Source organism: Schistocerca nitens, chromosome 8 (assembly GCF_023898315.1).
Source record: "Schistocerca nitens isolate TAMUIC-IGC-003100 chromosome 8, iqSchNite1.1, whole genome shotgun sequence".
NCBI lineage: Eukaryota > Metazoa > Arthropoda > Insecta > Orthoptera > Acrididae > Schistocerca > Schistocerca nitens.
In genome coordinates this window covers 601,716,534-601,860,712 of record NC_064621.1, presented here as the reverse complement: position 1 = coordinate 601,860,712, position 144,179 = coordinate 601,716,534, and the positions used below count along the sequence as shown (strand labels likewise).

The window sequence follows — 144,179 nt, the reverse complement described above, 5'->3', positions numbered from 1 at the left end:
GAACATGTCCTACCAACCGATCCCATCTTCTAGTCAAGTTGTGCCACAAATTTCTCTTCTCCCCAACCCTATTCAATACCTCCTAATTAGTTATGTGATCTACCCATCTAATCTTCAGCATTCTTCTGTAGCACCACATTTCAAAAGTTTCTATTCTCTTCTTGTCCAAACTAGTTATCGTCCATGTTTCACTTCCATACATGGCTACACTCTATACAAATACTTTCAGAAACGACTTCCTGACACTTAAATCTATACTCTATGTTAACAAATTTCTCTTCTTGAGAAACGCTTTCCTTGCCATTGCCAGTCTACATTTTATATCCTCTCTACTTCGACCATCATCAGTTATTTTGCTCCCCAAATAACAAAACTCCTATACTACTTTAAGCGTCTCGTTTCCTAATCTAATTCCCTCAGCATCACCCGACTTAATTCCACTACATTCCATTATCCTCATTTTGCTTTTGTTGATGTTCATCTTATATCCTCCATTCAAGACACTATCCATTCCGTTCAACTGCTCTTCCAAGTCCTTTGCAGTCTCCGACAGAATTACAATGTCATCGGCAAACCTCAAAGTTTTTATTTCTTCTCCATAGATTTTAATACCGACTCTAAATTTTTCTTTTGTTTCCCTTACTGCTTGCTCAATATACAGATTGAATAACATCGGGGAGAGGCTACAAACCTGTCTCACTCCCTTCCCAACCACTGCTTCCCTTTCGTGTCAATCGACTCTTATAACTGCCATCTGGTTTCTGTACAAATTGTAAATAGCCATTCGCTCCCTGTATTTTACCCCTGCCACCTTCAGAAATTGAAAGAGAGTATTCCAGTCAACATTGTCAAAAGCTTTCTCTAAGTCTGCAAATGCTAGAAACGTAGGTTTGCCTTTCCTCAATCTAGCTTCTAAGATAAGTCGTAGGGTCAGTATTGCCTCACGTGTTCCAATATTTCTACGGAATTCAAATTGATCTTCCCCGAGGTCGGCTTCTACTACTTTTTCAATTCCTCTGTAAAGAATTCGCGTTGGTATTTTGCAGCCGTGAGTTATTAGACTGATAGTTCGGTAATTTTCACATCTGTCAACACCTGCTTTCTTTGGGATTGGAATTATTATATTTTTCTTGAAGTCTGAGGGTATTTCGCCTGTCTCATACGTCTTGCTCACCAAATGGTAGATTTTTCTCAGGACTGGCTCTCCCAAGGCCGTCAGTAGTTCTAATGGAATGTTGTCTACTCCTGGGGCCTTGTTTCGACTCAGGTCTTTCAGTGCTCTGTCAAACTCTTCACACAGTATCGTATCTCCCATTTCATCTTCATCTACATCCTCTTCCATTTCCATAATATTGTCCTCAAGTACATCGCCGTTGTATAGACCCTCTATATACTCCTTCCACCTTTCTGCTTTGCCTTCTTTGCTTAGAACTGGGTTTTCATCTGAGCTCTTGATATTCATACATGTGGTTCTCTTCTCTCCAAAGGTCTCTTTAATTTTCCTGTAGGCAGTATCTATCTTACCCCTAGTGAGACAAGCCTCTACATCCTTACATTTGTCCTCTAGCCATCCCTGCTTAGCCATTTTGCACTTCCTGTCGATTTCATTTTTGAGACGTTTGTATTCCTTTGCCTGCTTCATTTACCGCATTTTTATATTTTCTCCTTTCATCAATTAAATTCAATATTTCTTCTGTTACCCAAAGATTTCTATTAGCCCTCGTCTTTTTACCTACTTGATCCTCTGCTGCCTTCACTACTTCATCCCTCAGAGCTACCCATTCTTCTTCTACTGTATTTCTTTCCCCCATTCCTGTCAATTGTTCCCTTATGCTCTTCCTGAAACTCTCTACAACCTCTGGTTTTTTCAGTTTATCCAGGTCCCATCTCCTTAAATTCCCACCTTTTTGCAGTTTCTTCAGTTTCAATCTGCAGTTCATAACCAATAGATTGTGGTCAGAATCCACATCTGCCCCTGGAAATGTCTTACAATTTAAAACCTGGTTCCTAAATCTCTGTCTTACCATTATATAATCTATCTGATACCTTTTAGTATCTCCTGGATTCTTCCAGGTATACAACCTTCTTTTATGATTCTTGAACCAAGTGTTAGCTATGGTTAAGTTATGCTCTGTGCAAAATTCTACAAGGTGGCTTCCTCTTCCATTTCTTCCCCCCAATCCATATTCACCTACTATGTTTCCTTCTCTCCCTTTTCCTACTGACGAATTCCAGTCACCCATGACTATTAAATTTTCGTCTCCCTTCACTACCTGAATAATTTCTTTTATCTCGTCATACATTTCATCAATTTCTTCATCATCTGCAGAGCTAGTTGGCATATAAACTTGTACTACTGTAGTAGGCATGGGCTTTGTGTCTATCTTGGCCACAATAATGCGTTCACTATGCTGTTTGTAGTAGCTAACCCGCACTCCCATTTTTTTTATTCATTATTAAACCTACTCCTGCATTACCCCTATTTGATTTTGTATTTATAACCCTATATTCGCCTGACCAAAAGTCTTGTTCCTGCTGCCACGGAACTTCACTAATTCCCACTATATCTAACTTTAACCTATCCATTTCCCTTTTTAAATTTTCTAACCTACCTGCCCGATTAAGGGATCTGACATTCCATGCTCCGATCAGTAGAACGCCAGTTTTCTTTCTCCTGATAACGACGTCCTCCTGAGTAGTACCTGCCCGGTGATCCAAATGGGGAACTATTTTACCTCTGGAATATTTTACCCAAGAGGACGCCATCATCATTTAATCATACAGTAAAGCTGCATGCCCTCGGGAAAAATTACGACCGTAGTTTCCCCTTGCTTTCAGCCGTTCGCAGTACCAGCACAGCAAGGCCGTTTTGGGTATGTTACAAGGCCAGATCTGTCAATGATCCAGACTGTTGCTCCTGCAACTACTGAAAAGGCAGCTGCCCCTCTTCAGGAACTACACGTTTGTCTGGCCTCTTAACAGATACCCCTCCCATGTGGTTGCACCTACGGTACGGCTATCTGTATCGCTGAGGCACGCAAGCCTCCCCACCAACAGCAAGGTCCATGGTTCATGGAGGGGCATGTCTGTATATCTGGTAGTAATTTTATGATGGTGTTGGTGTAAGTGTTCTTCAAAAGTTTATAATTTGTCCTATACTTCGACGCTCTTACATGTTTCTTGTATCTGGTGTCAAATGTCCTCCTCGTTTGACTTACGTATCTTCCATCACATGTGTTGCATTTCAGTTGGTATATTTTTTATTTCTGATATAGATACGTTTTTTCTATTGTTTTGGGAAGTATTTTTCCATTTAATTGTTGGTTTGGTGGGCTACTTTTATGCCTTGTTTATGGAAAAAATTGGATATCCTGTATGTGTATTTGCATTTCCGTGTCATTGTGTACCATCTTTGTAGGGTGGCTATAATTTCGCACCTTACAAGCACTCATGTACATACTTTGCTGTGATCTACAACCACAATTTGGCATCATTTGATAGGATGTACATCGTATAAACGAATATATTTAAAGAGACTGACACTATCACATATGCCTTCTAAATAATTGTTAATGCTTTTGCATGAAAGATGACAGAGTATCTTTATTATCAAAATGGCGTAATGAATGATTGCCTATACTTGTAGAGGTTGGAACTCCAGCGGAGACAAAGTGGCAGGTGGAACGCGATCCCTTGGTGGAAAAAGCCTGCAAAGGTGTGCTGGTCCTGCTTCGCACAGTAAGTGCCAAGACGGACAGTCTGTACACCCCCGTGTGGAAACACAATACAGCTGCGGCTGGCCGATATTGTAGCTAGGACAGGAGAATTATACTTTGGAAACTATGAAAATCTTGGTGCAGCTGAGAGGAAATCATGCAGGCTGGGGTATTTCCGTGAATTTTACTCAGAAGCATACCATTGTATGAGTATAGGTATTTCCTCGAGAACTTTAGGCGCTGGACGACAAAAGACTAAAATATGGTTGGTCGGCGTTCGGAAGAATCTGTAGAGAGGGAGATTATTGCATGGTTTCGAAAAGATGATTTGTTTCCTGAGTTACGAGGGTGGGGAGTCGAGCCTTGCTGGGGAGCTAGCAGTCGAGAGTCGGTTTTTGAGCACCCGTGTGTGACTGTCGCTCAGTATCAGCTTTGATGGTATAGGCGGACTTGCTGGCTTTGCTATCAGGAGAGTTTATAGTTAGAATGGTTAGGCACTGTACTGTTGCGAACTTACACGATTCTGTACGTCGCCTCCGGGTTGGAAGTCGTCGATGAGTATGCAGTGTTCAGTGATTGAGAGCTCTTCTTCTGCCTATACTTACGTTGAGACATTACTTGATCTCAGTCCTTGTGGCTGGGAGTTCGCGTTTCTCGTCTGTAGAACACAGAGAGGAGAAGACAGTATTAGAGTAAATTAGTCAGAGGACCGCCTTCTGCCATCCTAGTGTTTGAAATAGTTTTATTTTGTGGCTGGAGTTCATCTATCATAGCAGACGTGTACGAGGACCATCACTCCGACGAAACGGACACAGTACATATGGCGATATTGCTAACTGCTTTGGCTTATTAGGGCTATAAAGCTAAACAGCTGTGATCATGCTAGTTTATTCTTTTCCACTGAGGTTCCACACAACCGTAGCTCATCTTTAAAAGTAGTGTCATCTAGTGTTTGGTCTGTAGGTGATGTCAATCATTTCGCGTTATTTATGTTACATCGTGGGGCCATAAAAAGGGGCAGAGTTGGGCAATTGATCAGCAATTTTTAGTCAGGAAATATAGACAATTGTAATATAAAGGGTTGTTTTTCGATCTACAATAAATGTATAATAAGAAACAACGTTTATCGTTTAGTAGTGTTAGTTGCCTTAATCATTCATTTAAATAGAGGCTGTAATTTATGTGTTAAAGAGAATTAAGAGCTCCTAAGATCTGCTTCAAGGGGTAGTCAGATAGGGCCATATCATTATTTTAGCGTTCAATATTTTTCCGTTGCGCACATGCATTTTACACCTGCCTGAAGTAGCATCTTGGATCTTTTGTTTTCTATTTCTTTCTCACTTCCTGTTGTTCCTGTTCTCGTATTTTGAGCGTTTATCTGTGTGATATTCTGTCCTAGTGTTGGTGACAGTTGGTGTTTGTGGCTCTTTGAATTATGGTATTCATTTCTTTTCGGTAATTGTATCTAATGATATTGTGTTAAGTCTGTGGAGCACGTATCTAAGTGCTGGCTGCTTCGGAGAACTGGGATTGTTTTGATATCTCATGTACAACTGTGTCTGTTGTTGTCGCTTTTCGTTATACATCAAATGTGTGTTGGTTGTTTTGAAGCTTTATGGTGATGTACAAGAAATTTAATTGTTTATTTTCTTCTTTCTCTATTGTAGAGCTTATCTTGTCATGAACAGAATTTATGTCTTTGTATAACTTGTCAATTTTATTGCTTGGTTCACCTTTCAGGCACAAGATGTCACCCACATATCTAAGCCAGTACAGGATGTTGTACCTATTTGGCACTAATTAGTACCTATTTGGCAATAATTTCTTAAATATAATCTGTTCTACACAGTTTACAAATATGTTTGCTGTGGTTCTACACACTGGGGTTCCCATTGATAGCCACACAGGGTAGCCATGTGGTCTAGGGCGCCTTGTCACGGTCTGTGCAGCTCCTTACGTCAGAGGTTCGAGTCCTCCCTCAGGCATGGGTGTGTGCGTTGTCCATAGCATAAGTTAGTTTAAGTTAGGTTAACTAGTTTGTAGGCTTAAGGGCCGATGACCTCAGTAGTTTGGTCCCATAAGACCTTACCACAAATTTCCAAATATTTTCCCTTTGATAGTCCTTCACTTTGTAAGTAGAACTCATTATTGAACTAGAAATAGTTCTGTTCTGATATTAGCTCTAGCAGCCTGACTATTTCTTTGATGTATTCATATGGACATGTAGAGTGTGTCTTAAGATTTTGTTCTGTAATGTTTATTGTTTCTATAATGTTTATTGGTATATTGGAACACATATTTTCTACATCAAATGACAGGATGGTGGGTGTGCCTGGAACCTGTATGTCTTTTATGTAATGAATAAGTTGTGTGGTGTTTCTTATTGTTCAGTTCCCTTGGAAGTTGTAGTTTTCTGATATGATTTTCAGCATGTATGTAGCAAGTGTGTAAGTGGGTGTGTGTCTATAATACACAATAGCTCTGACAGGGAGGTCTCACTTGTGTAGCTTTGTTGGCTTCGGAGGGAAGATGCACTGGGAATTTGTTTGTAGTAGTTTTCTTTTTCATTGTTTTCTATTGTATGTTCAATGACCTTCAGTGTGTTTCTCAACTTCATTTGGAAACTGTTAGTTGGGTCTGAGTTTAGTTTTGTAATTTTTTATGAACTCTTTTTTCTTATTGATATACAGCCCTTTATCCACAGGAACAACTATGTTTCTCTTATCTGCCCTTGTGATAATGGTATTGCATTCCTGTAGTTTCTTTCTAAGTTTTGTCAGAGTTATGGAATTTGTGTTGTTTTGGTTTCTAATGTTTTTTTTCATTGGGTTATTATGTTTTTTGGTGAAAAGCATTTGAATCAGAAAGCATTCACACACCTGAAAATAGGAACAAGAAATGTACAACCTGCAGTTCCCCTCCCCCATATCCTCTCATATCTCTGCCAAACATACAAGACTTTTCACTAATTTACACTATCAAACATACACACACACACAAATTTAAAAAAGGAAAAAGTAGTTTCACAGGTTGGCAACGCTCGCAACCTGCATGAAAACAAATGAACAGACATAAACACTGTAATACTGTGCAGAGTGAGGAACACAAATAATTCAGTTCAGTTTACAAAGGTGAAGTGTAAATAACCCAAATACAGAGCAAGAAATGCTGCAGAATGGCAGAAACGGCCAAGTTCACATGTGAAAGGTAGCTTTCCGACGTCAGCCGCTGCTAACAAGCAGAAAAGAAGTAGTGGTTTGGAGAATATGTGAAAAACACCTTAAGTAACTTGCTCTCCAACTTTATAAACAAAACGACGTTTTTAATCTAACACAACCAAATATATGCAAACAAATGTATCCACTTTGCAGAATAACCATAGAAGATGCATTATGAATCAAATCTAAATGTGTCTAGTGTAATTATAGTTAACTAAATTTCAGTATGCTCAAGATGAAAAAATCAATAGTAACTGATTTTAACAGCTGCTGCATAAGATGGCCATGTAAACAAGAGCAAATAAAGTATTTGTCACTCAGAAAAGAGCAATCCCAATTCTAAGTGAAGTTAATCATTCATGCAGAAATCTCTTTAAAGTATGTAAAATATTAATAATGACCTCACAATTCATGCTACCCCTTATGTGCTATTTAATTAAGAATCCACCACTTACTCAAAACCAACAGTGCCTTTCACGATTACGACCAAAGTCAAACACAACTTGCATGCTGATAGAAAAACTTGAGTCTTGTACAAAAGGGGGTACACTACTCAAGTATAAAGGTACTGAATGGATTCCCATTGCCATAAAAGATCTTACCAGTGTAATACCACAATTTAAAAGTAAATTAGATATTATCTTCTGGAAAACTCTTTTTACTCTGTTAATTATTTCTTCATTGTAAACGTTTCCTTATTGTGTGTTAGATATGACACATTATACTTGTAATACTTGCTATTACAACAATGTAAAGGTGCATGATAACCTATATTGGCACAGAAAATTTCGCTCAAGTTAATGACGTTCTTCAGTTGTATCAAATCTGTAACTTGTAATGTGAAATAATTGTAAATTATTATTTATCTTGTAATTATTAACATATTTTGTTCCCATACACATGTTACAATTTATATCTGTTAGTATCTATAAATAGCATGTTGCTCTTATGTATAATTATAACTCATTCCATATCCATGAAATTGTCTTGTATACTAGAACAATGGAACAGAAATAAATAAATAATGTCCAGTGTTGATGTGGTAATACTCATTTCACAACAACACACACAAACGTGACGTCATTTTGACCTTACACACAACATCGACGACCATATGGTCGGCTAACGACTTTCGGTTGCATTCAATACAGGCCTCTCACAAGATTTCATCCGTGCATGCTGGAGACTGACAAAAACACATCATTCTTGGAATGATTTATTATATTTATTGCGATAATAAAATATCACATAATGATGTATCTATCGTTAATGCTTTCCATAACGAGTGCTCTCTTAGGAGTGTGTTGTTATTATCATTAATCTACAAATTAAGATTGAAACACACTTATTTCATAATTAGCAGCATGCCATTTCAGTGTAATGGATCACTGAAAATTTATCACCAACAGATCACCATTATCATTTAATGTCACTTAATAATGCATCAGAGATACCAGCTTCAAGATGGAACATGATAAACAAGACCAGATTAAAGACCAATTCGCAATGTCCGTAATGGCACTGTCACATCACAGCATCGTCACGTTAAGGTGTATTCACAATGTGTTTCACGTCATGGCACATCAAGTCAATTCAAGTCAAGTGATCGCAACCCATGATGATGTCCTCAATTGTTCTTTTCACGGGAAATGGGATAGTCGCAAGATGATTTTAAACTACTTTAAGCTTGAGGTGCACATACACAACGGAGTAGCTTAACATGCGTGCATGTTGGAGTCCACATTTGTACGAAAATGACATTTATTGGACCAGATGATTTACAGGGCACATGGGTAGCTCGCATTTTAGAAAAGGGGACAGAAGCGCAAAACCACACAAAGAAAGTGAGTTCGAATAAATGTTGTTACATGGTACAGAAGGGAAAAGTCACACATTATATGAGGAGCTTGAGGAAGAGGAATCTTCATTTTATATTTTGAAACAGCAGTTTTTCATTTTTTACGTCAAATTGCATTGAGAATTACGAAAAAGAACAAAGTGTTCCGAGCTGCCATCGTATTAGTCTATCTTCCTCCATACCTTTCCTTTCAAGATATATAAGTTTTCTTTACATGTCGTAATTGGCTTTCAGTAGTTCAAGTGGGGTTAGCTAGTGAAACCTCGTAGTTACTGACCACTGATGCTTGCAAAACAGTTTCACACAATTTAGAGAGCTGCTTAACAAAAAGGAAGTCTGCCACAATTACTTATTTAACCAAACAGCTTGCAATGTCTGAAGCTTTCAGTGCATTTCTTGATATAACACTAAAAATGTCTGATAACATACAAATAAATTACACCTACTGATCAACGTGCTTCTACCCACTGTACATTTTTCACTTCAAGTTGCAGCGCTGTTGCAATCCTTTTCGTCGTAAAATATTAAATACGGACTGATATCTATAAAAATCCATTTAAAATTGTAGTAGAGGACAAGTAATTTAGTACGCTCATGTTGGAAAATTCAGACTGCTGTCTCACTGCTTCAATCAATCTATCAGCATTTATATTAAATTTTAACAACAGAAATAATGGAACGAAACGATTTATAGCAAATAACAGACAACGAACAACCGACGACAAAAACCACAACTAAATAAAATATGAAGATCTGCCCATGGCCTTATATCGGGTGGAAATGAGCTTGTGGGTCACGTTACTAGCATTGGATGGATGACGTCAGCCATCAAAACTTTCCTACAGAGAATGCTCGATGGTGCCGTGACGTGATGGGATGGCCAGTGTGGAAGCCACCATTTGAATAAAACTGCAGAATGTTTTGATGGGATGGGACGTGAAGTGATGTGACAGTCAGTGTGAATTGGCCTTTAAACATCACATAGATAACTGCTAGTGTAGTGAATAATATCGTGGTTTTTCTAGTCGTAAGTTGTTGGTTTGCATCCGGTAACATGAATTTCTTTTCATGTAAGCTTTGTTAACATGTTCTCTTACCTTCTTATGAGTGTAAAACAAGTATGTTCTGCAATATTCGATGTTAGTTACATTCAGTCTGATCTGAAAAAGAACGGTGAAATAAATATTTAGTATTTCCGAGTATGTGGTTAGGCAGGAACCTGAGAAGACAGCTGAAATTGCTGCGAGTGAATCGATGAGCAATAATATTGATATTCTTCCTTGTCGCAAAGTCGATAGGCAATCATGCGGTCGTCGATGTTGCGCCTAACGTCAAAATGATGTTACATTTGTGGGAATTGTTGTGAAACGAGCATTACCCTTCGTCCACACATTGGTGACAAAGCTGGCGCCAACATTGGCCTATATTTATGGGACAGCCCCCACACACTAGAGCCAACATTCAGTTCAATTTGTATAGGGCCAACGTCAACACGTCTGACGCACAGATCGCGGCCAGAGCATTTGTGGTTTAGAGTGTGGGTGATTATATTTTGCCACTACATAACAAAAAAAGGAAACAACATGTAAGGAGACGATCGGCTATATCATTTCACACATAGAAATCAGTAAGTGTCGAATGAGTATAAGCTATCAGTAACCATAATGAAAATTCAACCAGCTTAATTTTATTTATAATAATAGTTGCAGGTATGATGGGCATCAGCTATTAGGCCACATGCTGTATGAACCCTGTTGGTAGTTTAATAACTTTTGTCTTATGTGAACGACTGATTTTGAGCTGCTTCTGCAAATGATCGAATGCGAAATAAAAAAGATAAATACAGTTTGGAGCGAAGCTACAGCAGCTAAAGTTCGTTTGGTAGTGACAGTTCGATTTCTTGCAACGAAACGTACAGTTCCTGTTTAAAATATCCATTTGGGTGATATCAGTGACAATGCCTGATGTTTGCAAATGCAATGCAATATGTGAGGCCTTGAAAGACAAAGTTAGGTAATGACTACTTTTCAAATTACATCCAGTAACAATGTGTGTCAAAGGCACCATGACTGTTGAGAAGCCTATTTATCCTTCTCGTATACCCAATCAAGTGATTTCTCTGATAATGCCTTAAGTTTGGAAAGTCTGTGTTTTAAGGGGAGTTGGAACACCCTATCCCAACATTGTTAAATTTTAGTTACTTGGCTTCCTTGTATTTCAGGAAGCACTGTAGTCGACATTAAACTGTATGTTCTAAGTCTACTGAACTACAATAATTGCATTTCACACACTTCTTTTGGAAATACAATTTTTTAATTACATGGTTAAAATTTTGTGTACTTTTTTGAATGTTATCCTAAATAATTTTAATTATATATAACATTATGTTCTTCTTTTAGTTCAGTAGATTCAGGCTATGTATGTTATTACTCCGTGAAAGTTTGAATAATCTACTCGAAGTGGTTACTGAGATTTAAGGAAAAGTGCAACAGAAAATGTAAATTTTCAGGAACGGCTCCTAAAGCTTCAAAGGACTGTAACTCACTTAATATATGGTTCATTTTTCATTTTTAGTCGCTCAGAAGCACCCTGCATCATACTCTATGTCATCCTCTTGATCTTTTTCCAAGTTTTTTCTTTTCTTCTTTTTGGACTCCTTAGTGGACAACTCTGCTGCATACTCTGCTTTATCAATGCGAACCTCGTCCATCTGTTCGAGTTATCTGATGCAATTTGCTCCAGGATTAATTCCCATGCACCCTACCAATGTTGCCATCATTAAAAGCAATAACAGCATCACTGACCCCCTCACTTTAGTGACTTCATTCCAACAAAAACATTTTTTAGTAAGTGAGTCCATGTAAAATTATTTAACGACTCACTGGGATTTTGAGTCTGACCATGCAGACACTTCTTCAGTAATTCAGGATTTGCCAGGTCCCTGTTAAAGTTTTATGGTATCCATGACTGCTGCTGGGGGAATGGCTGTATAAACTATTTGAGTACTGGGCATTCCACTAACTCCACCATGAATCAGGTCCAGGAGGGCATAGGTGGTGTACTGGTTTTTCGTCAGTTGACAGTCTGTGGAAGAAGGTAGCCCATACTGCCTGCTTCATTTGCAGTGAATCCTCAGTATTACTTCTAATGGCCATCCCATAATACTGCTGTAGTTCATCAATTATTTTGTCTGTCAGCCTGCCTCTGATGGTTTTATCACAGAAAGTTTCTTGTCTCTCAAACTTTGTTTCAGCTTCCTCAACCTAGTGCCCATCCTCTTCGGGACATGACCAACAGATTCCAATTTTGTGATAACCTTCTCACCATAAGGCTGAGCGGCTACTACGCTCTTATATGCTTTTGAGTCCACCCCGCTAACTGAGTGGTCAGCGTGACGGATTGCTGTCCTACGGGCATGGATTCGATTCACAGCTGGGTCTGGGAATTTTCTCTGCTCACGGACTGGGTGTTGTGTTGTCTTCATCATCATTTCATCCCCATCAGGCACGCAGGTCGCCCAATGTGACGCTGAATGTAATAAGACCTGCACCACGGTCATATGCTTTTGAGTCTCCATCACCTAAGAACTTAGTGTAACACACTCCCCTTTCATTCACAGATCGACTAAAAATTTCAGTAGCTGCAGAGGCCTCCATACCACCACTTGTTCCTTTACAATTTCTGTCACAGATACAACCTTCTTCAGTCTCTGATTTACACTTATAACAATGCTTGGTTAAAATCTGGAAATCTATTACCTTTTCAGTAACCACACTGGTCACCGTAGCAACAGAATTCTTAGAACTGTAGCTGCACTTCTGCCAAGTGTCATCAAAAGCTACCAGTATGTCAGTCATACCATCATTTATTTCAACTGCTTCGTTTGCAGCATCCTTCATTGGCTCACATGCAACAGATTCCACAGCAGATCCAACAAATCCTGCATATTTGTCGATTTCACAAGGTGACCATGGCATATTCATCACAGTGTGTCCTTGCCAATAGATCTCAATCCATAAAATCACCTAACATTTACTTCAAAATAATTATGTTTACACGTATCAGAATTCCAAAATGAATTGGGATATTTACAACTGGCACAATGGCACAATTAATGATAAGTTTCCTGACTAGTTCATTTGATACCTCACTGTCTTCATGTAAGCTAAATGGCCCTCCACATATTTTACAACTCACACATTCACATATAGCCCTTGTTAGGATGTGTAAATCTACGACAATATTGTAACTCTTCAGGCTTTCCCGGCGACATGTGGAATAATCGGGTCTACTGCCGGATGTTTGTGTCGCTCTGGTACAATATTTCGGCCACGTAATGCCTTCTTCAGGTGCTACCTGAGACTGCCGTGTTGGAGGATCTTGTCCAGTATTTATGCCCAGAGGGTGCTTGGTGCTCTCTTTGCCGTCCGCGCCCGCCTGGCGCTGCTTGTAATGTGTTGTCTCTTCACCGGTGTTCCCTCGGACGTCCGCGCCCGACTTGGGCGCAATCTGTGGCAGCTCTCTGAGGCCTGTCCTGTGTCGGGCGTTCCGTTCGCGGTCCGCGCCCGCCAGGTGCTGCTCCTGAGGTTTTCACCCCTCCCTGGTGCTCCCACGAACGTCTGCGCCCGGCTCGTCCACCATCTGTGGTCGTGGCAGTTGTTTGGGGCCGGACCTGCATGTGGCGTTCCGTTTATTTAACTTTCGCTTTAAGAAAACTGTGTATCACAATGTTTTATTTTAATCTTCGAAGCACTAGTAGGTGTTTCTCTAGATACTGACGACTTTGCCTGTATTTCGTTGTCTGCAACTTCACACGCCATATGTTGAACACAATGTTACCCTTTATTCGAAAATCTATTACCGCGTTTCTTAAAAACCCTTTGTTTTGGCGTCATACTTTACTTTTTGAGAGATTTACCAGTCTATTCATCACTTTTCCTGGGAAAAACGCTATCACATCAACATAAAACGCGCGTTTATACTATGAAACGAGATGACACTGTTTTTGACAGTGTTACCAATACAAACACGTAATTTAACCTTTATACCACAGCAATCCACAGCGTTAAATATAAAAATTACCGATTTTATTATTTTACTTTCAGCCAGTGTAAATTATTATTATCGTTAATTCCCCATTAAGGAGAGCGTTAAAACACAATCAATATTCACAATGACAATATGGTACGTAAATTGGTACATTTCAAATTCATGGCACTTTTTTCTGTCTCTTTCTTTTCTCATCGCAAAAACCTCTCATAAATTCACTGTATTTCATATTCCTCTCTTCTGTCCACTTCTTTCCTGATTTCTTCTCTTTTGGTTTTTCTTCGAATTTCTATTTGTTGATTTTTTCTCTGTATTTTCCTCTGTTTGATATTTCTTCTGTGGAGATGTTTAGATTTTTGAGGTCTTCCATGGTTTCCTTTACCCAGTTAGTTTTCACCTTATTTGTCACCACTATGTTAAAAATCTTCTTGGTCACCCTATTTTCATTCATCCTATGAATGTGCCCATAGAATTTTGCCCTTCTTTTTCTGATATTGTCTGTAATTGTCTCTGCCTGTTTGTACAATTCCTTTGTTGGTCTCTTTATCCAGATCCCCTGTCTCTGAACTGGCCCATATATCTTTCTCAGAATTTTCCTCTCTTGCTTTTTCATTTCCTTGATTTTAGTTCTTCCTCTGATTACTGTTGTTTCTGAGGCATACAAGGCCTCAGGTAAGACTACTGTTTTGTAATGTCTTAATTTGGCATTGACGGAAATATTTCTTTTATTGTAATGGTTCCATGTAAGTCTGTATGCTTTTTGTAGTTTTGTAACCCTTTCTTCATTGGCTGTTGAATTCAGTCCTGTTTTCTGTATAATCTCTCCCAGGTATTTGAAACTTTCTATTTGTGTTATCTTTCAGTACTTTGTTATCAATGGGCTTCTGTCTGTAGATTTTGTGTCCACGTACTGGGTTTTTTCATATGATATTTGTAGTCCTGTTCTGGCTGCGATTTCATGCAATATCTCTAGGGCTTCTCTGGCTTCTTTTCTGTCATTTGTAATGATGGCTATATCGTCGGCAAAGGCCAGACATTTTATGTTGACGGTTCTATTTTTCTCTCTCCCCATCTTTACCCCATTGACTCCTTTGTCCCACGTCCTGATTATTTTCTCTAAAACAGCGTTAAATAAAATGGGTGACAGGCCATCTCCCTGTCTCACTCCTGTCTTGATTTTGAAAGATTCTGAAATCTCGCCCATGAACTTCACTTTTGACTTTGTATTTGTTAATGTTTCCTCAATTAGTTTTCTGGTCTTATTGTCCACCTTCATTTCTTCTGGTGTATTAAAAAGTGTTTCTCTATCTATGGAATCGTAAGCCTTCTTGAAATCAACAAATGTTACTGTGGTGTTTCTGGACTTTCTCGTTGTTAATAATGTTGTCAGACACCAGATTTGCTCACTGCATGATCTTCCCTTCCTGAACCGTCCTTGGTATTCTCCTATCTGTGGAGCTATCTGAGGTTCTAGGTGATTTAACAGAGCTTTTGATAGAATTTTGTATGCCACCGGAAGTAACGAAATTCCTCTATAGTTATTAGGGTCTGTTTTGTCTCCTTTCTTGTGGAGGGGGTGTATTAGGGCTGACTTCCATTCTTCTGGTATCTTTTCTGTTACCCAGATGGTTTTGATTATACTATGAATTTTGGGTGTAATGTTTTCATGGTCTAATTTCCAGATTTCTGCAATCAGTTCATCTTCACCTTGTGCTCTGTTATTTTTCAATGATTTTATTATTTTCACGATTTCTTCATATGTTGGGGGTTCGGAGTCCCGGTTGGGTTCTGGTTTTGTAAACTGTAATCTCTGTTTTGGTTTATTACAGTTAAGTAACATGTCAAAGTATCTGGCTAATATTTCACAGTTTTTCTTCAGATTTGTCTCCGGTGTTCCATCTTGTCTTTTGAAGCATAAGCTTGGTGGCTGATATCCTGTCATATTTTCTCGGAATACTCTGTAAAAATTTCGTGTGTTGTTTCTGGTGAAGTCTTCTTCTATCTCCTTCAACCTGTTGTTTTCGTAACCTCTTTTTTCTCTTCGGATTATTTTTGAAGTGTTTTTCTGTATTCTGTTGAAGTCCTCCCATTTTTCTTGTGTTTTATGGCTGTTAAATTTCTTCCAGGCTTGTATTCTGTCTTCTATGGCCCTGTTGCATGTCATGTTCCACCATCCGTGTTTCCTTTTTCTCGGCGGCTGTCCCAATTTTATCAGTTCTTTTATTTTTTCTGACAGTTCTGTCCAGTTGTTGCTATTGATTTTCATAATTTCTTCTATTATTTCTTTCTTGTTTAATTGTAGGTATTCTGGATATGTTCTGAAAGGTCTGTTGGTTCTCTTGATTTGCCTATTGGGTATAAATTTTACTTTAATTTGGAGAAGGTGATGATCAGATACGAAAACTCCTTTCCTTGTTCTTACGTTCATTATTTCTCTGGTGTTTCATTTGGATATTGCTACGTGGTCTATCTGAAATTCTCCTAGAGCATGGTTGGGGGATTTCCAAGCTACAAGTTTTCTCTGTGGTCTCTGGAATTGCGTGGACATGATTTTCTGATCAAAATTTCTTCTGAAGTTTATCAAGTTCTCTCTATTTTTGTTTGTTCTCATGTGGGTCGTGTTTCCCAGTCGTGTCTCGGAATTTTCTTTCCTTGCCTAACTGGGCATTGAAGTCTCCTAGTAACACTTTTATGTGATTCTTGGGGATTTTGCTGGTAGTTTCTTCCAGATCTTCCCAGAATTCCTCTATCATCTCTGGGTTCTTCTTGTCGTAATTGTTTGTGGGGGCATGTCCATTGATTAATGTAAAGGCTTTGTTTCCAGATCTTAATTTTCAGAATCAAAGTGGTTCTCATCTGCAAATCGTGTTTCCTGTATTGCCATAACTTTGATGTTGTATTTATCCATGACGTTTATTAATTGTTTCAGTTTACCTGGCCTCAGTAGTGTGTTGGTGTTGAGTGTTCCCATGTAAAATACTTTCTTCATCTTGAGGGTTTTTGAGAGGCTCCGATTCTTCTCCTCGTGACATGCCTAATCCCCTGGAATCCGATGATCAGGTCTATTACCCAGTCTTACTGACTGGGGCCCAGGGTAGTGGATTATTTCCCGTTGTTCTGTCATGATTATTGGTTTGTGTTGAGGTATTGGTGGTGAAATCACGAAGGATCTCACATAATTTCGCCTGGAGTTTTGAGTTCCAGAAGATTAACTTACAGCCGAGCTCACAGAGCCAACAGACGCTGACCAGAGTACCGGTGGCTGCCACGCAGACGTGTCTGGATTTTGGAGCTTCACATGTAACCCTATGCAGGGGCCCTCACAGGGTGCTACCATTCAGAGCCAGATGGACCCAGGTTTTTTTTTACGAGGTGTTACTCCTCCCCCTCCTCCTTCCTCAACACTTGCGAGATGAGCCCCGGGCTTGGGACCAACAGTGGCGGAGTTCCAGTGTAAATTATATTAAAAAAAAGTACTTCCCATGTTTGTTTATAAGTGAGATATATATAATTTTTCCGTTCTAAATCCCTTAAACACCATAAAATTTCACCACACAATTTAAGGAAAATGTAAAGCACAGACTGTAGGTACGTGGGAAAACATTTGTTCATTGGATAAAGGACACTTTACTACAAAACTAAGTCGAAAAGAAAAAGAAAGACCATTAACTGATGTTGCACAAAATTAATGCTATTTCCATTATGTCTTTGTTGGCAGTCACCTCCTGTTTCCTCCCCAACCAGAGCTCTGTAGCTGTTGCACATATGGCACCTATTGGTGGTCACCTGAACTTCAGTGGATTGTTATTTATTAGTTTTTCACTGTTTGTTTTTCGTATAAGAAATTGTCTATTGCATGCATAACGTTCTCCCTTTCTCATTCATGATTTTTTAAATTTTCTTTGCCAGCATTTGGCAGCACAATTCAATCTTAACAGGCTCTCGTTCTTTTCTTTCTGATATGCTTTCGAAATTGAGACACCTTGGTCCATTTGTCTTTTGGCATGCTCTTCTTCTGGTTGTCTGTGGCGTTTGGTACTGGCAGGTGTTTCTGCAGATTCTTTTGCCACTGAATCTGTGTACTCTGTTTCATAGGATGTCTGATTGGAAAAAGTCTGAAAGATACATTCAATGTTAGTTATTGCGAACTGTATCCTAAAGTTAATAATGTTACCCACAATTATTTATACTATTATAGTGAAAGTACTCCCCCCTCCCCCCATGAACCATGAGCCTTGCCAATGGTGGGGAGGCTTGCATGCTCCAGTGATACAGATAGCCGTAGTGTTGGTGAAACCACAACGGAGAGGCCAGACTAATGTGCACTTCCTGAAGAGGGGCAGCAGCCTTTTCAGTAGTTACAGTCTCGATGATTGACTGATCTGGCCTTGTAACATCAACCAAAACAGTCTTGCTGTGCTGGTATTGCAAATGGCTGAATGCAAGGGGAAGCCATACAGCTCTACTGTATGGTTAAATGATGATGACGTCCTCTTGGGTAAAATATTCCAGAGGTAAAATGCCAGTAGGAATTTCGTAAATCTATCGAAGATAGATACTGCACACCATAAAGTTCCTGTATTCGTTGTTCTAGGTTTTATGGCCTTGTTCTGACAGGTATTATAACCTTATTGATTGCTCGTGCATCCAGAAATAAGTGTAAACCACCCCCTGGCTTGGCTTCAGGTAATAGAGGAGATATGGATGTTTCTACTATTCCCGACTAGCATTTTCTTGATTTTTTTTCTTATGGCTTCACCCTTGGTCCAGGGATACGAATAGGTTGTGTGACAATATGTCTCATGAGGCTCTTTTTCTAATAAAGCCAGCTTTTCAACTGGGTAGTAATTAAATCTGTTCCTGGTACATTCTGTGTTAAAGTATCAGCTGACACTTCCCCCTCCCAAGAAATATAGATAACATTTTCGCTACTGGACGTAGTAAACATATTTCCTTTGTCTACTACATCCTGTTCCAGAGCTGGAATACTTTTATCTATATTTGGGTTTGTGCTTCCCACGAGGGTATTGTATCTGTGGATAAAGTCTGAATAATTGTTCTGTCTGTTTCCTGCACATGTAATTCTGCTCAGCATCAGGGATGGCCTTCCGCTTTGGCCTAACCATTGTGCTAAACTGTTATTAAACTTCACACACATTACACAAAAATTACACGAAATACAAAAAAGAACATATAACTAAACACAAATATTTGCAGAAAATTGTTTATCAGCTGCTCTTAAAGTCGCTGCAACAGTTGAAGACTGTCTCGCTGCTCATATTTCGAACGTAACTCGTGCTATATTTCTCTATAGCATGTAGCGTAAGCTTACTGGTAAATGACCTGAAAGTGAACACATGTGATAGCTTCTCGGAATAATACTGTGATACAGTTTATTATAAGTGGCCCACTCCAATTTATTAGGTAATTTGATTTTATTTCCTCTCAATTCATTTAAATGTCGAATCACATCACAATAAATTACATATTCATTAGTATGCTACAGCTTATAACTATATAGATAGAGAATTCAGATAAATTTTGTTTATTTGGCCCCACAGTATGGAGCGCCAGTGTATGTAATTATCTGTATATATACACACACACACACACACACATATATATATATATATATATATATATATATATATATATATATATATATAGAGAGAGAGAGAGAGAGAGAGAGAGAGAGAGGGAGAGAGAGAGAGAGAGAGAGAGATAGTCTTTGTATGTAAATGTGAATGATTGGTCTCTGTGTAGCATAATTGTAACATGTTGCATGAAACTGTCTTTCAGATACTTGTTAATTATTTTTATTACAGTTATTACAATCCTTTAAACTATAAATGTGTTAACACAGATTTATTACACCCCAATACTTCGATGTGCTAAATAACTGATTATAATTATTTCCTTTTATTGAAGCTACAGTAACATATTGATACATTAATACAAACCAAGGCAGATGCAATATATGAACATCATCTCTTTTGGCCTCAGGGTTTGAAAATTTTGGGTTCTATATGTATAATTATTTGTAACGTATTGGTTTTTAATTGCGTGAAGCATATTTATTTATATCTTTCTCTGTAATGGTGCCTACACAAAAAATAATGTTCTTGACATTAGTGTCCAGAACGGCAAAATTTGTATTGGAAAATGAGAATAATGATGATGATACTTTACTACTTTCATAAAATGTATAAGTGTTCTCAATAATATCTGGGCTAAAAGAGTCACAATTACCAAAAATAGTTGTGCAGATTGTAATGGTAGACAACGATAGGGTAAGATCGTAAGTAATAAAACTTTCAGTAACTTCAGGAAAAGGACACAATTCTCCTATAAATAAAAGCTTTTTTCAATAGTAACAAATAACATATTGTACTCTGAAAACGATTTAGATAAATGAACAATTATTACACTTATTAGAGACCTTTTAACATGGAATGTAGGAAGAGTACGTCTTGCTAGGTCAGCGGTACGTCTCGAAAACATACAATATCTTCTATCAGACAAATGAAAATTAACAGAGTATGTATTGTGTTCTTTAATCATTGCCTAGACAGATAATAAATCGTGTTTATTGTCTTTGTCCTTTTCACTCAATGCTCTTAACATGAAAAAATGTCAATGTTTTCCACATATTACAGAAAAATATTACGTCCCTTTCTCAAGTATATTCACAAGTAAAAATATGCCAGGAGACAGCACACCATGTTCATGTCTGTGTTGGCACCAATCTCTGTATGAAGAGTAGAGGTACGAGTAACACTATCACAACCGAGTGCAGCCATTTTCAAACTGTCTCTGGTTTCGACCATCAGAGCCCTTTGATTTTACTCGAATGCGTATTTTGCATATTTCGTTGTCTGACCACCCGTAGCGCACCTCTACTTTCTTAATGTTGTCATAGGTGGTATGGCAGTGCTCCAATGTTTCTGACTGAAATAATGAAACAATATATTGGGTACATTTTTTTTCATGCTTAGCACTATGTGTTTCGAGAATTTATCGTCATTGTCAAGTGAAAATATTTATATAAGTATTTTGTATGCTGTTTGTGTCCAAGTTGTGCCTCTCTTGCATTGTATTGCGTCGTCTTTTTTAGGTTAAGGTACCATACTGTGCCTACTATATTATGCAGAAAAAAACATGTGTGAGCACTCTGTGACATTTCATAGTGTGAATGAAGGTTAGCGTGTGTCTTGTTTTCTGCATAATGAAGAAGGCACAATATCTTAAAAACACAAAAAGATGGCCGCAGTGGAAGACAGGCAGCACAGTATAAAAATACTAATCTAAATATTTGATCATGATGAGAAATTCTTGGAATGTGTCGTATGAAGCATTAAAAATGCGTAAGTGCTGCAGTGTTTCATTACTGTACTTAAAGAATAAATAACAGTGGCAGGCATTCCAAAAACGGTGAATGAAATTGAATGAAACGTTTCTCCTTCCCACTTGTGGTTGGCACTCCTTGGACAATCAGTGATACGAAATGTCAACTGAAGATGTTTTTAATTACTCCTGATATCACTTTCCCTATCAACATCCTGTTTTCTTTTACATCTCTTGATTATATGCATATGACGAAAAAAATTCATCAGCTTGTCTCATTGATTTAGGTAACACAAATTTTGTTGCTGATTGACAACACATTGCAGATAATTAGCAGCAATGTTAATAAACAACAATTTAGTAAATGACCAGTCATTACAAATGACAGAAATTATCTAATTTTAAGAAACATTATCGTTGATTTAGTTGGTAATGAGTGGCCGGAAGGTATTCATGGGTTAAGAATCTGGCATGCAGCTTAATTTCACTAATATACACTATGTGACCAAAAGTATCCAGACAGCTGGTTGAAAATGACTTACAAGTTCGTGGCACCCTCCATCGGTAATACTGGAATTTAGTATGGTGTTGCCCCCCCCCCCTTAGCCTTGATGTCAGCTTCCACTCTCAAAGGCATAAGTTAAATCAGGCGGTGCAAGGTTTCCTGGGGAATGGCAGCCTATTCTTCATGGAGTGCTGCACTGAGGAGAGGTATCGATGTCGATCGGTGAGGCCTAGCACGAAGTCGACATTCCAAAACATCCCAAAGGAGTTCTATAGGATTCAGTTCAGGACTCTGTGCAGGCCAGTCCATTACAGGGATGTTATTGTCGTGTAACCACTCCGCCATAGGCCGTTCATTATGAACAGGAGCATTGAAAGGTGCAATCGCCATCCCCGAATTGCTCTTAAATGGTGTGAAGCAAGAAGGTGCTTAAAACATCAATGTAGGCCTCTGCTGTGATAGTGCCACTTAAAATAACAAGGGGTGCAATACCCCTCCATGAAAAAGACGACCACAACATAACACTACCGTTTCCGAATTTTACTGTTGACACTACACACACTGGCAAATGATGTTCACTGGGCATTCGCCATACCCACACCCAGCCATCCGATCGCCACATTGTGTACCATGATTTGATATTCCACACAACGTTTTTCCATTGTTCAATTGTCCAATGTTTACGCTCCTTACACCAAGTGAAGCGTCGTTTGGCATTTTCCGGCTTGATATGTGGCTTACGAGCAGCCACTCGTCCATGAAATCCAAGTTTTCTCACCTCCTGCCTAACTGTCAAAGCACTTGCAGTGGAACCTGATGCAGTTTTGAATTCCTGTGTGATGGTCTGGATAGATGTCTGCCTATTACACATTACAACCCTCTTCAACTGTCGGTGGTCTCTGTCAGTCAACAGACGAGTTGGGCCTGCATGCTTTTGTGCTGTACTCGTCCCTTCACGTTTCCATTTCAATATCACATGGGAAACAGTGGACATAGGGATGTTTAGGAGTGTGGAAATCTCGTGTACAAACGTATGACACAAGTGACACCCAATCACATGACCACAGTCGAAGTCCGTGAGTTCCACAGAGTGCTCCATTCTGCTCTCTCACGATGTCTGATGACTACTGAGGTCGCTGATATGGAGTACCTGGCAATACGTGGCAGCACAATGCACCTAATATGGAAAACGTATGCTATGGGGGCGTCCAGATACGTTTGATTGCATAGTGTATGCATAACAACAGAGCATTCTTACTTCTGTCTATGTCGGCTCCACTATAAAATTAGCCAACTTAATGTGTGCCAACACTTTATATATGCAACACATTTCTACATAAAAATCACTCAAGGGAATAAAATTACACTACATTGTATTAAATTTTCCAAGTCTGAGATTCACAGTTCCTTTAAAAGGCTAGCAGGAGCCTAGAATTTCTTATCTTCAACGAGAATACTACAATATTGAACACAAAAACCTCTGCCCATACTCGTGCTGATGTTTTTGGAGCAGGCTTATTAAAGGCTTTGGAGCCAGTCAGAAGAATTAGGTTCGTTCCAGATACAGCTGCAATCATGCGAATGCGTTCGACACAGGCATTCTCCCAGTTCCTGTGGTTTGTGACTACGTGAAACCTGTACGAGTTGCGACCAATGGACGGTTGCACCCCGTTTTGATTGATCAGAGGAAAGTCTTCTGACTGGCTCTAAAGCCTTTAATAAGCCTGCCTCAAAGAGATCAGCTCGAGCATGTGCAGAACTTTTTGTGTTGTCTCATAGCATTCTCGTTGACAGAGAAGAAGTTCTATGTTCCTACTAGCCTATTAAAGGAACTGTGTATCTCAAATTTGTGAAAAATTTAAAACATCCTAATGTAATTTTACTCCCTTGAGGGATTTTTCTGTAGAAATGTGTTGCATATATTAAGTGTGAGTTATCAAAATCAAAATAATCTGATTATCCTTTAACGACACTTTAAAATTGAATATATCATTTCTCTTACCTAGAAGGATCTGATCACAAGAACCGATAATTGGCGGTCAGTTGCTATACTCATTGTTATAAATGACATGCGCACATTAAGTTGGCTCGCTTTAGAGTGGAGATGGCGTGGACAGAAATAAGCATTCTGTGCTGTTACATACATATTAGTGAAATTAAGCTGCATACCTGTGGACAAATTGTGGCCACTGCCTACAAACATAATATTTCTTCAAATTAGATAATTTCTGGCATTTGTAATGTTTGGCCATCTACTGTCTTGTTGTTTATCAATAATGGTACTGATTATTTGCAATGTACTATCAATCAGCAACGAAACTTGTGTTACATCAATGAGAAAGTTGATCAATTTTCTTGTATACATGTATACATGGAAGAGGCCTGTAGACACTAGAAGGTTTCAGATAGATTATATAATGGTAAGACAGAGATTTAGGAACCAGGTTTTAAATTGTAAGACATTTCCAGTGGCAGATGTGGACTCTGACCACAATCTATTGGTTATGACCTGTAGATTAAAACTGAAGAAACTGCAAAAAGGTGGGAACTTAAGGAGATGGGACTTGGATAAACTGAAAGAACCAGAGGTTCTACAGAGTTTCAGGGAGAGCACAAGGGAACGATTGACAGGAATGGGGGAAAGAAATACAGTAGAAGAAGAATGGGTAGCTTTGAGAGATAAAATGGTGAAGGCAGCAGAGGATCAAGTAGGTAAAAAGACGAGGGCTAGTAGAAATCCTTGGCTAACAGAAGAGATATTTAATTTAATTGATGAAAGGACAAAATACAAAATGCAGTAAATGAAGCAGGCAAAAAGGAATACAAACGTCTCAAAAATGAGATCGACAGGAAGGCGGTGTCATCAGCATACTGGAGAAGGTGGACTGGTGGGGGTGGCTTGGGCATATCAGCTGTATACAAGAGGTAAAGGAGAGGGGAGAGGACAGAACCTTGGGGGACGCCAGCCGTGGAATAAAAGATACGGGAGTTGGTGTTGTGGAGGGTGACATAGGAAGGACGGTGCGAGAGGAAGGAAGCGACCAGACGGACAAAATTGATAGGCAGGGCGTAGGTTTGGAGTTTAAAGAGGAGACCGGGATGCCATACACGGTCATAGGCATTTTGGAGGTCAAGGGAAACAAAAATGGCGGAGCGACGGGAGTTGAGCTGGAGGGACAGAAGGTGAACAAGGTTGAGGAGTTGGTCGTCAGCAGAGATCATCCACAAACATGGATGGTTTCTATATATTTCAATGAATTCACTTACAAACTCTCGAGAACACTGTCGAGTATCAGTCATTTTAATGCCCTATGTGCACAAATACAAACACTAGACTGAGAAAACAGCTGTTTCGCGCTAGATTTGCGGCGATCTCCTGTCCACACGCTCCAACTTGTCTGCTCAGATGTGGTTTGAACCCACAAATTTGAGAGGTTTCGCTCAAACCTCCAACTTCCAGGTTTGCACACACCTCAGGTTGGTGCAAATCTTCTGTCCACACGCAACGATCTTTCTGCGCAGATGTGATGTGCGCAGACATTTGCGCAGTCACATCGTTGCGTGTGGACGGGGGTTAAGCCAACGATATTTCATATCTGTTGCTGAGATCTTGTTTATGTTGATTGAACTCTATGGTCGAAGATTGAACTGCAGTCTGCACAGTGCACTGGCGTCTGGCTCAATGGCGGCAGAACATGATTCGTGTAGCAGGTAGGGAAAATCTGAAGGAAAAAAAAAAAAAAAAAATTATTGACATACAAATTACAGGAGCGAAACTATTCATTCATTCGTGTTATGTGTACGTTTCTCAGGCTTGGGAGGTGCGAAGTTTGTGATTCTCAGGATGCCAAATATACGTGCCCGGCGTGTGAAGTTAAGACTTGTTGTTTGAAATGTGTCAATATACATAAGAAGGAATTGAATTGTAATGGAGTAAGAAACAGAGTAGATTATAAACCACTTTCAAAGTTCAACAACATGGATCTTCAAAGCGGTAAGAGGGAGCAACCTTTACTGTATATTTTGTACGCATGTTACCAACGCACTGAATAAGGATATTTTCAAGAAAATTTGTCGGAATAGGCAAGGTTTACGGCGTCAATATGCTCGCCAGCATATACATACAATTTGATGCAAAGGAATTAAAAACTATATTTATATCATTTATCACTGTGCCATAAATGACAGAAATGTCACTGGGAAAATGATGCATACTTTTCATGTGATTTAATTTAATACTGATCAATAGGATTAACTATGGTAGTGGACATCCCTTAAATTTTGTCAGTTGTGAGAGTAGAGTTAGGTCTACGTTAGGTTGGAAGATGATTTGGTGTTGAGTTAGTGAAGCCAGTGAATTTGGAAGTCAAGTAACAGACTGGCCTTTAGTGGAATCTGATGTTTCTGTTCACACTATATTTAACATACTTCTCATTTCAAAAACTGAAGACAACTTGAGAATACATGTATTGAATCATAGACAAGTATTTTGATGCACGTTAGAAATATACATTGTGAATAAACAATAGAGAATACAAGGGCCAGTGTGTGCATCCCCTATCTGATTTGTACATGTGCATCCTGTATTCAACAGTGCAATAGAAGCTGTTGGTTGCCACACTATTTTTTAGTTCTTCTGCAAACCTGCATGCTTATGAAATTCACTTTGCGTAGAGACAAAGCACTGAATAAATTTTTAAGTTCATATGGCTCACTTCTTTATATGTGGCCATTATGTGCATTTACCTATGAATATCTTTCATACTTAAGTTACCCCAGAATGGAATGTCAATTAGCACACTTAACATGTGACATTTACTTAACCTTTGTTTAGTATTTTTATATTGCTTTTATGCTTCTGGTCCATACTCCCTTGTTTTTTTGTTTCATCCACTACCAATCAATCATCACTGAATCAATTTCCTCCAAGTGTTACTATTTTTGCCGCAGATTTGTCATTTAATCCTTAAATGAAAAGAAAGTGCTATTGTCTGCAAAAAGCACTGCATCTTTTGCTGATAACTGTGGTGGAAAATCATTAATCAGAAATGGGCAATATTCTAATATCCAGCCAGATAATTTTTCAAATAAATAGATGATTCACCTCCATCGAAGCTCCGCAAGCTACCTGCCAGTGCGTGGCGGGGCGTACGATACTGAGCCCTCCTTCCCTGTTCCACTTGCATATGATGTGGTGGAAGAATGATTGTCAGGGAAACTCTCATTGTTGTTGTTTCGTGAAACGTGTTAGAGGAAATATGTTGTCTGACTCTTCCCTGAAAGTACTCTCTCGATATTCCAACTGTAAACTTCTCTGTGATGCACATTGTCTATCTTGTATTGTCTGGCTCTGGAATTCGTTGAGCATATCTGTAAATCTGTTGCACTGACTAAACAGTTCTTTGATAAAACGTGTCACTCGTTGTGGGCCTTCTCTCTCTCTCTCTCTCTCTCTCTCTCTCTCTCTCTCTCTCCTATCAGTCCTTTCTGGTACCAATCCCAGATTGATGAACAGTATTCAAGAATTGGTGAGACAAGTCTCTTGTAAGCCACTTCTTAAATTGTCAATATTGCATTTCCTTAAGATTCTCTGTATAAATCTGTCTGGCATCTGTGTTTCTTACTATTTGTTTTATGTTGTCGTGTCAGTTAAGATTGCTCCTCTAGATATTTTATAGTTTTTACTCTTTCCACCAATTATTCATCAATAGTGTAGTTATAGAGTACTGTATTTCTTTTCCTATGTTTGTGCAATATGTTATGCCTACATTTATTTACACCCATGGTCAACTTCTATTACATGGTTCATTCGTCAGTCGTCTGTAGGTCCTTCTGCAAATTATCTTCTGGCATTGCTACCTTCTTATAGGAAGCCAAGTCGCACAATATGCGAACAATTTTAAAGAGCTTCTGTTGCATTCTACTGGAACATTTGCATATTTTGTAAACAGTAACGGTCCTGTCACACTTCCTTTCAATGAATACAAATAATTATTTATTTTTTGTAGCTTAAATAAAAAATAACTTTGAATACCACTGTATTTGGCTCAGTGCATGTGTGTTTGTCAAATTATTTTGCAGTAGGTCTATGTGACATAGCTTGACATGTTTTAAAAACACTGAATGTCAGTGAGAGACGTTTTGATTGATTGCCAATTTGGCAAGACGTTGAATGTGGTTTGTGTTGATGTTTCACCATGTACATTGAATCAGAATGCTGTTCTCACTGTATTGTGAGTTTATTTAACTGTGGAAACTATGACCAATAAGAGTACCTCATAAAAACAAGAGAGATCTGGCAATTACAAAAATGGTAGAAGTGTTGCAGGAAATTATTAATAAGAAGATCAATATAATTTGCTCAACATACAAATGGGATTGCAATAAAATAAATAAGTAAATAATCATAGCTCTGTGATTCTAATGAACTTTCATGAGATTTTCGTGAGCATATTTATCTCTCAATTTCAAACATTTCCTGGACCAGCGTCTTGGTTTCTGTTTCTTCTTTGTACACAGTGCTAATGTCAATGAAGGAAATACTTTGTCTGCAGAAACCGAGCTATATGTTGAACACAGACTTTCTAGGCTTTCTTGCTTCACAGTATAACAAATGTAATATAAAAATGCTTTGTATGCTATGTAAGTAACAAAGGATAAAAATGCAAGGAACAGACACTCTTAAATCTGCAGTACTGTCCTTCATTGTACCAAGATAGGTAACACCATCGAATATTTGTGTGTTGTGTATGTAATAACGCAATACATTTGTATTTGGTGTGCTACAAAAAGAGTCAACAAAGTAAAAATGCAAGTGATTGCTAATGACTAACATTAACAGACTTTAAATATAAAATATCCTGAAACATTTGTGGAATGCTGGTGGATATCCAGAGTCATCCAAAAATGCATTAAGACAAACTCTACGTAAGCTTTCCATTAGAAGATGAAATAGTTTTTCGAGCGATTGGGATTGAGCAATTTTAGAAGAGAGACTGGGTTCAAGTACTGAAGAGTTCATAATATTGGAGCAAAAACTGGCAACTTTTTTACTGAGGAAGTGACAAGAATATTGGAAGACTTTTTTCACCTGCAACTGTTGGAGCAGTTTCTTACTTATGATTTAAAGACAAATACTTAACCTGTATAGCTCTCTATGGCCAAGGGAAGCATACAACAAATTATCTACATATAACACCCAAGAAATATCAAAGAAATTGGGTCACAAGTTTCAGATGGTGTTATGGTGTAAAAACAGAATTTCGAATGTGATTTGGGAGGTGAAGTTAATGTGGAGTTCCAACAAAAAGTTATTTGTCAAAAACTTGAACAGAATTGATTATTTCTCAATTTTTGAAGATCATTATTTTCAAGGTTTGTTATCTTGAAGTGAAGAGTATTTCAGGGGATTTGGCACACTGTGATCCTCATGCATGTGTATGACATATTTTCTTTGTTGTGCCACAATGACAACTCTTCAGAAATCAGTTAAATTTTAGGATGAGAGATTTTTGAAAGAAAGCGTTGTTCTGGAAACTAATTTGAAAGCAACAAAAAGTAGCCCTAGATTTGTTTAATAAATTACAAAGAATTAGGGATTTCAAGTTTATCTGTTATTTGTGATGCTCGTTATTCACCTATTTTGAATAAATATTTTTGTTTGTCTGATTGAATAATGTTTCGAATAAATATTTGTACTTGTTATTCACTTACAAGTAGTTTTATTTGTATTTGTCATTCAAATAAATTTTGCCAACTTTGTTTATAACTACTAAGAGCAGTTCTGTGATGTCAGTAAAAGTTATATTGACTCAATTGAAAAAGACTTTGAGCTTTCCATTACCAAGCTGCCAGAGCTTAATTTCATAGTTACTAACATATACAGATCACCAAGTGGAAACCTGTCAGTCTTCATGAATAAACTAGAGGTTCTGTTGAACAAGATCAGTACACTAAATATGAAGATAGTGCTTTGTGGGGATTTCAGTATTGATTTTTCAAAAGACAGCAGCAGCAGCAGAGATGCTTCGATAAATATGACCAACACATTCAATATGATCCCCACAATACACTGTCCAACAAGATTAACATAATGCACAAATTCCGTTATTGACCAAATATTCATCTCAGAAACAACTTACAGATTCACAAGCAGAGTACTGAGCATGGGTTATAGTGATCATGAGGCACAGCTGCTGTGTATAGAAATGCCAACAAGTAGTATCACTTCCGGAAAAGTAGTTAAAAAAAGAACCTTTTCTGCAGTACTCTTGTAAGAAATATAGATTAACCCAAGAATTCGCAGATTATTCAAAAGCCTACAAAAGAATCTATGGTAGAGTAGTCAAAGAGGCGAAAATTATGTGGAATGACAATTTGATAAGAAACTCATCTAACAAAATGAGATCCACGTGGAGAGTTATAAAGAAAGAAACTTGTAGTTCAGTGCCAAAGAAAAAGAATGTATCACTAACACTAGAAGGCTCAAAAGTCACAGACCCAAATTCAGTTGTGGAAAAATTCAATGAATACTTCACCTCACTAGCTGAAGACCTCATTCAAGTACACTGTAAAGGACCAGTCCCAAGTTTCTCCAGCAAGTCAGTGACCTTCAATGCTTCTATGTATGTGTATGAAACAAACCCCAATGAAATTATAAGTAAAATTAAATCATTAAGCAATAAAATGTCAAGTGGTCTTGATGAAGTACCTGATTTCATATTAAAAGCATGTGCTCACCACATAGCAAACCCCTTGGCAAAAATTTTCAACCTCTCTTTAAAAACTGGTGTATTCCCAGATATTTTTACAATAGCAAAAGTTTCACCACTGCCAAGAAAAGGTTCTTCTGAAAAAATATCAAACTACCGACCCGTGTCACAGTTAAGTTCCTTCTCAAAAATTCTAGAAAAACTCTTCTATGACAGGCTTTTAAGTTTCATAAATAAATATGCACCTCTTACAGTACAACAACATGGTTTTAGAAAGTCTAAATCTACACAGACAGCAATTTTCGAATTCTTAGACTGCATTTTAAAATCCCTTGATCAACATAAATTAGCTGCAGGTATTTTTCTAGATCTATCAAAAGCCTTCGATGTCCTGGACCATAACATTCTGCTCGAAAAATTAGAAAGACGAGGAGTAAGAGGTGTAGCACATAGCTGGTTGTGTTCATACCTAAAAAACCGCAGGCAGAAAGTATCACTTCAGTATGAATTCAACAAAATGAATAAAACAACAAACAACTCCTTTCTTTCTAGGGAATTACCAATAAAATATGGTGTACCACAGGGCTCAATCCTAGGTCCACTACTCTTCTTGATTTATGTGGACGACTTAGTTGAATATATGAGTCCCACAAAAACTATCCTGTTTGCTGATGACACCAGCATATTGCTCACTGGATCCAGTCCAGAAACTTTGTGGTCCACAGCAGAAAGTTCTATGAAAACACTCTCTGAGTGGTTCACAAAAAACAAACTCGTTATAAATACTGAAAAAACTGTGTGTGTCGATTTTCATTTAACTCCTCCAACTAATCAGATGTCTATTCAAGCCCAATTAAAAAATGATCCCCTAGAAACTTTAAGTGTCACAAAATTTTTGGGTCTATGGGTTCAGCAAGACTTAAAGTGGGACACACATATAAATAACTTGTCTAGAAAACTAGCATCTGTGTGCTATGGCCTAAGAATTTTAAAGCCTACAACAAGCAAAACAACAGTACTGCAGGCATACTATGCACAGTTCCACTCACTAGTCCAATATGGGATCATTTTTCTGGGGATACTCAACTCACAGTGTAAAGGTTTTTAGAATGCAAAAAAGAGCTCTAAGAATAATTTGTGACCTTAAAAAGATGGAGTCCTGTAAATTCCATTTTACTGAGCTTGGTGTTCTAAATGTTCCAAGTTTATTCATTTATGAAACTATCTTGTTCACTAGGGACTACCTCCTGAAAACAGGCAAAGTGCTACAGAACAAAAGTGTACACAACTATAGTACCAGAAGGGAATCAAATATACATCAAAAAATCACAGAACAACCACCTATCAGAGGAGCATAATTAACATTGGTGTAATACTACACAATAAGATACCAGAGGAAATAAAAAATACTACTCATCCAATATTTAAAGCTAAACTAAAGGCATTTCTAATAAAGCACTGTTTCTATTCTGTCAGAGAATTTCTGAATAAGTAACAAAATTAATTGTAGTAGGTACCTAATTTTAATTGCTAATACTATGTATTATTGTAACTTATCTTTGACCTGTCCAATATCAATTGTACAATTTGTGCTATATGATAAAACTGGACCAATAAAAAATCAAATCAAATGGCCTGATATCTAACATAGGTAGTCATGCAATTAATTTTTCTTTATGCTGGAACAAAAGTTCTGTGATCAATACAGACTTCTAGCATCCAATACCTGTGCATCGGGTAAGAATTTAACCAGTCATAGGCCGTTTGCTATTCATTCATCATGCTGTGTAGTTCCAATCAAGAAAAAGAATATCTAGGGGTGTGGAACGAATCAAGGTGCACATTAGACAAGAAAATCATAGAAACAATCTGCATACCTTATTGCCAATAACTGTGTAATGCTGTTCACACGTATATCATCTTGATTTAATCAGGTAAATTGCAAAGAAAGATACTGCTTTTAAAAAAATCTGCTGCCTCTTCAGGTATACTATAAGTCTGCTCTTATCGGCTTTTAAAAGCTTAATATTTATGTGATTGCAAAGGTATTTTTCTAATAAATTACATCTGTCAAGACAGACCTATTTACAACTACTCATATAGCTTTACAACAAACTTTCTACTTTCTATGTAACTTACAGAACCCAGATATTCAGATAATTTGTAGAAACAGTGGTTGACGAAGTATGTTTTTAATTTTGTTAGTTTATGTTGGGTTACTTCCCATCAAATTACTCAACTCTGTTCTAAACCCTAGGGAAGGATGTGAAGTCTACATGCAAATTATTTTTGTGACTGTAAATCGCAGTTAATCTGTCAGTGATATTTGTCAACAACAAAAACTTATTGAACAAATGTAGTGGGAAGTGAGTGTAAGACTTTTATGATTCTTAAAAAGGTTCCTGCTAGAGAGCGGCTTATCTATGTTCGACAACATCAGCTTGATGCTGATGATGCTGCTGAATACACACTTTATTTACTTTGCTGTATAATATAGTTCCAGACAGTAGAGAGTGGAAACATGCAAATTAAGCTAAGGCTCTTGTCTTTAGATCAACATAGTGAGAGAAGTTTTTAAGGGCTTAACTTGAACTGAGTTTTGTAATTAGTTTTACTATATGTTGATTCCATTTTTAACTTTTTATGCTCCTAGTCCCCGAGGGATTTTACATACTGCACTTCATTCAGTGTATGACCATTATTGTCGGTTTCTCGTGATAAAAGGTCATCATTGCTTGTTTGAAATTGCATAATGTGAGAGTGACATCAAGACTTAAACTGCCAGCTGTGAACAACTTGTAGGTATATTCAGCTGTCGTCTGACTGTTGATTTTGGGCTCTTGATTAGCATGCTTGTGTTGAGCAAGTATTGCAATTTTTGAATTGTCCTTAAAAGTCGTTACATCATTTATGTAGTTTACAAACAAAAGTGCGCCCAATCCTGATTCTTGAGGCACTCTACATGTTATATTCCCCCATTCTGATGTTAGCTTCACACCTGAGACACTGCCCATCAGTGAGCCCTCTGTTTCCTGTTATGAATGTAAGATTTGATCCATATAGAAATGATGTCATTAATGTTTTAACACAGGTTTTTTAAATAGAATTTAGTGATGCTCACAACAATGGAATTGACAAAGTTACACAATGTTGTTGTTGTTGTGGTCTTCAGTCCTGAGACTGATTTGATGCAGCTCTCCATGCTACTCTATCCTGTGCAAGCTTCTTCATCTCCCAGTACCTACTGCAACCTACATCCTTCTGAATCTGGTTAGTGTATTCATCTCTTGGTCTCCCCCTACGATTTTTACCCTCCACGCTGCCCTCCAATACTAAATTGGTGATCCCTTGATGCCTCAGAACATGTCCTACCAACTGATCCCTTCTTCTGGTCAAGTTGTGCCACAAACTCCTCTTCTCCCCAATCCTATTCAGTACCTCCTCATTAGTTATGTGATCTGCTCATCTAATCTTCAGCATTCTTCTGTAGCACCACATTTCGAAAGCTTCTATTGGTGTTACACAATATGCTAACAATATATATATATATATATATATATATATATATATATATATATATATATATATATATATATATATATATATATATCCCTCTCCCCCTCTCTGCTATTTTAAGCTCTGGTAGTGCATTCTGTGTGGAGCATCTGTTACAAAGGACAGAATGAAATACAACTAACAAGTTCTGCTTGGTTAAATGGTTCATTATTCTACCAAAGGCTTTCCAAATCACTTTGGAAAAGGTAGAAAGGAATAATATAGGTCTTTAATTAGAGGTGCTTTGTTTAACTTCCGTTTTGCAGAAGGATGGTGCTACAACATGTTTAAGTCTGTCAGAAAAAGTGCATCAAATTGTTGATTGATTACAAAGATGCAGTGCGTCTTACATCAAAACAGTAACAATGAACTAGGAAACAAAGAATAGATAATAGTAACTTTAAAGAAACATAGTTACTTGTTTATAAGAGATATTGGAAGTGGTGGCCTTGGGCACCCAGGCATTGCTGACTTTGTGTGATGATGATACCAGGAATACACTGTAATTCTTAAGGCATGATGTTAGTTTATCTAGTAACGTAAGGATTGTCAATGCGCACTTTGCTTTTTAGTGTGTCCCATAAATAAAAATCACACAATGCTAAGTTCAGGGATGTTAGGGGTCAGAGGTCTCTACTGTAGTCTGTCTTCAGAGAACACGGTGATGTGGGCTATACCTTGGTTGGATGTCTGAGCAGTTGCTCCTTCTTTTTGGAATATTGTGTACAGCTTCTTTCCATCTGTTAATTGTGCACAGAAAGTCTCAAGAGATCTCTCGATATTTGACACTCTTTAAGTTATAATTAAAAAATAAGGGGCCTATAATGCGCATATCAGAAAATACACACCAAACACTTATCTTCTCTGAGTGGAGAAGAGTCTTAATACCAAATACGTGGGTTGTCCAATGACCAGTATCTGCAATTCTGGGAGTTTACAAAACCTAATTAACGAAACCAGGCCTCGTATGAGCGAGGGGTCCAAGTAACCATTAACAGTCCATGTTACCAGCCAGTTGCGAGAATAACCTCTTTCTTTCTTTTCATGATCCTCAAATTTCAACTTGTGCATCACACTTACTTGATAGGCTTTTAATTGCAAATTTTTTAGTACATGGTTTACAAGGTACACAAACCTGCTGCGATAATATCCTTACTTATTTGGGTGACTTCTTGTAATGTCCATGTGAATTCTTTCTAGTTTAAAGTACTGACGGTTGGTTGCCGTTTCCTTTGCATATTCGTAACGGATTCTACAGCCTTCCATTTCTTGTACAGATCTGGGGAGTTTCTGTCCAGGGTACTCCACCTGAAACATTTCTTTACATTCCTTGATGGAACCTGCCTTTATGCAACACTCCACAATATCAGTTCGCTCTTCTAATGCAAACTGCCCCATTTCTGTAACAACTCAACAATACGAGCTTCTCATAACAACTGATGCACGAACACACAACTACTCACTTTCCAATAAAATGTAGTGTAGCCAACTTTTGAGACAATGTTGCCACTTCAGAAGCAATTCGACTAGAGATGATTAACTGGTATGTGAGGCATTCCATTTTATACGGGGCACCGTCTAGCTGAAATAATCAAATCAACACAAGATTTTAATAGTCTGCCAGAAACATAGTCATAGCCAGCAGAATTACTACTTTTTAGTGTGCTAATGAATTCTGTAGTCTGATTAGGGGTTGTATTTTTGAAACCAATGTCTGTTGATGGTGCATGCAGTATCTGCACAAGTAAACCTTTTGCATGTCTACAGGGTGATCAAAGCAAAACTTTCGCTACTTGAGGGCCCACAACAAAAAATGAGTGATCATAGGATTATGAAACTTCATGGAAACATTTATAAGGCCTCGTAGAAGAGAAGTAATAAATAAATTATTGAAAGAAACATATTTTAATTTCCACATGAGTAACATTTGTTAATTGTGCACCATGTTTATGATGTAGTGTACAAACATCACCGTCTGCATTCATGAGTGATGTGAAGTTCGTACAGTTACCGTTTCATAATTGTTTGCAGCATGTTCTGAACGGTGTATCATGGAATGTTCAGCTGTCATGACACAGCTCATGCACTGCTTGAGTATTGCACATTGCATCCAGCATTCTCAGCCATGGCAACAGTAACTTCTTCAACAATTTGTGGCACAGTTGGCAATCGGCCTCTCCCAAGATCAATTCCCAAATCAGCAGTTAATTTGAGCTTCAGTGTCATGTTCTTCAACGACAATGTGGAAAGAGGACCACTCAGTTTCCCTTTACTGTGTCACTACTCGTGAATAGTAGCTGCACTATTGCTGCTGTTTTGATAAAACAGCTTTAACAGTAAGTCCCTGCTCACGTTGCCCAGACTCGTATCGAATGTCTGTAGTTGTAATATGTACTGACACTGATGTTTCTGTTGCAAATGTACATTGTCATATCATTATTGGTGCCTAACAGTAAGTTAGAACCCTAACACTACTAACAACACAAATCCTACAGCGCACAGACTGAATGTCATTTCTATAAAGTTGAGTGCCCATACAGTAAATAGTTTTTGATCTACACTGGCTCACGTAGCGAAAGTTTAATTATAACCACACTGTATTTGGTCATTTTATTCCTGGCTGCAGTGTTTACTGCCACTGGGAAAACAATCGTGTAACTAGATGACCTATTAACAGTATAACTTACTGAGTAACAGATCATGACAGCTGACATCAGCATTTGAATGGTGTAGAAACAGTCCACCATTTTGTTGATCATTACCCATAGTTTCAGAAAGTCATATTGCAGCTGCAGTGGACCTTTTTTCCTCTAAAGTCATTATGCGCGTTGGACAGTATATTTATTCAGGAAACCTGATAGTCTTTCAGTTTTTCTGAGAGTTCAGATAATACAGACACTGGTCTGTAATTTGTTGTATCATACTTGTCATCCTTCTTTTGGAAGGAAAAAAAAGAGCTTTTCATGCAGATTATTTGAGATCTGCAGGGAATATTTGTATGTAAAATGGTATATTAATAATATGTGCAAGGAGTGAAACTGTTTGCTGCACTAAATCTATTTTTGATTGCTTTGTCTAGTGTACCATCAATTCGTATGCCATTTTGTTTTTTAATTTGCAGATAACGTCTTTTACTTTTGTTTGTGTTATAGGATGCAGAAGTACAAATATTCCTTTCCTTTCTGTAAACTTTTGTGTTAGTGTTTGAAATCCTGTAGATTTATAATAAAGTTTTGGCTACATTCATATAGTGTTCATTAAATATTGTAGAAATCTACACTGTATCCTTAGTACTTCTCCCTTCAATCTGTAGGGTATTTTATTGTTTTTTACTTTGCCCTCGCATATCTTTATTACTTTCCAAATTCATCAATACCTCTTTTAATATCCTAACGGCTTTGGATGACAATTTAAGTGCAAAGTAAATATACTAACTTGCGCTTCTTTTACGAGATGACTTATTTGACGTGCTCAACCGACTTTCCTTGCTAGTTACCCTGCTGCTGCAAACTCTCTTTCACTTTCTTGTCCAAAGTATGGTGCTAGGTACAGGAATTTCTTAACACACTCTCTACTTATACAAATAAGTAGACATACCAATTACATTTGCTTCAAGTAACGAAGTAATTTGAACTTCAGACATATTACAAATCTCAATCTTCATATAAATATATGTGTCCATCGACCTGCCAGCGCTTTTGTTTGGTAAGTCTCATCATCTTTCTTTTTAGATATAAATATATACTGATTCGTAAGCCTCTTGTGTCTCCAAACATTAGAAACAAACTAATTTACATATAAACACCATGTCCGTTCTCAACATAAACCATAATACACATCTTCCCATCAACAAGGCTAAGACAAAAGTTTTTCTCAAGAGTACCTTCTCAACTGTTCTCGTTATAATAACAGTGGTCACTGACATAATTAGCACAGAATAACGTAGAAGTTCCATGGTTCTTCCATACACTTTCACTAAAACTTCCATGGATCGTCCGACAAGTACTTGTCGTCGCCGTTCGACCGCCGCATCTACAGTCTTCTCGTGACTGAATTTCAAACCTGCACACACAAACATGTGACCCGCAGTAGTTAGGATTCTATCATCCCACACTCACTTCTAAAATACTGTATGTTGGAGATGGTAGAAGGCTGAGTGATTCTAGATTTTACTAAGAAATTCTCGAAACAATACAATATGCGTATCATTGTTTAACCTTTTGCTGCTCTACTTTTTTTTGTGTTTAGCATATGATTTTAGTTGAACACTTTCCCTTGCTAATGTATAGGACGATTTTCTTATTGTGCATTGTTTAAATACCCTAAGTGGTAAGACATTGTCATAGAAATTGTAATTACAGAGGAATAGTTGAAACTTGAAGGGTGTTCAAAAGAAAAGGTATGAAATATAAGTGGGTTGTTTGTGTTGTTGCCCTGGATGATGATTAGTTGAAATATTTGTCAGGATTTGTAAGTGGTTGGTCCTTGAGGTATGGCAATACGCAAGCACGAGAAGTAAATTTGAACAGTTTTATTAACAAAGGCTGATGATAAAATACGCACGCTATGCGCACCCATCATCACTGTGTCTGACATCCTAATTATGGTTGTGTCGAAAGGCTCCATGGTGAGCTAAGAAAAGAGACATCTTCGCACCCGAGGCCACAGTAGTTACTACTGCGTGCTGGGGACGGCGGCCAGTCGCTTACTGCTGCACCACACTGCGGCCGGTCACACATGTATTGACCAAGCAAACTGTCAGCATTCCAGACAGGCCGGCTGGCGAGCACGTGCTACGTACCATACGGCTGCTTGCAACCTGTAGCCTCTTGCAGAAACAACACTTCGGGTATCATTGAAGTTTTTATTTGAAAGTTATCACCAAAGGCCTGAGCACAACTATCCCACTATTTCATGAGCCAAAGGATTCACTGTTCTCAGAATTCCTGTGGAAGCCAGTTCTCCGCTGTGTTCTTCAGTTTATTGTCGGAGTTGAGGGGTGTGTGTGTGTGTGTGTGTGTGTGTGTGTGTGTGTGTGTGTGTGTGTTTTTTTTAAGCAGACCAAACACTTGGAAGTCACAGGGCGACATGTCCAGGCTGTAGGGTGGATACTCAACCGGCTCCTACTTGATCTTGGCCATTATACTTCATGTGACCTTGGAGACATGTGGATATGCATTGTCGTGGAGCAGTCACTCCCTCCATGAGCAGCCAACTCCATTTGCTCCTGATGGACTTGCATATCTCACTGTACACTTCACTGTTAATGATTTTCTGTGCTCGAGAAACCTAATGAGTATCGAATCTCTGACGTCGCAAAAGGACAGTGAGGATCACCTTGCCTGCTGAGGGCATATCTTTTTGAGGGAGGTGATATCTGCTTCCATTGCATGCTGTCCCACTTAGTCCCAGGTATGAAGTGATGGCACCATCTCTCATCACCACCGGTAACAATCAGCTACAGGAAAGTGATACCAGAACAAGTGTTGTAGTGCTAGACCCATATACAGTTCCTTTTGGGGCTCGTTAAGCTTCTTCAGAACAACTTTGTGCACACATTCCAGTAATCGAACCTGTCATGCATAATTGTCCACACTTTTCCAACAGTGGCCCCTACTGTCACTGCCAACATTTGTATTTACCTTGTCAATAAGTTCGACTGTGATTACCATGTGTGCCTCACCCCCCCCCCCCCCCCCCCCCTGTGGGTCCGGGTATTAGAATAGGCCCGAGGTATTCCTGCCTGTTGTAAGAGGTGACTGAAAGGAGTCTCACATGTTTCGGCCATTATGTGATGGTCCCCAGTAAGGTTTGACCTTCATTTTACAAAATTTTCTCCAAGAACAAGCCAACTGGGGAAGGGCACCTTACATGGTGCATCATGTCCATCGTACCTTGAAATCTTTAGCCCACTTTCTTGTTGTCGCACTGCAGTCCAGCTTATTCTCCATCTCTTGGGCGAGGACGCCTTCCTGGGTGTGTTTTCCGCCGTACACTATGCATTGTCGCTTTTTGCGCCGACTATGACCATGGACTTCTTTCCACCTCATATCCAGCATGGTAGCCAGTCCATTGTGGTGGGTTCGCCATGTACCTTGTTGGTTGTAGCCCCCTCCCTTTGCTGCAGCTGGGTGGCACCTATGGGGAGGGCCCCTGATCGGAGTGGTATCAGGGCAGATGGTGCACGATGAAGCATACCACATCATCACTTGCTGATGATCAAACACGAACAGTCTCTAAGCATTCCAGGTCTCGGTACAACGCAAGAAAGTATGACCCTACATCATTCCCCTCCCTGGCCACACCATGGGAGGAACGTCAGGCTAAGGATGGCAGCTAACCTTATTCACCCCAGTATCTCGTATTTACGAGAAATGATGGGGACTCCTTTGTTTCGATGAAGCCACAGTTTTTTGTAGAGCATTTAGAGAACAAGTTTGGGGAGGTGGAGGGCTTGTCCAAAATGCTATCTGGGTCAGTCTTGATAAAAACAGCATCCTCTGCCCAGTCACGGACTTTACTCATTTGTAACAAGTTAGTGGATGTTTCTGTTACCATCACACGCCATAAGAGCTTAAATAGGGTCCTGGGTATCATATTTCACAGGGACCTTCTTTTGCAGTCTGATGACGAGCTGCACGCCAATTTAGAGTGGTGAGGTGTTCATTTCGTGTGGCGCGTCCATCAGGTTCCAAGAGATAATCAGGTTGCCAACAATGCTTTCGTCATGGCCTTCGAGGGTGACACCCGAGAAGGTCAAGTTGACGGTCTACTGCTGTAATGTTAAGCCATATATCCCTCCCCCAATGCGGTGCTTTAAGTGCAGGAAGTTCGGCCATATGTCTCCCCGCTGTACTTCCAGCGTCACATGCCGAGATTGCGGACACCCATCACATCTCAATACTCCATGTGTCCCGCCTCCCATCTGTGTCACCTGCGGAGAGCACCATTCGCCTATCTCGCCAGATTGCAGTATTCTCCAGAAAGAAAGGAAAATCATGGAGTACAAGACCCCGTACAGACTGACCTACACTGAGGCTAAGAGAAAATTTGAACCCCTGCATCCTGTGCATATGACATTGTCTTAAGCTGCTGCTACAACAGTTGTGGCACCATCAGCTCCGCTAACCCAGGTCACCTCTCAGAGCCAGAAGACTACACCTGCCCCTTTGATGGTGGGGGCATTTCCCTCCCTGTTGCTTCTGCACCACCTACTTCCGGAGCAACACCCCCCTCCCTCTCCCAATCCATCGGGGACGTCCTTCCAGCCAAGGAGTAGCGAGAGAAACGAGAGAAATTCGAAAAGAGAACCTCTAAGACCAAGGAAATTGCGGTGGCACCCACACCACTGCTACCTACAAGCTGTGCGGCTGAGGATGGGGTGGAGATATTAGCGTCCGCTGAGGACCTAGATCTCGCCAGACACGCAGTCACAGTGGATATAGACTGCTCAGTCAATAAGTCGGTAGCAGCAGGTGACCCTGAGGGGTAAACTGCCTCATTGAATGTTCCATGCCTTCCCAGTCTCACGATGTCATCCTCCACTGGAATTGCGGCGGTTTTTCCACCATCTGGCTGAGCTACGGCAACTGTTAATCTTTACACCTACTTTCTGGATTGCCCTCCAGGAAACCTGGTTCCCGGCAATGCGGACCCCTGCCCTCCGTGGCTATAAGGGATACTACAGGAAACGTAGTGACTGTAATCGAGTGTCAGGTGGCGTTTGTGTTTATGTCCTAACTTCAGTCTGTAGTGAACCTGTGCCCCTTCAAACCCTCTTGAAGCTGTGGCTGTCGGAATAAGGACGACACAGGAAATAACAGTCTGCACTGTATATTTTCCTCCAGATGGTGTAGTATCCATGAATGTAGGGGTCCCTGTGGCTCGAGGTAGTTACTCAGCTATTGATTTATCAATTGCAGCCCAGGACTTCTCCCATCTATCCACTGGAGAGCACATGACTACCTGTGTGGTAGTGACCACTTCCCCATCTTCCTGTCACTGCCCTGGCATCAGGCCCATAGACGCCTGTCCAGATAGGCTTTAAACAAGGCAGACTTGGAAACTTACGTCTCTGCTGTCACCGTTGACTCTCCCCCACATGGTAACATTGATGTGATGGTTGAACAGGTGACTACAACAATTGTTACTGTGGCAGAAAACACGATCCCTTGCTCTTTAGGCAAATGGCGTTCTCTTGGTGGTCGCCGGAAGTCGCTGAGGCAATTATGGAGTGTCGGCGAGCTCTACAGTGGCATAAGCAGCACACTTGCCTGGAGCACCTCATAGCCTTTAAGCAGGTCCGTGCCTGCATTCGCCAGCTTATCAAAAGACGGAAGCAGGAGTGTTGGGTGCCATACGTCACCTTCCCAAGTCTGGGCAAAGATCAAGCGTCTTTTTGAATACCAGACACCAACAGGTGTCCCTGGCATTAACAGCAATGGCGTGTTATCTGCCGATGCAAACGCGATTGCTGAACACCTTGCTAAGCACTGTGCTTGAGCCTCTGCGTCGGAGAACTACCCCCCAGGCTTTCGCACCCTCAGATGGAAGATGGAATGGAAAGTCTTCTCGTTCACTACACGCCACAGTGAACCCTGTAACGACACATTTACAGAGTGGGAGCTCCTCAGTGCCATTGCACATTGCCCCGACACAGCTCCTGGGCCAGACCGGATCCACGGTCAGATGATTAAACATCTCTCATCTGACTAAAAGTGACATCTCCTCATCACCTTCAACCGAATCTGGTGCAATTGCGTCTTTCCATCACAATGACAGGAGAGCACCATCATTCCAGTGCTCAAGCCCAGTAAAAAGCCGCTTGATGTGGATAGCTATGAGCCCATCAGCCTCACCAATGTTCTTTGTAAGCAGCTGGAACACATGGTGTGTCAGCGTTTGGGTTGCGTCCTGGAGTCACGTAGCCTACTGACTACATGTCAGGGCGGCTTCCACCAGGGTCGCTCTACCACTGATAATGTTGTGTCCCTCAAGTCTGCCATCCGAACAGCCTATTCCAGATGCAAACACTTGGTTGCCATCTTTTTTTATTTATGAAAAGCATATTAAACGACCTGGCAACATCATATCCTTGCCACATTATATGAGTGGGGTCTCGGAGGCCCGCTCCCAATTTTTATCCACAACTTCCTGTCGCTTCATACTTTCCATATCCAAGTTGGTGCCTCCCATATTTCCCCATTTCCAGGAGAGTGGGGTACTGCAGGATTCCGTATTGAGTGTATCTATTTTTAGTGACCATTAATGGTCTAGCGGCAGCTGTAGGGCCGTCTGTCTCACCTTCTCTGTATGCAGACGGCTTCTGCATTTCATACTGCTCCACCAATACTGATGTTGCTGAGTGGCGCCTACAGGGAGCCATCCACAAGGTGCAGTCATGGGCTCTAGCCCACGGTTTCCAGTTTTCAGCCGCAAAGTCGTGTGTTTTGCACTTTCTGTCGGCGTCGTACAGCTAATCCGGAATCAGAATTTTACCTTAATGACGATCCACTCACCGTAGTGGAGACATATCGATTCTTAGGACTGGTTTTTGATGCCTGATTGACTTGGCTTCCTCTCCTCCATCAGCTTAAGTGGAAATGCTGGCAGCACCTCAATGCCCTCTGCTGCCTGAGCAACACCAACTGGTTTGCAGATCGCTTTACACTGCTGCAGCACTACGGAGCCCTTGTTCAATCCTGCTTTGACTATGAGTGTGTGGTTTATGGTTCTGCGGCACCCTCAGCGTTGCGTTTACTTGACCCAGAGCACCACTGTGGCATTCACCTAGCGACAGGAGCTTTTAGGACGAGTCCGATGACCAGCGTCCTGGTGGAGGCCGGAGTTCGTCCATTGCAGGTTAAGGGAGCGCAATTGCTCTCCAGTTATGTTACACATGTTTGTAGTTCTCCTGCGCATCCGAACTACCATCTCCTTTTCCCACCCACAGCTGTTCATCTCCCTCATCGGCAGCCCAGTTCAGGGTTTAAAATTGCAGTTCGTGTGCGATCCCTTCTCTCCGAATTGGAGTCCTTTGCCTTTACCACATATGCTTAAGGTTCATTCCCGAACACCTCCTTGGTGTACACCTAGGCCGCGGCTTCGCCTGGACCTTTCACATGGCCCTAAGGACTCAGTTAACCCTGCGACTCTCCACTGTCACTTCCTCTCGATTCTTGACATGTACCGGGGCCATGAAGTGGTTTACACCGATGGCTCGATGGCTGATGGTCACGTTGGCCTTGCCTGTGTTTGTGGAGGACATATAGAACAGCACTCCTTACCAGATGGCTGCAGTGTTTTCACTGCATAGCTGGTGGCCATATCTCGTGCTCTTGAGCACCTCCGCTCATACCCAGGTGAGTCATTTCTCCTGTGTACTGACTCCTTGAGCAGCCTGCAAGCTATTGACCTGTGTTACTCTTGTCATCCTTTGGCAGTGACCATCCACAAGTCCATCTATGCCCTGGAACAGTCCAGTCATCCAGTGGTATTTGTCTGGACCCTCGGGTCATGACAGAATCCCAGGCAATAAACTTGCCGACAGCTGGTCAAACAGCCTACCTATGTGGAAACCGCTTATGGAGATCGGCTTCTCTGAAACTGACCTGCATTCAGTATTACGCCGCAAGGTTTTGCGGCTTTGGGAGACAGAATGGCATAACCTCAGTACGCTCAAGAAGCTGCGTGCCATTGAGGAAACTATGAATGTGTGGAGGACTGCCGTGCACGCCTCTCGCATGGACGCTGTGGTTCTCTGTCGGCTCCGCATTGGTCATACGTGGCTGACAGATGGTTACCTCCTCCGTCGTGAGGACCCACCTTGGTTTCGCTGTGGCTTACGAATGACGGTTGTCCACCTCTTGCTGGACTGCCCACTTTTAGCCACTCTGTGGTAGACTTTTAACTTTCCCAGCACCCTATCTTCAGTGTTGGGTGACAATGCCTCAACAGCACCTTTTGTTTTACATTTTATTTGTGAGGGTGAGTTTTATCATTTGCTCTAAGTTTTACCAGATGTCCTTTGTCCCTTTGTGTCCTCCACCCTAGTGCTTTCAGGGTGGAGGTTTTAATGTGTTGCAGGGTGGCTAGTGTTTCCTTTTTATCCTCATGGTCAGCCAGCCATGGTAACCTGCTTTCTTGTTTTAACCTCTTCCACCTGTTTCTTGCGTCTTTGTTGTTTTCTTGTGCTCTTTTGTCCATTTAAGTGTTTGTTGCCCTTCAGTCATTGTGGTTTTTCCTTTCATTCTGTTTTGTGTTGCAAGTCTCATTGTCTTATTCTCACCCTTGTGGCATTGTTTCCTTTGTAACAAGGGACCGATGACTTCGTAGTTTGGCAGCACCTCGTCTCCTACCTTCCAAACTTCACAGAAGCTCTTCTGCTAACCTTGCAGATGGTAGAGCACTTGCCCGTGAGAGGCAAAGGTCCCGAGTTCGAGTCTCAGTCTGGCACACAGTTTTAATCTGCCAGGAAGTTTCACATCAGCGCGCAGTCCGCTGCAGAGTGAAAATCTCATTCTGATCACATGCTCATTTCATTTCATATCACTTTGCAACATTACGCCCAGATGTTTGAATGACTTGACTGTGGTAAAGCGGGTCACTACTAATGTTGTATCCAAACATTATGTGTTTGCTTTTCTTACTCATTCACGTTAACTTCCATTTTTCTACATTTAGAACCAGCTGAAATTCATCTCATCAAATAAAAATTTTATCTAAGGCATCTTGTGTCATCCAAAATTCACTCATTTTCAACAGCTTCTTATGGGGCACTCCTGATGATCCCTCGTCTCTTATTAATGTTCGCCCTGGAGGACAACATACTGGATTCTACTACTTAAGAAATCTTTGAGCCACTCTCACATATCTGGGAACATGTTCAGCATGCTCACACTTTTGGTAACGGTCTGCACTGGGGTACTGCCTCAAACGCTTTCCAGAAATGTAAAAATATGGAATCTGCCTGTTGCCCTTCATCCATTGTTTTCAGCATGGCATTTGAGAAAAGGGTAAGTTGAGTTTTACACAAGTGATGCTTTCTAAAACTGTGCTGATTTGTGGACATAAGCTTTTTGGTTTCTAGGAAATTCATTAAATTTGAATTCAGAAAATGTTCTATAATTCTGCAGCAAACTGACACTGAGGATATTGGTCTGTAATTTTGTTGACTATTCTTTTACCATTCTTACAAATAGGAGTCACCTACACTTTTTCCAGTCACTTGGGGCTTTGCACTGGGCGAGAGATTCATGACAAGTGCAAGTGAAGTTAGGGGCGCAATGCCGTAAAGTACTCTTTGTAAAACCAAATTGGGATTCCATTCAGACCTGACAACTTACTTATTTTCAACTCTTTCAGTTGTTTCCCTAAGCCAGGGATGCTTATTACTATGTCGTATATATGGGACTCCATGCAATGGTCAAACAGCAGTATTTTTGTATGATTCTCCTGCCTGAATGATTTCTTAAATGAAAAATTTAAAACCTCAGATTTTGTCTTGCTCTCTTCAACTGCCACACTGGCCTGGTCTACAAGTGACTGGATGGAAGCCTTAGACTCGCAAACAATTTTATGTAGGACTAGTATTTTCTCAGGTTCTCAGCCAGATCTTTTGCTAAGGTACGACGGTGATAGTTATTGTACGCTTCAAGCATAGATTTTTTTCACAGATGCATTAATCTCTACTAACTTTCACCTGTCGCCACTTGTGTGTTCTCTTTTGAACCGAGAGTGCTACAGCTTTTGTTTCCTCAGCGTTTTCCGAATTTTGTTGCTAAACCACAGTAGGCCTTTCCCATCCTTAATCCACATACTAGACATGTACTTTTCTAGAGCGTGATTTACAATCTGTTTAAACTCTGCTCATAATTCCTCTATGTCTGTCGTACTGGAAGTAAATGATTGCAATTTGTTGTCCGAGTAAGATGCTAACAACTGCTTTTCTGCTCTTTCTAGCAGTAAAACTCTCCTAGCCTTCTTGAATTATTTACTAACTTTTGCAACCATAGTCACTATGATATGATCACTATACTGACTAGCTACAAATTGCAAGCTCTGCTTGCACCCTGCCCGAGAGGCCAGCAGCCTTCACCACCTCCACCAGGTGCGTGTATGAACTGAGGATAGACTCAGAACCCATGCTCCAGGCTCTTTGTAGTTACAATGTCTGAGATATTTCTGTTGCATATGGGCTGCCAAACTAGCTGCTCAGGACAGTTTTTGGAAAACATGTTCAAAAGTACTTCGCAAGACTGTCTGTCTGCGCCCCTGCAATAAATCCATAGACGTTCCAGTCTGTACTCTATAGGTTAAAGACGTGTCCAACTAGGATTGCATGATCTGGATATTTACAAGCTCCTGACCGTAGATGTTGGTTGTTTCTGAATCTGTCACATTGGTATTGGGTGGCCAGTAAAAATGTCCAACATTTAACTTGGTTTCACTTAGACCTGTTACGTGGATACCAGATAACTTCATTGTCGCACTCAGTTTCAGTCTCAAGAGAGACAGTATTTTTGTCAACTGCAGGGAACACTCCCCCTCCTATGACATCTAGTCTGCCCTTCCGATAAACATTCCATGACATCGCTAAACATATCTGAGCTTTGTACTTCAGCTCTCGGCCCCAAGAATAATCTGAGTGTGAGAACTTTCCTGGATGGCGGTAAATTTGGGAACTATTCTTCGTGAATTTACTGATAAAATTGTGACAGTCGAAGTGCCTTTCTCTGAACGTGGTCTGATGTCCCTATCTGCAGATCAACTGGCGAGTGTTTGTCAGAGTACCTCAAACTACCACCTAGCTTAAAAAAAACCATACGCACTGCATAGTAGGTACACCTGAGTAGGTGCTTCTTTTGTGTAGTGTACTCCTCACCTATCAGTGGGAGTTCTGCAATTTCCCACCCAATAATGCAGGCTAGACTGTCACCGAGCTGCAGAAGCCTTTGGTGAGACGCTCCATATTGCTCCAAACCAAAGGACCCCAATTAGCCCTGGAAACAAAGCTACAAATTGCAAGCTCTGCTTGCACCCTGCCCGAGAGGCCAGCAACCTTCACCACCTCCACCAGGTGCGTGTATGAACTGAGGATAGACTCAGAACACATACGACAGGTGTTATTGGTGCCGACATTAGCCACAGCAGCACCCTGCTTGCTTGAAAACCACAGGCCAGGCTGCCTCCATATCTCAGATGAGGCCCCCTCCGGCAGACATACTTGAGTGTACATTAGCTTTCTCTCCAGCCATGAACAAGTCTTCCTAAGGTGCCCCATAACCTTCCTAACATTGGAGCTCCCGATAACTAGCAAACCCTGCCTATGTGTGCCTGCTTGGCCGATGCTGAAGGAACGGCGACCTGTTCACTCATGGCGGAGATAGATAAGGCCAGATGCCCAGCCTCCACACTGATCCCCACCTCAGTTGATGGGAACACATTACATCCCGCCACTGACCCTGTTGTGAGGGCTGATCCACAGTGTCACATGCACTAGGAGGTGCCTTGGCATTGAGCATGCGGGCAAAAAAGCAACGCTTAAGGTGTCCATGCAGTGTGCCAGACTTTCCGCCACCGCTACACCCCGAGGCAGCAGCCTGAAGTGGCTGATTGTAACCAAAATCACATTGAGCTTTTGCAGACTGCAACCAGCTCCTCCTGTGCACACATGGCGTGCACACATCCTACCCATCCTAGCGAGACTGACTGAAGATGTAAAGTATAAAAGCTGACATAAACCTAGATATGCAATTTGTTATCCTCCTGACGACAAAGGGATAGAGATACAATTAAAATCACTCAAAAGAGGAAAGGCCGCCGGACCTGATGGGATACCAGTTCGATTTTACACAGAGTACGCGAAGGAACTTGCCACCCCTTCTTGCAGCGGTGTACTGTAGGTCTCTAGAAGAGCGTAGCGTTCCAAAGGATTGGAAAAGGGCACAGGTCATTCCCATTTTCAAGAAGGGACGTCGAACAGATGTGCAGAACTATAGACCTATATCTTTAACGTCGATCGGTTGTAGAATTTTGGAATACGTGTTATGTTCGGATATAATGACTTTTCTGGAGACTAGAAATCTACTCTGTAGGAATCAGCATGGGTTTCGAAAAAGACGGTCGTGTGAAACCCAGCTCGCACTATTCGTCCACGAGACTCAGAGGGCCATAGACACGGGTTCACAGGTAGATGCCGTGTTTCTTGAATTCTGCAAGGCATTCGATACAGTTCCCAACAGTCGTTTAATGAACAGAGTAAGAGCATATGGACTATCAGACCAATTGTGTGATTGGATTGAAGAGTTCCTACATAACAGAACGCAGCATGTCGTGTGCCGCAGGGGAGTGTCATAGGACCATTGCTATTCACAATATACATAAATGACCTTGTGGGTGACATCGGAAGTTCACTGAGGCTTTTTGCAGATGATGCTGTGGTGTATCGAGAGGTTGTAACAATGGAAAATTGTACTGAAATGCAGGAGGATCTGCAGCGAATTGACGCATGGTGCAGGGATTGGCAATTCAATCTCAATGTAGACAAGTGTAATGTGCTGCGAATACGTAGAAAGATAGATCCCTTATCATTTAGCTACAAAATAGCAGGTCAGCAACTGGAAGCAGTTAATTCCATAAATTATCTGGGAGTACGCATTAGGAGTGATTTAAAATGGAATGATCACATAAAGTTGATCGTCGGTAAAGCAGATGCCAGACTGAGATTCATTGGAAGAATCCTAAGGAAATGCAATCCGAAAACAAAGAAAGTAGGTTACAGCACACTTGTTCGCCCACTGCTTGAATACTGCTCAGCAGTGTGGGATCCGTACAAGATAGGGTTGATAGAAGAGATAGAGAAGATCCAACGGAGAGCAGCGCGCTTCGTTACAGGATGATTTAGTAATCGCGAAAAGCGTTACAGAGATGATAGATAAACTCCAGTGGAAGACTCTGCAGGAGAGACGCTCAGTAGCTTGGTACGGGCTTTTGTTGAAGTTTCGAGAACATGCCTTCATCGAAGAGTCAAGCAGTATATTGCTCCCTCCTACGTATATCTCGCGAAGAGACCATGAGGATAAAATCATAGAGAGATTAGAGCCCACACAGAAGCATACCGACAATCCTTCTTTCCACGAACAATACGAGACTGGATTAGAAGGGAGAACCGATGGAGGTACTCGGTACCCTCCGCCACACACCGTCAGGTGGCTTGAGATGTAGACATGTCACCGGTGACACTGATGCTTTAGTGAACTGTGCCTGAATTCACATTTACAAAACACAAAATTTCTTAAATACCAAAACTTGTATGAAATTTAAGCAATATATACTACCAAGAAAACAGGAAAAGCTAAATATGTAACTTGCTGCCCTGGAGATGTGCCACAAGTGATGGGTCTGACTGATTTCTCTAATGTGAAATGTGTTCATAGCCTTCTGCATTTAGTGTTTTCTTAATTACAATAATGGGACCACACCCAAACCATGGAAAACACCCCCTATCTTAATGCCAACTCATTCGAACTTCACTTTTGCATGTGCCAAACCAAAACCATTCCATCTGATTGCTACAAAGTATAGCAAGATTAATCACACTAAATCATTCGTTTGCAGTGGTGCCACTCTTTGCAGCACCTCAAATGTCGGTTAGCACTGACAACAGAAATGTGACATACAAGAAGCAGCTCGGCCTTTACACCCCATTCTTTTTAAACTCCTACGCACAGTCATTGTGGTAGCTGGACTGCTGGTAGCGCTTTGGAACTCTGGAATGATTGCTACCACTGATCTCTTGTGATTTTTACAACCATCATCTGCAATACTCACTCAGGATAAGTACATATACGTAAATATCCTGGCAAGCCACTGTATGGTGCATGGCGGAGGGTTCCTTGTAACACTGCGTTTCCTTTCCTGCTCCACTCACGAATAGAGCAAAGGAAAAATGACTGTCTATATGCCCTTATACAGACCCTGATTTTCTCATCTTTGTGGTCCTTACATAAAAGTAGGTTGGTGGCAGTAGAGTCATTCAGCACTTAGCTTCAAATGCTGGTTCTCTAAATTTTCTGAACAGTGTCTCGTGAAAATGATGTCATGTTCACTCCAGGGGTTCCCATTTGATATGAAGCAGCATCTCTGTAGTAATTGTATGTTGATCAAACGTACCAGTAACAAACCTAACTGCATGTTTTTGAATTGCTTCAATGTCTTCCTTTGCCGGCCGGTGTGGCCGAGCAGTTCTAGGCGCTTCATTCTGGACCTGCGCAACCGCTACGATCGCAGGTTCGAATCCTGCCTCAGGCATGGATATGTGTGATGTCCTTAGGTTAGTTAGGTTTAAGTAGTTTTAAGTTCTAGGGGACTGATGACCTCAGATGTTAAGTCCCATAGTGCTCAGAGTCATTTGAATGTTAATCCAATGTGGATGGGTCACATAGTCTTCTATACACAGTCCCCTTTATAAATGAGCTAAACCTTTTTAAAATTCTCCCAATAAACTGAAGCTGACCATTCATCTTCCCCACTACCTTTGTTCATGTCTCTTTGCAACATTAGCCTAGAAATTTAATCAGTGTGACTGTGTCAAGCAGCACACTACTGATGCTGTATTCGAACATAATGGGATTGCTTCTCTTACTCTTGTATCTTGGTTTAGTTTTGATTGTTCCTTCACATATGCACTTCGCTGTCACACCACCAACTGTTAATTTTGAGTAGCTTTAGAAGAGTTTGCCTCATGTATTGTTACTCAGATGGCATCAAATGGCCGGCCAGTGTGGCCGATGTCCTTAGGTTAGTTAGGTTTAAGTAGTTCTAAGTTCTAGGGGACTGATGACCTCAGATGTTAAGTCCCATAGTACTCAGAGCCATTTGAACCATTTTTTGGCATCAAATAACAATCCACATTTTAAGTAACTAAGCTGTTCTGACTGACCCATCCTGCTGTTACAGGTTCTCTACTGCCAACACAATACTACCTGTCTCCTTTTATACTTGTGGATCTGTCTCTTGTGCCATCTAGTGATCTATTCCACATTACATAGGGATGTCGGGATAGTTTTTTTCAGATAGTGTATGGGAGAAAATGGTGGAACAGTCTGAATTGAAATTTGATGTGAAGAAGTACGAAGTGACTGTGATAAAGAGGAATAAAAGAAGAGTAGTCATGGATGTAAATATTAGAGATCAAATTCTAAAGAAAGTGGGAAGTTCCAAGTACCTGGGAAATGTAACAGAAGACAGTGGATGGAATGATAACGAAATTAATGAAAGGGTAAGGCAAGTCTGATTTCCTGTAGAGTGTAAGAAGCATTATCTGGAGCAAAGGTGTATCACCAGAAAATAGAAAATGTTATACCAGACGTATTATGCCCCAGTACTTGCATAGCGCGTAGCATCAGAAACATGAGTAATGAAGAAATGGCAAGTGAGCAAGATACAGGCCTGTGAGATCAAATTTAGGAAAAACAGAATAGGATTTACTGTGGAGTTGACTGAATACCAGGACAGGCCCATGAAATGATAGTAGAAGGCGAGAGACCTAGGGGAAGACCGAGAGACAAATGGCTCATTGAGGTAAAAGAATATGTGAAGAAGAGAGGAGAATACTCAGCACAGGGGAGAGGGAAATGTGATGGGACGATGATGAAGATAATTGGTCTTGTTCAATAATTTCACCTTATTAACTTTTAATTTCTTTTTATTTTTATTCCAACCCTAACATACATGCACACTCCGCCACATTTTTATTTTTGCCTACCAGATCAAGGCCTGAAATACTAGCCGTACCTTCAAGCCCTTTTTATAGTCAGTGTTTACATTTATATAATACTGAAATGTTCCTGAGTTGACCATTCAACAAGATTTCTTATTCATCAGTCTTATACCCAAAACATTGTATAGTTTGAAACATTCAGAAATTGGTGTAGCAGATGCCATCATACTTTCTTCTGGTACTTCAAACAACTGTACATCTGCCTTTCTTTGAGCAAATGTAAGGGTGTGTTTATGCTGCCACCTAGCTGCTCACAGGCATTGCACAGCAATGGTGAAACAAGACCACTGAGTTACGCCAGCCCATTTAACCTGCACCATCACTGCTCACCAAGCACTGATATCGAGCAGGTTTGTGTTTCGCACCACAACCATTGCCACATGTCCTGAAACTTGAATCATGATTGGCTGTGTCAAGGGTACTCCAGCAGTGCCATGTTTGGCTCTGCTAGCTGTGAACAGCTGCAGGGTAATTACTCCCAGCAATCAGGGAGGATGGTGCAAAAATGCGACAAGGCTATCAGTGAGCAGTGAAGTGCCAACTGTGAGATTCTGCCTAAACATACCCTAACATTGTGTAGACACAGCAAGAAGTAGCTCTTTAACGCCTCTTTAGCAAAGACTTAGTCCAGCAAATACTAGATATGATAGTTGTCCTTTTAGACCAGGTCGATTAGGGGAAAAGTCATGCCCAATGTATCGTATGAATTTCTGATGACTCTTTGCACAGACGCGACTAAGCGATTTTTATTTTCCACAAATTGCATTAACACAACATGGAATGCTAATGTGAATTACTAATAATACTAACACAAGTAATGCATATGGTCAACATGTACTTAAATCTTTGCACACATTCTACATTGCTAGAGAGGGAATTGATTCCTAGTCATCGTCTTGCGGAGCTGTAGTGCTCTTCTGGGAAAGGCAACATCTCCTGTCATGGGAGCTGCTTGCTATTTAATTCACCGACAGACTACTCCTCCCCAGTATTTCCTGTCCAGTTATCTTATGCCGATAGACAAAATAACTGAGCACATATTTATCAAGTGCAATTACTTTCAGATTATTAAGTGAGGACTTATTTACAGTTGTTAAATGAGCTTTTTTGTAAAATACATTCCTATAATCAGTGGCTGAGAAGTCTTTAATTTATAATAGTAATCATGTCAGCAACCTTTGTAGTGTTGGGGAGAAAGTAATTGGATTGGTGGTAAATGTGACACCTTGTTGCTGTCTATTGTTGACAGCATATTTTGAAGCTGTACAATTGTGTTGTTGTCTCTTGGTGGTGAATTATGAATTAATGAACAACGAGAAAGTTACTGCACTTCTCACACCATTAATTGTGTTATAGATAGACTGCATAAATCTTTTCCAATCAGGAATTGATGGCACTTGTAGAGTAAGCTGCAATTAATGGAGCCACTTACCACATATAAACAGTATATCTCCCACGGCTGGTGCAATACGTCTAATGGAATGAAACTGATCATGTTCAAGTCTAGAACAGTAATCTCCTGTAATGCGTTGCTTGTCTTGCTTTGAAGTATCTCAAGTTCTGTTGCAGAGGGAGACATTTAAGTCTCTAGGCCTCTTCAGATGTTGGGAGCTAAGGATGTGGTGATACATTTAATACCGATCATGCTGTGAAATGTATTTGTGACAGTGATAGTGCAAATCATGAAATTGACATTGTGAAATATATATTGACAGCATGTACACTTGGGACAGATTCTTCAGTGTAGTTAACAGTTGACACTTGCAGTTGTTGAGCTTTTTTATGTAATAAGTCACTTAACAACTGCAAGTAAGTATTCACTTAATAACCTGAAAATAACTCCACTATATAACCTCGAGCTCAGTTCGCAGACCTATGGAGGAGGGCAGTGCAAGAACACAACCCGGTGACCCACATTCCGTCATGCTTCGATCCCACACTAACCCCCCCCCCCCTCCAACCTCCCTCCCTGCCCCCCATTTCCCTTCACCATGTTTCACCTCTGGAGGAACGTGTTTTATCCTGTGACATGGATCTACTATACTTAGGCATGGTACACACACACAATATTTTTTTCAGCCCATTTCATTTACCAGCAAACAGTAATTTTAAGCCATTAAGACACTAATTTCAACAGTCTGTGATTTTTTCAACCTCTGTAACTGATTTTTCCATCCTATGTAACGCAGAAACTATTAGTGCAAGAGAAAAAAACGAATAGCACCTTTTCTGTTGGAAATATAATGTACTTTAATTTTGTACTGGCAGATATTTTCGTTAGGAGCTGCAGTTTTAGTTATTCGAGAAAAACTTTGCAAAGTACCTTTAAACATCCCTCTACCCCAACACTCACACCACAATGGTCAGGATTTTTAGTATGTTGTTCAGGACATTCCTTGCTAGCACCATGCAAAAATTTGTGACTAACACAATTTTTCCTCGAATTTTACTTAGGTGACTGGACGATGTACATTGTACAGTTGTACATTCTATTGAAGATACATTTTGTCTGAAAAGAGATTGTTTTATTTAACTGTTTTACAATCATAAACACCATTGCAGTTCTGATGTTGTATTGATTACAAGGGAAATATGGTAATATTGTCACACTTCCGAGAGAGAGAAGAGCTTCTTTGTAAGAGTTACCACATAATAGTACTCTAGAAACCTGCACCGAAAGAAATATCAGAAAACTAAAACAACTGGGGATGAAGCTCTTAATAATTATGACTTGGAAACTGAGGTGGGACCAGATAAAAAATAGGAAGGAAACTTGTAGGCAGTGCAGTGAAACCTGACTGAAATGGTTTAGTCACCTTGAAAAGATGGTCTCTCAGAGACTGTGTTGAATGTGATTGAGAAGATATTGAACACAACAGGTTGAGAGAGAGAGAGAGAGGTGGATTTATGGTGTGCTTTTGGGTGTTCAGTTGCATTGTTTACATTTTTATGCACAATATTTTGGCAACTGACCCAGTTATCTTCTTTCAGTACTGTGAGTTGTGTTGTTACGAGTACTTCTTTCCTGGACTCCAACCAGACTTTGAAGTATTGTGCATAAAAATGAAATCAAGAACTCTGCTAAATACCTGGAAGCACACCTTAACATAAAAGCCTGAGTTATCTCGTTTTTATTATTTTGACAGAAACTAAAATCCCTGGTGTACTCAGGCACTTAAGAACAGACTGAAAAAAATGAAACCCCACTTACATCTGTTTCAGCACTGATAGTTAAGTGTTCGGCTGCTAGAAAGCATCAGGTCCTACATTTGTAGCCTGCTGTTGTGTTTTGGTTGAAGTGGTTGCCGCTAACTATCGCCTTTACTGTGTGCAGCTTTGGAAACTCGACAACAAACCGCTCACTTTTAGGCTCTCTTCTGTATTGTTGTGTAGGCAGTGCTTGCAAAAAATAATGGTTATATTGATCCTGAGTTCATCAGATGAGTGAGAAGTGCTCACCAATGGTATGAGGTAAATAGGTCCACTGTGCTCCATCCAGCTTCTCCAAAATTTATGTCCATGGGAAAAACAAAACAAAAAAGCTGCTCTCAGTATGTTAAGGGGTTAATCAGTTGTGCCAAGGAAACCCGAGAAATTACAAGAGATTGATTGATTAGATCAGAAATGATCGAGCAGGACAAGGTCTGGATTTGCAGCAGATTGTGGAGGAAGACACCTGTCTGGACAGAAATAAGTGAAAAATTCTCATTTACTACACTAGGAGACAGGAAAGGTTCAAGATAATGACTTTTGAGAGATTATGCCATTTTCAAATGGAAGAATCATTCTTTCATGATTAATGGTAGATCAGTGTATTTTTATTAGTAGTAATTGCTCTCCTTTTCTGTTCTTATGCTCACCAGTTTGTAAGCAGTAGCAACGGGCACAAGGTTCCATTTACAACTAAAGAACTGGTCTCTCCTTTATCCAGCTGTTTGGATTTAGCAGTTTCTTAATATGTAAAATGTTAGGTCTGATGCAGTCAATTTTCTCCTGTACTACAGTATAGTCGCAAATGCGTAATAAATCTTAGTTCTGTTTTTATCATATTATCTTCTCAGAAGTAAAGAAAAATGTGTGTTTTGCATTTCTAATTACAGATTATATGCTTTTAGAAGAAATGACAAGATCAGTTGAAACCTTTTCAAGAGACCCAACAAAACGGTTTACACGCTTGGCCACAGAATTGCCTCCGGTAAGATTATTGCACAGTTCTGAGTTAAAATGCATTTACATGTCGTGTGATAGTTGTTCTATTTTTGTGAATATAGTTTTAGTTTGGAGGCTTTGAAATGACACCGGCTATAATTTCACTCACTTTTAGTATAGAGTTTATGACAGCACATCGTTGGATTCAATTTGTGTTAAGGTACTTTAAAATGACGTATTTCCTAAATTATAGTTTTTGGCAGTTCAGAAGCGGACTGCGAGATTTGTTACCAATAGGTTCAAACAACACATAAGTGTTATGGAGAGGCTTCAGGAACTAAAATAGGAATCCCTGCAGAGAAGGCGATGTTATTTTCGGGAAACACTATTGAGGAAATTTAGAGAACTGTGGGCATAAGGACCATGAAGATAAGAGGCAAGAAATTAGGACTCGTATAGAGGCATACAGACAGTAGTTTTTCCCTCGCTCTGTTTGCGAGTGGAACAAGGAAGTAAACGACTAGAAGTGGTATGGGATACCTTCCGCCGTGCATCCTAAGGTGCTTGTGGAGTATCGCTGTAGATGTAGAGTGCAGAAAAATAAAGTGAATAATACTTGAAATATTGCTAATTGTTGCACCTATGACAGTATTAAATGATGATTCTGAGAAAATTGTTACCTCTTAATACTGTCACCAACTGACTGACTGTGTGTGCTCTTGATTGCTTCATGTGAAACTAAATGTAGATGTTTTTATCAATTGTTAGACTTCAAAAAAGTTTGCAGTATATTGTTTACATACCTATCAGAAATTAAAGGATTTGTGGAAAAATATCAGTCCAATAATTTCTGTTGCACTATGTGCACACCACATTCCTGTCTTTACATCATGCCGAGGCATTGTTCTGTGAGTTCTCATATCCTGACAAGAGCAGTCATGCTTTGTCAGAAAACAGAACATTTCAGGAGCATTCTTACTATCATGCATCGACTTTAATAGACAGTTGCAGTACTAACTTAACCAACAGTATCTTAATTGATCAGTCAATGCACAGTCATTACCTTGCGAGACCACACTTTGAAGTTTGTGCGCAGCTCTCTGAGCTAATACTACTGACAAAACAGTCTGAAGAGTAAAGTGGCTGAATAATTTTCTCACCCCTTAACTCATCTAATTCATTCTCAGTTAAAACTGATAAGCCACCTCCTACAACACACACACACACACACACACACACACACACACACACACACACACACACACACACACAGTGCCTGCAAGGCTAACAGTGCTAGTGCTATTTTGCGGCAGGTGCACTGGTTGTGGTGGATAGAGGAAGAGACTAGGGTGCGTGAGTAGTGTCTGAGAGGGAGGCGGCTGGCTTGCCAGCTAAGACTGTAGGAAGGAGGGGTGGCATTTATATGGGTTGGCGCAACTGAAGTGACACATGCTAAAGGCAAAGTGGGGACATGCATTGGGAAGGTGTGACAGGAGGGAAACTATTGGATGAAGCATGTGGAGGCAATGGGTCACCTGAGATTGAGGTCAGAGGATGTGTTACAACGATAACTCCCATCTGCGTAGTCCAGAGAAACTGGTGGTTGAGGGAAGAATCCATATGGCTCAGATTGTGAAGCAGTTACTGAAATTGAACATGTTGTGCCACTGGCTGGTCAACTTTTTTCTTGACACGTTTGGTGGCGGCCATACATGCTAATGGACAGCTGGTTGATAGTCATACAAATGTAAAAGGTTGTACAGTGTTTGCAGCAGAGTTGATATATGAAATAGCTGCTTTCGCAGATGGCCTGGCTTGTGTTGGGACAGGATAAGCCCATGGCAGGACTGGAGTAGGGCGTCCTGAGTGGGTGGATTGGGCAGATGTTGGACTTTGTCTGCCATAGGGATGGACTGATACTTTGTGTAGGTTAGGTGGGATACAGAATACCACTCTAGGAGGGGTGGGAATGATCTTAGGTGGGATGTCACTCATTTCAGGACAGAGCGAGAGATAATCGAAGTCCTGGCGAAGGATAAGATTCAGTTGTTCCTGTCCAGGGTGATATTATGTAACAAGGAAGGTGCTCCATTGTAGCTAATTCCTGGGGGTGTATTAGGATATGACAAAGGAAATCTGTTAATGTACTAGGTTTGGGTGGTATTGCATGTCTGTCAATGGCTTTGTGAGACCTTCAACATACTGTGCTAGTGAGTTCTTCACTTCAGATATGTCATCCACGGGTGGCTAGGATGTTTGGGAGGGATTTTATGGTGTAGAAGGGGTGGTAGCTGTTGAAATGTAAGCACTGTTGATGGTCAGTTGGCTTAATGTGGACAGACGTGTGAATGGATCCATCAGAGGTGTGGAGGTAAACATCCAGGGAAGTGGCGCATTGGGTAGAGGAGGACCAGGTGAGGCGGATGGGAAAGAAAGTGTTCAGGTTGTGACGGAATGTGGAGAGGGTGTTTTGGCCGTGGGTCCAGATCATGAAGATATTATGAATGAATCTGAACCAGACTAAGGGCTGGGAGTTTTGGGAGGCTAGGAAAGTTTCCTCTAGATGGCCAATAAACACGTCGGCATATGAGAATGCCATGCGAATGCCCATGGCTGTGCCACAGATTTGTTTGTAAATCTTCCCTTCAGAGGGAAAGAAGTTGTGGGTCAGGATATAGTTGCTAAGGCGTATAAGAAATGAGGTGGTGAGTGTGGAGTCCGAAGGACATTAGGAGAGGTAATGTTTGATAGAGACAAGGCCATGGGCATAAGGGCCGTTGCTGTTTAGGGACGTGGAATCAGCATTAGTGAGTAGAGATCCAAGAGGTAAAAGGGTGGGGATGGTGGAAAGACAGTGAAGGAAATGGTTAGTAACAACTAAACACTTCTGTTCGGTGAGTGGTCTCCTTTTATCCTATTGTATTTACATTCTACAAGAACTTTCCTACAACTTTCATGAAAATTGTTCTTTTTGCATTAATAAATGAATTTTACTTAACTGATTTTATATTTGTGATACAGGTGTCTGCTACTTATGTAGGGTCATGACAATTCCTTGTATAATTTGGTAATATTTTTTTATGTCGTAGTGTACTTCTTTCAGTTAACATTATTTTCATGTTTAGACAGTGAAGTATCCATTACCTGGTTATCACTGTGTAACATAACATAACTAACTCACAACTTTATGTTGATAAATTTTAAAATAAGCTAAAAACCTCTCGTTTTCATTCATATTTGTTATACCATTACTAATTAGCATATTGAAATGTTGGACTGTCAGGAAGACAAACTTTTGAATACAAAATATTCATGTATCATATACTTCACTTTAATGCGGAATCACATATACTAAACTGTTGTTATGACAGCTAAATTTCATCAGAGAATGAGTGTCTCATGCATGAGATACTCTGTGCTCTGACTTTAATTTTCTCATAGGCTCACATCTGCTGCTGATCGTACACTTGTCTATATTACTAAAATGTTATTCCAAAACGTGGTACCAGTGCAGCTTAGGATCAACAAAAATCAATTTTCAATATTTTCTGTAATTATAAACAAAATTTAAAAATCAGAAAGCTGTCATCTACTTCCAGATCTGGAAGGAATCCCAATTCATTTTTACAGAGAGTATGCTTCGGTATTGGCCCTGTACTTGGCTTGCATTTATCTCAAATCTATTACCCAGCCCAGAGCCCCAAGTGACTGAAAGAAAGACCAGTTGATGCCTGTATTTCCCACAAAATGTTCTGTGAACTGTGAATAAAGGCAACAGGGAGCCCATATTGCAGGATTTCAGGGAAGGATTTGACAAAATACAGCACTATAGACCGTCAACAAAAGTCCGATTGTATGGGATAGGTTCTCACAAGTAAATCTAGCCAAGGGGTAACTTTAATTTTGAACAGCTTTAAATATGTTGTAGTGTAGAGCAAAGTAAGAGACAGACATTCTTTTATACGTACCCATACGGTCATTAAGGTGTGAAACACCCCATTAAAAAAAAAAGGAGTTAAATATTTCCAGACGAGTACCAATGAAATGGTAATAGATATAAAAAAACTTTGAGTAAAAGTTTTATGGTTTTTAATGTAAGTAACAACAGTGCATCCAGATTTGACTTATCAAACAACCCAGCATAAGAATTGGCGTTGAAGCGGGTAGACTTTCGACGTGCATACAGTGATGCAGATCTATTTCTAGCTTATTTCTGGCAAATGCATCCTTGGAATACCACTTCATCATATATGACCGAATAGGGTACTATTGATGCTATGCATTTTACTACTAGTCAAATGTTGAAATGGAAAACAAAGTAGTGGGGGGGGGGGGGGGGTTGGGAAAAAAATGAACTTTTTTGACAAATCTGCATGTACCATTGTAAAATGCATTAAAAACTATAGAAATTGTAATAGAAGTTTTCTTCCATATCTGTTAACATTTCAGCAGTATGAATTTAGAAATATTAAACTCAATTTTTTAAAGGGGTGTTTCACCCCTTTAGCAGCTGTACAGCTATGTATAAAAAAAGACCTCTTATTTTACTCTACACTACAGCATTTTCTAAGCCTATCAAAATGAAAGTGCACTCCTTGACTGTGTTTACTTGTCCGATATGTGAGTGGCCCAAAGACTTCTTAATCAACAGAACTCAGTACATTGTCCCAGACAATGAGTGGTCATCAGAGACATGGGCATCATTAGGAGCACTCCAGGGAAGTAGTGATAGGACCACTCTTGTTCTCTATATACATGCTTGATCTGACAGAAAGGAATAGCAGCAATATGACTATTTGCTGACGACGCTGTAATGTACAGGAAAGTGTTGTCTCTGAGTGACTGTAAGAGGAAACATAATGACATAGTCAGAATTTATATTTGATGTGACAAATGGCAGCTTGCTCTGAATGTAGAAAATTTTAATTTAATGGAGATGGGTATGGAAAGAATTCTTCTAGTGTTCAAATGAGATCGTAGTACCGCGCTGCTTGACACAGTCGTGTCGATTAAATATGTAGGTATAATGTTTCAAAGTTATATGAAACAGAAGAAATACATAAGAACTGTGATAGGGAAGATGAACAGTCAGTTCTAGTTTATTTGGACAATTCTAGGGAAGTGTGAGTCATCTGTAAAGGAAACCACATATAAAACACTAGAAAAGCCCCTTCTTGAGTACTGCTTGGGTGTTTGGGATCCCCACCAGGTTGGATTGATGGAAGACTTTGTAGCAATTCAGAGGTGCGGTACTAGATTTGTTACCAGTAGGTTTTATAAACATGCGAGTGTTACAGAAATGTTCCACGAAACCAAATTCCTGGAGGGAAGACATCATTCTTTTCTTGAAACTATTGAGAAACTTCAGGGAACAGACATTTGCGGCTGACTGCCAAACTATCCTACTGATGCCAACATACATTTCTCGTAAAGACTGCAAAGATGGGACAAGGCAATTAGGGCTTTTATGGAAGCGTATAGATAGTCATTTTTCCTTTGCTCCATTTGCAAGTGGAACATGAAAGGGAATGACTATACTGGGGTGCAGGTATGTCTGCATCTGAATAAAGCATTTTGTGCAGACAGAAAGGGAAAATACTTGCCACTTTGCCAATTAACCCTTTCTGTGTTGTCAGTACTATGCAGTCAGCTTTCTGGGCTGCTGTCAATACTGTTATTTGTAAGAGTTTCACTATCCAGTGATACATTGAGCACATAGTAAAGAATACTCTACTCATAATTTAATTTCACGTTTCATACAAACATTGTGAGCAGTTTTTTTTTTTTTTTTTTTTTTTTTCATGGATTTCAAACTATTTTTCAGTTACTTATTTTGATATCTTCTATGTGACCAGAGAAACAACGCATTTTTTATCGTTATATGAGGGTTGAAACTGAGATAGTGTCAACTATTTATTCACAACCGATACAAAAGAGTTACAGGTTTGCACCTGTTACTTTCCTTCAAAGTAGTCAGTCACCAGCGTTGTGTAGAACCCGTTGCCAGCGATGTGGAAGGTGTAGTATACCATTAGCAGAGCCTGTTCTGTTGATGGTGCGAATGGAGTGGTCTACTACCTGTCGAATCTCTGGAACAGTTCTGAAGTAAATGCCATGAAGTGGTTCCTTCATCTTCAGAATCAAATCAAAGTCACAAGGACTTAAGTCCGGGCAGTATCACCTGCGATCAGCTTTGCGAAAGAAGCGGCGACACGTTCTGAGCAACCCACCCATCATTTTGCACGACAATGCACTGGCACATACAGCGCAAGTTGTGGCTGCTCTGTTCAGTCAATGGGACTGGGAAGTACTGTACCATCGACCATACTCCTGGACTTAAGTCCTCATGACTTTGATTTGATTCTGAAGATGAAGGAATCACTTCGTGGCATTCGCTTCAGAACTGTTCCAGAGATTCGACAGGCAGTAGACCACTCTATTCGCACCATCAACAGAACAGGCTCTGCGAATGGTATACTACACCTTCCACATCACAGGCAATGGGGTCTACACAATGCTGGTGACTGACTACTTTGAAGGACAGTAACAGGTGCAAACATGTAACTCTTTTGTATTGGTTGTAAATAAATTGTTGCCACTATTTAAGTTCCAACCCCCATACATAATTCATTTTAATGAGGCGAAACAGTGTCAGTGATGTTTCCTAAGTGAAGATGCACTCTCTTCAACTTCTGGTAGAGACCAACTGGAGGCAGGGATGCCTCAAATGCCCAGGCTGTACGGGAGGGAACGTTTGACATGGAAACAATGGCAAACACTTCTGTCCACATCAAACCACTAACAAACAACAGTACTTAGATTTTGGCAGTTGCCATCCTTTGCATGTCAAACGTTCCCTCCCATACAGCCTTAGGGTTCGGGTCAAATGTATTTCTTCAGATGCAGATTCTTTACAGCAATACACCACCACTCTGACTACAGCCTTCACTGAATGTAATTATCCCAACAGCCTAGTTCAGAAGCAGATTTCCTGGGCCATCACATTCAATCGTGGTACTACTGATCCCTCCAAAAAACAACTTTGGAGCACACAACTTGTCACCCAGTATTAGCCTGATCTTGAATGTATCAATCGGCTACTTTGGCAAGGTCATGACTTCCTAAAATCCTGCCCTGAAATGAGATCCATTCTGTCAGATTTTGCCCACCCCACCTAGAATAGCTTTTCATCTCCCTCCCAGTCTCTGCAACATCCTTGTCAGACCCGCCCTATGCACCATCCTGCCATCACCTATTCCAGCCCCCCTGTAATTGACAAAACATATACTATCAAAGGGAGAGCCATATGTGAAACGACACATGTCGTATACCAGCTGTTATGTAAACACTGTTCAGCCTTTTACATCAGCATGACTACCACTAGTTATCAGTCAGGATGAATGGGCATAGGCAGAGAGCACATACAGAAACACACAATATCCTGTTGCAGAGCATGCTGTACAACGTGACAGTCATGACCTCAGTGTTTTTCGCCACACGCACCACCTAGATTCTTTCCCCAGACACCAGTTTCGCAGAACCTTGCAGGTGGGAACTAGCACTACATGTCCTTGGTTCTCGCACGCACCTGGCCTTAATTTTTGTTCATTCCTTCCGTCTCGGCATTTATTCACAGTAACTACTACTTTGTTCACTCCATTTTAGTTTCCTACATCTTTCATTTTTTTACTTTAATTTTCACTGTCCCCCTCCCTCCTCTGTTGTGTACAATGCACTTAGCTTTTCACTCTTATTAACTTGTGCACGAAGTTTTAGTAGTAATCTCTCTCTTGCATATCATCCTGTCTTCCACCTTTAAGCTCTCAGGTTTTCAAATCTCATCCAGTGCAGTCCCCAACAATCAGTCTTTCCTTCTCATCCTGTCTGATAAATCTCCCCTGACCAGGGGTTCTGGGTGACTTTTCTAAACTGTACCTCATTCCCTAGACCTCTCCAGTTCTTTTCCTTCATCCCTCATCTTTCCCCTTCAACTCTTCCGCCAGGAGGAGGAGCCACCGACTATGAGAGTTCGTAAAATTAAATCCTTTGTGTGTGTGTGTGTGTGTGTGTGTGTGTGTGTGTGTGTGTGTGTGTGTGTGTGTTTTCCCATGCCCCTGTCTGACTTTTAAGGCATAGCTGCAGATGGTGTGATACTATGTTTTATAGGCACAGAAGAAACAAACATCCAGAGGCTGAATTTGCCCAATCATTCCACATAATATGAATTGCAGTGAATTCAGGAGGGATAGTTTGCTCTAAAGGAGTATAATTCGTATACGCAAAGCAATAATCAAGCAAAAGCAAGTTATTTTGACCAGCTCAAGGCCAGGAGCTGTGCTACTACTGTACTCTTGCTGTCTGTGACATAAATATTCCCTAATGCCCTTGCAATAAAGAATCTCAGGGAGCAGAGCACTTCCATCTCTTGCAGCCCAATAAATAATTCTTCAGCCAATTGACCATCCATATTAACAGTTGGCATAATAGTGTATGACTGTGTGGCGTTGATGTTAGTTGAACTTGGTGCAACTCTCTTGGTACCTCTAATTTTCATATGCATTCCCTCTTCAAATCCTGATTTGTCGAAGTTGAAAACACATTCCTTACTGAACGATGAGATAAATTTGTTTATCTTAGTTACAAATTTTCAGGCCGATTCTACAGTTTGCTGTAAATTGTCAAGTTGACCCTTTGTTTGAAAAAAATTTGTTATCTTACATCTTCCAATTCTGTAGTAATGTTTGAAGTTATGTGAGAATCCACTGCTGCCCTTGAAATCGCTGTAATCTATGTTGCGCACTATTTGAAGTGCATAACGTAGTAGTTCATGCTCGTGCACATCCTGTAAATTGCATTGAGCATCCTTGACACATACAAACACCAGTTTTTGTAACAAGTGTGCCTTGTCCTCCCTTGAATATCCTCAGTTTTTCTAATGCATTTTATGATCATATTGCTGTGGACTTATTCAAAATGTGTTCATAATTGTTTCTGTACTATGCTGTGAATGATCTTCCATGTACCCAATTATGTTTAGTACCTGCTCCTTGGACAGCGTGTGTCCTTTACTGCATTTCACTAGAGACAGAATTTGTGCCTCCCTGTCTGACAAGGATGATGAACTAAATTGTTTGACACTGGTTTCAATATTCCTTTCTCTGGTTAAATATGTATTGTTGTCATTGTACTCCTCATGTACATGTCCACACAGTCGAGCATATATGACACCACACATTCCACTGACTCATCTTGCATAAATTCTAATATTTCATCTGCCACTCCTTTCTCACTCTGTGAAATTCTGGATTCCTTTCCAACAAGATGTCAACTTCAGCAACTGCTGTTGTAGATACAATGGAATGTTTGCTTTGTTTACCATGGCCATTGCTCTGCTTTGTATCAACACCATCAGCGATGTAGTATTGTTGTGAGTTAATTGGTGACCAAGCAGTTCAACTACAGTCTGTAGTCTCAGTGGTGTGCTCATCATTGGATACGTCCAGTCCTGCCCCTGTTACCATTGTAAGTCAATGTTATGGTTGCATGGTCACAGACAACACATGGGGCATCAAATGCTGTAAGCATCATTGGCCTTTTGTGACCCCACACTCGAGGGGATCCTTGTGAGTGGTGCCTACTATAAATAAAAGGACTGCCACCTGAAGTTTGATTTAATTCAAATTTTTCCAAATCTCCATCAAAATATAATAGCCCTAAACCACACATAAGATGATGTTTTGCCATGAAAAAGATGAAGTATCTAAAAGGAGAAACACTGTCCTGAAATGACCCTGCTCTGTCAATCCCTGGTTAGGGAATCAATAATGCTACCCTCACAATGCCATTGTTGCATACAGTTCAATGCCGGAAAAGCTCTTTCCTCCAGTATGTATTTGAAATCTTTTGCCAACACTACAAATAAGTCATTCGCACACGCAAGGTCTCCTTAGCCCATGATGCACTTATCCTGTAACCTGAGCCCCAGCCTGTGGTTGTTTGGTAAATACATTCTGAAAGACTGGTTCACAAATTGACCTCTGCAGGCATAGCTATATTTTATTTTATATTTGAACAACTTTACATTCACATTCCACACTAAAACAGTATGTCATCAGTAATCTAAGATTTTGTTGACGTGGCAATTGGAAAAGTACTGTGCCAGTTCAACCCAGTGCCTACAATGGCAGGTGTTGTTGTTGTGGTCTTCAGTCCTGAGACTGGTTTGATGCAGCTCTCCATGTTACTCTATCCTCTGCAAGCTTCTTCATCTCCCAGTACCTACTGCAACCTATATCCTTCTGAATCTGCTTAGTGTATTCATCTCTTGGTCTCCCTCTACGATTTTTACCCTCCACACTGCCCTCCAATACTAAATTGGTGATCCCTTGATGCCTCAGAACATGTCCTACCAACTGATCCCTTCTTCTAGTCAAGTTGTGCCACAGACTCCTCTTCTCCCCAATCTTATTCAATACCTCCTCATTAGTTATGTGATCTACCCATCTAATCTTCAGCATTCGTCTTGTCCAAACTATTTATCGTCCACGTTTCACTTCCATACATGGCTACACTCCATACAAATACTTTCATAAACGACTTCCTGACACTTAAATCTATACTCGATGTTAACAAATTCCTCTTCTTCAGAAGCTCTTTCCTTGCCATTGCCAGTCTACATTTTATATCCTCTCTACTTCGACCATCATCAGTTATTTTGCTCCCCAAATAGCAAAACTCATTTACTATTTTAAATGTCTCATTTCCTAATCTAATTCCCTCAGCATCACCCGACTTAATTCGACTACATTCCATTATCCTCGTTTTGCTTTTGTTGATGTTCATCTTATATCATCCTTTGAAGACACTGTCCATTCCATTGAACTGCTCTTCCAAGTCCTTTGCTGTCTCTGACAGAATTACAATGTCATCGGCGAATGTCAAAGTTTTTATTTCTTCTCCATGGATTTTAATACCTACTCTGAATTTTTCTTTTGTTTCCTTTACTGCTTGCTCAATATACAGATTGAATAACATCGGGGAGAGGCTACAACCCTGTCTCACTCCCTTCCCAACCACTGCTTCCATTTCATGTCCCTCGACTCTTATAACTGCCATCTGGTTTCTGTACAAATTGTAAATAGCCTTTCGCTCCCTGTATTTTACCCCTACCATTGTCTGTTCTAAAGACAATGGCAGGTATAGCCAGACTGTGCTACATAGTCTAAAAAGTTGAGCAGAGATGAATGAGTGATTTATGTGGTGCACAGTGGGATATATTACTGATTATTGTGGCTTAAGAGGGTCAGTTTTTATCTTTTAAAAGAAACATCATTGGCTTCATCACTAAAAATTTTTTGGAGCTGTAGAGCCAAGTTTGTGATATCTCATAAAATTTGACCAGCTTCCTGAATGCTGGAATAGGTAGATGGTTGCCCTACTTGTACTCTTAACATTTGTATTAGATATGTACCTGTAAGAAAAGCTTTGTTCTAGGATATTCGGGGGTACAAAAGATTAGCGACTGGTGCGTAGACCACACTTCTGAGTCACATGGAATAACCAGAAATATAAGCTGACATCAGAGTGGTAGCTTGTAATCTGCAGAAATCCTCTGCCATATACGTACAGACTATAGGTGAAATGAAATAAGAGGATGCAACCTTTGTGATTTTAATTATGTGGCAGTTCCATTACAGATATTTATATATTTCCAACCCAACCTAAGTCAAGGAAAATCCTGCCACTAACAATTAGTTTATTCTGGTGGTGGTTGTGAAATATAGTTCACATTTGATTTGGTTCGTTTTAGTATTCAGCAAGTCTGTTACTTCTTTCAAGCATTGCTGTTGTAGCTCCATGTTTAACTGAGAATCTTCCCAACTGCACCTAAAGTTGTACCAACAGGGGGCATTGTAAGTTAATGAAATGGAGCCCTCAATTGCAGTCATGGGCTAACCAGTCTTTGTGTAAATATGGTAAGGAAAGTTCTGGTGGAATGTAAGTAATTTAGGCATAAAAGGGATAACTCGTCATGTAGTAGAGGTGTAAAAAAGTGAAAACTTTGCTAGCTTTTGGATGAATCCTTTAATACTTTGTAGACCACGCTGAAGCATAGGGTGCACCACAACTTCGTGTTAAAAAGAATGTATCCGAATATAGGTCAGGCTGCGAATTCCTCAGCGCATGAGCCGTCTGTCGCTTGAAAACTAGACTCATTTCCTATGAGAACGATGTATGGGCACCCCGCTATGCGTCTTTTGACTGGTGCTGCCTTCTATTGTCAATTTCTAGAATTATTTTGAAACAAACATTAGCAAATGTAACAGTTGCTGTCGCTGTGGTGTCACCGCCAGACACCACACTTGCTAGGTGGTAGCCTTTAAATCGGCCGCGGTCCGTTAGTATACGTCGGACCCGCGTGTCGCCACTATCAGTGATTGCAGACCGAGCACCGCCACACGGCAGGTCTAGAGAGACTTCCTAGCACTCGCCCCAGTTGTACAGCAGACTTTGCTAGTGATGGTTCACTGACAAAATACGCTCTCATTTGCTACGACCTAGCAAGACGCCATTATCAGTTACTATTGATATTGATTCCTGTACCGTCCAGACTGACGTTCTTCATTAACGGATTAAAGTTAAGTATTCCACCAGCTACGTCTGTTTTTCTAAATTCTAATTTCCTTGTCCTGTTCTGGACCTCGCGCCAGCCTGCGTGGGCTGGAACGTGTGCCTTTCGGCCTCCTTGGTGGCGCGGTGTTGGCTCTCCTGCCAACCAAAACAGTCGCAAACAACAGAGCCAATATTATCGCATTAATATAATTTTGTATGTGTACTCGTTAGTTTTTGCAGTTTGCTGTAATTCTGCTACAAATATGTCATGTTTGTTAAGTGAGCAAGAAATTTTTAAAGCTCAGGTGGAGGAAATTGCTCAGTAACTCATCTCCCACTTTTTGGGAAAGGGGGGGGGATAATTATACTTGCTGTAATCATTATTTTAATATTTATAATCTATCAAAGAACTAAGGTAAATATTAAAACAAAATCTCGTGGCTTGGTCTTCTTTTAGTGTGTATTACTCCTACATATGTGCCAGTGACACTTCAAATAATGGCACAAATGGCCAGTTCCCTAGGCTTGAGATATATATATATATCACACACACACCTGTGCAGCTACATTGTGCCAGATGAACACACAATGCTGAGCTGGAATTCAGCAGGTAGACTGACGTTAGGAGTTGTCAGTTGGGGTGGGTAGAAGCAGAAGAGAGATGGAAATTGGGAGGAAGAGGTGAGAAAGTGTGGTTGTGGCCAGATTGAGGCAGCAGGTCTGTGGAAGATGAGGTCAGCAGTTGCATGGGACAAAAATGTGAGACACAGTCTGTGGAGCTGGTGAGTTAGTGCAATGTGCCTTGATTGCAATGTGCAGGAGTGGAGTAGTAGGTGGTGCAGGAGAGAGGAAGGTCAGACTGTTGGGAAGGGGGTTTGGATGCAGAGTGTCAGCAATTGAGGCCCAGAGGATTACGGGAACAAAGGATGTAGTGCAAGGATAACTGCCATCTATGTAGCTCAGAAAATATGATGCGGGTCCCGATGAAGCAGTTTGTGAATAGCCATTGGAATTGAGCATGTTGTGGTTAGCAGTGTTGTTCTGCCGCTCGCGTGCAACATCACTCTTGGCCAAAATTTGGCAGTGGCCATTCATTCTGGTGGACAGGTGGTTGGTGGTCTTGCCCACATAAAATTTTGTGCAGAAATTGTAGCATGTACACCTACTTTTGATAGGAAAGGGTAACCCTCTCACAGGACTAGAGTAGGATGCTCTGGGTTGAGGCATTGGGCAGTTTTTGCATATGGGTCTTCCACAGTAATATGATTTTCCACTGGCAAGGCGTTGGAAGTGTAAGTGGCATGGGGACAGACCAGGATGTTTTATAGTTTGCTTGTGCGGCAGAATATAGCTTTAAGAGGGGCAGGAAGAATTATGGGTAGGATGTCCCTTGTTTCAGAGCACGGTGATAGATAATCGAAGCCATGGTGAAGGACATTGTTCAGTTGCTCCAAGTGATATTAGATTGTGAGTGGGGTGCTCTGTTGCTGCTGGTTCTGGGGAATGGTGGGAGAATTAAGGGTTTGAGGGGATATGGCACAGGACATCTGTTTGCAGAGTAGGTTTGGGGGATAATGCCTGCCTGTGAAGGCCCCCCCTTGTGAGACCTTTAGGAAACTGGGCAAGGGAATTCTTATTACTGTAAATATGGCATCCACAGGGAGCCTGGCTATGTGGGAAGCGTGTGTGTGTGTGTGTGTGTGTGTGTGTGTGTGTGTGTGTGTGTGTGTGTGTGTGTGTGTTCTAGCACATATGGAACAGCTGACAGGCACTGAGATTGAAATTGTTGCTGCTCATTTGGATAATGCCACTTTTCAGAGCTAACACACAGACTCACATATACATCATCCAAGCCAGGCAAAACCCCAACTGTGTAGAGATCATTTACCAGTACTCCCTTTATTAGGAGGGTAAGATGGGTTATTTCTGTTTGCTACCCAGTGCTAGTGTCATCTATCTTAGAACTAATCCTGGTCAAAGATGATATTCAGGAAGTTCTACTACAGATAATTCCATTTTATAGAATCATCCTTTAGATGCAGCAGATGTAAAGTTCTATTTCACATGGACAAATGCTTCATGGTGTATAATATACAGTTGAACTCAGTGAGATTGTTTCAGCTTGTATAAGACATTGGTATACAGTAGTTGAATGTAAGAGAAGTTTCACAACAAACATTCTATTTTCTACAACTTTGCACTTATTCTGTGGTGTAGTACATATTATTGTTCACTCCTGCTAAAGATGCCCATTTGTATGCTATGTTGTGTATGTATGTATATGTATGTATGCATGTATGTAGTTTCTGCATTTCCTTTACAGCACCTTTTTAAACTTAGAGCAGCAGCCACCAGGAGGGGTACTCATCTCTGTTTCTTACCTCAGTGTTTTACGCGACATAAGGAAAACACTACATTTTTTAATTGGAAAACACAACTAATAAAATGGAGAATAGACTGGATATTTCCTGAGTGTGATAATTTGAAAATATCGTCAGACCAGTTAAGTATAAGTAAATTTTTGACAAAACTAAATTGAAGTACACCATCTTAAAACTAGCATGTGCACAATGTCTGTATCAAAGAAAAATTCATTTGGGAAAAATGTAAACCTTCAAGGAGCCTGAATAACTGAAAAAAACTATTCCTAGTTTTTGGAACTGTTTGTTCCTTCCTCAGGGATGAAAGTGGGTTATTTTTTGAAGGAAGGGCTGGTCACTCAGACAGAGGTCAAGATGGGCTCACCTGTTGTGAGGACAAAGGAAGGCAAGTATAATAGGGAGGTGTTAGGCAGAAGGGGTCAGAGTTGGTGCCTGGCAAGTAATGGCCCAGGTTTCAATCAAGAGATGATTTAGAGGAAGTTCGCAATTGCACTGTTCATTCCACTTCTCACTTCTCTCAATCTTAACCCATCTTTACTTCTCATTCATTCCTTTTATCATCTCTCTAGCTGCAGCTGTTATAGTGCTAACCAGAGTACTGTTGTTGACTTCCAGCTATCTTTGATCATGCTTCCCTCCATTTATATTTCCTTTTATTCTCAAACAGATGGGTGTCTCTTAAGCTATGGTCTGAGTGCTTGGCTTTTCTTTGCAACTTTCCTGACAAAGGAACTGATAGTTCTGAGGGTTAGAAATAGTTAATGCTATTTCCAATGTGTTTATAAGCAGTACTAGCATTTTTGGCTCCTAAAGGAAAGCACTGGCCCACATCCTGCCTCCATGTAATTTTATTATGTATATAATAAGATTTTAATTTTTTACTTTATATTAAAAAGCTGGATTTTATTAAAAATTCATTAAAACACATGAAGACATACCACAGATGTGTACAGTATTTCTTGTAATGTGATAGATGCAATAGGTTTTGAGCTGATACACACAGGAGGATATTTAGAATGGTACCACTACTATAGTATTTTCTTGTATCATTTTGAAGAAGTAAACATATCACACTATGGATTATATATCTAAAAACAAAGATGATGTGACTTACCGAACGAAAGAGCTGGCAGGTCGACAGACACACAAACAAACACAAACAGACACCCGAAATTCAAAAATGTTGTTAAAATATTTCAACAACTGCCGTTGTAATAACATTTTGAAGTTGTAAAGGGACTTTATGGACACCTTGTATAAATCCAAAAGAATATTAAATGTATGGTGACAATAAGAATTGTCACCATACATTTAATATTCTTTTGGATTTATACAAGGTGTCCATAAAGTCCCTTTACAACTTCAAAATGTTATTACAACGGCAGTTGTTGAAATATTTTAACAACATTTTTGAATTTTGGTTGTATGTTTATGTTTGTTTGTGTGTCTGTCAACCTGCCAGCACTTTCGTTCGGTAAGTCGCATCATCTTTGTTTTTAGATATCTTTTTCCCACGTGGAATGTTTCCCTCTATTATTTTCACACTATGGATTATCTTATATGTCATTTATTTTAACTTTCTTTTCTTTGTGTTTATTTGAAAGAATTTTTCCAAAAAAAGAAAAAATTTGGGTTTTTAGGTGCCTTGAGACTGAACTTCTGTCACACTTCACTCGTAGCTTCTTGGTACGTGACAACACTCCACTGTCAGATCAACAGAAACTGCAGTCTTATTATGCAATAGGACTTCCAGGGCTGTTGTTACTTCTAAAGGCAGAGCTGTGTCGTAAGAAGGAAACGCAGTTCTTTGAACTTGACCCGCATGAAAGTTTGAGAGAAAATTTGAAGGGGAAGACTGTTATTGAGTATCCAACAATATACGTTGTGAAGAGGCACAACAAACACATGTTCAACATTGTGGATATAGGTAAGATAACATAACACTATATGTGATATGTGTGTTAACATAAGAGTGTTGACAGAATACCATAAAAGTTATTTGAAGTTATGAAATGACTAAAGGAAATAACTCACCAAATGGTATGTGTGTTGAGTCACCGATAGGTCTGTTCATTTCATTTATTTATTCGGGTATCATATTACAACGACACTGGATTTGTCGTTATAATACAATGAAAACAAAAGCTCAAAAATGTATACACACGTAGAATATGTAAGTATGTTTTATGAGGTTAGGATAGTTGGTCAGCTGTGGCCTGGCATGTGCCTGAATGATTTAGGAAAACTGGAATTAGGATGATCAGACAGAGAAAAAACTCTATCCTCCTGAGCATGAGGTCAGCATCTTAACAACTGCACTGTTTCACTGGTTGGTATCTACATTTACATGATTATTCTGCATTTCACACTTAAGTGGCGGGCAGAGAGTTCTTTGAACCACCTTCAGACTTTCTCTGTCAGTCCACTCTCTTAAAGTGCATGAGGAAAATGAACACTTTAAATCTTTGCGTATGAACTCTGATCTCTGTTACTGTATTACAATGATTATTTCTCCCTATGTAGGTTGGTGACAGTAAAATATATGTAGATTCAGAGGAGAAAGTTGGTGATTGAAATTTTGTGAAAAGATCTCCACACAACAAAAAAAGCCTTTGTTTTAATGATTGCCATCCCAACTTGCTTATCATATCCACGACACCCTCTTCCCTATTAATACAAAATGAGCTGCCCTTTTTTGGACTTTTTCAGTGTCCCTCATAAATTGTATCTGTTAAGGATCTTATACTGCACAGGAATACTTTAGCAGAGGACGGACAAGCGAAGTGTAGACAGCCTCTATAGTAGATCTTCTAAGTGTTCTGCCACTAAAACACAGTCTTCAGTTTGCTGTCGCCACAACATTATCTATGTGATCGTTCAAATTTTAAGTTGTTCATAATTGTAATTCCTAGATATTTAGTTGACTTTATGGCCTTTAAGTAATGTGGTTTTCGTGTAACTGCCGCGCAGGGTAGCTGCGTGGTCTGGGGAGTCTTGCCAAGGTTCTCATGGCTCTCCCCGTCGGAGGTTCAAGTCCTCCCTTGGGCACGGGTGCGTGTGTTGTCCTTAGCATAAGTTAGTTTAAGTTGGATTAAGTAGTGTGTAAGCTCAGCAGTTTGGTCCCATAGAACTTACCACAAATTTCCAATTCCCAAATGTATCATGTAACTGAAATTTAATGGATTTCTTTTCATACTCTTGTGAATTACCTTGCACTTAACCTTATTCAAAGACAGTTGCCACTTTTTGCATCATACAGATATTTTTGTCTTAATCAGTTTGCCGTTGGTTTTGATCTTCTGATGACTTCACTATACAGTAAATGACAGCACCATCTGCAAACAGTCGACGAAGGCTGCTCAAATTGTGTTGTAAATTGTTTATGCAGAGAGGAATATCATCAATATAAATAAAATATAGATTGCTATTCACTATAAGATGATAGATGTTTCAGAGTTGTTGTTGTTGTGGTCTTCAGTCCTGAGACTGGTTTGATGCAGCTCTCCATGCTACTCTATCCTGTGCAAGCTTCTTCATCTCCCAGTACCTACTGCAACCTACATCCTTCTGAATCTGCTTAGTGTATGCATCTCTTGGTCTCCCCCTACGATTTTTACCCTCCACGCTGCCCTCCAATACTAAATTGGTGATCCCTTGATGCCTCAGAACATGTCCTACCAACCGATCCCTTCTTCTGGTCAAGTTGTGCCACAAACTCCTCTTCTCCCCAATTCTATTCAATACCTCCTCATTAGTTATGTGATCTACCCATCTAATCTTCAGCATTCTTCTGTAGCACCACATTTCGAAAGCTTCTATTCTCTTCTTGTCCAAACTATTTATCGTCCATGTTTCACTTCCATACATGGCTACACTCCATACAAATACTTTCAGAAAAGACTTCCTGACACTTAAATCTATACTCGATGTTAACAAATTTCTCTTCTTCAGAAACGCTTTCCTTGCCATTGCCAGTCTACATTTTATATCCTCTCTACTTCGACCATCATCAGTTATTTTGCTCCCCAAATAGCAAAACTCCTTTACTACTTTAAGTGTCTCATTTCCTAATCTAATACCCTCAACATCACCCGACTTAATTCGACTACATTCCATTATCCTCGTTTTGCTTTTGTTGATGTTCATCTTATATCCTCCCTTCAAGACACCATCCATTCCATTCAACTGCTCTTCCAAGTCCTTTGCTGTCTCTGACAGAATTACAATGTCATCGGCGAACCTCAAAGTTTTTATTTCTTCTCCATGGATTTTAATACCTACTCCGAATTTTTCTTTTGTTTCCTTTACTGCTTGCTCAATATACAGATTGAATAACATCGGGGAGAGGCTACAACCCTGTCTTACTCCCTTCCCAACCACTGCTTCCCTTTCATGTCCCTCGACTCTTATAACTGCCATCTGGTTTCTGTACAAATTGTAAATAGCCTTTCGCTCCCTGTATTTTACCCCTGCCACCTTTAGAATTTGAAAGAGAGTATTCCAGTCAACATTGTCAAAAGCTTTCTCTAAGTCTACAAATGCTAGAAACGTAGGTTTGCCTTTCCTTAATCTTTCTTCTAAGATAAGTCGTAAGGTCAGTATTGCCTCACGTGTCCCAGTATTTCTACGAAATCCAAACTGATCTTCCCCGAGGTCGGCTTCTATTAGTTTTTCCATTCGTCTGTAAAGAATTCGTGTTAGTATTTTGCAGCTGTGGCTTATTAAACTGATTGTTCGGTAATTCTCACATCTGTCAACACCTGCTTTCTTTGGGATTGGAATTATTATATTCTTCTTGAAGTCTGAGGGTATTTCGCCTGTTTCATACATCTTGCTCACCAGATGGTAGAGTTTTGTCAGGACTGGCTCTCCCAAGGCCGTCAGTAGTTCCAATGGAATGTTGTCTACTCCGGGGGCCTTGTTTCGACTCAGGTCTTTCAGTGCTCTGTCAAACTCTTCACGCAGTATCGTATCTCCCATTTCATCTTCATCTACATCCTCTTCCATTTCCATAATATTGTCCTCAAGTACATCGCCCTTGTATAGACCCTCTATATACTCCTTCCACCTTTCTGCTTTCCCTTCTTTGCTTAGAACTGGGTTTCCATCTGAGCTCTTGATGTTCATACAAGTGTTTCTCTTATCTCCAAAGGTCTCTTTAATTTTCCTGTAGGCAGTATCTATCTTACCCCTAGTAAGATAAGCCTCTACATCCTTACATTTGTCCTCTAGCCATCCCTGCTTAGCCATTTTGCACTTCCTGTCGATCTCATTTTTGAGACGTTTGTATTCCTTTTTGCCTGCTTCATTTACTGCATTTTTATATTTTCTCCTTTCATCAATTAGATATAATATTTCTTCTGTTACCCAAGGATTTCTACTAGCCCTCGTCTTTTTACCTACTTGATCCTCTGCTGCCTTCACTACTTCATCCCTCAAAGCTACCCATTCTTCTTCTACTGTATTTCTTTCCCCCATTCCTGTCAATTGTTCCCTTATGCTCTCCCTGAAACTCTGTACAACCTCTGGTTCTTTCAGTTTATCCAGGTCCCATCTCCTTAAATTCCCACCTTTTTGCAGTTTCTTCAGTTTTAATCTACAGGTCATAACCAATAGATTGTGGTCAGAGTCCACATCTGCCCCTGGAAATGTCTTACAATTTAAAACCTGGTTCCTAAATCTCTGTCTTACCATTATATAATCTATCTGATACCTTTTAGTATCTCCAGGGTTCTTCCATGTATACAACCTTCTATCATGATTCTTAAACCAAGTGTTAGCTATGATTAAATTGTGCTCTGTGCAAAATTCTACCAGGCGGCTTCCTCTTTCATTTCTTAGCCCCAATCCATATTCACCTACTACGTTTCCTTCTCTCCCTTTTCCTACACTGGAATTCCAGTCACCCATAACTATTAAATTTTCGTCTCCCTTCACAATCTGAATAATTTCTTTTATTTCATCATACATTTCTTCAATTTCTTCGTCATCTGCAGAGCTAGTTGGCATATAAACTTGTACTACTGTAGTAGGTGTAGGCTTCGTATCTATCTTGGCCACAATAATGCGTTCACTAAGCTGTTTGTAGTAGCTTACCCGCGTTCCTATTTTCCTATTCATTATTAAACCTACTCCTGCATTACCCCTATTTGACTTTGTGTTTATAACCCTGTAGTCACCTGACCAGAAGTCTTGTTCCTCCTGCCACCGAACTTCACTAATTCCCACTATATCTAACTTTAACCTATCCATTTCCCTTATTAAATTTTCTAACCTACCTGCCCGATTAAGGGACCTGACATTCCACGCTCCGATCCGTAGAACGCCAGTTTTCTTTCTCCTGATAACGACATCCTCTTGAGTAGTCCCCGCCCGGAGATCCGAATGGGGGACTATTTTACCTCCGGAATATTTTACCCAAGAGGACGCCATCATCATTTAATCATACAGTAAAGCTGCATGCCCTCGGGAAAAATTACGGCCGTAGTTTCCCCTTGCTTTCAGCCGTTCGCAGTACCAGCACAGCAAGGCCGTTTTGGTTATTGTTACAAGGCCAGATCAGTCAATCATCCAGACTGTTGCCCTTGCAGCTACTGAAAAGGCTGCTGCCCCTCTTCAGGAACCACACGTTTGTCTGGCCTCTCAACAGATACCCCTCCGTTGTGGTTGTACCTACGGTACGGCTATCTGTATCGATGAGGCACGCAAGCCTCCCCACCAACGGCAAGGTCCATGGTTCATGGGGGGCACAACAAAAAGGCAGTTACCCATTATACTTTGGCCAAAGCCTTCTTCAGAAAAGGAAACACGCGCAATCATTCACACAAGCAAGAACACCTCACAAGCATGTGACCACCATCTCTGGCAGCTCAGATCAGAATGTAGCTGTTACATAGAACAGAAGCAGCAATCTGGAGGGGGTGGGGAAGAAGGAGAGCAGCGTACAGATTGGGAGGGGGGGGGGGGTCAGGGAGGAGGAGCACTGTCTGGTGGAGTATGCTGGGACTAGACAACCACCAAAAGTGCAGCATCCAGAGGCTGTGAGTCCAGGGGGGCAGGGAGCAAAAAGAAGAGCAGCGGGGAACGGGAGAGACGAGCAGCACACAAAGAGGGTGGGGGATGAGAATAGGGTAGAGATGATTATTTAGAGGGGGTGGAAGCTGTTGGGCGGTGGGTGTGGGGACAGTAGGTTGCCACAGCTTGAAGCTAGAATAATTTAGGTAGCAGAGATTTTGCTGTGAGGGTAGCTTCCATCAATGTGGTTCAGGAAAATTATTGGTAGAGGAGAGGATACAGATGGCTGCAGCCACTGAAATCAAGCATGTTGTGTTCAGCTGCATGTTGTACTATAGGGTAGTCTACCTTGCTCTTGGCCACAGTTTATCAGTGGCCATTCATTCTTGTGGACAGCTGGTTGGTAGTTGTACCAATATAAAAGGCAGCGCAATGATTGCAGCGGAGCTGGCCTATATGACACTTTCACAGGTGGCCCATCCTCTGATGGAGTAGGAAATGCCTGTGACAGGACTGGAGTAGGAAGTACTGGGTGGGTGGTTTGAGCGGGTCTTGCACCTGGGTCTTCACAGCTGGCCCGTCCTCTGATAGGATAGGAAAAGCCTATGGCTGGTCTGGAGTAAGGTGGGTGGTGTGAGCAGGTCTTGATTCCTATGCCAAAGGGTAGGGACTGGGTGTGGCCTAGGGATGGACTATGATGTTGTGAAGCTTGCATGGGTGGTGGAACATCACTTCAAGAGGCCTGGGAAGGATCTTGGGTAGTATATCCTTCATTTCAGGGCATGGTGATAGATAATCAAAACCCTGACGAAGGCTATGGTTCAGTTGTTCCAGTCCAGAATGATATTATGTAACAAAGGTGGCACTCCTCTGTGGCTAGTTCTGGGGGTAGTGGAAGGATTGGGAATGTGCAGGGAAACTGCATGGGAGATCGGTTTGCAAACTAGATCACGGGGATAGTGCCTGTCAGTGAAGACGTTGGTATGACCCTCAACACACTGGACAAGGGAGTTCTTTTCACTGCTGATACGCTGTCCCCAGGTGACCAGACTGTATGGGAGGGATTTTTTTGTGTGGAAGGGATGTTGGCTGTCAAAATGCAATTACTGTTAGTAGTTGATGGGTTTAATGTAGACAGAGGAATGGATGGAGCCATCAGAGAGGAGGAGGTCATTGTCCAGGAAGGTGGCATATGGGGTTGGGGAGGACCAGTTGAACTGTATGCGAGAGAAGGTTTTGAGGTTGTGAAGGAATTAGGATAGGGTGTCTTGGCCCTGAATCCAGATTGGGGTAGATGAGGTATGGGAGTGTGCGTGGGTTGGGAAAAAATCCCCAAAACTGCCACCAACACTCCAGCAAATCCTGAGCCAAAACGTTCCCATAACGCTGTTGTTAACTTTTCCACCAAAATCCTCAGCCCCACAGAAGTTTGTCCTATCCAGTAGCCTCAACTCACCTTTAGCCCTACATCCAAATTTCACCATGGTGGACTTGTCACAGACCTACTCTCCTTCTTCCAATCCCTGCAATGGAAACATTTCTTTGCTGCCAATACGTCCAGCCAAAACCTAATCCCAACATTGAACTCTGCTCTCGCAGTTACTATCACAATCCAACTTCGATCCTCCGCGCTTCGACCTAACTATTTGCTGGTCACCTCCTTACTTCCAACTTGGCATAACCATCCTTCTCCAGGATACCAACCTTCCAGTAAAAGAAACGACAGCCATAAATATCCTCAAAACAAATCCAGATGTAATTATCATGTCTGCAGACAAAGGTTCCACCTCTGGTGTTAGGAACCATAGTGACTATCCGGCAGAAGGCCTCTGCCAATTATCTGACTCCTCCACCTATAAACTCAGCTAGAGTGATCCTATCCCATAAGGTTAACGTAAACTCCAATCCCGTGCTTAAAGGGTGAGGCCATTTCCAGAACCTCTTCCCTGAATCCATTCCCATCCTTAACCCTACAACACGCCATACACAGCCCTTCTACATGCTTCCTAAAATCCACAAACCCAACAATCCTGGATGGCACATTGTAGCCAGTTTTTGTCCCCCCCCCCTCCCCCCACTGAAAGACTTTTGGCCCTCATTGGCCAACACATCCAACCAATTGCCTGTAATCTAGCCTCCCACATCAAAGATACCAACCACTTCCTTCACAGCTATCCACCATCCCCTCTCCTTTACCTCCTGGATCCCTACTCATCACTGTTGATGCTACTTACCTGTACACCAACATCCCTAATGCCTATTGAAAAATACCTTTCCCCGCTGCCTCATTCCTCATGCACCTCACTGACTTTATCATAACTTACAACTACTACTCCTTTGAAGGAAAGGTATATAAACAATTCCACATCACAGCCAGGAGCACCTGCATGTCACCCTCCTGTGCCAACCTGTATATTGGCCATCTAGAGAGATCTTCCTAGGCTACCAAAAAGCCAAACCTTTAGTCTGGTTCAGGTTCATTGATGATATCCTCAAGATCTGATCTCAGGGCCAAGACACCCTGTCCTTATTCCTTCACAACCTCAACACCTCTCCCATTCACTTCACCTTGTTCTCCTCAACACAGCATACCACCTTTGTGGACATTGACTCTCTTAGGGCTCCATCCACATTAAACACCCCAACCACTAACAGTACCTGCATTTTGACAGCTTCTATCCAATCCACATCAAGAAATTCATCCCACACAGCCTGGCCATCTGGGGCGGTGTATCTGCAGTGACAAGAACTCCCTTGCCAGTATGCTGAAAGTCTCACCAAGGCCTTCACAGAGGCACTATCCCCCAGACCTAGCCTGCAAACAAATTTTCAACCTGTTTTCTCCCATACACTCCCAACCCTCCCACTACTCCCAAGAAACAGCTACAAAGGAGTGTCCCCTTTGTCACCCACTACAGCTCCTAACTGAAACAATTGAACCACACCCTTCATTAGGCCTGTGATTACCTATCATCATGCCCCACCCAAGATCTTCCCCTCCCCCCCCCCCTCCTAAAGTGGTGTTCCGTTGCCACCCAAGCTCCACAACATCCTAGTTCATCCCTATGCCATTCCCAATCCCAAACCTTTGCCTCAGTGATCATATCCCTGTGGAAGTCCCAGGTGCAAGACCTGCCCAATCTACCCATCCAGCACTTCGTACTCCAGTCCTGTCACGGGCTTATCTTACCACTTATCTTACCACTTATCTTACCACAGCAGAGGCCAGGCCACCTGTGAAAGCAGCTATGTCATATACCAGCTCTGTTGTAATCATTGCACAGTTCTTCAAATTGGTATGACTATTACCCAACTGTCCACAGGATGAACAGCCACACCCAAACTGTGGCCAAGAGCAAAGTAGACCACCCTGCAGCACAACATGTAGCTGTACATAACATACTTGATTATAGTGGCTGCTTCATTACTCAAGCTATTTGGATCCTCCCTTCCACCACCAATTTTTCTGAACTACGTATCCTTACAACACATTCTTTGCTCTTGAAATTATCCTCGCCTCAACCTACGGCAACTTACTGTACCCACATCCTCCACCCACCAGCTGCCACCACCTGTATCTTATCATCTTCTCTCCATTCTAGTTCCATAACCTCTTTTTGTTCCACTGTTAGCCACTGCCCCTGCCCATCTTTCTGCTTCTGCCCCCCCCCCCCCCCGGCCTCTTCAGTGCCAAAAATGTTCTTTGTTTAGCTTGCTAACTTCAATTTATCACTTTTTAGAAACACAAATGTTAACTGGTAATTAGCATTTGAACAAGTGGTAACCAATGGACCCACAGATGTCAATGCATTCGTGCATTTTAGTGCATGCAAGTGTCCGAATTTGCACGCATGATGAACTAATTGGCTATCTTCAGCACTAAATGACTGCCCCTGCCCATCTTTCTCCTTCCGTCCCCCCCCCCCCCCCCCCTCCGGCCTCTTCAGTGCCAAAAATGTTCTTTGTTTAGCTTGCTAACTTCAATTTATCACTTTTTATAAACACAAATTTTAACTGGTAATTAGCATTTGAACAAGTGGTAACCAATGGACCCACAGATGTCAATGCATTCGTGCATTTTAGTGCATGCAAGTGTCCGAATTTGCACGCATGATGAACTAATTGGCTATCTTCAGCACTAAATGACTCGGAAATTAATTTTTTTCATAGCAATTATTTCTCATCACAGTGTCCCTTTCAACACGGTTACAAGATTTTCAGACTATTTCTGACCACCCTGTATAGATTAGGGACAGCAAAGACCCCATAACACTTTGTTGGGGAATGACAGATATCAATTCTGTTTCACTCAATTTTGCATTGATAACTGCATAGTTTCTAACAGGAAATCATGATTCCTATTGTAGAATTTTCTTCTGTTCATACACAATATGCACAAGATAAGTTATAGGCGAAATTCCCTCAGACTTCAAGAAGAATATAATAATTCCAATCCCAAAGAAAGCAGGTGTTGAAAGATGTGAAAATTACCGAACTATCAGTTTAATAAGTCACAGCTGCAAAATACTAACACGAATTCTTTACAGATGAATGGAAAAAGTGGTAGAAGCTGACCTCGGGGAAGATCAGTTTGGATTCCGTAGAAATGTTGGAACACGTGAGGCAATACTGACCCTACGACTTATCTTAGAAGAAAGATTAAGGAATGCCAAACCTACGTTTCTAGCATTGTAGACTTAGAGAAAGCTTTTGACAATGTTGACTGGAATACTATCTTTCAAATTCTGAAGGTGGCAGGGGTAAAATACAGGGAGCGAAAGGCTATTTACAATTTGCACAGAAACCAGATGGCAGTTATGAGTCGAGGGACATGAAAGGGAAGCAGTGGTTGGGAAGGGAGTGAGACAGGGTTGTAGCCTCTCCCCGATGCTATTCAATCTGTATATTGAGCAAGCAGTAAAGGAAACAAAAGAAAAGTTCGGAGTAGGTATTAAAATCCATGGAGAAGTAATAAAAACTTTGAGGTTCGCCGATGACATTGTAATTCTGTCAGAGACAGTAAAGGACTTGGAAGAGCAGTTGAACGGAATGGACAGTGTCTTGAAAGGAGGGTATAAGATGAACATCAACAAAAGCAAAACGAGGATAATGGAATGTAGTCGAATTAAGTCAGGTGATGCTGAGGGAATTAGATTAGGAAATGAGACATTTAAAATAGTAAATGAGTTTTGCTAGTTGGGGAGCAAAATAACTGATGATGGTCGAAGTAGAGAGGATATAAAATGTAGACTGGAAATGGCAAGGAAAGCATTTCTGAAGAAGAGAAATTTGTTAACATCGAGTATTGATTTAAGTGTCAGGAAGTCGTTTCTGAAAGTATTTGTATGGAGTGTAGCCATGTATGAAAGTGAAACATGGACGATAAATAGTTTGGACAAGAAGAGAATAGAAGCTTTCGAAATGTGGTGCTACAGAAGAATGCTGAACATTAGATGGGTAGATCACATAACTAATGAGGAGGTATTGAATAGAATTGGGGAGAAGAGGAGTCTGTGGCACAACTTGACTAGAAGAAGGGATCGGTTGGTAGGACATGTTCTGAGGCATCAAGGGATCACCAATTTAGTTCTGGAGGGCAGCGTGGAGGGTAAAAATCGCAGAGGGAGACCAAAAGATGAATACACTAAGCAGATTCAGAAGGATGTAGGCTGCAGTAGGTACTGGGAGATGAAGAAGCTTGTACAGGATAGGGTAGCATGGAGAGCTGCATCAAACCAGTCTCAGCACTGAAGACCACAACAACAACAAGAAGTTATAGTTTGGAAAATAGTTTTGCAGTGCTTCTTCCCATCTCCCTACACTGACACTGCACACACTACGGGTGGTTACTCGTCGTGCACATCTCCATGTACTCCCTTTAGTCTATGTAGGAAACTAAGCTAGCATCCATCTACAAAGAGTGATGTTGAACTCTGGAAAAGACAAGAAATTACTTTCATACACTATAGATCTTAGCAAATGATTTTCATTTTAAAGTACTACAGCACTGTAATGTGACAAGATGTACTTAACCCTTCCAACAGTAATGAAACTGGCCTGTAGTTTTCAGGACTACTGCATTGCCTCTCTTTAGTAAGGGCACAACTCGTGTATGATTTAGATTCTCAGGAAAAGTAGCTGGACTAAGGGACTCATTTATTATGTTCATTCATGGGGTCATATGCTCTCTATGCACATGTTCAGAACAGACTGGAAACTAAATTTTACCTGCTGACTTCCTAATTTCTGTGTTGTCTTTCTGCCTTCTAGACTTGTTTCGGAAAAATCATTGTATTTGCCGTGTAAGTCATTGTGAGTGCAACAATTTGTTTTAGAAAGATTTTGTTGTAACTGCTCCATTGTACCAGAGAAATAATCATTTACAAAATTTGTCAATTCGTGAGGATTTGCTATCATTCTACCTCCGCCATTGATTTGCATGCTGTTACACTTGAGCCTGACTTTCCCAGTTTGTTGTTGTATGACATCCCACACTATTTTGCTTTGGCCCCCCTGCAGGTCTGGGAGTTTGAATAGGCCCGAGGTATTCCTGCCTGTCGTACAAGGTGACTAAAAGGAGTCGCACACGTTTCAGGCTTTATGTGATGGTCCCCTGTATGGTGTAACCTCCATTCTTCAAAATGTTCCTGAAGAGTGAGCCAGTTGGGGAAGGGTGCCTTACAAGGTGCATCGTGTCCATTGTGCATTGAGATCTTTAGCCAACTTTCTCGTCGTCGCATTGCAGTCCTGCCCATTCTCCATCTCTTGGGCAAGGACATGTTCCTGGGTGCGTTTTCCACTATGCACTACGCAGTGTTGATTTCTGTGTCAACGATGACCCTGGACTTCTTTGCACGGTAGCCAGTCCATTCTAGTGGGGCCACAATGTACCCTGTTGGTTGTAGCCCCCTGACCACACAGGGATCGCTCTGCTGATGCCTGCGCTGTTAACTCCCCACGTATGCCAAGGGGTAGATGCATAGCCCTCTGGGGCATTGGGACTCCAGGCAATGGCCATCCTGCCAGGTGGCCTTTGCTGTGGCTGGGTGGTGCCCGTGGGGAGGGCCCATGGTCAGAGCAGATGGCATCAGGGCAGATGACAATGCGATGAAGCGTAGTCCATCATCTCTTGCTTGTGGAGAAACACCAGCAGACTCTAAGCGATCACGAGCTCAATTCCGCGCACAGAAGTACGACCCCAAATCGTTCCCCTCCCTGGCCACACCATGGGAGGAACGTCAGGCTAAGGATGGCAGTGGATCGTATTCGCCCCGGTACCTTGTATGTTCGAGAGCTGATGGGGAATCTTTCATGACAATGAAGCCTCAGTTTTTTGTTGAGCATTTAGAGGTGAAGTTCGGGGAGGTGGAGGGCTTGTCCAGCCAGATAAAAACAGAATCTTGATAAAAACAGCATCCTCTGCCCAATCATGGGAGCTACTCGCTTGTGACAAGCAGGGCATTGTTTCTGTAACCGTCCCACCCCCTCAAGAGCTTAAATATAGTCCAGGGTGTCATATTTCACAGAGACCTTCTTTTGCAGTCCAACGTTGAGCTACACGCCAATTTAGAGCGGCGAGGTGTACATTTCGTCCGGTGTGTCCACCGGGGTCCGAAGGACAATCAGGTTGTCACTGGTGCCTTCATCTTGACCTTTGAGGGTGATACATTGCCCAAGAATGTCAAGGTGATGGTCTACTGCTGTGATGTCAAGCCATGTATCCCTCCCCCAATGCAGTGCTTTAAGTGCTGTAAATTCGGCCATATGTCTTCCCACTGTACTTCCAGCGTCACATGCCGAGATTGCGGACGACCATCACATCCCAATACTCCATGTGCCCCGCCTCCCATCTGTGTCAACTGCGGAGAGCACCATTCGCCTTGCATCTACATCTACATCCATACTCCACAAGCCACCTGACGGTGTGTGGCGGAGGGTACCCTGAGTACCTCTATCGGTTCTCCCATCTATTCCAGTCTCGTATTGTTCGTGGAAAGAAGGATTGTCGGTATGCTTCTGTGTGGGCTCTAATCTCTCTGATTTTATCCTCATGGTCTCTTCGCGAGATATACATAGGAGGGAGCAATATACTGCTTGACTCTTCGGTGAAGGTATGTTCTCGAAACTTTAACAAAAGCCCGTACCTAGCTACTGAGCGTCTCTCCTGCAGAGTCTTCCACTGGAGTTTATCTATCATCTCCGTGACGCTTTCGTGATTACTATATGATCCTGTAACGAAGCGTGCTGCTCTCCGTTGGATCTTCTCTATCTCTTCTATCAACCCTATCTTTTACGGATCCCACACTGCTGAGCAGTATTCAAGCAGTGGGCGAACAAGCGTACTGTAACCTACTTCCTTTGTTTTCTGATTGCATTTCCTTAGGATTCTTCCAATGAATCTCAGTCTGGCATCTGCTTTACCGACGATCAACTTTATATGATCATTCCATTTTAAATCACTCCTAATGCATACTCCCAGATAATTTATGGAATTAACTGCTTCCAGTTGCTGACCTGCTATTTTGTAGCTAAATGATAAGGGATCTTTCTTTCTACGTATTCGCAGCACATTACACTTGTCTACATTGAGACTCAATTGCCATTTCCTGCACCATGCGTCAATTCGCTGCAGATCCTCCTGCATTTCAGTACAATTTTCCATTGTTACAACCTCTCGATACACCACAGCATCATCTGCAAAAAACCCCAGTGAACTTACGATGTCATCCACCAGGTCATTTATGTATATTGTGAATAGCAACAGTCCTATGACACTCCCCTGCGGCACACCTGAAATCACTCTTACTTCGGAAGACTTCTCTCCATTGAGAATGACATGCAGCATTGCCTGACTGCAGGATTCTTCAGAAACAAAGGAAAATCATGGAGTCCAAGACCCTGGACAGACTGACTTACACTGAGGCTAAGAGAAAATTTGAACGTCTGCATCCTGTGCGTATGACATCATCTTACGCCGCTGCTCTGAAAACCCAGGTCACCTCTCAGAGCTGGAAGACTACACCTGCCCTCTTGATGGTGGGGGCATTTCCCTCCCTGTTGCTCCTGCACCACCTACTTCGGGAGCAACAACCCCCCTCCCCATCCATCGGAGAAGCGCAAGTCTTCTAGTGGGAAAAACGACACCCGTCAGTGGCTGAAGAGCCCAAAATCAGCTGGTCATAGGGCTTCACTCTCATCCTCAGTCCCGGAGACTGAGCCAGTGAAGACCTCCTAGCAAGGGAAACGCAAGGAGCAGCAAGAGAAATCCAAAAAGAAAACCTCTAAGGCCAAGGAAATTGCGGTGGCACCCACACCACCGCTACCTACAAGGTCTGTGGCTGAGGATGGATGGAGATTTTGGCGTCTGCTGAGGACCTAGATCTTGCCAGAACCCAAGACACAATGGATATAGACTGCTCAGGCAATAAATCAGTGGCAGCAGGTGACACTGAGGCGTCAACAGCCTCATTAAATGTTTCATGCCTTCCCAGTCTCACGATGTCATCCTCCAGTGGAATTGCGGCAGTTTTTTCCACCACCTGGCTGAGCTACGGCAACTGTTAAGCCTTACACCTGCTATCTGCATTGCCCTCCAGGAAACCTGGTCCCCAGCAATGCGGACACCTGTCCTCTGCAACTATAAGGGATATTACAGGAACCATAGCGACTATAATCGAGTGTCAGGTGAAGTTTGCGTTTATTTACTAAACTCGGTCTGTAGTGAACATATGCCCCTTTAAACCCGTCTTGGAGCTGTGGCTGTCAGAATAGGGACGGTGCTGGAAATAACTGTTTGCATTGTATATCTTCCTCCAGATGGTGCAGTACCCCTGAATGTATTAGCTGCAGTGATTGATCAACTGCCTAAACCTTTCCTACTTCTGGGAGATTTTAATGCCCATAACCCCTTGTGGGGTGGTACCATGCTTACTGGCCGAGGCAGAGATGTCGAAAGTTGACTGTCGCAATTCGACCTCCGCCTCTTAAATACTGGGGCCGCCACACATTTCAATGTGGCTCATGGTAGTTACTTGGCCATTGATTTATCATTTTGCAGCCCAGGACTTCTCCCATCTATCCACTGGAGAGCACATGATGACCTGTGTGGTAGTGACCACTTCCCCATCTTCCTGTCACTGCCCCAGCGTCAGGCGCATGGATGCCTGCCCAGATGGGCTTTGAACAAGGCGGACTGGGGAACTTTCACCTCTGCTGTTACCACTGGATATCCCCCACATGGTAACATAAATGTGATGGTTGAGCAGGTTACTAGCACAATTGTGAAAATGCAATCCCTCGCTCTTTAGGGTGCCCGAGGCGTAAGGCAGTCCCTTGGTGGTCACCGGAAGTCGCTGAAGCAATTAAGGAGCATCGGTGAGCCCTACAGTGGCATAAGTGGCACCCTTCCTTGGAGCACCTCACAGCCTTTAAATGGCTCTGTGCCCGTGTTCGCTACCTTATCAAGCAACGGAAGGAGGAGTGTTGGGAGAGATATGTCTCCACCACTAGGTGCCACACATCTTCCCAAGTCTGGGCAAAGATCAAACATCTTTTCGGGTACCAGGCCCCAACAGCTGTCCCCGGTGTTATCATAAATGGTGAGATCTGTACGAACGCAAATGCGATTGCCGAGCACTTTGCTCAAGCCTCTGCGTCGAAGAATTGCCACCCAGCCTTTCACACACTCGAATGTCAGCTGGAAGGGAACATCCTCTCATTCACTGCATGCTGCAGTGAATCCTAAATGCCCCATTTACAGAGTGGGAGCTCCTCAGTGCCCTTGCACATTGCCCTGACACAGCTCCTGGGCCAGATCGGATCCACGGTCAGATGATTAAACATCTCTCATCTGACTACAAGCGATATCTTCTCGTCATCTTCAATCGGATGTGGTGCAATGGCGTCTTTCCATCACAATGGCGGGAGAGCACCATCATTCCGGTGCTCAAACCCGGTAAAAACCTGCTTGATGTGGATAGCTATCAGCCTCACCAACGTTCTTTGTAAGCTGCTGGAACGAATGGTATATCGGCGGTTGGGTTGGGTCCTGGAGTCACGTGGTTGCTGGCTCCATGTCAGGGCGAACAGCCTTTTACAGATGGCAACACCTGATTGCCGTCTTTTTTGACTTACGTGAAGCGTACAACTTGGCGACATCATATCCTTGTCACATTTTATGAGTGGGGTCTCTGGGGACACTTACGATTTTTATCCACAACTTCCTGTCGCTCTGTACGTTCTGTGTCCAAGTTGGTGACTCCCATAGTTCCATCCATATCCAGGAGAATGGAGTCCTGCAGGGCTCTGTATGGAGTGTCTCTCTATTTTTAGTGGCCATTAATGGTCTTGCAGCAGCTGTCGGGCCCTCCATCTCACCTTCTCTGTATGCAGATGACTTCTGCATTTTCTACTGCTGCTGCAGTACTGTTGTTGCTGAGCAGCGCCTCCAGGGAGCCATCCATAAGGCACAGTCGTGGGCTCTAGCCCACGGCTTCCAGTTTTCAGCCGCAAAGTCGTGTGTCATGCATTTTCTGTCACCGTCGTACCGTTCATCCAGAACCCGCACTTAAATGACGATGCACTCATTGTAGTGGAGACATATCAGTTCCTAGGATTGGTTTGTGACGCTCAATTGACTTGGCTCCCTAATCTTAGTCAGCTTAAGCAGAAGTTCTGGAAGCACCTCAATGCCCTCCGTTGCCTGAGCAGCACCAATTGGGGTGCAGATCGCTGTACGCTGCTGCAGCTCTACAGAGCCCTTGTCCAATACCAAATTGACTATGGGAGTGTGGTTTATGGTTTGGCAGCACCTTCAGCATTGCATTTACTCGACCCTGTGCACCACTGTGGGGTTCCATTAGCGACAGGAGCTTTTGGGACGAGTCCGATGACCAGCATACTGGTGGAGGCTAGTGTCCCTCCACTGCAGATCAGCCGTGCGCAACTGCTCACCAGTTACGTAGCACACATTCATAGTTCCCCTGAGCATCCGAATTACCATCTCCTTTTCCTGCCCGCGCAGTCCATCTCCCCCATCGGCAGCCCAGACTGGCGCTAACAATTGCGGTTCGCATGCGGTCCCTTTTGTCCGAACTGGAGTCCTTCGCTTTACCACCTGTACTTGTGGTCCATTCACGTATGCCTCCATGATGTATGCCTAGGCTGCAGCTTCGTCTGAATCTTTTGCATGGTCCTAAGGACTCCATTAACCCCGCCGCTCGCCGCTGTCACTTCCTCTCGATTCTTGACGTGTTCCGGGGCTCTGAAGCAGTTTACACTAATAGCTCAATGGCTGATGGTCACGTAGGCTTCGCATATGTTCATGGAGGACATATTTAGCAGCTCTCCTTGCCAGTTGGCTGCAGTGTTTTCACTGCAGAGCTGGCGGCCATATAGCGTGCTCTTCAGTACATCCGCTCATGCCCTGGCGAGTCATTTCTCCTGTGTACTGACTCATTGAGCAGCCTACAAGCTATCGACCAGTGCTACCCTCGCCACCCTCTGGTAGCGTCCATTCAGGAGTCCGTCTATGCCCTGGAAAGGTCCTGCCATTCCGTGATGTTGGTGTGGACCGCAGGACACGTCAGAATCCCCGGCTGGCCAAACAGGCGACACGGAAACCACTTCTGGAGATAGGCATCGCTGTAACTGACCTGCGTTCTGTCTTGCACAGCAGGGTTTTCCTTCTTTGGGAGACGGAATGGCATAACAGCACGCACAATAAACTGTGTGTCATTAAGGAGACTGTGAATGTGTGGAAGTCTTCCATGCAGGCCTCTCGCATGGAATCAGTTGTCTTCTGCTGGCTCCGCATTGGCCATACGTGGCTAACGCACGGTTACCTGCTCCATCGCGAGGACCCCCTTCAGTGTCGCCGTTGCTCCCAAATGACAGTCGTCCACCTCTTGCTGGACTGCCCACTTTTAGCCGCTCTGCAAACAGACTTCTAACTTTCCCAGCACCCTGCCTTCGGTGTTTTAACGTTTTATCTGTGAGAGTGGCTTTTATACTTCTATGTAGGTTTTAGTGCATGTCCTCTGTCCCTCTGTGGTCCTCCACGCTAGTGCTTTTAGGGTGGAGGTTTTAATGTGTTGCAGAGTGGCTGGCTTTCCCTTTTTATTCTCGTGGTTGGCCAGTCACTGTAATCTGCTTTCATGTTTTACTCTCGTCTGTGTCTAGTGTCTCTCTGTTGTTTTCTTGTCCTCTTTTGTTCCTTTTAGTGTTCGTTGTCTTCCCTTCATTCTTGTGGCTTTTCCTTTCTTTCCGTTTTGTGTTATATGTTTCATCCATTTTATTCTCACACTTGTTTTATTAGTAACATGGGACCGATGACCTCGCAGTTTGGTCCCTTCTCCTGCCTTTAAATCAACCAACCAACCTTTGCTTTGGTTTTCTGCATTTTTTTATTTTATTTTATATTTTTATTATTATTATTATTATTTTTATTTATTTATTTATTTTTTTTTTTCATTGAATGAGTTTTCCGGCAAGCTGCTCCCTCCTATCTTTTTATACCTGTGATAGTAATCTAGAAACTGTAGATTAGTGCAGTGCTTTTGTAACAAATTGAGAAATTTGTCTTGGAGGACCTTTTGATACCTGCAGTTATCCATCAGTGTTCCTTAATTGCTGCTATAGGAATGGCTGCTTTTGAAAATATCTCCTCTAAAATTAATATAAACAGTGCACAGAATTTGGAGGACTTAACATCTACATTGTTTCCCATATACATTTCGTCCTAGAAATGATTTGACAATGCTCTAGAAAAACTATGTATGTTATGTCCAAGAAGATCCTTTTGTAGGCAGTAGTTTTGTGGATTTTACCAAGCCTGTCTGTAGCATTATTATCTGACAATAATTTTCAGAAAGCCCAAGATACCTTAAAAATATTTTACAATTTTCCCTGTTGTCTGTAAGTATAGGTCTTAGGCTGACACTGAATTTTTAATAAATTGGTTCTAGTGTTTACCATTTTTACCACGTCAAAAGTGTTCAATATATTTAGGAAGTTATTACTGATTTCACCCTCAACACTTGTGGTATTATTTATGTCCCCACATATCATGATGATGTGGGGAGTGAGACTCTTTCCAAGACTTCAGCTAATGTGTCAAAGGAAGTGTCCACATTGCCAGTAGCGGAACACGCACACAGAATGATTGACTTCTTACGGATGTTTGTTAGTTCTGTGGCTGCCTATTCAAAACGCTCATTTACAGTAATTGTGATCAGATCTTTTCTAGCTTTAATATGTGTGCCACATCTGATATAAGTACATGATTACCCATCCTTTAAGGTAGTTCTATAGTAGCTACTTGCACATTCATATAATGAGAGCACTACATGCTGCAGTTTGTCATCTCTATACCAGTACTCCATAATGCCTGTCACCTTACTATCCAGACACTGTAATTTAACTTTGAGCTGTTCTTAAGGGACTGTGCACTTTGATGAAAAATAGATAACTCGGAGCAAATTTTCATGGTGTTTGTGTACTCTGATGTGGAACAAAGCTTCTCTGCATATAAACACATTCAAGAGGATGTAGGTTTAGGATCGCCATAATTTCTGCTTGACAAACTGGGACATTTCTCTTAAACTGACTAAAAATGGGTGTAATTTTGGAAGCAGAAATCGGGACAAACAGGGACACTTCTCTTAAACTTAAAAAAAGTGAAAGGTGGAAGCAAATTTCCTCTTTCATTTGGGAGATGCAAATTCAGCAGCGTTACCACACAATACTACTACTTAAGGGCCTGAGTCAGCTGTCATATTTCTCTGAAGTCTGATATCCAGAACAAACTGCTGCCCCGAAAATATTCTTTGGGGCACCAATTTCTTTAATCTGAAACCAGAACTGTCCTGGAAAACCAGGACATCTGGCAGCCCTATACAGGGTGTTACAAAAAGGTACGGCCAAACTTTCAGGAAACATTCCACACACACAAAGAAAGAAAATATGTTATGTGGACATGTGTCCGGAAATGCTTAATTACCATATTAGAGGTAATTTTAGTTTCGTTCTTCCACCTACGCTCAATGGAGCACGTTATCATGACTTCATACGAGATACTCTACCTGTGCTGCTAGAACATGTGCCTTTACAAGTACGACACAACGTGTGGTTCATGCACGATGGAGCTCCTGCACATTTCAGTCGAAGTGTTCGTACGCTTCTCAACAACAGATTCGGTGACTGATGGACTGGTAGAGGCGGACCAATTCCATGGCCTCCACGCTCTCCTGACCTTAACCCATTTATGGGGGCATTTGAAAGCTCTTGTCTACGCAACCCCGGTACCAAATGTAGAGACTCTTCGTGCTCGTATTGTGGACGGCTGTGATACAATACGCCATTCTCCAGGGCTGCATCAGCGCATCAGGGATTCCATGCAATGGAGGGTGGATGCATGTATCCTCGCGAACAGAGGACATTTTGAACATTTCCTGTAACAAAGTGTGTGAAGTCACGCTGGTACGTTCTGTTGCTGTGTGTTTCCATTCCATGATTAATGTGATTTAAAGAGAGGTAATAAAATGAGCTCTAACATGGAAAGTAAGCGTTACCGGACACATGTCCATATAACATATTTTCTTTCTTTGTGTGTGAGGAATGTTTCCTGAAAGTTTGGCCGTACCTTTTTGTAACACCCTGTATAAGTTGCAGTAGTTATGCAGAGATGAAGATACCTGCACAGGATAGACAAGTGTGGAGAACAGAATCTAAGCAGTCTTCGGACTAAAGACAACTACTACTCTGAATTTATAACAAAACGTGACAAAGCAAAGCGGCAGTTAAATTCTGTTATGCCACTGGCAGATCTGCTGCTGATGCAGGGCTTATGGGAAACTATCTGATTAATGAAACAATTGAAAATCAAAGCTGGAATAATGAAAATAATAAGAATGGTTAGATTGCTTCTCACCATATAGTGGAGATGATTCACAGACAGGCACAAAACTGCTAAAAAAAATTAGCTTTCAGCCAAAAGGCCTTCTTCTAAAGTAACTCTCATACATGACCTCTGAGTCTGGCCTCGGTGGCCAGGGCCAGAAACATTAGTTTGTGTGTGTGTGTGTGTGTGTGTTTTAATAAGGCTTTGTGGCTGAAAGCTCACTTGTTTAACAACCCTTTTGTTGTTTCTGTCTGCAACTTAACACCTCCTCAATATGGTGATTAGCAGTCTATTCTTTTCATAATACTCTCTGATTAATAGCATTTTTATGGAATGAATGTATCATTGTGCAGCAAAATGCATGGTTTCAAATTTTATGGTAGGTTTAAGTGGCGTGCTGCTTTGGGACACAAACCCAAAACCTTGCCTTTTGCCAACTGAGCATTCACACATAACTCATTACCATCAGTACACCTCTCCAACTACCGAGCGAGGTGGCGCAGTGGTTAGACACTGGACTCGCATTCGGGAGGACGACGGTTCAATCCCGCGTCCGGCCATCCTGATTTAGGTTTTCCGTGATTTCCCTAAATCACTCCAGGCAAATGCCGGGATGGTTCCTCTGAAAGGGCGCGGCCGACTTCCTTCCCCATCCTTCCCTAATCCGATGAGACCGATGACCACGCTGTCTGGTCTCCTTCCGCAAAACCAACCAACCAACCAACCAACCAACCTACCTCTCCAACTTTCCAAACTTCTCAGCAGCTCTCTTGCACACCTCGCTAGACTAGTACTCCAGAAAGAAAATATTTCAGCGACAGGGTGAAAGGTAAAAAATTAACGCAGTGAATCAGTCAGAATGAAAGTAATTATGATTTGCTTTTCAGTAATTGTCTTCTCCTTTCTGAATTTTCAAAAACCAACAACCATGTAATATTTATCAAAGTTGAACGTCTTCATGTTTCTTTAGTACATTCATCTGATTACTGCAGCTTTATTTTCCATTTTTAACTAGTTTAAAGAAAAAGGCACTCTCTTTATTTAGTGAATTAATTATCTTCTGTCATTGCGTGCTACAAATAGATTACAAAATTTTCAAATAATGATGAACTTTTATTGCATGAGTACAGGTATTGAGATCAAATACAGAGGAATGGCTATACTCTGAATACCGGCTTTACGTAAATTCATATTTTTATTTACATTGCTTTTCACATATATGGGATGAAGTACTTGGAGATCCTCCCTGGCACTCCATATATAATTCATCGCTCCATGCAGTACCTTCTGTGATGTAGGGATGTCTGCTGTCAAACTCCATCCACTGCACACTTCCCAAGAAGTACCTTGAACAAATAATAAAAATATGAAACTATATTTGAATATAATAGAGGGAAACATTCCACGTAGGAAAAATATATCTAAAAACAAAGATGATGTGACTTACCAAATGAAAGTGCTGGCAGGTCGACAGACACACAAACATACACACAAAATTCAAGCTTTCGCAACAAACTGTTGCCTCATCAGGAAAGAGGGAAGGAGAGGGAAAGACGAAAGGATGTGGGTTTTAAGGGAGAGGGTAAGGAGTCATACACGGGGTTCGGGCTTTCGCGGCAAACTGTTGCCTCATCGGGGGGGAGGGGGAGGGGAGAGGGGATGTGGGTTTTGGGTTTTGGGGAGGGGGTGGGGAGTCGTTCCAGTCCCGGGAGCGGGGGGACATGCCTTGGGGGGAGAAAAGGAAAGGATGTGTGTGTGTGTGTGTGTGTGTGTGTGTGTGTGTGTGTGTGTGTGTGTGTGTGTGTGTGCGCGCGCGCGAGTGCATACCTGTCCTTCCCTAAGGTAAGTCTTTCCGCTCCCGGGATTGGAATGACTCCTTACCCTCTCCCTTAAAACCCACATCCTTTCGTCTTTCCCTCTCCTTCCCTCTTTCCTGATGAGGCAACAGTTTGTTGCGAAAGCTTGAATTTTGTGTGTATGTTTGTGTTTGTGTGTCTGTCGACCTGCCAGCACTTTCATTTGGTAAGTCACATCATCTTTGTTTTTAGATAAACTATATTTGAAAATATTTATGATATCATCTAGAAACAAATAACATCTTTTGGGACTACTTTGGTCCAGTTTAATTACTACAACTGTAACAAAACTAATTTTACATACACTTGTTCATTTATAGACAACCAGGATACAGAAAATTTCCTGAATTTAATGTAGCCAAATTTTGCACCTCCACAAGGGCAAAGCTTGCTTTAGGAATGAATATTTCACTCTGCAGCAGTGTATGTACTGCTCTGAAACTCCCAGAGAGATTCAAACTGTGTTGCCTGACTAAGAACATTTAATATCCTTAATTTTGAGAGTAGTAGTCCAGCTATCTATACCGGCCATCTTCTGTGGAGTAGAGAAGTGTTGTGAAAAAGGATCAAGAGGTCAAGAGCTTTGACTGCAAGATTGCAAGCAAAGTTCTCACACTAGCACACAGTTTTAAACTATCAGAAATTTTATGTTCTACTTGTTAATATTAAACGAATACGAAGAATAAATAATAATTTGATACTTAACTTCAAGTGGCAAAATGTATAGTACCACAAAAACACACAAAAGTAAAAGGGAATGTTATTTATCTTTCATAACTGTTAGTTTTTCTTTGTTCGGGAGGGGAGAGGATATATCTGCAAAAAATTTAAGAATATAATTGAATGCTAGTTACGCAGTTCCTGTAACATACCATCACTTTCAGAATTAAAAAGAAGTAGTGGTGGTGGTGGTGGTGGGTATGTGTATGGAGGCAGGTAGCAAACTATATTGTGAAGGGAATGAGCTGTACCTTTATGTTGAGAAACTATTGCAACATTTTCTGTGAGCTGCTGTTGAATATTTAGATTAAGTAGAATAGGTTAGGATATCTCCTACTGTTTGGCAGTATAAAATTAATTCTTTATAGTAGCTCTGTGTAGACTAAACTGTTTCTTCAGTAGCACATTACTTCCTAGAAGACAATGGAAAATCCAGGATGGAATCTAACAATATTATTTATATATTCTTATTTCCTATAAGAATAATTCTGTTCACAGCTAGTGGATATTATGTACTGTATTCATCCAGCAATTAAAACATTTTTACTAACTACAGTATAATGCTTTAGGTGGTTTTCATGAACTCAATTCAATGTTACACTATGTAGCCTGTCAAACTATCGTAACTGTTGGGTAATGCACATCTGGTGTGGGTAACATTATTTCAAAATTATTTTGTATAAATGCATTGTATATTGTAATATCTTTGGGGAGGAGGCAGGTGTGTTATCTTTGGCTGATCACATTTTTACGTAACAGACAACAGTGGTTGCAAAACAGTTTAGGTAGTTCTACAATAATTTCCACAATCAGGTCTGCAGTCATTCACCTTTTCTGCAAATATTGATATCTTTACAATGATGACAAATGACAGTCTTTAAAGATATGAAACAAATACTAACAAAGAGATAGAGGGGCTGGCCAATACTTACCTCAGCTCAGTATAGCCGATAGATACACAAAACATAACAGAAAATTTACATTCCTAGCTTTCGGAACTTTGTTCCTTCATCAGGGAGGAGAGAGGGGAAAAAAGGGAAGAAGGGAAAGTTGATTTAGTTACTCACAACCCAGGTTATGAAGCAACAGGGAAAGGTAAACAGGGAGGGTAGTAAGGATGGAGGCATGGTCGTCAGAGGGAATCCAAAGATATTCTACTGTAAGTACTGTGCCAGCTTCAAACCAAAGAGGATGCATACAGAAGTAAAGAGGTATATAGTATAAAGATAAACACAACTATCTAGGAAGAAAAGATGTGTGAATGGCTAAAGAGGAGAGGGAGAAAGGAGAAGACTGAAGAGTAAATGGGAGTGAGGTTGGTTAATGTAGGTTCAGTCCAGGGGGATAGCGGGATGAAAGGATGTGTTGGAGTTCAAGTTCCCATCTCCGCAGTTCTGAGGGACTGGTGTTGGGTGGGAGAAGCCAAATGGCACGTACAGTGTAGCAGGTTCCTAGATCCCTAGAATTATGCTGGAGGGCATGGTCTGCTACTGGGCATTGGACATCTCCTAGGCAGACAGTTCGTCTGTGCCCGTTCATGCGCTCAGCCAGTTTAGTTGTCGTCATACCGATGTAAAAGGCTGTGCAGTGCAGGCATGTCAGCTGATAAATGACATGTGTTGTTTCACATGTGGCCCTGCCTTGAATTGTGTATGTTTACCAGTAGCGGGGCTGGAGTAGGTAGTTGTGTGTGTGTGTGTGGGGGGGGGGGGGGGGGGGATGCATGGGGGCAGGTTTTGCAGCGGGGTCGGATACAGGGGTAGGAACCACTGGGTAGAGAGGGTGGTCTGGGAATATTGTAGGGTTTGACAAGGATGTTACGGAGGTTATGGGGTGACGAAAGGCAACTCTGGGTGGTGTGGGGAGAATATTGTCAAGGGATGATCTCATTTCAGGGCTTGACTTGAGAAAGTCATATCCCTGGCGGAATAATTTGTTGATGTATTCAAGGCCAGGATAATATTGGGTGACAAGGGGGATGCTTCTGTGTGGTCTGGGGGTAGGAACATACACTCCTGGAAATTGAAATAAGAACACCGTGAATTCATTGTCCCAGGAAGGGGAAACTTTATTGACACATTCCTGGGGTCAGATACATCACATGATCACACTGACAGAACCACAGGCACATAGACACAGGCAACAGAGCATGCACAATGTCGGCACTAGTACAGTGTATATCCACCTTTCGCAGCAATGCAGGCTGCTATTCTCCCATGGAGACGATCGTAGAGATGCTGGATGTAGTCCTGTGGAACGGCTTGCCATGCCATTTCCACCTGGCGCCTCAGTTGGACCAGCGTTCGTGCTGGACGTGCAGACCGCGTGAGACGACGCTTCATCCAATCCCAAACATGCTCAATGGGGGACAGATCCGGAGATCTTGCTGGCCAGGGTAGTTGACTTACACCTTCTAGAGCACGTTGGGTGGCACGGGATACATGCGGACGTGCATTGTCCTGTTGGAACAGCAAGTTCCCTTGCCGGTCTAGGAATGGTAGAACGATGGGTTCGATGATGGTTTGGATGTACCGTGCACTATTCAGTGTCCCCTCGACGATCACCAGTGGTGTACGGCCAGTGTAGGAGATCGCTCCCCACACCATGATGCCGGGTGTTGGCCCTGTGTGCCTCGGTCGTATGCAGTCATGATTGTGGCGCTCACCTGCACGGCGCCAAACACGCATACGACCATCATTGGCACCAAGGCAGAAGCGACTCTCATCGCTGAAGACGACACGTCTCCATTCGTCCCTCCATTCATGCCTGTCGCGACACCACTGGAGGCGGGCTGCACGATGTTGGGGCGTGAGCGGACGACGGCCTAACGGTGTGCGGGACCGTAGCCCAGCTTCATGGAGACGGTTGCGAATGGTCCTTGCCGATACCCCAGGAGCAACAGTGTCCCTAATTTGCTGGGAAGTGGCGGTGCGGTCCCCTACGGCACTGCGTAGGATCCTACGGTCTTGGCGTGCATCCGTGCGTCGCTGCGGTCCGGTCCCAGGTCGACGGGCACATGCACCTTCCGCCGACCACTGGCGACAACATCGATGTACTGTGGAGACCTCATGCCAGACATGTTGAGCAATTCGGCGGTACGTCCACCCGGCCTCCCGCATGCCCACTATACGCCCTCGCTCAAAGTCCGTCAACTGCACATACGGTTCACGTCCACGCTGTCGCGGCATGCTACCAGTGTTAAAGACTGCGATGGAGCTCCGTATGCCACGGCAAACTGGCTGACACTGACGGCGGCGGTGCACAAATGCTGCGCAGCTAGCGCCATTCGACGGCCAACACCGCGGTTCCTGGTGTGTCCGCTGTGCCGTGCGTGTGATCATTGCTTGTACAGCCCTCTCGCAGTGTCCGGAGCAAGTATGGTGGGTCTGACACACCGGTGTCAATGTGTTCTTTTTTCCATTTCCAGGAGTGTAGTTGTTGGACGGGGAGGAATGTATTGCTCAGGAGATCTGTTTGTGGACGAGGTATGCAGGATAGTTGCGGGAGAGGAAAGCACTGGTCAGGTTATTGGTGTAATTGTTGAGGGATACACAGTTTTAATATGCCAGGAAGTTTCATATCAGTGAATGATGATTCTGGCCACCTTTGACAACCCACTTTACACTTTTGATTGTGTCTTCGGTGGTTGTTATTCAGCAGATGATGTAGTGCTGATAGTTATTCACACCAAGGCCCACAAATCAATTTTCTCTTGAAGTTGTTCTCACTTTTATGATTTACTGTGGATCGACTTTCAGGTTTGAAAAATAGTGTTTGAAGGACCCTCGTGCTGGTGATGGGATCTTCACAAATGATTCATAAAATCTCTTTTTAGCATTATTCCAGACTGACTTTCAGTGAGACCACAAATATTATGAACAAACTGGGAAACGACTTAGTGCCACCCTCCTCTCTACCTTGTCCCTTGTCCTCCTTGCTCGCACCCAAAACAGATTGACCTAGATTTGTTTTTGGGAGCACAGCAGTTCAAACTACCACCCAACTCTCCAGATTTAGGTTCCTTTTGTTTGCCGGTACTTAAATCACTTGAGATAAATGCCTGGACAGTTCCATCGAAAGAGAGACTGTCAATTTCCTTCCCTAATCTAAGCTTGAGTTCTGTTTCGATTTACCTCATTGTTAATGGAATGTTGGCTCATTCTCTTCCTTCCTTTTCTTTCACCTGCTCCATCTCACACATTCCCTAACCCTGTCTAGCTGCAGAACCAAGTTAAAGTAGCGATGTGGAAGTGTTTTCTGCACACATTTTGTAGCCTGTCTGTGTGTCAGCTACATGGTGAGTGGTTACCTTTCTTTCTTTCCTTTGTACAGCACATAACTTGTTAGTTACAGGTTGAGATTTTCAGTCTGCTCATTTTTATTCTTACTCACTGCAATGCATAAACATGTACAAATAGTGCTACACCCAATACATAATGTGTCCGCTTCAAGCCCCTGTTACTGATAGGATGTTACACATACACTGAGGAGATGAAAGTCATAGGATAATGATATTTACATATACAGATGGGCGGTAGTATCGCGTACACGAGGTATAAAAGAGCAGTGCGTTGGGTAGCTGGCATTTGTACTCAGGTGATTCATCTGATAAGGTTTCCAAAAGTGATTATGGCCATATGACCGGAATTAAGACTTTGAATTCAGAATGGTAGTTAGAGCTAGAGGCACAAGACACTCCATTTTGGAAATCATTAGGGTATTCAATATTCCAAGAGCCACAGTGTCAAGAGTGTGCCGATAATACCGAATTTCAGGCATTATCTCTCACCATGGACAATGCAGCGGCCTTCACTTAACGATCGAGAGCAGCGGCATTTGCATAGAGTTGTCAATGCTAACACACAGGCAACACTGCATGAAATAACCACAGAATGTATCTGTTAGGACAGTGCAGTGAAATTTGGTGTTAATGGGCTATGACATCAGACTACCGACTTGAGTCGGTGAGCACATCATCACCTGCAGTATCTCACCTGGACTCGTGACCATAGTGGTTGAATCCTTGGCAACTGGAAAACTATGGCCTGGTCAGATGAGTCTTGATTTCAGTTGGTAAGAGCTGATGATAGGATTCGAGTGTGGTGCAGACCCCACAGAACCATGGACCCAAGTTTTCAGCTAGACGGTGTGCAAGGTAGTGGTGGCTCCATAATGGTGTGGGCTGTTTTTACGTGGAATGGAAATGATTATGTTCAACTATCTGGAGACCATTTGCTGCTGTTCATGGACTTCATGTTCCCAAACAATGACATCATGTAACCGGGTCACAATTGTTCTCGATTGGTTGGAAGAACATTCTGGACATTTTGAGCAAATGATTTGGTCACCCAAAGCACCTGACATGAATCCCATTAAACATTTATAGGACACAATTGAGAGGTCAGTTTGTGCACAAAATCCTGCACCAGTAGCAACACTTTTTCAATTGTGGCTTTCTATAGAGGCAGCAGGGCTCACTATTTCTGCGGGGGACTTCCAAAGGCTTGTTGAGTCCATGCAACATAGTTGTTGCAGTTCGACAGGCAAAAAGGAGGTCCAACACAATATTAGGAGGTATCCCATAACTTTTGTCTCATCAGTGTATAATGATGTGCAAATTTATTATGTCTGTTCTTAATTTGAATGTTGTCGTCCTTCCGTTCTGAAATGCAGCTAATATTGTGAGGCAAAATGTCATCTTCATGAATTATTTAAACTACTTTTGAACTATAGGTTCTGTACATTTAAGATAAAAGTAAGAGTTAATTATTTGTTATTCATTTTGTTTTCCCTTCTTTGTAGAGCAAGAAAGCGAGATAGAAGCTGAAGATGACCCGTACGATACCAGTGGGAAAAAAGCTTTCTTGACCATAAGGAAGAGGCATGCAGAATTACGAAATAAGAATAAAAGCCTGTTACTTTCTTATTCTGATCAATCATCATCTGAAAATGAGAGTGAAGAACCAATAGAGAAGAAATCTCATTATGATAAGCCAGTTATTCGACATTGTACAGAAAATTGTAGGTGAAATTATTCTTTTTGAAGCAATTACCAAAATTAAAAATGGAGTAAATACAGATATCAGTGGATTGTGCCCCAGTGAAGATACGATATAATTAATGTTATTCATTGCTCGGTATGAAATATGTTTGTTATCTGTATGTCTTTTGTGTAGTTTTTCCTTGTATTAATAAGTTTTTATTTTTGATAATTCAAGCATGTAAATAAATATTTCATATTACAACTTGATAATTCACTTAATGCAAACTACCAAGTCTGCCTTGAAGAAGCTGTACTAGCAGTCACATGTGATTATCTGTAGTCCTGGTCATTTTACATAAGCACATTTCACATATTTGTTTCTGTTAAGATAGTGAACTGTCAAAAGATAATCATCCCTATTGCATGCTGCATCCTCCGCTCTCCTCTTAAGAAGTTAATGAAGTCTACACTCTTAAAATCAGCAGGCTAAATACACTGTTTTTAGTACCACAGTCCAAAGAAGTTTTAATGAGACGCTGTAAGCAGACAGGTAACATCTAATTATTTATCCCCCCTCAATAACTTTACATAGCTTGTAAAATTAACTAAAATAACGCAGAAATAATCTTGTCAAATAGTTCGACACATTTCTGGGAAAGTCTTTTTAGTGTGTTTTTGAAAAGTGATTTGCAGTAAGTAATGTAGTGCTCATCTATTAATTGCTGTAATGTAGTCTTTTGATAGTGTGTGAAGAAAAAAGAATCTGCAATGAAATTGGATTGGTAAAAAAAAATGTTCATAAGCAGCAGCATGAGAAGATGCATATAAAGGTTAAAGAAATGTGCAAGAGTCTGGCAGAAGGGTTGAAGGGGGAAATAAGAGGGATGAAAGCAAAGGGATGTTTCCAGAATGTGATTTTCACTATGCAGCGGAGTGTGCGCTGATATGAAACTTCCTGGCAGATTAAAACTGTATGCCGGACCGAGACTTGAACTTGGGACCTATGCCTTTCGCGGGCAAGTGCTCTTCCGCCTGCAAAAGGCATAGGTCCCAAGTCCGATTCTCGGTCCAGCACACTGTTTTAATCTGCCAGGAAGTTTCAAAGAAAAGGGATGTTGAGGTGTCGGAAATGGGGAGAGTTTGGAAAAGTCGTCCAGAACCCGGTGTCGGGGAGACTTACCGGATGGAATGAGAAGTCAACACTGATGGTTGGGGGCTACATTCTCAATTGAGTACTCTATAGAAATCCCCCCCCCCCCCCCATGAACCATGGACCTTGCCGTTGGTGGGGAGGCTTGCATGCCTCAGCGATACAGATGGCCGTACCGTAGGTGCAACCACAATGGAGGGGTATCTGTTGAGAGGCCAGACAAACGTGGTTCCTGAAGAGGGGCAGCAGCCTTTTCAGTAGTTCCAGGGGCAACAGTCTGGATGATTGACTGATCTGGCCTTGTAACATTAACCAAAACAGCCTTGCTGTGCTGGTACTGTGAACGGCTGAAAGCAAGGGGAAACTACAGCCGTAATTTTTCCCGAGGACATGCAGCTTTACTGTATGATTAAATGATGATGGCGTCCTCTTGGATAAAATATTCCAGAGGTAAAATAGTCCCCCATTCGGATCTCCGGGCGGGGACTACACAAGAGGACGTCATTATCAGGAGAAAGAAAACTGGCGTTCTACGGATCGGAGCATGGAATGTCAGATCCCTTAATCGGGCAGGTAGGTTAGAAAATTTAAAAAGGGAAATGGATAGGTTAAAGTTAGATATAGTGGGAATTAGTGAAGTTCGGTGGCAGGAGGAACAAGACTTTTGGTCAGGTGATTACAGGGTTATAAATACAAAATCAAATAGGGGTAATGCAGGAGTGGGTTTAATAATGAATAAAAAAATAGGAGTGTGTGTTAGCTACTACAAACAGCATAGTGAACGCATTATTGTGGCCAAGATAGACCAAAGCCCATGCCTACAACAGTAGTACAAGTTTATATGCCAACTAGCTCTGCAGATGATGAAGAAATAGATGAAATGTATGACGAGATAAAAGAAATTATTGAGGTAGTGAAGGGATACGAAAATTTAATAGTCATGGGTGACTGGAATTCGTCAGTAGGAAAAGGGAGAGGAGGAAACATAGTAGGTGAATATGGATTGGGGGGAAGAAATGAAAGAGGAAGCTGCCTTGTAGAATTTTGCACAGAGCATAACCTAATCATAGCTAACACTTGGTTCAAGAATCATAAAAGAAGGTTGTATACCTGGAAGAATCCTGGAGATACTAAAAGGTATCAGATAGATTATATAATGGTAAGACAGAGATTTAGGAACCAGGTTTTAAATTGTAAGACATTTCCAGGGGCAGATGTGGACTCTGACCACAATCTACTGGTTATGAACTGTAGATTAAAACTGAAGAAACTGCAAAAAGGTGGGAATTTAAGGAGATGGGACCTGGATAATCTGAAAGAACCAGAGGTTGTACCGAGTTTCAGGGAGAGCATAAGGGAACAATTGACAGGAGTGGGGGAAAGAAATACAGTAGAAGAAGAATGGGTAGCTCTGAGGGATGAAGTAGAGAAGGCAGCAGAGGATCAAGTAGGTAAAAAGACAAGGGCTAGTAGAAATCCTTGGGTAACAGAAGAAATATTGATTTTAATTGATGAAAGGAGAAAATATAAAAATGCAGTAAATGAAGCAGGCAAAAAGGAATACAAACGTCTCAAAAATGAGATCGACAGGAAGTGCAAAATGGCTAAGCAGGGATGGCTAGTGGACAAATGTAAGGATGTAGAGGCTTATCTCACTAGGGGTAAGATAGATACTGCCTACAGGAAAATTAAGAGAGACCTTTGGAGAGAAGAGAACCACTTGTATGAATATGAAGAGCTCAGATGGCAACCCAGTTCTGAGCAAAGAAGGGAAGGCAGAAAGGTGGAAGGAGTATATAGAGGGTTTATACAAGGGCGATGTACTTGAGGGCAATATTATGGAAATGGAAGAGGATGTAGATGAAGACGAAATGGGAGATACGATACTGCGTGAAGAGTTTGACAGAGCACTGAAAGACCTGAGTCGAAACAAGGCCCCGGGAGTAGACAACATTCCATTAGAACTACTGATGGCCTTGGGAGAGCCAGTCACAACAAAACTGTACCATCTGGTGAGCAAGATTTATGAGACAGGCGAAATACCGTCAGACTTCAAGAAGAATATAATAATTCCAATCCCAAAGAAAGCAGGTGTTGACAGATGTGAAAATTACCGAACTGTCAGTTTAATAAGTCACAGCTGCAAAATACTAACACGAATTCTTTACAGACGAATGGAAAAACTGGTAGAAGCGGACCTCGGGGAAGATCAGTTTGGATTCCGTAGAAATGTTGGAACACGTGAAGCAGTACTAACCTTACAACTTATCTTAGAAGAAAGATTAAGAAAAGGCAAACCTACGTTTCTAGCATTTGTAGACTTAGAGAGAGCTTTTGACAATGTTAACTGGAATACTCTCTTTCAAATTCTCAAAGTGGCAGGGGTAAAATACAGGGAGCGAATGGCTATCTACAATTTGTACAGAAACCAGATGGCAGTTATAAGAGTCGAGGGGCATGAAAGGGAAGCAGTGGTTGGGAAAGGAGTGAGACAGGGTTGTAGCCTCTCCCCGATGTTATTCAATCTGTATATTGAGCAAGCAGTAAAGGAAACAAAAGAAAAATTCGGAGTAGGTATTAAAATTCATGGAGAAGAAGTAAAAACTTTGAGGTTCGCCGATGACATTGTAATTCTGTCAGTGACAGCAAAGGACTTGGAAGAGCAGTTGAATGGAATGGACAGTGTCTTGAAAGGAGGATATAAGATGAACATCAACAAAAGCAAAATGAGGATAATGGAATGTAGTCAAATTAAATCGGGTGATGCTGAGGGAATTAGATTAGGAAATGAGACACTTAAAGTAATAAAGGAGTTCTGCTATTTAGGGAGTAAAATAACTGATGATGGTCGAAGTAGAGAGGATATAAAATGTAGACTGGCAATGGCAAGGAAAGCGTTTCTGAAGAAGAGAATTTTTTTAACATCGAGTATAGATTTAAGTGTCAGGAAGTCATTTCTGAAAGTATTTGTATGGTGTGTAGCCATGTATGGAAGTGAAACATGGACGATAACTAGTTTGGACAAGAAGAGAATAGAAGCTTTCGAAATGTGGTGCTACAGAAGAATACTAAAGATAAGGTGGGTAGATCACGTAACTAATGAGGAGGTATTGAATAGAATAGGGGAGAAGAGAATTTTGTGGCATAACTTGACTAGAAGAGGGGATCGGTTGGTAGGACATGTTTTGAGGCATCAAGGGATCACAAATTTAGCATTGGAGGGCAGCGTGGAGGGTAAAAATCATAGAGGGAGACCAAGAGATGAATACACTAAGCAGATTCAGAAGGATGTAGGTTGCAGTAGGTACTGGGAGATGAAGAAGCTTGCACAGGATGGAGTAGCATGGAGAGCTGCATCAAACCAGTCTCAGGACTGAAGACCACAACAACAACAACTCTATGGAATCGAAATTTATCTGTGCTAAGTAAATTGTTTCTTCTTAAAATATGAGACTACTGTTTAGTGCATTACTTTTTGAATATTTTGGAAAATGTCAGTAAGTAAATTGGATGATAATTACTTAATTGTTTCTTGTCACCTTTTAATATGTCTGGGAGAATATTGTGTGCCAGTGATGCATGACATAAATTAGTAAGGAATATGTGAAACAAAAAAAGGCAACCACTGAGCTTTAGGGACAAGTTGTGGCTGCTTATGACAGTTAGAAATTCAAAATTCTCATTGACCACCTACAATGTTTATAATAGTCACTGCCACGTAGTGTTCTTTTGTGAGTGTGAGTAACATGTTGCAGTCAAAATAAACTTCACAATTTTAATTGAGCATGTTGATTGACGCTGGAACACATCTCGACAATAGCAGGTTAACAGCATCTTCAGCAGCAAACAACCACCCAGAACTGTTTCTGTTACATGTTCATGATGGAATAGCGTTGACAATCTGGAGCCCTGACTGCTTGCAATGCCTGCAGAAAGTGCGACCTGAGAATAACATAATGACTACTTTTAGTTAAAATGACAAATTCGAAGGGCTGTGTTCCTTTGTTGATAATTAGTCTTGCAACACGTGTTCCTGTTGACTGGAAGTATTTTCCATTTGCTGCTTTGAGCACAATAGCTTTCGTATCATGGAACATAGTATTTTTTCACTGAGGACGAAAACTGCGACATTACTGAAAAGACAGCCCGAGTCGACTAACGCTCAGACAGGTTGGCCATAAGTGATGACTTCAGTAAGATTTCCTGACATCTTGATGACTGTTGTCTTTAGAGGATTTGTGTCTGTGGCAACCTCAGCTCAGTAGATAGTCACCTTGCTCAATTTACCTGAAGTCGGCAGCCAGGTGAGCTGCTGGTACCTCTGTATGGCAACAGGGAATGGCTACGTCATGTTAGGGAGTGACCTCATCCACGGTACAGTGAGCGGATTCATCCCACAGATCAACTGTGATTATCTGTAACTGACTGTCGTGAATGTAACTTGTGATATTTATTGTATGGTGTTGTTGTATTCACTGAAAACTTGCCTTCTTTCTCTGTGTCCAGGGCATCCACGGTAAAAACACACTGACATATCATCATCTTTCCTCCAAATGCTTGCAATTTGTTCCAGGTATTGAGCTTCTCTTTATTGTTCTGCATGGTTCGTGGGCTGTGCCATCCAAGTAAATGTATACATTAAATCCAAAAGCATTATCATTACCAGAATACAACACTTAGCATTGAAAGCATGCTTATTACTAGTACCAATGCACAGTCATAATGGAATGAACCTTCTTGATAGTGTGTGCAGCTATTTATGCAAACATCAATTATTCCAGAATGCTGTTATTTATACAAACATCAAATACTCCAGAATACAGAATATATTTCAAGAAACATCCAGAAATCGTAACTGCTAATTAAGCAATAAATGCTGGTGGACAGGCTTGAAATGGCAATATCAGTAAGCCAACCAGCGAATCTAATAACAATGTCTAGTTACTACGCCACACCACATGCACCATAGCTTGCGGCTTTATTCTGTTAGAGATGGCAAAAGTCCTGGAAGATTAGCTAAATGGAATGGGTAGCATCTTTTAAAAAAAGGTTATGAGTATCAGCAAAGGTAATGGAATATAGTGGAATTAAATTAGGCAACACTGAGGGAGATAGATGAGGAAATGACACAAAGTAATCGATGAATTCAGCTGTGTGGAGATCAAAAATCCTATGAAGGTAGAAGTAATGAGGATACAAAATGCAGATTTCAAACAGAATTTCTGAAAAATGGAAATATGTAAACACTGAAAATATGTTTTAATATTAAATTCTTTCAGAAAAGTCTTTTTGTTCGGTCTGTCGCCTTGTAAGTGAAACACTGACAGTAAGCAGGTCAAACAAGAAGACAGCAAAAGCTTTTGAAGTGTAGTGCTATAGAAGGTTGCTGAATATTAGGTGGATAGACTGAATAACTAATTAATTGAATGGGGTAGAAAATAAATTTATGGCAGAATTTGATTCGAAGAAGAGAGCTTCTTACAGAATATTTCTTGAGGCATCAAGGAATAGTTAATTTTGCAATGTAAGTTTATGGGACAAAAAGGCTTCACAAAATTTAAGCACATTGAAAAGGATGTAGCTGCAATAGTTACATATTCATGGAGAGACCTGCAGATTAAAACTGCCAGGAAGTTTCATAGCAGCGCACACTCTGCTGTAGATTGAAAATTTCATTCTAGAAACATCCCCCAGGCTGTGGCTAAGCCATGTCTCCGCAATTTTCTTTCTTTCAGTAGTGCTAGTTCTGCAAGGTTCGCAAGAGAGCTTCTGTAAAGTTTGTAAGGCAGGAGACAAGGTACTGGCAGAAATAAAGGTGTGAGGATGGGGCGTGAGTCGTGCTTGGGTAGCTCAGTTGGTAGAGCACTTGCCCGTGAAAGGCAAAGGTCCCGAGTTCTAGTCTCGATCCGGCACACAGTTTTAATCTGCCAGGAAGTTTCAATTATTAATCTACTTAAAACATCCGTACCGTTCTTAGATTGCTTTTGAAACATAGTATTAATTTTTTTTAATTGGTATTATTAAGCTTTATTGTCAGTCTCCTAATTTTTCTTTCAGTCAAAAGACCATATGGATTTTAACTCATTAGTTCTTCTTAAGTCATAATATCTGTGTATAATAATTTGTCATTATCTTTTCTTTACAACTGAAACTTCATATACACTGAAGCGCTAAAGAAACTGGTATAAGCATGCGTATTCAAATACACAGATATGTGAACAGGCAGAATAAGGTGTTGCTGCACTCAGCAATGTCTACATAAGACAACAAGGGTCTGGCACATGACCCCCCACCCCCCCAGGTGCCCCTGGAGGTATCATCTGCCCTCTCGCAAGCCTGATTCTGACCTCTTATTTTATTTATGGATGCCACCCCGTCCTTGTTGGTGATGGATGGTAACCAAGTGGAGTGATCGGCTCCAGCCTTTTCACCTCTAATTTAGATCCCTATTCTGTGCTTATTCAGTGGAACTTTAATGGATGCTACTGTTTCCTCCCAGATTTGCAGTCTCCTATTTCCTTTCACTCAGCAACTTGTGTCGTTCTCCAGGAACCTCATTTTACTTTTGCTCACTCACCGACCCTTTGTGGGTTCCGTGCTTTCTGACAGAACCAGGTCAGCCCTTTGAGGGCTTCTGGTTGCATTTGCACATTGGTCTATACGGACGTTGTTAGTACCTGAATCCCTCTTCGTACCACATTGGTAGCAGTTGTGTCCAGGTCTACGTGGACACTGAGGTCATGGTTTACAAACTCTATCCCTCCTGACAGGCCACCTATAGCTGCTGTCTTAAATGCCCTCCTTCAACAACACCCAACCTCTCTTCCTCCCCCTTCACCATATGTGAGGCTCTGCATTGTCTTCTACTCGGGGGTTCCTCGTTGAACATTCTTGTGAACACAACCTCTGCCTTCTTAATGATGGTTCCTCTACTCATTTTATTGCTGCATATGGCACTTTCTTTGCCACTGATCTATTGCTCACGTCCCCTCCCCTTTGTCCTTTCTTACATTGGTCGCCACATGATGACCTATGCAACAGTGACCAATTCCCATGAATCTTTCATTCCCTTACCACCTCCCAGTGGTCCGAATACCCTGCTGGGCTTTTCATCATGCTGATTAGTGTCTTTATACCTCCCAGGTCATGTTTACACTTCTTTGTTAGGTTGTGTTGATGAAATCGTTCATGATCTGTCAAATAAGATAATTTGTGTTGCAGGCACTGTTCCCTGTGTGATGAGTCCCATTCACCACTGGCCAGTTCAATGGTGGAGTATGGCCATTGCTACCACTATCTACGATTGTCATCACATCTTAAGCAGTACCTGTCTTCCGCTGGTCTTATTACCTTTAAACATCTTCGCACCGAAGCAAGTTACATATTAAAACAGAGGAAGTGGGTCTGTTGAAAACACTTAGTCTCCTCCCTAGGTTTTCCTGTCCCTTCTTCACAGGTGTGGGCTACACTCCACAATCTCCTAGATTGTCAGCGACACTTCTATTCAACATCTCACAACCCATTTTGTGGCGGCATCGGCCTCATATCCGGCCATCTTTCTCATCCAGAAACAGCAAGCTGAAGCTTCCCACTTCTGTTCTACCCCTTATCAGACAGAAGTTTACTGTGAACCTTTCACTGCAATGTCTCCTGCAAGTTACTAGAATGGATAATGGCTCATCAGCTCAGTTGGGTCCTTGAATCTCGGGCCTTACCAGTGCGGCTTTCAGAGGAACGGTCTCCAATTGATAATCTGCTTTGATTGAAAACAGCAGTTTGGCAGGCCTTTCCTCAGCGCCACCATCTTCTCACATTTTTCTTCGATTTTTGTAATTCCTATGACACAGCTCGGCGCCATCACATCCTACTTACACTCCACAAGTGGGGTCTTTGAAGACCCCTGCAGATCTTTACTCGCCAGTTCCTGTCCCAGTGGTCATTTAGTGTTTGGGGTGGCACTGTTCTCAGCTCTCAACAGACCCAGAAGAATGGTGCTCCACAGTGCTCTGTATTAAGTGCCCTTCTTTTTCTCATCGCTATTAGTGGACTCGTGGCCACCGCTGGACTGTTGGTCACTCCCTGCTCTGTATGTGGATGATTTCTGTATTTGGGGTAGCTCCCATCAATGGCCTCTGTGGAAGGACATTTTTAGGGCACCAGTTGGCGTGCTTTCACATGGATTTTCCGCGCAGTTTTCAATTCTCTCACCTTACATAGAGAGTGATACATTTCTGTCATTGTACGACAGTATATCCTGATTCAGATCTCTACCTTGATACCCAATACCAGACTGTGGCCAGTTCCATTTCTTGGATCTTCTTTTTGACAACAAGCTTACTTCGACGCCCCAAATCCGCCTTCTGAAGGTTGGCTGTTTTCATAAACTCAATGTCCTTCGGTTCCTTGCTCACAGCTCATTTGACACTTCCCCACTATTGTCGGGCATTAACGATGTAGATACAGTGCTACTTACTGTAAAGAAGACGTGTCAAGTTGCAGACAGGCACAACTAAAAGACACTCACATATAGCTTTCAGCTACAGTCTTCACCAGTAAACATGCACAAGTGCGCGCGCACGCTATATGTGAGTGTCTTTTAGTTGTGCACACCTCATGAAACACAACTGTCAATTCCAGCATCTTGGGCTGGAATTCAACATCACATGGTGGGATGCAAGCAGCAGTCTGGAGGGAGGGGGGATGGGGAAGGGATTGTAGTGTGTGGGTGAGGAAAGACACAAACTCTGTCTGGTGGGCTGTGCAGGAACTAGACTGCCAACAGGTGCAGCATCAGGAGCTTGTGGACCAGGGAGGTGGGGAAAGATGGGCAAATGTGTTGGCAGAGGGCTGCAAACAAACAGGATGGGAGACGAGAATGGGGAGGAGATGATAGGAGGGGTTGGAAACTATTGGGTGGAGGGTGTGGGCACAGTATGTTACCGTAGGTTGAGGACAGGATAATTACTGAAGCAGAGAATGTGTTGTAGGAATAACTCCCATTTGTGCAGTTCAGAAAAGCTGGTGGTGGAGGAAAGGATTCAGATGGCTCAGATAGTGATGCAGCCATTGAAATCAAGTCTGTTATGTTCAATTGCATGTTGTGACACAGGTTGGTCTACTTTGCTCTTGGCCACAGTTTGGCGGTGGCCGTTCATCCTGGTGAGCAGCTGATTGGTAGTCGTACCAATATAAAAAGCTGTGCAGTGATTGCAGCAGAGCTGGTAAATGACATGGCTGCTTTCATAGGTGACCCAGCCCCTGATGGGGTAGGACAAACCTGTGAGAGGACTGGAATAGGAAGTGCTGGGTGGGTGGATTGGGCAGGTTTTGCACTTGGGTCTTCCACAGGGATATGATCTTTCTGGTGAGGGGTCGGGATTGGTAGTGGCATGAGGATGGACTTGGACAGGGATGGGCAATTGTTTTGGCTTGGGGGCCACATTATAGACACAGAGGTTAGCGGAGGGCTTCACCTTATAAACCTTTCACTTCTAATGCCGTATACATACTGGCAGCATATATATATAAAAAGAAAGATGATGAGACTTACCAAACAAAAGCACTGGCAGGTCGATAGACACACAAACAAACACAAATATACACACAAAATTCAAGCTTTCGCAACAAACTGTTGCCTCATCAGGAAAGAGGGAAGGAGAGGGCAAGACGAAAGGATGTGGGTTTTAAGGGAGAGGGTAAGGAGTCATTCCAATCCCGGGAGCGGAAAGACTTACCTTAGGGGGAAAAAAGGACAGGTATCACTCGCACACACACACATATCCATCCACACATACAGACACAAGCAGACATATTTTCCCCCTAAGGTAAGTCTTTCCGCTCCCGGGATTGGAATGACTCCTTACCCTCTCCCTTAAAACCCACATCCTTTCGTCTTGCCCTCTCCTTCCCTCTTTCCTGATGAGGCAACAGTTTGTTGCGAAAGCTTGAATTTTGTGTGTATATTTGTGTTTGTTTGTGTGTCTATCGACCTGCCAGCGCTTTTGTTTGGTAAGTCTCATCATCTTTCTTTTTAGATATATTTTTCCACGTGGAATGTTTCCCTCTGTTATATATATATATATATATATATATATATATATATATATATATATATATATATATATATATATATGCAGTATTCCCAAAATTTTTATGAAAATGCAAGTTTTCTTTATTTCTAGTCACACATCACATACAGAGTTGCAATTTCGGGTGTAGCAGTGAAAGTGTTAAAATGCATTGATTAGTTAGCTTTACATTTCATAAAAGGTATCATAAAAATCATTAAATATAAATGAGAGTCAGAAGCAAAGGGGTATAAGTATACTTCTTATAATTTTGATAAGACTAAAGTCACTTTTACCTCTTTCCTTCTCACCTCCCCAAATAAGATAGTTAGTGTTCAATTTCATTAATTTTGCTAATTTAATATTATCTCGCAGTACATTAAATTTTAAAACAAGTTTAATGGGACAAATGCATCCTTTCACAATTTTGCACAATTTTTTTGAAATCAGGAGTCAGACTGCTAGTTGATATTCTCATTACAGCCTGCAAATTTCTGTCTGTTAAACAGCTTCAGTATTTGCTCTTGTTGATTTTCAAGCAAGAAAAACTTTGTTCACAAACATATGTCGATCCAAATATGGAGAATATTTTGCCTGCAAATTTCTTGATACATTGAAATTTTTTAGCTGATAAAGATTTATAAAAGTCAACTAAAGTTACAGCACAAAACATTTCTTTCACTGTGTGATCTGCCTGCATGTCAATCAGTTCACGCTGCAGCTCCTGTGGTGCAGTGTCAATTTCAGCAGTGATGGTATACGATAAAACATTAAATTGAGGCTCAATTTTCTTAAAATCCTGAAATCTTGTAATAAACTCAGCCTCTAAACTCTGCAGATAATCCCTAATCTTAGCTGAAACACTTCCAGGTACTTTCTGTTTCCATAGTAAAGGGAAATGACAAAATTTGCCTTCATTTGCTTGCCTTGCAAACAGACCTAGTTTTGTTTTAAATGCTTTGACATGTGTCCACATTTCATGAGCAAACAACCCCTTTCCCTACAATGTCACATTCAGCTCATTCAGTTTTTCAGAAATATCAGCTGCAAACATCATCTCCTATTTTTTCAACAAAATCATGAGACATCTCCTTAGTGTCCAGAAATAAAATAATTTCATCCTGTAATGCCCAGACTCTTTTTAATACTTTGCCCAAGCTCAACCACCTCACAATGTTATGGTAAATTACATCTTCATGTTCTGCCCCACCTCCTCAAGAAGAGATTTGAACTGTCTGTGATGGAGTGCCCTTGCTCTGATTGTGTTCACAACACCAACAACAGGATCTACCATGTGCTTTAAGTCTAGTGCAGTCTTGCAGAGGCTTTCCTGATGTAAAATACAATGAAAATCCAAAATATCACTGTCTGTGTCTTCGGCTTGTAACTTGTTTTTTAAAAGTTTCACCATACCTATATTTTTCCCACAGAAAGCTCTGGCCCCATCTGTTGTAATGCTTACCATTTTGTTCCAGGATAAGCCACTTGTTTCCACACAATTAACAACACATTCTAACAAGTCCTGACCAGAGGTTCTATCTTTCGTGGGTACTATACCAAGTAATTCCTCGGTGATGAGGAAATGTTCTTTAATTCCACGGATAAAGATGAGTACTTGTGCAGTGTCTTCAATATCTGTGCTTTCGTCCATTGCCAGTGAAAACCAAACAAAATCTTCGCTCACAGTCTTTAGCTGGTCTGCAAGTTCGTCACTAATTAAATCAATGTGCCGCACTATAGTCCTCCTTGACAACGAAATGCTCTCAAATTTGGTTTTAACCTCAGGACACAATACACTTGCACACTCTACCATGCACTGTTTAATAACTCGCCATCCGAAAAAGGTTTGTTTCGTTTAGCAAGGTTATAGGCGACCATGAAACTTGCTTCTGTAGCACTATTTTGAAGCGGTGTTTGCTTCGTAAATAACGCTTGTTGCTTCTTCAAGCATTTCACGAACCCCGCTGCTTTTATTTTTCGTTCTTCATCTGAAAGTTTGCAGCCAAAGTCACTGTGTTTTGTTTCGTGATGTTTCAGATTGTACTACTTGAATACGGCAACTGTATCATGGCATAGTAAGCATGCGGCTTTATTTCCTGCATCGATAAAGAAATATTTGGTCATCCAGTCTTCATTAAACAGACGGCACTTATCACCGACTTTACGCTTCTTCTTAGGAGTCAGGATTGCACTGAAGTAAAAAATATATATATATATATATATATATATATATATATATATTACGTTGTACTGCTGCACAGACAAAACACAAGTAAACCACCCGAAAAAGAAGAAAATCGCTCTGAACATGGTACTATTAACTCGGCGCGGGAGAAATACAGCGCTTCCATCAGCCACCGCGTGGAGCATAAATTTGCGCCAATAGCAGGATGCACAGTGCTTTTTTCCATGCCCGTGGTGGCTGATGGTAGTGCTCCCATAATCCACTGCGCCCACATGTGGCTAGGTTGGTTGCGTGACTGTAGAGACATCTGTCGGTAGTACGCAGTAGTACCAAGTAGCGCAGACGCTTGTGGATTTTTTTTTGTCGCGTGGGGAAGGGAAATTTTGTTTAGCGGGCCGCTATTTGCCCACCGCTGGACTAGGATGTTGTGGAGGTTGGGTTGGGTGGGAACTACCTCGGGTAGGACGTCCCTCATTTCTGGGCTCGATGATAGGTAATCAGAAAAGCCCTAGCAAAGTCTGCGGTGGTACTGGGTAATGAATGGGAAACTCCTTTCTGGCTGGTTTTTGGAGGCAGTTGAAGGATTGGGGTTTGTGGTGTTCCATTGCCCACCCAGCCTCCACAACATCCTACTCCATCCCAAACCCTTGCCACAAGGATCATATCCCTGTGGAGGACCCAGGTGCAAAACCTGCCCAATCCACTAACCCAGCACTTCTTATTCTAGTCCTGTCACAGGTTTATCCTGTGAAAGCAGCCATGTCCTTCACCTGCGCTGCTGCAATCATTGCACAGCTTTTTATATTGGTATGACTAGCAAGCAGCTGTCCACCAGGATGAACGGCTATCGCCAAACTGGCCAAGAGCAAAGTAGACTACCCTGTGGCGCAACTTGAAACTGAACATAACACACTTGATTTCAATGGCTGCTCCACTACCCAAGCCATCTGGATCCTTCCGTCCAACACCAGCTTTTCTGAACTGCACAGATGAGAGTTATCCTTACAACGCATTGTCCGCTTCCTTAATTATCGTGGCTTCAACCTACGGTAGCATACTGTCTCCACACCCTCCAGCCGACAGTTTCAAAATCCTCCGTACTATCATCTCCTCCCTAGTCTTGTCTCCCACCCTGTTTATTTGCAGTCTCTGCCAATACATCCGCTCATCTTTTCCCCCACCTCTCCTTTTTTGTTCCTTTTTTCCCCACCTCCGTGCCCCACAACCTCCTGACGCTGTGCCTGTTAGCAGTCTAGTCCCTGCATAGTCCAGCAGACAGTGTTTCTCTCTCTCCATACACTACTATCCCTTCCCCTTCCCCACCCCCTCCAGACTGCTGCTTGCACCCCATGCGATTTTGCATCTGGCCCAAGATGCTGGAGGTAGTGTGTGTGTGTGTGTGTGTGTGTGTGTGTGTGTGTGTGTGTGCTGACGAAGGCTGTGGGTGAAAGCTGCGAGTGAGTGTCTTTTAATCGTGCCTGTCTGCAACTTTGTGTGTTTTCTTTATGGTAAGTAGCAATCTATCTTTTCCTACATTGTTGATTTCCTACCTGGAGTTTCCATTGTTTAACTTTTTTAGGTTATTAGTTCTTTCTTATCTGAACTGTGGTTGTCAAGTTTATTTATCAGCTGCCCCTTCCATATCTTTTGGACCCAGTTCACCATCGTGTTATCCATTCAGCCATCAATGCCTTTCACACTAGCCCTGTCAATAGTCTTCTGGTTGATGCTGGGATCCCTCCACTTTTGGTTCAACGGTCTCAGCTCCTGATTTCCTATGCCGTTACTTTTCACTCTTCCCCTGCCCACCTTGTCGCTACGGGACATTATCCGCTCACTGTCTGACCTCGGGTAGGTTTAATGGTTGGGCTCCCCCTTGCTTCTCTCCGCCATAATTTCCATCTTCCCCTCTGTGTCCTCTTCCCCATGTTCCCTCCCTACCACCTGCATTGGTAGGTTGTCAGCCCCAGATTTAGATAGATCTTTTCCAGCGTCCAAAAGCCTCCATTGCTTGAATGGTGTTCCATTTTTTGTTTCCCCCACTGTTATGGGAGTTTGAGGATGCCAGTGTTTTTATACCGATGGCTCTAAATCTGCTGGGATTTGTGTTCAAGTGTCCATTGGCACGGAACACCGGGCCATCTGTCGGCCCTCTTCTTTATTGAATGATCCTCCCTCACCCAAGGTCTGTTATGTATGGGCTAAATGAGTGGCCTTCAGACTGTCACACCACCCCTTGATCTCTGCCATCCACAACCTTCTCGCCAATCTTGGCAATGCTGCTTGGTCAGTTGATTTCCTTTGGGTTCCCGGCCATGTGGGTATCCCGGGTAAAGAACTTGCTTATTGTCTGGATGGAGGGATGAGCGCCTACACCCATTCTCCATTACCCCTCCAAGTGCAGATTTTCAGCTTTATATCAAATGTCTTTTTTGCTCGACTGTCGGCTGACTCTTGGAGGGCTAACCTCCTGTCTAATAATCCTCATGCAGTCCAAAAGACTCCCACCATGTGGCATTCTTCCCTCACTTCTCCAGGCAGTAATCTGTCATCCTCTGCCATCACATTGGATTGACCCATTACTCCGTGGTGAGCCTCCCCCTCCCCCTCACAGTGATATATATTTTGATAAAATCCCCCCATCTTTTGGCCCTACCCCACTAATTATGCCCTCCCAGCTTCCTTGTCCTGGGTGTTAGTGGATAACCATAGCATGGTTATGTCTTTCCTTGATTTTCTTCATGAAAGTGGTTTGTCCTCCCATGTTTAAATCCTCAAATTTCCCTCTGGAATTGGAATCCCTTAGTTAGCATTGGTGTTGGTTATGGAGGCATTGGTCTTGCCTCCACACCAGCTGGATTCCCCCCCCCCCTCTCCCCCCTCCCGTTGATCCACACTTTTCTCTGGTCTTGTGTGCCATTTTGTTTCTTCCTTTTCTTGTGTTTTCTTCCCCTGGTGTTGTCCCCATTGTGTTGTGATTGTGGTGTGGGGATCGGAAAGGGTCGGTGGCGATGCTGGTGCCCCAATGCATACTACGTTTGTGGCGCATTTGTGCTCTCGCCTTTACCCTACCCCCTCTGAACAAATCGAGATTATTCTGGAGGGAATGGTTGCAGCCGGAGACGGGTAACTTAATGGTAAGGCCATCTGGGGGGATTCCAACGAGCCAAGCGACAACGCAGGAACTATATGTGGGGCTTAGTTCGGTCTAGGGAGAGGAAACTTTTCTGTATTGACACAGAGAGAGGGAGCAAGGATTCATGGTGGGGGATAAAAACGGGTAAAAATATGTTAATAATGTAGAAATACATCCGAATAAATACACCAAAACATGGGGAAAATCACGAAATGGATGAAATTGATGATGTATGGGAAACAAGATGAAATCTGAGAGTTGGTCTATTGTGAAAGGCGAAACCCAACTGAAATTGACATTAAAAGACCATCAGATCAACAAAAAATAGATAAAAAGATTTTAATGTGGTTTGCAGGTCTGTTGGTGGATAAGTATGAAGGAGGGAGTGGGATATGTGACTAGATTAGGTGAAGTTAGAATGTGCGAACTGTCATTGTCCTTTACCCACCCTTCCTTGTTCCCATTCTATTGCAACACAGCCCTCTATTCTACCAACTCACCCAGAGTCATTTTACTTCTCTCCTTTTCCACTGCCCCCCAACCATTCCCCCCCCCCCCCCCTCCTGCCTTCGATGCAACCTCCCAACTACTGCTAGCTGCCCTATTATCTCACCACTTCGTCCCTGTTATACCCCAACAAGCAGCTGTTTACTGTTCCCCACCCCTACCCTGCTATCCTTCTCCCTCCCTGCCCCAGCCTCCTCCTTGCCCCACTACCCAGTCTGCTTCTCCCATCATGTGCTGTTGTTCACAGTCTGGCCTTGGCAGCCAGAGATTTTGTGTGTGTGTGTGTGTGTGTGTGTGTGTGTGTGTGTGTGTGTGTGTCTAATTCTGATGAAAGCTTTGTTTGACAGTATTTCTGTAGTGTCTATCTGGGACTCAGCATCTCTGCTATATGGTGAGTAGCACCTATCCTTTTCATAATATTATATGTGCCGCCGAAACACAGTACTTCAACACAACTTTTAAATAATCTGTAAATTCGCTATAGAAAATAAACTTTTATTCCCGTCTTCACTTTATTATAAACACCTTTCCAACCGCAGCTGCACCTGCGTACGCATATATCAAAGAATGGAAACTCCATGTTGTAACGTCAACAACATAAGGAAAAGGATAGATTGCTGCTCACCATACAGACAACACACTGAGTTGCAGATAGGCTCTACGTAGAGACTGTTACATTTAGCATCCAGCAAAAGCCTTCTTCAGGAAAGAAAACAAAATACACAGACATTCATTCACACAAGCAAGTACACTTCATGCACACATGAGCACCATCTTCAGCAGCTCATACTGGAATGCAAGTGTCGCGTTGCATGAAAGCACTGTGGAGAGGCAAAGAAGTTCTCCGTTCCAGGGATCAGGAGAAGGAGAGTAGGCCTTTGACAAATCCAACATAGTATAATTTGGGTGTGTGGCTAAAGGTGCAGCTTTTGGGGCTACAGATTTTAGTATAAATTTCAGCAATAATCTTTGGGAATGTTGGGACTTGTTTTGGGGGATGTGGCAACTAGAAAAGGTCAGCTTGGCAGTATCCGGGTGCTACGAGGTGGAACACTGTGTGGATAGGACATGAGTTGGGGACTTGTGCCCCAAGGTGGCAGTAGAATGTTAGCAGGTTCAGTAACTAAATGGAGGTGGTGTCTGGAATGCTCCTCCTACCCTCATGCCTTCACATCCTCAACATTTTCCTTCCCATTTCTTTCAGCTGTTCCTCAACCTCGTGTGCCACCTTCCTGGATGTTGACCTCCTCCTCTCTGATGGCTACCCTCATGCCTTCACATCCTCAACATTTTCCTTCCCCAACATTTTCCTTCCCCTTTGTTTCATCTGCTCCTCCTCAACCTCGTGCGTCACCTTCCTGGATGTTGACCATCTCCTCTCTGATGGCTCCATCCACTCCTCTGTCTATTTAAACCCATCAACCGCCAACAGTACCTGCATTTTGACAGCTGTCATCCCCTCCACACCAAAAAAATCCCTCCCATACAGCCTGGCTGCTCTGGGATGCTGTGTCTGCAGTTACAAGTACTCTGTTGTCCCAGTATGCTGAGGGTCTCACCAAGGTCTTCAGGCAAGTACTATCCCCCAGTCCTAGTTTGCAAACAGATCTCCCATGATATTTCCCCACACATCTCCAACCTCTCACCGTCCCCAAGAACCAGCTAGAGTCCACACAGAATACTGTGACCAGCAGATGCACAGATGGCAGGGCACGCATGGTGAGAGTGGTTGCAGTGGGAATTGTGGGCAGGTGCCTTAGGGGAAATGCCGAGCACTGGAGGTGAATTACTGTTCTAAACTGAAGCCTTTTTTTTGTAAACATTAATGGGGCCCCTCCACACCCACATTTGCATGGTGACCATTCAAAAAGACCTCTGCTTTTTTAGTTTCCAAAAAGAATTCCACTGAAAATGCAGAAATTTATTTTTGCCTGGTTTGTTAACCATTTGTAACTTTCAGAGAAACATCATGAGTGGTGAATTTTGAGCAAAACCTACACATTTCTCAGGTTGCCATGTTAATATGTGCTTCTTTTGCCAAAACACAGCGGACTTAACACAGTCTCACATCATTAATTGTGACAGGATTGTGAAACAGTGATTTATTAACTGAAGAACTGAGCAGAAGTAAGGTCAGTAGCTTATAAAAATCACATCTTTCAGTACGAAATAAACATGTAATGTCTTCACTTACGTTGTTCCAAGCCTATAGCACTTCTTGTTTCACCAGCCATTAATGGTCCTTAGAAATTATGTTCTTTCATCAAAAAAGTGTGTAGTTAATGAAATAACATAGTAGATAATGAAGTTTCGTGTAATGACTATGTGGCAAAACACTCTCCTCTTTGTGTACTATCATTTGCCAAAATCTCATTTCCATATATTAAACTGCTTATGAAACATGAGGAATATTGTGGATATTTCACTCTGGCTTTATCGCTGATGTGATGTGGTCGCAAATGAGTGTGCTACGTCAGATCAATTTTCTTGAGATTGGTGACAGGTAGAGACCTCTATCCAAGTGTAAAGAAAAATTCAATATATTTGCTAAATTTCGTGCACAGCAACATATTATGCAGTATGCACCAAATGCAAAATCATAGTGACCTCTATTTTTCATTCCTAACTTTTTCAAACTTCATGCAGTGTCTTACTTCCAGATAAATATCACAATAAGAATGACCATTAATGAAATGATGGGCACATAATCATGAACCTGACATATAGAGCAAAAATTAAATATTTTTACCAAATAGTTTCTGTAAAATCGTTTCAGAAAGATGGCAGGGCATGCGCCTCGATTGTGTCATCAATGACTGGCCGAAAAGTGGGAAACACTGACAGCCTTCCCTTCTGAACAAACAAATAAAATGGACAAAAACTGGTCACTGCGCATTGCCCACCATATCTTGTGCAGACTCTATAAAGCAAGCCTCCTTCATCAGCCAGTACCACCTATGACTGGAACAACTGCACCACACCCTTTGGCAGGGTTTTGATTGCCTATCATGATGTCCTAACTGCGGTCACTCAAACCGACCACAAAAGCTTGGCGGACTTCATGTCAGCCTTGCCGCTGGTAGGAGGTTTTGCTTACCAGACTGCACATCGGATATAGCCCTTTCACACATAGCTTCCTCCTCCGGGAGGAGGATCCACCTTTCTGTGATGTTTGTGGCGTGCCGCTTTCAGTTCAGCATATTGTGGCTATGTGTGTCCTGTATACTGATAATAGGGCAGCCCTTGGTCTCGCTGAAGATCTGCCCACCATCCACGCAGATACCGATACCAGTGTTAACAGAGTGGTGAAATTTTGTGAACTATCAGGCCTCATCCCTAAACTGGTAGGGAAGGGCAGCAGACTTTAGTACGTTATAAACTGCTCTGCATGTGGGGACAGCCTTCGTCCCCACCCATGAGATTCATGTTGATTTTTCATCAGGGCGCTGATGACTGTGATGTCGAGTGCCCCCTCAACCCAAATCATCATCATCATCATCATCTCCTCAAACATGTCCTGAAATAAGGGACATCACCCACCTCTCCTCAAGTGGTGGTGTCTCACCCACCTAATCTCAACAACATCCTAGTCCATCCCTGTGACGCTCCTTATCCCAATCCCATGCCACAAGTACCATATCCCTGTGAAAGACTCAGATGCAAGACCTGCCAATCCAGCCACCCAGTATTTCCTATTAAAGTCCTGTCAGTGGCTTATCTTACCCCATCGAGGCTGGGCCACCAGTGAAAGCAGCCATGTCATATACCAGCTCAGCTGCACTCATTTTGTATTGGTATTAATACCAACCAGTTGAACACATTTTGGTTGCACTACCAACCAATTATCCACCAAGATGACTGCTAACCGCCAAACTGTGGCCAGGTGCAAAGTAGACCACACTGTGCCACAACATGCTGCTGAACATAATATGCTTGATTTCAAAAGCTGCTTCACAACCTTAGCCATGAGGATCATCCCCTGTTACCAGCACAAGCTTTTCTGAACTGCACAGGTACGAGTCATCCTTACAACATATTCTCTGCTCCCAAAATTATCCTAGCCTCAACCTACCTTAACCTACTATCCTCACACCCTCCACCCACGAGTTTCTGCCCTCCTGTGTCCTATCACCTACATCTAAATCTGTATCTTCATAGATACTATGCAAGCCACCATACAGTGCATGGTGGAGGGTATCCTGTATACTACTAGTCATTTCCTTTCCTGTTCCACTCACAAATAGAGTGAAGAAAAAACGACTGTCTATGTGCCTCCCTATTCACATGCCCACACTCACTGTGCTCCACCCTCTGCCAACACAGCCACCCATTTTTCCCCTTCCCTGCTCCTCTCCTTTTCCACTACATGTCCTCCCTCACCCCCACCTTCCTGCCCTATAGCCTCCTTACGCTGTGCCTGGTGGCAGTTGTGTGACCTTTTCCGCTACCTGTCGCAGCCATGTGGCATTATCTTTGGCACGAAACATGCTGACAAAATTTTTAGGTTGCTGCAGTGCTTATTCTTGTGATCTGATTAGCACACTGAACAACACATGTAAGAGACAAATTGTGCTGCATCCTTTTAAATTATTTCAAGTCAGCTAAGTACAGAAAAGAATCAACAGCTGTTTTCAAACATTTTTGCATGTCACCCCATCTCTAACCCACTTCCAATCCTGAGGGTGGAAGTTATTTTACACCCACAGTACTCTTATACAAATAACAAATCATATATACAATAAACGTAGTTGAAGTTCCTCGAAGTGTTCAAGAGTTATGCTTTTCCCCACCCTGACCCATAGGGGTATTTTAACATCACAATAATTTTTTTCCTGGCACCTAGTCGTTTGTGCGCGCCAAGTTTCATTATAGAGCTATACTGATGTGTCACTCTCTTTGCACCCGACATGACTGACCGCACAGGAGGCCCTCACCTCTTTTATGGGTATGTGTGTGGACTTACGAGGCCACACACATGGTCAAACACCAGCAGTCTCTAAGCCAGGGTGTATACGACCCGGGAGATCTGGGAAAAACCCAGGAATTTTTTCATCCAGGAGAAAACTGGGAAAGACCTGGGAATTTTTCACTGTTTTTGTTTTCAGTTAAATTTCGTGATTTTTACTGGTAAGAACTGATACTCTAACAAAAGATATTACTGTATCCCACTAATGCAGAATAATACTGCAGCAATAAAACGTGAATGAGACAAAAAAGAAAATAAAATGTAAATTGCAAAGGAAGTGCACCATATACAGCAACAGAACACAGTACTCATACAAGCGGATGCCAACAGCAAAATGGGTCAAAGGCTTTAGGAAGACTATGCAATGCTTCGTAACAACAAACTGCCCCTGATGAGCGTGACGTCACAACTGTTTACATTATATTCGTTTTAGCAGTTACGAGTGGGATCATGTGTTTGCCCAGTTGAGTAGTACCTTCTCCCACTTCTGGCTACAGAAATGTGGCTGTTGGCTGTGTAAGTCGCAGCAAGCAGCTAGATGTTACTGGGAAAAATTTTACTGGAGCGGCCAAGCTGCCATAGTCATGCATGCGCAGCAGGCCCATATCTAGGTGGGGAGGGGGGGGGGGGGGCAAAATTCATATTCGTAAGTAAAAAAACCTTGTTTCACAAAGCGCCTAGCATCCAGCGCTCGTTAGTCTATCGATTATTCATATGACTTTGAAACGCATCCCTGTTGGTTTTTGAACACATTCTAAGTTTATTTCTGAATGAATCATAAGTTTATTTGTGAATGCGTGCATAGTGTACATGATGTCTCTGTCAGGGGAATCCTTGTCGCATGTAGAAACATACTTTCCTACAGACAAAAGGGGCTATACAAGCTGAGCGGAGTAAGGCCGCTGTCTGATTGTGTGGTAGATTGGATTTGCAAATGATGAGCGTTGTTATAATTACTAGCAAAATCCATAGATTCAGACTACAGGAGTGGAAATAAACGAATAACAGGTAAGAAAGATTACGTATTACCTTCTCGGTGTTTCCAAGAAACTGAAAATTTTTGACCAGATCGCTATACTAGGAAGGGCCAGTGGTACAGTCACTGTCTAGCAGCCACTTTTAAGTTCTATTCTGGAAGAAGTGCGGAAAAGGTGTTGTACGAACATGTAACAACGCCTAACCGGAAAATAATCATGGGATAACTAAACCGGGTTATAAACACAAAATCAATTACGGGTAATGCAGGAGTAGGTTTAATAATGAATAGGAAAATAGGAATGCGGGTAAGCTACTACAAACAGCATAGTGAACGCATTATTGTGGCCAAGATAGATACGAAGCCCACACGTACTACAGTAGTACGAGTTTATATGCCAACTAGCTCTGCAGATGACAAAGAAATTGAAGAAATGTATGATGAAATAACAGAAATTATTAAGATAGTGAAGGGTGACGAAAATTTAATAGTCATGGGTGACTGGAATTCGGTAGTAGGAAAAGGGAGAGAAGGAAACGTAGTAGGTGAATATGGATTGGGGCTAAGAAATGAAAGGGGAAGCCGCCTGATAGAATTTTGCACAGAGCACAACTTACTCATAGCTAACACTTGGTTTAAGAATCATGAAAGAAGGTTGTATACATGGAAGAACCCTAGAGATACTAAAAGGTATCAGATAGATTATATAATGGTAAGACAGAGATTTAGGAACCAGGTTTTAAATTGTAAGACATTTCCAGGGGCAGATATGGACTCCGACCACAATCTATTGGTTATGACCTGTAGATTAAAACTGAAGAAACTACAAAAAGGTGGGAACTTAAGGAGATGGGACCTGGATAAACTGAAAGAACCAGAGGTTGTACATAGTTTCAGGGAGAGCATAAGGGAAAAATTGACAGGAATGGGGGAAATAAATACAGTAGAAGAAGAATGGGTAGCTTTGAGGGATGAAGTAGTGAAGACAGCAGAAGATCAAGTAGGTAAAAAGATGAGGGCTAGTAGAAACCCTTGGGTAACAGAAGAAATATTGAATTTAAATGATGAAAGGACAAAATATAAAAATGCAGTAAATGAAGCAGGCCAAAAGGAATACAAACGTCTCAAAAATGAGATCGACAGGAAGAGCAAAATGGCTAAGCAGGGATGGCTGGAGGACAAATGTAAGGATGTAGAGGCTTATCTCACTAGGGGTAAGATAGATACTGCCTACAGCAAAATTAAAGAGACCTTTGGAGATAAGAGAAACACTTGTATGAACATCAAGAGCTCAGATGGCAACCCAGTTCTAAGCAAAGAAGGGAAAGCAGAAAGGTGGAAGGAGTATATAGAGGGTCTATACAAGGGTGATGTACTTGAGGACAATATTATGGAAATGGAAGAGGATGTAGATGAAGATGAAATGGGAGATACGATACTGTGTGAAGAGTTTGACAGAGCACTGAAAGACCTGAGTCGAAACAAGGCCCCGGGAGTAGACAACATTCCATTAGAACTACTGATGGCCTTGGGAGAGCCAATCATGACAAAACTCTACCATCTGGTGAGCAAGATGTATGAGACAGGCGAAATACCGTCAGACTTCAAGAAGAATATAATAATTCCAATCCCAAAGAAAGCAGGTGTTGACAGATGTGAAAATTACCAAACAATCAGTTTAATAAGCCACAGCTGCAAAATACTAACACAAATTCTTTACAGACGAATGGAAAAACTAGTAGAAGCCGACCTCGGGGAAGATCAGTTTGGATTCCGTAGAAATACTGGAACACGTGAGGCAATACTGACCCTACGACTTATCTTAGAAGAAAGATTAAGGAAACGCAATCCTACGTTTCTAGCATTTGTAGACTTAGAGAAAGCTTTTGACAATGTTGACTGTAATACTCTCTTTCAAATTCTAAAGGTGGCAGGGGTAAAATACAGGGAGCGAAAGGCTATTTACAATTTGTACAGAAACCGGATGGCAGTCATAAGAGTCGAGGGGCATGAAAGGGAAGCAGTGGTTGGGAAGGGAGTAAGACAGGGTTGTAGCCTCTCCCCGATGTTATTCAATCTGTATATTGAGCAAGCAGTAAAGGAAACAAAAGAAAAATTCGGAGTAGGTATTAAAATCCATGGAGAAGAAATAAAAACTTTGAGGTTTGCCGATGACATTGTAATTCTGTCAGAGACAGCAAAGGACTTGGAAGAGCAGTTGAACGCAATGGACAGTGTCCTGAAAGGAGGATATAAGATGAATATCAACAAAAGGAAAACGAGGACAATGGAATGTAGTCGAATTAAGTCGGGAGATGCTGAGGGGATTAGATTAGGAAATGAGACACTTAAAGTAGTAAAGGAGTTTTGCTATTTGGGGAGCAAAGTAACTGATGATGGTCGAAGTAGAGAGGATATAAAATGTAGACTGGCAATGGCAAGGAAAGCGTTTCTGAAGAAGAGAAATTTGTTAACATCGAGTATAGATTTAAGTGTCAGGAAGTCATTTCTGAAAGTATTTGTATAGAGTGTAGCCATGTATGGAAGTGAAACATGGACGATAAATAGTGTGGAAAAGGAGAGAATAGGAGCTTTCGAAATGTGGTGCTACAGAAGAATGCTGAAGATTAGATGGGTAGATCACATAACTAATGAGGAAGTATTGAATAGGATTGGGGAGAAGAGAAGTTTGTGGCACAACTTGACCAGAAGAAGGGATCGGTTGGTAGGACATGTTCTGCGGCATCAAGAGGGCAGCGTGGAGGGTAAAAATCGTAGAGGGAGACCAAGAGATGAATACACTAAGCAGATTCGGAAGGATGTAGGTTGCAGTAGGTACTGGGAGATGAAGAAGCTTGCACAGGATAGAGTAGCATGGAGAGCTGCATCAAACCAGTCTCAGGACTGAAGATAACAGCAACAACAACCACTAAACCGGGGATTCTGACAGAGTTAACCTGCGAATAAGCTTTGACATTTGCAGGAATGGTTACAGAATTAGTGATAACAAGACTGTTAGAACGGTGAAGGAGAAGAAACGGGGACTTCACACAAATTATGGAACAATATGACAATTCCAAGTTTTTATAAAAATTTCGTACTACTACTTTTCGATCTCACGCTTGAGAAATTGGAGCATATGAATGAAGTGTGAAACTATTTCCCAACATAATGCTTTTTGCTTGTAGTAGGCCTAATAGGCATTTGATATTTGTACTTTGTGAATTATATTCTGTCGTTATAAAAAAAGACCATTTGTGCCAAAACAGTCTCGTTTATTTGGTGTCTGTTCCAATTTTTTGCAGTATTGGAAATGCCTATTTTGTTTTATCTAGCAGACAGTGACAAAATAGGCGTAATCAGATCGGGAAACCACACCAGTCTTGGGTCCTTTTTCAGTTTGAGGCATCGACATTTCGATTTTTCATGTAGCAAAACGTTTGACAAACTTTGATGAGGTAATAGACTCTTTCACAGAAAGGAAAGCACGCCATGTAAAGCTGCTGCAAGATTAGAGAGTATAAAATTCTAGGATCTAAGGATTGAAGGAATGTGTATTGTCTTGCTTGTCTCATGTCTTTACAGGGTCTATGTATCCTATATTTAGTTTTATGTCGCACAAAGCAGCAAGTTGTTAGCTGATAACGAATAAGGAGTGCAAATTTTCTGAAGAGTTCTTGGACTGGAAGCAGGAGAGGCACCACAGGATATTTTAATTTCTACTGTCGTGAATATGATTTGAAGGCATCCATTACAAAATAAACACGTTTCAATTCCACAGAGCGAAATACAGATTGGAGAATGCTATGTGAAGAGGTGTGGCACTGCACTTTGGCACACTTACAACCAAATAACATATCTCACATTTCTTCCAAAACATGTTTTATACATCAGACTCTTCAGAAATATGTGCACTACAAAATGAACATATTTTTGAAAATTCGATTTTTTAAATTTTTGACATCCTATCTCAAACGCTCGAGGGAGTGGCGGGGTATTGCCCCGGTTCGGAAATATCATAGTTCCGGAGCTGATGCGCAGAGCAGTCTGAGTTATAGTGGGGAAGTGGGTAATCTCCACATGAGCCGTGTTTACATTTTGTGATTTTTGCTGCTTCCTCTTCGTTTACTGCTCTTATTAGTTGCAGATTTTATTTTATTTCCACCTTTCTGACAGTCAAGCATTAATTGCCGTGAAACTTCCTGACAGATTAAAACTGTGTGCCAGACAGAGACTTGAACTCGGGACCTTTGCCTTTCGCGGGCAAGTGCTGTACCAACTGAGATACCCAAGCACGACTCATGACCTGTCCTCACAGCTTCAATTCTGCCAGTACCTCGTCTCCTACCTTCCAAACTTAATAGAAGCTCTTCTTCTCTCTGGAAACATCCCCTAGGCTGTGGCTAAGCCATGTCTCCGCAATATCCTTTCTTCAAGGAGTGCTAGTTCTGCAAGGTTCGCAGAAGAGCTCCTCCCTGTTGCTCCTGCAACACCCCACCCCCCCAACCCATCAGGGACGTCCGTCCCCACTTCTAAGCCGAAGAAGCGTACAACTTTCTGGCTACTCTCGCTAGGAAGGGGTCCCTTGTGTCACTCCCTTCCCAGGTTTCTGCTAGTGCGAAAGATGACACCCGACTGCAGAGCCCAAAAGCAGCTGGCCACTGGGCTTCTCGCTCATCCTCAGTCCCGGAGACTGAATCAGTGAAGTCCTCCCAGCCATTCCAGTGACCAGTGTCCTTCTGGAATCCAGAGTGCCTCCATTGCAAGTTAGGCGTGCACAACTGCTGGCCAGTTACATAGCACACGATCATAGTTCTGTGCATCCGAATCACCGTCTCCTTTTCCTATCCACAGCAGTTCATCCCCCGCATCGGTGACCCAGGTCAGGGCTTCCAATTGCAGTTCGTGTCCGATCCCTTCTTTCTGAACTGGAGTCCTTGCCTTTACCACCTGTACTTGAGGTCCATTCACATACACCTCCATGGTGTACACCTAGGTCGCAGCTCTGCCTGGACCTTTCACATGGCCCTAAGGACTCAGTTAACCCCGCAGCTCTCCGCTGCCACTTCCTCTTGATTCTTGACAAGTACTGAGACCACGAAGTGGTTTACAAGGACGGCTCGTTGGCTGATGCTCATGTCGTCTTCGCGTATGTCCATGGCAGACATATTGAACAGCATTCCTTGCCCGATGGCTGCAGTGTTTTCACTGCCGAGCTGGTGGCTATATTCCATGCTCTTGAGCACATCCGATCGTGCCCTGGGGAAGCTTTTCTTCTGTGTACTGACTCCTTGAGCAGCCTACAAGCTCTCGACCAGTGCTACCCTCGTCATCCTGTGATAGCGACCATCCAGGAGTCCACCTATGCCCTGGAACAGTCCGGTCCGGTCGTTCAGTGGTGTTTGTCTGGACCCCAGGTCATGTTGGAATGCCAGACAACGAAGTTGCCAACAGGCTGGCCAAACAGCCTACACGGAAACCGCTTATGGAGATCGGCTTCTCTGCAACTGACCTGCATTCAGTACTACGTTGCAAGGTTTTGCAGCTTTGGGAGACAAAATGGCATAACCTCAGCACGAACAACAAACTATGTGCCATTAAGAAGACTATGAATGCGTGGCAGTCCTCCATGCAAGCCTCTCACAGGGATTCTGTGGTTCTCTGCCGGCTCTGCGTTGGCCACAGCTCATGTGCCGTGATGACCCACCACAGTGTTGGTGTGGCACCCGGCTGATAGTGGCCCATATCTTGGTGAGCTGTCCTTTGGCTGCCCAGCGATGGAATATTCACTTACCGGACTCGTTGCCATTAATTTTAGCTGACAACGCTTCATCAGCTAATTTAGTTTTACGTTTTATACGTGACTGTGGGTTTTATCATTCTATATAAGTTTTAGTGCATATCCTTTGTCCCTTTGTGTTCTCCAATCTAATGCTTTTAGGGTGGATGTTTTAATGCGTCGCAGAGTGGCTGGCTTTTCCTTATTATTCTCATGGTCCGCCAGCCTCAGTCATCTGCTTTCTTGTTTTTACCCCTTCTACCTGTTTCTTGCTTCTCTCTGTTTTTCTTTTCCTGTTTTTGTCCATAGTAGTGTTGGTTGTCCTTCCGTTGTTCTTCTGTTTCTTCCTTTCTCTTGTTATTGTTCTGTACATCTCCTTTCTTTTCTTCATTCCGTTCTTCTTTCCATCGTGTAATTATTTTACTGGAAACAAGGGACCAGTGACTTCGCAGTTTGGACCCTTCCACCCCTCTTTAAACCAAACAACCAACCAACCAACCAATCAACCAACTGCGGTTGCTTTCCCCTTGTGGGGAATCCTTGCAGCCCACCATGCAAGTGCATGAACTGTTCTGGCCCAGATTCTCCTCACTCATCAGATTGCCCAGTCTATAAAAACGAAAGGAAGATTCAGGAATTCAGAACTCTTTACAGTCTTGTCTTACTCTGAGGCCCAACAGAAGGTTGATTGTCTGCACCTGGTATCTCTTAACATCTACCTTTGCTTTTGTTGTGTCCTTTCATCCTCCTCCTTCCTTCTTACTCCACCCTTTCCCTCTTCTCTCTCTTCACAAAACTGCTCCTTTTCCTCGGCCTGAGAAAAAACCCTCTTCTCTGGCACCCGCCGGGGATAGAGCTCCCTATAGGAGACCCCTCCCCAGCCTCTGCAGGACAAGGAGCCTGTTACTTCAACTCGGGTGTGGGACCCATGCTCTGTGGGCCTCAAGGCCGCTCATTCTCTTTTGGATCCCGATATTGCCACGACTTGCTTTCTGCCCGAACACAGCTCCTCTCATCCTCCAAACAAGGAGATCAATAAGTCATGGGATGAGGTCCCCCTCCCTCTTAATCAATGTCACCCTCTCCCTCTTAATCGATGTCACACCCTCCCTCTTAATCTAGGTCTGATGGTACATTCATGGCTGTAAGTCCGTCCTTACCTGAGATGGACACTGACTCAGCACAATGGTTGACTCTGGCCCATTTGGCATCCATGTTGACTCTAGTACTACTCTCCTCCAATGGAATGTTAATGGTTACTATCGTCACCTTCTGGAATTGCAGTCTGTTCTTGTAGCCTGTGCTATATTGCAGAAATCTCATTTGCTAAATCTTAGTGATTTCCAAGCCTTCTGCTGGAAATCAGTTGGCCCTTTGTGATCCTCCGGTCGTGTCTGTATGTTGGTCCTCATAGACATTGTTAGTACCTGTGTTCCTCTTCAAATCATATTGAGAGTGGCGGCCATTTGAATCCATTTAGAATCCGAGGTAAAAATATACAACCTTTCTCTCTTTCCGGACCAGCCTCCTATGCTTCCCACTCTTCTTGCCATCCTTCTACAGCTCCCTCCTCCTTTCCTTCTTCTTAGGAATTTTAATGCCCATAACCCTCTGTAGGTTCGTATTGTGACCACTGACTGGGACAGGATGGTTGAAGATCTGCTGGCAGGGCTTGATCTCTGCATCCTCAACTCTGGAACTCCCACACACTTTGGGTGGGACACTACACTTTCTCAGTCATTGATCTTTCCACCCATAGCCCAGGATTCCTCCCCTCTGTTCAATGGGGAGTTGACAATGATTTATGCAACAGCCATCGTTTTCCTGATTGCCTTATCTTTTCTTCAGCATCATTTGCCTGGGTTCTCTTATAGGTGGGCCTTTACTAACGTGGCTTGACATGCCTTTTCCTTGGCTGCTCCACCACATGACAGCACTGATGAGTCCATACAGAGTTTGACTGACACCATCCTTTCAGCAGCTGCTTCAGCAATTCCCTCTTCCTCTGGTTCTCCCCGACAGAAGACTGTCCCTTCGTGGACACCTGAAATTGCTGCAGATATTTAAGACCACCGTCATGCCCTCCAATGCTACAAACAGCATCCATCTCTCGATCACCTCCTGGCCTTTAAATAGCTTCATGCCTGGGCCCATTATCTAATTACATGTCAGAAACGGATTTTTTGGGAACAATATGTTGCTGCCATAGGGCTGGGTGCTCCCTCTTCACAAGTATTGGTAAATCAGGTGCATTGCTGGCTGCTGTTCTACAGGTGTCCTGAATGGTGTAATACTATTGCTGACTCTATCGCTGAGCATATTTCTCGGGATTTCACCCAGGCCTCAGCATTGATCCACTACCCCCTGCGATCCATCCTCTCAAAAACCATCTGTAATGATTCTCTTTGTCTTTTGTTTCCCACCTCCTGGAACCTTATAATGCTCCGTTTAGCGAGCGGGAACTCACCAGTTCATTTACTCTCTACCATAACACAACTCCTGGCCTGGACCAAATGCACAACCAAATGCTTCAACACTTACGGTGGCTAGTCAATATCATATACTTGCCCTTTTAACTGTCTTAGGAGCAAGAGAGAATTCCCCTCCCAGTCACGAGAAAATGTCGTTACTCCTCTTCTGAAATCAAGTAAACTGCCTCTTCAGATGATTAGCTATCATCCAGTCAGTTTAACCAATGTCCTCTGCAAGTTATGTGAACATAGGGTGAGTTGAAGGCTGTATTGGATCCTTGCATCCCAGGACCTTTCGGATTCGACCTAGGGTAGTGTTTGTTGATGCCATCCTACTGCAGGTAATTTAGTCCACCTGGCATCTGCAATCCAAACAGCTTTTGCCCATCATCAACACCTTGTAGTCTTCTTTGATTTGCATAAAACTTATGATACTGCACGGTGCCCCACATTCTTGCCACCTTATGAGAGTGCAGCCCCCCTGGCCTGCTTCCAGTTTTTATCCGGACCTTTCTGTCACATCATACTTTTCAGTTATAGGTTGGCACGTCCTGTAACACATCCCGTCAGCAGGAGAATAGGATTCTGCAGGATTCTGTTTTGAGTGTCCCTCTCTTTTTTTTTGTGCCTATCAATGGTATGATTGCGGCTGTGGGACATACAGTGTCCCCCCTCTTTGTATGTTGATGACTTTTGCATTTATTTGTGTTCATCCACAATGGGTGTTGCTGATCGCAGACTGCAGGGAGCAATACACGAGTGGAGACTTGGGCTCTCACTCATGGTTCCCAGTTTTTGGCTGCTAAGATCTGCATTGTGGATTTCTGTCATCGTCGTACAGTGCATTCCCATCTAGATCTGTACCTTAATGGCTAGTCCCTCAATGTGATGGACTTTCATTGTGTTTTGAGACTGGTCTTTGATGCCCAGTTGATATGGATTCCCCATCTTTGCCAACTTTGGTCGCATCAACTCTCCTCGATACTTGATGCCTCAGCAGTACCAACTGGCATGTGGACCACACTACTCTGCTCCAGCTCTACAAGGCATTGGTCCAGTCCCATTTAAATTACGGGAGTCTCGCATATGGCTTGGCATTACCTGCAATGTTTACGGATGCTGGATGCAATACACCACTGTGGTGTATGACTGGCAACTGGCACCTCTCAGACTAGCCCCATTATCAGCCTCCTAGCAGAGCCCAGGGTTCCACCAATGCGTGTTCTGTGACAACAACAGTTGATCACTTATGCATTAGGCATCCACTGCACTGTGGAGCATCTGAACTACCATCTCATCTTTCCAGGTACGGAGGTCCACCTCCCATAACGACAGCCCATATGTGGGGCTATGACTGCCTTCCATTTCTGGTCCCTTTTTCCCCTCTACCACCTTTTGACTGGGCCCGCTCACATACACCTGTGTGGTTCATTCCCTGTTCACAGCTCTGTCTTGACCTATCACAAGGTCCAAAAGACTCAGCTCCACCGGAGGCTCTCTGCTGGCAATTCTTCTCCATTTTTGGTGCATTTTGGGGTTCAAAAGTAGTCTATGCTGGTGGCTTTATGGTTGCCAGGCACACTGGCTTTGCTTACATTCATGTGGTACATCATGAACTCCACTCCTTGCTAGATGGTTGCAGTATTTCACTGCAGAGTTGGCATCCATCTCTCATGCTCTTGAGCATATCTGTTTTGCACTGGTTAGTCCTTCCTCATCTGTAGCGACTCCTTGAGCATTTTGCAAGCTCTTGACCTGTGTTACCCTCATCATCCCGTGGTCCTGACTGTCCAGGATTCCCTTTCTGCTCTCAGACAATGTGGCAACTCAGTGGTCTTTGTCTGGACTTTGGGACATGTTAGGACCCTGGGGAATGAACTCACTCACAGACTGGCCAAGTTGGTTACCAGCAAGCCACCTCTTGAAATCTGTATTCCGCCACTGGACTTTCAACTGGTATTATGCCGTTAAGTTTTAAAGATTTGGAATATAAAATGGCACACTGTCTTCGCCAGACAAACTACATGCGATAAAGGAGACCATGTATTTGTGGAGGTCTTTCTTGTGGACCTCTCACAAGGACTCCATCAGCTCCACATTGGCCATACTTGGCTGACTAATGGTTATCTCCTCCATCACAAGGAACTGGCCAACTCATTTTGGTCACTGTTTGATGGTGGCCCACATTTTGTTGGACTGACCTAACCTAGCTGCTATGCAGAGGACTTTTAATCTTCCTGGCTTGCTACCTATCGTGTTAGCAGATGATGCCTCAGTGGCTGATGTGGTTTAACGTTTTTTCATGAATGGTGTTTTTATCAATTTCTCTATGGGAGGACACCTCAGCAGTGTCGGCCCATAGAGGGGTTGGCTGGTGCCCTGATACCTCCTCTGCCCTGACCAGGCAACGGCTATCTGGGCTTCGTGATCTGCTTGAGCCCTACTTGTTCTTTTCAGCTTCTTCCCTCCCTTGCATGTTCTGTTTTACTTGGTGTTCTTCCAGTGTGCTTCTCTCACCATGTTCATGCCACTAGTCTTTTCTATGTAATGTTGGGTGGGATCCCTCTGGTAAGTGGTAAGGGGGGGGGATATGTTCCCCATCGTACTTTCTGTCTTTGAGGGCCTCTGGTAGATCTTGGGGTTTTCTTTCATTGGGTGTTACACACTAGGCCCTTCTTTGGTTGGCTGTTTTGGTGACTTGTTTGTTCCAGGTAGGAGGGACTGATGACAATGTAGTTTGGTCCCTTTAATTGTTCCACCAACCAACCAACATGTCTGACAGGATGGACACCACTGAATTATACACATGGCTGTGAGAGAATCAATAATTTGCGAATAGGGAGTTAATGGATGATGGACGCTGAATTGCAGTAAGCAATAAGTTGAGAACTTGGGTCAGACGGAAAGCATGTCCAGATGGCCAAGATGGTTAAGGCATTCATTCTAGAGAAGCAGAGCATCTGGGTTTGAGTCCTGGTCTGTCATAAATTTCCAGCTTTTGCCATTGCATTACCACAATGCCCTTCGCAACTGGAAGTCACAAATTCATATGCTTCCTTTCCCGTTTCTTTCTCCATCTTTTATTTCATACAAATGTATGCACCAGCTGCGTCATCACAAGTGGTGCCAATTTTGTTGGTTATCTCCAACAGAACAGACACCATGCAAATATATACATCCCTTCTAAGGCATTTGTATGAGTTCACCAATTCCAGCTGTGATCTACAGTTACTATATTAATAGGATACTACATTTTTTTATTTGTGAAATGCACGATTTCTGAACATTTAGAGCAAGTTGCCAGTCTTTGCACCACTTTGAAAACTTATCAAGGTCTGGCTGAATATTTGTGCTCCTTCATTCAGACTGTAATTCACTGTATATAACTGCACAATCTGCAACAGGTGTGAGGTTACTATAATATTGTCAGCAAGGTCATTAATATACAACATGAACAGCAAGAAGATCAACACACTTTCCTGGGCACACCCAAAGCTGTTTCCACATCTGTCTGTGACTCTCCATCCAAGATAACATGCTGTACCCTCCCTGCCAAGAAATCCCCAATCCAGTCACAAATTTTGTCCAGTACCTCATACTATCACACTTTTGATAATAGGCATAAGTGTGGTACTAAGTCAAATGTTCTTCAGAAAGTGAGAAGTACTGCACCTACCCGACTGCCATGATCCATGGCTCTCAGGATGTTTGAGAGAAGTGTAGATTTCATGTGATCAGTCTTTTTCAAATCTGTGCTGATTCTTCTCAAGACACCTCATTACATTTGAGCTCAGGCATTTATGCTTATGGGAAACTACTTCTGAATTTAATTCAGCTGAATTCTGTGCCTTGTCAGGATTAATCTTTACTCTTCAGCAGAGTGTGCACTGTTCTGAAACCTCCTGAAAGATTCAGATTATGTTGCCAGACTGGGACAATAATATCCTTAACTTAGGGAGTGTGAGTTCAGCTAGATATGCCAGAGAGTTGTGGAAATGAAAAAGTGAGAGGAGTACCTAGTGGAATTGAAGTTGAGACTGGGTCAAGAGCTGTGACAAGAAGGTTTCAGTCAAGGTTCCTGGTCTAGCTAACATAATTTAAACTACCAAAAATTTGATCTTGTTAATATTAAGTGAATATGAAGAATAAGTATTAATTTAATAGACAGAATTGTAGTTCGGTATTTTCCTTCCGGATATCAAACATATAGCACTACCGACAGACACACATAAAAGGACCACATTGCCTAGGTTTTGGAGCTGATAGTTATTTGTTGGGGAGGAGAGAGGGATATGTTGGAGAAGGTTAAAAGTGAAGGGCAGATTACTCGGACGCAGGGTGGGAGAGACCTACATGTAGATTAGACAACCTTTTATAACAGTAGTTACCTGTAGAACAATGGATTACAAAGAAAGATATAATCTTAGTCATAAGTATATTTTGTAAGAAAAAATATCAATTCATATATTTTGAGGTTCATGAAATTGAAGTAACTTATTTATTCTTGGGAGCAATGTGTCTGCAATGTATGCATTCTGCATCCTTGATAAATAAATTCTAAAGCACAGAAGCATTTTCAAAATTAAAAAGGAATGGTAATGGTTGAGGTGTGTGGAAATGGACAGGAAACACTATTTTTAAAGACTGCTAATATGGGAATGAGCTTTATCTTTATGTTGATAAACTATTGCATCTTCTTCTGCCACCTATTGTAGAGTATTTAGATTAAAAAGAATGGGCTAGGAGAGCTCTTACTGTGTGGTTGCATAAAATTCTACTGCTTTCCAGAAGCTCCCTGTAGATGTAACCATTTTTATTTAATAGCTCATTATTTCCAATAAGAATAATTCTGCTCATCGTTGATGGTTATTATGTGTTATGTTCGTCCAGCAACTACAAAAATTTCATTAACTACAGTATAATGAATTAGGAGGTTTTTACAAAGTCATTCAATTTTATGCAATATAAAGGGTGATTTATTCCACTGTGTATGAACTCTAGGGATTGATCGATGATAGGATACTGAACAAAAAAAGATCTAACGGACTAACGTCCAGAAATACGTGGTTTCCAGCTAGAGACCATTTATTCAATCATACTTTTTTACAGAGAGTGTGGTCTATACTCACTGTATGATGATCTTTCAGGAAGCTGGAAATCATGAAGGACATATCCAAAATGTTCTGACACTAGACTTAGAGGAAAATGTGATTAACACTGTGGAAGGCAAGTGGTGTATCAGTACCAGGCAGTTGGTCTACCATTGCAGTGTGAGCCAGACTACCGTATGGCATATTCTCCATGCCAATTGTTACTGCCCTTATCACTTACAGCATGTGCAGGGCTTACTAGTGACAAAACTTTCCACATCGGGAGCAGTTTTGTCACAGTTTGCCACCTTCACGTGGAGTGGTATCTTCAACTTTCATAACAGTCATCTTTGGGAGAGTATGCATTACTGCCATTATATGGAGACAGTGTAACATCAATGCAGCTCAAATGTGTGGGCAGGGATAATTGGCTATCGTATTTGGGACCCATTTTCCTTCCTTGTCACCTAACAGGCCAGAACAATTGGTGTTTTTTGCAGGTGACGTTGCCTCCCCTACTGGAAGAAGTGCCATTGATGATTCAAAGGATTATGTGGCTGCTACATGGTGATGCTCAGCCCACTTCACTGGTAATGTCCGGACACATCTCAATAGTGTCTTCCCTGGTTGATGGATTGGATGAGGGGGGTCCATTTGCATGGCCTGCTCATTCACTGGATCTCAACCCATGTGATTTCTTGTTATGGGGGCCATCTCAAAAGTATCGTGTATGCAGAGCCCTGCTATATGATGAGACAAAAGAAATTATTCAGATGGTTAAGGGAGGCAAAAATTTAATAGTCATGAAGGATCTGAATTCAATAGTAGGAAAAGGAATAGAAGGAAAATTAGATGAATATGGACTGGGGGAAAGGAATGAGAGGAAGCCACCTGATAGAATTTTGCACAGAGCATACTTCAGTCATAGCTAACAATTGGTTTAAGAATCATGAAAGAAGTCTGTATACGTGGAAGAGATCTGGAGACACCAGAAGGTTTCAGATTGATTATATAATGGTAAGAGAGAGAGATTTAGGAACCAAATTTTAAGCTGTAAGACATTTTCAGGGGCAGATGTGTAGTTTGACCACAACTTGTTGGTTATGAACTGTAGATTAAAACTGAAGAAATTGTAAAAAGGTGGGAATTTAAGAAGATGGGACCCAGATAAACTGAAAGAACAAAAGGTTATAGAGAGATTCAGAGGGAGCTTTAGGGAATGATTGAGAAGAACGGGGGAAAGGAACACAGTAGAAGAAGAATGGGTAACTGCGAGAGATGGAATAGTGAAGGCAGCAGAGGATCAAGAAGGTAAAAAGGAGAGAGCTAGCAGAAATCCTTGCGTAACACAAGAGGTATTGAATATAATTGATTAAAGGAGAAAATATAAAAGCACAGTAAATGAAGCCATACAAAGAAAAAAGAAAAAAGTGCAAATTCCTATTAGATTTTGTATGACATATTCTGTGAAATTAACCCATTTCCGAGCTAATGTGTAAAATCTGTAGTAAAGAAAGCGAAAGGAAGACTCAGATGTATTGCTAAAGTTTTGGTGTAGTTTTGTAAAGAAAACTGGATACAAGACAGTAGGATGACAAATAAGAGAGTACTGCTCCAGCATCTGAAGAGTGTATCATGTATGCATTACAGCACATATCAAATTCAGAGATACACTCCTAGGTTTTCTACAGATTAGTGTAGCCCATATAAAACTATAACAGAGATCCTCAAGCAGCCTGCATGGGGGTATTTGTAATAAATGTGATATTGTTCTCATTCAACCATTTTGGATAAATTTCAAGAATACATGGTCTAGAAATAGTGAGCAATAATACTGCTGCCATTACTGTAAGTCTCTCAACTAGTGATCATGAGACTTTTTAAGGTGCATACACAGGCTGAGAGACAGTCATTTTGCTATGCTCGATATGTGACTATAATAAAGGAAAGTCATTAACATTTGTAAGAAATACTCTTTTTCAGATCCAAATGTAATGTCAACAACCTCGATATGTGACTATAATAAAGGAAAGTCATTAACATTTGTAAGAAATACTATTTTTCAGATCCAAATGTAATGTCAACAACATCAAGATAATGGAGATCTCTTTGAAAACTGAAACTCAAGTAATCACTGAGTAAATCTGCCCTGTATTAAAGGACCATAATGTGAAACAATTTACAGCATCTGCTGTGCTTGCAAACACATGAATTCACAATGCTGCAAAGAAATACTTGTATCCCCACTGGTAGAATAAGAAACATCTAGAAATCTCAATCGTAAGTAATGTGGCAACAACTGAACAATGGAAATGTAAATAAACTGTTATTTTCTTTACTACTTGAATGTGCATTTTGAAATGAAAACTTTCTATGGAGTTTGTTGTTTTGGTAATTCTTGTACATTTGAGAGGCAATAATAACTAACTCTTGCCTCATTAATAGTATGATTTAGGTTTTCCATGATTTCCCAAAATCACTTTATACAAATGCAGGGATGGTTCCTTTGAAAGGGTGCGACTGAATTCCTTCACTAACCTGATGGTATCAATGACCTCTCTGTTTGGTCACATTCCCTCAGATCAACCAACCATTAATAGTGTTAACTCTGAAGACTTGCGTTATTGTATTATTCCTTTTTTTTAATTTTTTTAAGTACAGTTATTTCACATACAGTCATAGATTTACAGTTAGATAAAAGCTCCCATTCATTAATATATAAAAACGTAAATTCCGTCGACAGGCCCTGGTGGACCCAGTGGTACCGACCGGCCACCATGTCATCCTCAGCCGACAGGAATTACCAGATGCGGATGTGGAGGGGAATGTGGTCAGCACACTGCTCTCCCAGCGACATGTCAGTTTCTGAGACCAGAGCCGCTACTTCTCAATCAAGTAGCTCCTCAGTTTGCCTCACAAGGGCTGAGTGCACCCCGCTTGCCAACAGCACTCAGCAGATCGGATGGTCACCCATCCGAGTGCTAACCCAGCCCGACAGCGTTTAACTTCAGTGATCTGATGGGAAACGGTGTTACCACTGCGGCAAGGCCGTTGGCCATTCATTAATATACATTTATGAAATTGCAGATTCCTTTAACAGAAATTCATTACCTTAGCATTGTTTTGCTTCCGTCAAACACTGTGACAGATATGGGAGTAATTACGTAAGCAATTGCTAAAGAATACAAATAACTCTTAAATGAATGTCTCCAAACTTAAATGAATTTTCAGTTAAGAATTGAAAAACTCTTTTACCTGTATGATAGCAGACATTAGTACAATGCTTTCATGAAATAACTCTTCCACACACACACACTTTATTTATTTAGTCACGAGTGGTCCATTACAGGACAAGAGAGAAAGCAATAATTCCAGTTTACATTGTAATTGTTAGCACATTAATTCACAAGTGGAATCTGATTAGGATGAACACATTTATTGCATACACATATACAAGATATTACACAGAGTAAAAATCAGTACATTCACAGTTTCAAAATAGCAGTGTGCAAGATACTTTGAGTGAGACATCGGATCTAAATCCTCACAGCCCCACTAGTATTGTTCCTGAAAAAATTGCAAAACAAAACATTTGAACTACAGAATTTTGCAGTAGCAGATGATGAGAAGGTGGTGTCATCACGTCTGTCAACATTTGGTCTGAAGGTGTGATGTGCTTCTTACTGACTTTGCCTGGCCTTTATAAAGTGGTGTCTTGTGTCTGCATGTGTGGTTCAACTCCTGTAGCCATTAATCTTTGAAAAGTCAATTGTGCCTGTCATCCCATAGAAGTGTGATAGCATCCTTCTTTCAGTTTGGAGATACTGTGTAGTTATAATTAAACTGATAGTCTTCTGAGTGCTTCAGTGCAGGAATACGTTGGAGGATGCTGAAACATCATAGATATGTTCATTAATTGGTGTGTTCGCAGAGTATGTTGGAGGAAAAAAAAAAAGAGTTCCACTTCCTTCCAGCAGGTGAAAATATGGTGCAGTAAGCAATCTGTCATGTGTTCCATGTGGTCTCTAGACTCGGCAAGATATTGTATTCGTAACATGGCATGGTCGACATTTGCTCACATGTCTGTTATAATCAGAGTGATATGTTATTGAATACTATCATAAGATCAAGAAGTATCCAGATACAGAGATGATACAGAGATGATCTTTCAGATATATCCACAACCAGAAGTCACGTCTGGAAGGCCACATGTCTTGAAATTGACTAGAGGTGATGCACTCGTTACCAAAGGTTTCTCGAAACAAAGCTTTCACGTGCATCCACATCACCATGCAGAGTAAATTGTGCCCTGTCCATACGAATATCTCCCAACCACATGTCATCCATTTCCATGCATGCCAGAAAATGAAGGACAAAGTCACGGTATTGTAGCCTATCATCGGGCTTAATTTGCCACATATTCTGAATCTTGTAGGGATACCAGTGTAAAATGTCACAAAATCTTTTGAACCATTGACAGGAAGAGAGAGAGAATTTCCATG

At 41.7% G+C, this 144,179-nt stretch overlaps 1 protein-coding gene and 1 pseudogene across 2 annotated transcripts; one reads left to right on the top strand and one right to left on the bottom strand.

Annotated features, from left to right (window-relative positions):
* Positions 1-25,263: 25,263 nt before the first annotated feature.
* Positions 25,264-103,584, top strand: LOC126198637 (box C/D snoRNA protein 1). 2 transcript variants are annotated; one of them, XM_049935098.1, is made up of 6 exons: positions 25,264-25,401; positions 25,503-25,684; positions 56,838-56,932; positions 71,822-72,000; positions 73,520-73,806; positions 103,170-103,584. In XM_049935098.1, exons 1-6 carry the CDS (start codon positions 25,307-25,309, stop codon positions 103,394-103,396), a joined length of 1,065 nt encoding a protein of 354 aa, XP_049791055.1. In that variant the 5' UTR covers positions 25,264-25,306; the 3' UTR covers positions 103,397-103,584. The 2 variants fall into 2 exon arrangements, with proteins under 2 accessions (XP_049791055.1, XP_049791057.1); XM_049935100.1 differs by lacking the exon at positions 25,503-25,684 and having other exon boundaries at positions 25,267-25,401.
* Positions 103,585-142,615: 39,031 nt separating this feature from the next.
* On the bottom strand, positions 142,616-142,733 carry LOC126199993 (5S ribosomal RNA; annotated as a pseudogene).
* Between the last annotated feature and the right edge of the window lie 1,446 nt (positions 142,734-144,179).

What these genes read in the sequence shown, in the direction of transcription:
- LOC126198637 (XM_049935098.1), top strand. Translation starts at nt 25,307, where the DNA reads ATGTTGATTGAACTCTATGGTCGAAGATTGAACTGCAGTCTGCACAGT. An exon ending in GAACATGATTCGTGTAGCAG is followed by an intron (nt 25,402 to 25,502) that starts GTAGGGAAAATC and finishes TACGTTTCTCAG; the next exon opens with GCTTGGGAGGTGCGAAGTTT. An exon ending in CAACATGGATCTTCAAAGCG is followed by an intron (nt 25,685 to 56,837) that starts GTAAGAGGGAGC and finishes TTCTAATTACAG; the next exon opens with ATTATATGCTTTTAGAAGAA.